Raw genomic sequence first — 144,179 nt, 5'->3', positions numbered from 1 at the left:
AAGTCTTGTTCAGTCCTGGAGTGGATCGGACTGTTTTTGCTCTGCCTGCAGGTATTTTTGATACATTTTTATGCTGCATAAACAACTTACATTGCAATTGAAATTTTTACTTTTTATTAATTACAAGAATTAAAGTTTTAAAAGTGTTACTGTTGCTGTTTTATTACTGTTTATTTGCATACTGCATGCCTTGTTTTTTTGTTTGTTATTGTGTATGTTTATATATTCGGTGAAAAGCTCATTAGAGCTTACGTTTAAATTTGTTTGTCAATATGCCGAATCCAGATAAAGTTTTACTTACTTACTTACTAACATAACTTTTATGAGGGTGTGGTTGGGGGTTTACAGGATAGAGAATGAAGGGCAAAAATTATATAAAGAATAGAGAAAAATGGACCAAAAAAAAATTAAGAATAGAGAATATGAGGTGCTGAAATATAAAGAATAATGGACAAAAAGTATAAAGAATAAAGAAAAATGGCACAAAAAAAAATAAAGAATACAGAAATGAAGCACCCCATCCAGACCCTCTATTATTCGGATCTGTCTTCTCAGAGGATATGGGTTCATAATCCCTATCAGTTGCCTATATAAAACACAGACAGGAAATATGAGCCTATATCCCCTGTAAAGATCACGAATAACATAGTATTTACTCTCTATCACTGAAATCATGTTTAACATGACATTTCTAGATTTGTAATATATAAAACAATGATTACGTGGAGTTTTGTCACTTGGTAGAAACTTTTATGTGAATCGTATTATCATTTGAATTCTTGCAGCACGAATGAGATTCAACCGGTCAGCCTTTAACAGCACCATACACTAAGTAACTGTTGTCAATTATCATGTTTATAAATTAGAACTAATCAACAGAGATGACTTGGTATCTTTAAAATAGTAACAACAAATTCCCCTGTTTCCAAGACAAAGAATGACAAAATAAAAAGTGACTTATAGAATGTAAAAGCAAATATTAAATCAGTAAAAACAAACATATCCCATAAACAATGTCATTTTCATCTATTTACACTGTCTATACATCAAATCATCAAACTATCAATCAAAATTCATAAAAAAAAGGACTATTTTAAAAGCTAAAGGTCTGAAACGATGGATAAAACTATACAAACTCAATATAATTAATCTACGCATTGCAATATTATAACATTACGTACAATCAACATAACTGGCCTATTCTCTGCAAATATAAAAACTGTGGAATGCAAAAAAAAACAACATGTCAAATTGGCTTTCATCAAAATGAAATAAATGACCTTCATGAAAATAAGGAGATGTTGTATGATATCCAATGAGACAACTATCCACCAGAGACCAAATGACGTAGAAGTTAACAACTATCCACCAGAGACCAAATGACGTAGAAGTTAACAACTATCCACCAGAGACCAAATGACGTAGAAGTTAACAACTATCCACCAGAGTCCAAATGACGTAGAAGTTAACAACTATCCACCAGAGACCAAATGATGTAGAAGTTAACAACTATCCACCAGAGACCAAATGACGTAGAAGTTAACAACTATCCACCAGAGACCAAATGACGTAGAAGTTAACAACTATCCACCAGAGACCAAATGACGTAGAAGTTAACAACTATCCACCAGAGACCAAATGATGTAGAAGTTAACAACTATCCACCAGAGACCAAAGGACGTAGAAGTTAACAACTATCCACCAGAGACCAAAGGACGTAGAAGTTAACAACTATCCACCAGAGACCAAATGACGTAGAAGTTAACAACTATCCACCAGAGACCAAATGACGTGGGTGTTAACAACTATCCACCAGAGACCAAATGACGTAGAAGTTAACAACTATCCACCAGAGACCAAATGACGTAGAAGTTAACAACTATCCACCAGAGACCAAATGACGTGGGCGTAAGCAACTATAGGTCAATGCAAACCTAAGCTACAAAAGCGCAACTTTCTTTATATTTGTTATCTTAGAATCTTGATTGAGAAAACAAGAACTCTTACCACAGAACTTTTATATCAAAAACATTATATAATAGAAAGCAGTGTAATTATAGTTAGTTCTTGATGCGAATATCTATGTTAAAATTCAGTTAATTCATTATTATGACGAAGATAAGATAGTTCTATCTCGTAAAATTATACATTGATGCATTCGATCCCATTAACATATATAACAATGTGATATTAGTTTATCAGGTATTTATGACGTCACTTATGAGCAAAAAAATAATTAAATTAAAAATAAAAAATAATTTGTAAATTTGAAATAAATTTTGCGGTTTGTGCGCGATTTAAAAAAAATACTCCTGTCACGAATGTAACTAAACAGTTTTGTAATTGAAGATGCATAGTTATTTGTCTCATCCGTCATATACGGTTAATAAATATTCCCCAAAAAGTCTTCTATAGCCATGATGTTGTCTGGTTTTCTTCAATATATGGCTTTTGATTGCCACCTTGCTATCTTCTAACCTTTTTGCATGAATAAAATAAAAAAAAAATTTAGGGGAAGAAAATCTTAAATGTGCAAATTCTACATTGAAGATTTTTTTTAGAGTGACTACCATTAAAAGGTAAGTCAAATCCGATTATTATTGTGAGAATATATACAATCGATTAAGTTTGACCTGTTTGATGTCCAGTGGCAAATACTACATGTATATTCTGTATGAGAACAAGATAATCAATAATGCAATAGATTCTGCAAGTTAAGTCGACAGGTAAAAAAGCGGGGAATTTGGACTGATACTGGGAAATGAGGGAATGTTGGATAGGGGTATACAGTTTGCCTTGGAACTGGCCACCTCATTACCCCTCGGATAATTATTGTAATGATCTATACGTGCACGGGTCGTATATATACCGATTCCGACCAGAAGTGAATGCGCATTTATACATTCGCATAGCCATACGGACGTACCACTTTAGCAAGGTTTTTACTGCTGGACGGGAAAAGTCCAGGTTTTAACATATTTCTATAATCCAGTCCAACCAATTGGTAACATGAATATATGAGAAATATTATTTAATACTTTTTGATCAATTTTGTATGGATTAAATGCATACCTATTTTATAAATCACAACTGACTTCCGTTAGACTCGCTGTGATTTTAGCTTCACGTCATAGAACACATATAAGATGTTTATAGCATGACTCTGCTTGAGGCAACGAAAATGAATTAAATCTATCATAATATTAAGCCAATATTGATTCTCACAGCAGCTTTCACTCAACCTTAAAAGCTAGAAATTAACCAAATATAAGTCATTCTCGGCTTTAATGAAAATTGGCATTATTACAATGTTAATTAGCGTACAATGTATAAGCCTGTATCTAATGTTAGTTTATAGATTGTATTTTGTCTACCGAGAATGGCGGGAGAATGTGTCATTATATATTTCATTCGGATTTCTATTAAATGGATGTGCATCGGCAAATAATTGATCATTGATTAAAAAGTCTCTACATTTTAATCTTAGAAGAAGAATTCGAACGGATTAATTCGACTTTCCACTGTTTGATTTTGTCTTGTTCCGGTATAGCCTTGATGAGATTTTAACGTCCGTTTTTCTTGCCTCGCCGTCGAAAAGAATAAAAAATATCATCAAATATTCTAATTTGAGCATTGAATGTTTCATGCCATTTTCGCTACAATTGATATATAAAACTTCATTAACGTCTCACTGAGAAAAAGAGAAAAGAATACAGAGAAATACGCAGCATGAACATTAAATATAATTTGATTTTACTTTTTTTTATCATATAACAAGTCATGCAATTGTAATCAACTGAAATATCACGATCAGGTTATCTATTGGCGCCTGAAATGGAGGAATCAACTGGTGATTTTACAAAAATCACATCAATGAAAAGAGAATTCGAGTTTTACCACAGTTAAAGTCTTCTCTTCCTCAAACATAAACAAATTATGATATCTGATTACCATTGGTAACTCACCTGAATGTGATATATGAAGAGTGCTTATAAACCTATTTTTATGTAGAATACAGGATCTAGCTATTGAAGTGAAAGTGTAATGTGTATTCCGTATGATTTATGTTATGATTACTATGATAAGCGTGTTTTCATGTTTATGTCTGATATGATTTAGAATAAACACAATCTTATGATAGGAAGAAGGGAATTAATGCATCAAAGATAATTATATAATACAGAAACAAGACGCATGTCTTAAAATCGAACAGTTCAAAGAAAATGTCGGCTCGCTCAAACACGCGTCATCAAGATGTTTTACCAAGACTATGATTTTGATTTAGGAATTATTCTTCCAAAGAGTTGTTTCGGTTTAGAGATTCAGTATGGAAAGTGACTTTGCTAATAAGAACTAGTAACGATTTACATGATTCTGATAAGAAATGAAAGTATTCTTCCATATAGAATTAACTATTTAAAGATATTGATATAAAGTTGTAAGCAGTGTTATAAAAAAAAACCTGGCGTTAAGATAGCAGAAAAGAATTACAGGGGCATGAAATAACAAAAATGAGGAAAACAATCAATGTGCAATTATGTAAATTCTTGAGAATGTTAATGTTACACAGTTATGTGTGAAACAAACTCCAGGCAAATTTGAGGTGATTTAACTTCGTAATAGTTTAATATTGACTGTGCCGTGCACTTTAGATTTTAGTGAAATAATAAAACACATCCTGAAGGCAGTATAAGCATGGTAAGGATAACATTAGTTTTCAAAGAAATTCCATCTTGAGATAAGATATTGTTTGAGATTTTTATCGTACAGATGCTGACCACAAAAGTGTGCACGTGTTTGTATTAACTTAGTATTAACAATTTATTATTTCTGAAGGAGCTTGTTTGTTAATTTGATTCTGTTTGCTTTTATCTCTATTGGAAAACGTTAATTAAAATAAGAAAAGTTTTATTGTACTATTTATAACTTATTGAAGGAATTGGCACCTAGATAACAGTGTGAAAGAAGTAAAGCAAAGAAAGCGTTAAATTTCTACAATTAAAAGATAAGATGTGACTTCTAGCTAGTTTACATGCATATACAGTGATTTCAGTTATTTAATGTTTTGAATCCATAATGGGATACGATTTACTTGGGAACCATGTAACCACGGTGACTAGTAATGACACTTACGACCTTGCAAATTACACTAACCTTGAAGGTAACGAAGCAATCGCAAAATTGGTTAATATTTCAATAAGAATAACGACTACTACGAACCCAAGTATTTCTTTGTATACTGGGCCACCTCCTAAGGAATTACCTGTTCCTTTGTTGATTGCAAGTCCAGTGGCTGCTGTCTGTATATTGATATTCGTCTGTATAGCATATTATTGTCATGCACTTCAGCTCGATTCCCGCGCGCGGGAACTGTCAATGAAAATGGCTACTCAGGATGTAGAAGTGCAGATGACAAAATCGGATACAGAAACATCGGTGGTGTCAACATGTGAAACTGAAATTCTACCAAAAAGAAAAAGTACAATAGCAATAAGGACACCATCACCTTGCAATTCATTCGCTTCGTTAAAACCACCAGGGCGATCACCCCGACCATCAATGAACTGGGGAACATTTGGGGACCAAGATGTGCTGGCATTATCAGCGTCTCGACGCCATTCCACCTTTTTGATATGAACTATGTCATGTATGTAGTGCTATATTCCATGTTGGATCATGATCGTCCTGAAAATGGTGAAATATTTGACCTTTCAGTTTAATTAGCAACAATCAATCAAAATATGATTGGATGATATAAGCTGTATAAGCTTGTAATTATGTGGTACATTCTAAGGTTGTGATTATGATTCATTATATACTGAATAACGTTTTTGGATTAACGGATTGTAACATCTGGTATGGTAAAATAATCAGCCATCTGTACAGTGTTTTAAACAACTAAAGTAAGTGTGTTTAGACAGAAGTTCTAACTCAATCAACTGTAGAGATTGATTTATATAAACGATGCATTGTAATTCATTCTTCAACATTTTATCTAATTGATTATGATTTCATATACATGATATAGCTTTGACGTATAAAATAAATGTATATTTTCTCAGGTATATTATGAACAGTTGTTTATACATAGCTTTAACTTGTTCCCCATATCTTGTTACAGAGCAACCTCTAACTACATACATGTATTCGCATTGGCTATGATTTATAACGTGTTATAATTTTTTTCAAAATCTTGCTATTTCCTCAGAAAGTATTGATTTTGATTAGTAGTTTTGGATTTTACTTGTTTGTCCTATAGTATTATAGCTTTTCATGCATATACCTCACTTTGCTGTCAAATTCCATAAGGAGCGAGACCGGATGCGTCGACTGGGTAAGCGTCTCCTGATATGCATGCATCACCCTTCATGCGAATTCACACTCCGTCAAAATGTCACAATCGGGAATAGGTCACATGCAATCGGTTGAATTACAGATCAGGCGACTTTACTGGTATCTAAGCTAGTAAGTTGAAACACCGACACATCGTATCAACCAATTCATGATCATGACTGTAACTGTGAAGGGTCGATTTTAGTCGTACTTCCTGATAACTCTGTTGAAACAGTTTATATACCAGGAGCACACCCCTGTTAATGACTTCCGTATAGTGTGAACATGAACGAGCGTAACATTTAAACTGAAATATGTAAACGTCATACGATGGGGCAGATGGTATGTTAGTGCTGAGAAATGAGAAGTTGACGATTAGAAATCATCACGTTTGTCATAGTTTTTAGTTTGAAAAATCTTATTTAAACACGAAATAAGGTTTTGTTTAGGAATATTTTTAAACGTCCATTATTTTTGTATTCCACAAGAACCCTGCCTTGCAAGGATAAACTGGCAGAAATATCCATTCCATATATATTTTGTTTGGCCAAAGTAATTAAAATATACAATCAGGCTACAAACAACTATAGGTCAGTGTACGGCCTACAAAAATGAAAAAAAAAAAACCATACCGTATCGTAATTCTATAAACGGCCCTGGCTTGAAAAAATGTGGAACAATTCCTCCTGCGTTATGTCAGCAATAAAGCACCAAAAACAAACTTATAAGGAAATCATCTTACTTGTTTATTGCTAATATTCGTTCTTCACGTTTGTTCTTTACAGTCAAAGAATCACTGAACAATAGTTAGTTGTTTTTGAACCTCGTTGTTGAGTATCTTTTTATTTACTTTTTTTAACGGTTTTCCTTTATTTGTCTTCGTGGTAATATGTTCCTTTTGGTCGTACGAGATTTGACGTGACTCGGTATTTATGTATCCCTCTATCGGGTTTTTGGTCGTACGACCTTTGACGTGACTTGGTATTTATGTATCCCTCTATCGGGTTTTTGGTCGTACGACCTTTGACGTGACTTGGTATTTATGTATCCCTCTATCGGGTTTTTGGTCGTACGACCTTTGACGTGACTTGGTATTTATGTATCCCTCTATCGGGTTTTTGGTCGTACGACCTTTGACGTGACTCGGTATTTATGTATCCCTCTATCGGGTTTTTGGTCGTACGACCTTTGACGTGACTTGGTATTTATGTATCCCTCTATCGGGTTTTTGGTCGTACGACCTTTGACGTGACTTGGTATTTATGTATCCCTCTATCGGGTTTTTGGTCGTACGACCTTTGACGTGACTTGGTATTTATGTATCCCTCTATCGGGTTTTTGGTCGTACGACCTTTGACGTGACTTGGTATTTATGTATCCCTCTATCGGGTTTTTTACTTTAGGCATTCATGGTGCAGGCGGGTCCTGATGTGCGATTCGGACACGAGAGGTTTTACCGTGTTGTTTTCATCTTGTTTACATTGTATTTATATTTTGTTTCATTTGAACTTTATCGAGAAAATGTATACAATATACGGTATGTACTATCAACTACAGCAAGTTGTTTTTAATCTGCGTCTTGTCAGTATACCACCAGCTTCACAAACTTTTTTATTGGCGTCTTTATTAGATTTAATATCAACTGCAGCAACGTTTTAATTGTCGTCTTTTTTAGATTTATTTATGTTTTTTGGGTGTTGCATGACTTTTTTTTGTCTATGATGTATTTTTACAACGTTTTGGCTGATGGATCCCAATTATTGTCACATTAACCTAATATTAAGTCTGTTTAGGTTGCTTACAAAATTTTGTCAATATAGCGGAACTATAAACAACTGTCATACAAGTGGGAGGTTTAGTTAGCTATAAAACCAGGTTTAACCCACCATTTTCTTCGGTAAATGCCTGTACCAAGTCAGGAATATGACAGTTGTTTTTCACTCATTCCGTTGGTTGATAACGTTTGGTTTTGTCAGTTGTTATGGACACCCCCATTTCTCTTACCGATCTTTGAGTTAAGCCAATTGCAATTTCTTTTTACAATTTGTTCTTATCTTGTGCTGTTACACCACTGTCCCAGGTTTGGGAGGGATGAGCGCCCTCACACATGTTTAACCACGCCACTTTCTTTGTGAGTCGGTCTTTAGTCAGGTTTTGTCATATGTGGTTTTAGTAATTGTTTCTCTGAAATTAATTCTATCAAAACTTTTGATTTTTAAACCCTGTATACCACCATTGCCCATGTGAAATTGAAAAATCGTCTAAAAGAAATAATATACAATGCTTTTCAAATATATAAAAAAAATGATAGCATATGATATAGATTTATTACTTTGGGATACCATACGGCATATTTTGTTAATAGTGAACAAAAAGGTCAAACATGCTACACAGAGGAACAAGTGATCAGTATGCTGGAGTTTCTTATTAATAACATATTTGTTGAATTTGGAGGTTGACTTTTTCAACAAATTGTAGGCATTCCTATGGGAACGAACTGTGCGCCTCACCTTGCCGACCTCTTCTTATTTTCATATGACAGTTGGAGTTCCTTCAGACACTTGTCAAAAACAAGAAGATCAAAGAAGCCAGATCATTTAATTTCACATTCAGATATATTGATGATGTTCTTTCAATAAACACTCCAAACTTTTCTGATTGGGTTCCATTAATATATCCTCCAGAACTAAAAATTAAAGAAACAACAGACACGGCTTCCTCCGCCTCATTTTTAGACTTGTACCTCGAATTTGACATAAGCGGTCATCTCAGTACCAGAATCTATGACAAACGAGACGATTTTAGTTTTGAAATTATCAATTCCCCCCACCTTAGTAGCAATATACCAACTTCACCTGCATATGAGGCTTGTTTAGGGGGTATCAATATTCCATATCCCCTTAAGTTTTTGTCCCAATATCCCATATCCCTATAATGTTTACCCCTAATATCCCAATAATTTTTTTTACAAATATCCCGTATCCCTAAAACTATTTTGAAATATCCCAAAAAATCATTAATTCATTCCCAAACCCATTTTTGTATACAACATTCGTAAATACATGTTGTGCGTAGTAGTATGGATGTCAAGGATGTGGACTTTTTTTACAGAGAAAAGTTAATCATTCAGAATTATCCAGAGACCTTTAAATTTTAATCTACATGTCTCTGGAATAACCAATATATAACTAAGCGTTTGTAACAAATAAAAAGTTACTGTAGAGATAAACGTGAGCCACCAAATGTGAGCTCATCAAAGGCACGTAGCTAAGAGAATCACCCAATGTGAACGCACAGATGACACGTCGTTTTAATAGAAATGCTAAGAAGCAAAAAATCCAATTCTACAATAAAAAAAAGAACGGAATGAATATAATATGCAGCATAGAGCTTCACATGCAAAAAAGCATGAAGTTAATCTATTAAAACGCAAATTATCAAATCAGGAATATATCCTGTTGGTGAAAGGCTTGAAATTTATACCAACGCCATCAAGCAAAAATGCAAAAATGTCTATACTAAAAGACTACAGTGAATTTGCTAGACAACTGCGATGTCGATATATGTTCAGTCATGAAGAAAAAAATTTGTAAGGGTTCCGCGGAACCCAGTGTCTCGCCTTCTTTTGCTGTTAATCGCAGGCTCAACAAAAATGTCATCCTCGCTTATGATTATTCAGTTTGGGTTATTTTGGGAGGAAAACGAAAATAAAGGCGTCCGGATATTGTTTCCGTCATCGGACGGACTTTTAAGTCATAGAAAAGACTTCCGTCATTTATGACTGTTTTAATTACACATAATTTTCATAAGTACTTGGGGACAGGACAATTATTTTCGCGTTTTTTCTGAATACTATGATCATACATATACTATAAATAAAGTGTATTTGCTATTTACTATCAATTCCAATTTAAATATCCACGGCGGTCACTGATATATTATATAGAGAGTCTCTATATATAATATATCAGTGACCGCGCCGTGGATAGTCTCTTAGTCTATATAATATATCAGTGACCGCCGTGGATAGTAAACTTGGAATTGATAGTAAATAGCAAATCAAATACACTTTATTTAAAGTATATGTGTGTGTTCATAGTTTACAGAAAAACAGAAAATAAAAAATAACGGACTTTGGAAAAAAGGGGGAGGGCTAAAAACAATTGTCCTGTCCCCAAGTACCGATGACTTTTGATACCTTTCCTGAAATACTCCAGTCATAAATCTTTTACAAAAAATCATCCTACAACAGTTTACATACTTTCAATTACGCTCTAATGCCCGCGATTTCGCGGGTGTGTTCTAGTATATATATATATATACGTAAAATAAAGAAACGGGCATTTATTACAGTTTGACGAAGATTGTGTACAAAAATTCAATGCTGCACCAATAGTTGCGTATAGTAAACATAAAAGTGTTGGAGATATGCTTAGTAGATCAAAGTTGAAGACTTTAACATAAAATTGACAGTTGGACCCCTGATGATGGCAGATCTGTCATAATAACTAGACCTATTGATGAAGAATTAAAATATAAATATATCAATATATACATGAATAATTTTCATATTTGATTATGTTAAAATAATGCATCTAAAATGACCATCCCAAGCCAGAGCCTCTAATCCCAAGTTTTAACTGCCGAAACACTAAAATAGTGATCAATAGTACGTGTTGGGTCCTATCATGCAATTTAGGATGCGTGGTTGCAAGGGTGTTTTATAATAACAAAACTCAATGAAAATCAAAATATTTTATCAAGTGAGATGTAAATACTTCTGTACTTAACTTTTAATTTTCACATTTTTTTTTTCATTTTTCATTTTCAAAATTCAATATCCCTAAAAATGCACCAATATCCCATATCCCATTTATTTTTAGGACAGATATACAATATCCCTAAAATTAAAATGGCAAATATCCCGTATCCCAATATACCCTATACAAGCCTCGCATATGGTATATACATTTCCCAACTCATTCGGTATTCAAGAGCTTGCAGCTGCTACTCAGGATTTGTAAACCGTCACCAATGTCTGAGCAGAAAGTTGATGAACCAGGTTTATGTCAAAGAACGTCTCGTCCTTTTTCTAAAAAAGTTCATCTGAAGATATCAAGACCTTGTTGATAAATATTCCGTTTCAACTTAAAAAATAATACATGATGGTCTTGATATATAGATTCTAGGTACTGACGTTGTTTGTCATCTTAATTACGTGTTATAGTGTTCTTTTATTTGTCTTTGTAAATTATTTACGTTTACTGTTTGGTCCAATTTTGGTAATATCCTTTAGGCGTGGCTCAGTACTTGTACATCCCGCCATGGTGTTGTTGTGCTGTGGTCATTTTTTGTATTCTTGTGTTTCATTTTTTCGTATGTGCTATGTTTATATGCCATTTTGTTTTTCTTTGTTGACATATTTGTTTGTTTTATAGTGATTTAGATTATAACACAATGTTGACTGCTGTACCTCTATTTTTGACATTTTTACCTATCATGTCTGTTTGTTTTGTTCACACATTGTTGATCATATAATGGAATTTTATGCGACTGTCATACAAGTGAGAGGTTTTATCCACCATTTTCTACATTTGATTTTGTCAATTGTTAAGGGATTTTTCGTATTGAATTTTCATTGGAATTCGGTATTTTTGTTGTTTTACTGTTTAAATTAGGCCGTTAGTTTTCTCATTTAAACTGTTTCACATTTTTCATGTCGGGGCCTTTTATAGACGACTATACGGTATGGGTTTTTCTCATTGTTGAAGGCCGTACGGTTGCCTATAATTGCTTACATCCACTTTATTTGAACTCTGTTGGATAGTTGTCTCATTGGCAATCATACCACATCTCCTTAATTTTATAATGTATATTACACATGTACTAAAATACATTGCAACATTTTTTCAAACTTTCAAAGTTCTGTTTCATTCTAGAATAGTAAGAAAAGAAACCCTTTCACTGCATTACAAGTATTGTGTTCAATAAGTTTCTGTAGCTACATATGTCTTTTATTTGTTTTTAGTCCCCCACCGACGAAGTCGAAGGGGCCTTTAGGTTTGCACTCCGTCCGTCTGTCTGTCTGTCTGTCTGTCTGTCCATCCGTCAGTGCGGCAAATCAGTTTTCCACACTTTTTTTGTTCATGCTTGAAGATATTGATTTGATATTTGGTATATTGTTTTATCATGTCAAGTTACAGATCAAGTTTGAATTTTGTTCCGGTCTGATGATTTTGTGCAGAGTTATGGTCCTTTGACTTAGAAAATTCACTAAAATAATAAGTTTTCCGCATTTTTTTTTCGTCATGCTTGAAGATATTGATTTGAAAATTGGTATATAGTTTTATCAGGACAAGTTACAGATCAAGTTCGAATTTTATTTTGGTCTGATGATTTTGTGCAGAGTAATGGTCCTTGGACTTAGAAAATTCACTTAAATAATCATTTTTCAACACTTTTTTTCGTCATGCTTGAAGATATTGACTTGATATTTGTTATCTAGTTTACACCATGACAAGTTATAGATCAAGTTAGAATTTTGTTCCAATACAATGAATTTTTAACCGGTAGGGGACTATGTATTACCATGCAATACTCACATAATGCTTGCTGTAGTGAGTTTGCTGTCTCATTGACGTATACCCGTATCTACCCATTTCTTATAAATATACAACCATAACCTAGTCGTCTAACATGTGTAGGTGGATTGCACATAAGCAACTCAATTGGTTAGGACAGGCTGACCCGATCTCTTTTGTAATTCCAAAACAAACAGGACGTCGACATGATTAACCTTAGCACGAATAAAAAGAGATAAGGTATACGTTAAGGGGAGTCTACAACCCAACGACACAAAAACAGAAAGATCGACAAACTTGTCGCCGTTTCAAATGTTCTGGTATACTTCATTATATAATATTTTTCACGTAAGATGATTTATACATTATTGTGACGTATTCAATTATATGTACTTGTGTTGTTCTATTTCTATACATACTTTCGATTTGTTGTGATATATGCATGCTTGCTTTCTCCGTTCTTAAACACTAATTAGTTTGATTAATCTTTGTTTTTATCAGCATTTACAAAGCAGACATACATTTTGTGTGCCAGAAAGATAGCAGTGAACCATGGTTGAAGGTCACGTTTGTTCTTGTTTTAAGTTTGATAGGAAGGTAGAATTTCTATTTTTCATCTCAAGAACAAAGTTGCATGTTCCAAGCATCTTTAAAATCAACTGTTAAAGCAATTACACTGCAAGTTTTAACAACATGGTTTTCAGTTCAAAGACAAAAAGGGCAATGTCTTTAAAACACACTCAAAGGTAAAATATTTTAACCAAGGACATATTTATATACAAATATGAAATTTTAAAAATGTGGGGTATACACCAATTTGATAACCCCCTCCCCCAAATAATAAAAAAAAAAAAAAAAAAAAATACAAGCGAGCCACACATAAAAACTCACAAAAACGCAAACAATAATAAGAAACACAAAAACTTTTAAAAAATATATGTATAACTGATAACCCCTATACGATCTTCAACAATTGACAAATGTCTGTCTATAACATTTGTCGAGTTCTAATACAACCCGAGTCCAAAAAAGGCTGGATATACCGGAGGGATATTCAAATTACAAGTCGGGGAGAGGCAAAAAACGAAAAACGGTGAAGAGACAAACAACCGTCTTCAAAACACAACATAGAAAAGTTAAAACTAAGCAACAAGAACTCCATATACCAAAAACATGAGGATTCTTAGGTGTTCCGGAAGGGTAAGCAGATTCTTCGGTTCATGTTGCATTCGTCATGTTGCACATTATGAATACATATGATAGTTTTAGATACATGATGATTTTTTTTGTTAGTTGTTTTTTATTACTTTGAACTATCTTTCAGATCTGTACTTTGTGTTTTTGAAGTTTTTTGAGCTTTGTGTCGATCTGATGAGTTGATATGAAAATAAGGAGATATGGTATGATGGCCAATGAGACAACTATACATCAAAGTTCAAATGAAGTGGATGTAAGCAATTATAGGTAACCGTACGGCCTTCAATTGATTTTTAACCGGATTTTCGAAAGAAAAATCTGTTATTGATTTCGGGTTGACGGCGGGCGGGCGGGCGGGCGGCTGCCAAACAGTGTCCGTTCATTAACATGAAAACGCTTTGACGAAATCTTTTCAAATTTAGATATGTTGTTTCCTGTGACTAAATGAAGGCCAAGTTCAATTTTCACGATTTTAGCTTTTCTCGTTGTTGAGTTGCAGACCTTTCAATAGCCAAAAGGGATACTTATTATATGATTTTGAGTTATTTCCCTTTGAACAGAAATGTAATTTCTATGTCATTTGGTTTCTTGTTTATTTTTATGTTTTGTCCCAGGTTTAATTTGTGGGACGAGGGTTTGGCGCCAGCAAACATGTTTAACCCCGCCACATTCTGTATGTGTCTGTCCCAAGTCAGGAGCTTGTAATTTAGTGGATGTCGTTTGTTGCTGTATATCATATTTATTTTTCGTTTATTGTTTTGTACATAAATCAGGCCGTTAGTTTTCTCGTTTGAATTGTTTTACATTTGTCAATTCGGGGCTTTTTATAACTTACTATCACTACAAACTATAGTAAAAGTCTGAAATGGCCTATATTTGTACTCGACTGTACTGATTTTTACTCGACCAGTCTGAATTGGTCTGAAATTTACTTGATAATACTCGACTGTAGTCTGAACCATACTTAACAGTCTGAACTTGTACTCAACCTTTACTCGACCAGTACTTAACCATTTTATTTTCGTCTGAACCATGCTCGACCTAGTCTGAACCATGCTCGACCTAGTCTGAACCATACTCGACCTAGTCTGAACCATACTCGACCTAGTCTGAACCATACTCGACTAAGTCTTAACCAACCTAGACATAATTTTTGTATCTATCTATTGTATTTCATCAATTTAGGAACAGTTTTTAACAGCTATTTCCCCTGGCTAGAAATTTGAACAACAATTTGAAATTTCAAATGAATTCAATAGGGCATTGAAACCAAAATTTCACAATAAACATAATATAAATTCAACACCATATTTATCAACACTTACATATATATATATATCACCTTTAAAATTAGAATAAAACAAGCTGATCAAATAATCTCAAAACTGAATTGTGACTAATATTTTCAATGTTATTCAAATTTTTTTTAATGTTTCAGATATATTTTATGGTTACTGGACAATTTTCAACATTTACTTAAGCTTTGTATAGATTTATGGTGTCAGTTGAGTTTAGTTAATAATGCAGTGAACAGTGAAATAGTATATAAAGCAACTTAATAAATTTTAAAAATCACACCTTTGTTTTGTAAAACCGAGAATTTAATATAATCATGATAATAGAACTTCCATAGCAATCCTTGATAACCATTTAAAAAGGAAATGTTTTCCAAAGTTGCAGAAAAAATTTATTTCAATTAAATTTAAATAACTTTTATCAAAATTAAAGACATGGCATACATGAAGCACTTTAATAAGGTTTAATTACCTCAGTACATGTTTGTTTTACAGGTAAAAAGAAAGCCCTTTTTTTCTTAAACTTGTGTATAACTTATCTAGTGAATTCAAAAGGCCTTGCGATTTAAGTTTTACAGGATGTTGCAATTTTTAATGAATGCTAATTAGAAATTAATACTCTCTGACCAGGTGTGATCTTTTTAATGAGTTTGCCCCAAGCAGGAGGTATTACTTTATACTTTACCACTAATCAGAAGAAAATTTTTATCTATTTCTTTTTATTTTTTTATCCCTTTTTGATATATATTATATATAATATATCCCAAATTATAATAAGAATAGATATATTTCTAATATAAGGTTAAACAATTTCAGTGATTTTTTGGCTGTTGTTTCCCCATTAGAAAGATAATTATATAACTATTGTATGTAACCATGAAACTTATATAGTTTTTCTTTAGGAATTCAGGAAAATTAAGTTTAAAAAAAAAATAGAAGCACCTCAATAAGGTTTTATTACCCTCAGTAGAGGTGTGGTATTTTGTTAAAAGAAAATCTTTTTTTTAACAAAACTCTAAAACTTAAAATTAATATAATTAAATTATTATATAAGATAATTTAGTTTAACTATCTCTATTTGATAAATCTGAGAATCATGTAAGGATGTAAAAATATGTTTTTATATATATCTTTATTTTATTGTGGCTGTTGTCATGTCAGAAAAAAAGAAATTAATTTTAACAGCTAAAATTAAAAAAAAAGTATAGGTTTTTTGGTCAAATATGGTTCAGACTGGTCGAGTATTGTTCAGACCTTTGGTCGAGTATAGACTATTTTCAATGGCAAAAATAAGGGTCAAGTACAAATCAGTACGGTCGAGTATGGTTAAGACTGGGGTCGAGTAATGTCGAGTAAAATTCAGACCAATTCAGACTGGTCGAGTAAAAATCAGTACAGTCGACTACAGACATAGGCCATTTCAGACTTTTACTGGTTTGTAGTGTATGCGGTATGGGATTTGCTAATTGTCGAATGCCGTACGGTGACCTATATAGAAATAAGAAGATATGGTATGAGTGCCAATGAGACAACACTCCATCCAAGTCACAATGTGTAAGTATACAATTATAGGTCAAAGTACGGCCTTCAACACGGAGCCTTGGCTCACACCGAATAGCAAGCTATAAAGGGTCTCTAAATGACTAGTGTAAAACAATTCAAACAGGAAAACCAACGGTCTAATCTATATAAAAACGAGAAACACTTAAGAACCACATCAACAAACTACAACCACTGAACAACAGGTTCCTAACTTAGGACAGGTGCAGCGGGTTTAAAAGTTTTAACAGGCGCCAACCTTCATAAATTTGATCTATGACACAATATAAAAACATTATTGAATAAAAAAGGGGGGATGTAAAACAATGTCAAAAAGAATGATAACCTTGGACAAAATGGTGTTAAATAAAATAACGTACACAGGTAAATTTAAACATAATAATTTTGTTTTTAGGAGAAAGGAAATATTTTTTACAAAATAAATAAATTTGTTGTTCATAGTACGAGAACAGAAGTGAAAATTTATCGTCATACTAAATACTTATCAAAGGTGGTACATATATATAATAGTAGAGTTAACTTCAATCATTTAGTCATAGGTGGAGATTTGTATAATTGGCTATCATACCAAATCTTCTTTTTTATATCAAAGATTTGTCAATTAAACCAAATTCTACACACCCTATAAGGAATGAATAGAAACGATGTTAAATTATGCAATTTTTTATAAAGTTTCAGTTTTAATTATTCAATCCTTCCTGTTTATGAACTTTAATGGCAGACTGTCCGCGTGTATTTTTGTCTCTGAGAAAGCTCTGTATGAATTCCGCTTCATGAATATTAAGGCAAGTCGCCAGTAGTGGTGCACAATAAGTACCCATTTGAATACCGACCTCTGCTGAAATATCATTCCAACAAACTCAGCACATATGTTGTCGATCAAAAACTAGTATTCTTCACAGTTTTAAAATGGAACTTGAACACGAATGAAAAAAGTTGCATTGCTTGTTTTTTTTTAATATCTGTTTGTCGTAGGGGATGTATTGGTAAAGTACATGCAATGCATTACAAAATTGAGATAAGGGAGATAACTCTTAAAATTACAATTTAATCTGTATACAATTAAAAATAAAAATATTTTGTAATACAGAAGAGAATTTCAAACCTGATTTCACATTTTTTTCGGTTTTACCATCAATAAATGAAGTGAGCCAATATTCTGCGTTATTTCCTTTTGTAACATGAATGGTAATGTTTCCTTTGATCTTCGGTGAGTTAACTTAGAAGAGTGGTTAACTGAATGAGTTTTTAGTCATTTCACTTTCGAACTAACTGGTGGTGTTTAACGACCTTGACTGACTGGTAAGCCCTCGCAGTGTCATCCTGATTTGCCCACTTTTAATTACAAGCATATATACACATAGGGGGGATTATTGTTTTAACAATTAAAGTCTGTTTCTTAAATTCAGGCATATTATTTACCTGTAAAATCTTATAAAGAATACATATTTTTGATTGCAATTTGATTCAATATTGAGATTAAAAACTATTAAAACAAAAACTATGAATATAATTATAAAAAAAGAGATACATTTTATAACAATATTAATATTGAGATTTAAAAAGAACAAAACATCATAATAAAAACTATAAATATAATTAAAAAAAGAAATAAATGTGATAACAATTTTAAATGAGATTATAAAATAATAACAAAATATTTATAATTTAATAAAAGAAAGTAATTGTATTCAGATTTCTATCTATTTATCTTTATCTTAATTTATGATAACACATTTTTAAGGTTATAGTGAAATAACTATTTAAAATTCGAGAAAAAAAGATATCTATAACTTTTTAATGCTTAATAAAAAAAAATGTTGATGGTGCAATGTACCCACTGGCATACAGCTTTTTACCAGGAAAAGATACGGACAACAACACAAGATTATTCAGTCATCTACAGTGTATATCTCAACAGCACCAACTACTTCTTCAACCCAGCAACATATTCATCGATTATAAAACAGCCACAAACAATGCAGCTCATATCGTCTTCCCTGGTGTTCAAGTCAAAGGTTGCTTATCCACTTTACCCAATGTACTTGGCGAAAGACTAAGAAATGTGGACTGCAGATTTACTACAAAGAAAACGACGACATCACCAAGCTTGTTCGACGGGCAGCAGTCTTACCATTAGTACCACAGGACCAACTTGAAGATGTTTGGCTAGACACATTAGACACATTAGAAGAAATAGCTGACAGAGAATGTTCCCGACACAACCACAGTTACAGATTACGTCACCGAATATTGGGTTGAAGGACACCGCTTCCTCTGGAACCCCTACCTGACCACGCACTACCAACCACTTGGGAGGCTGGCACAGTAAAATCAAGAAGATGGTCCAACTCGCACACCCAAATATCTATGAGATAATTGAGGTGCTTGAAAACTCAAGATTTTACTGAGTGTACCATCATACAGTATGCTTCAGGAGGGGCCCGTCAACCAAAAGACGCAGATACAGAGAAATTGGTGCAAGACTTCAGGGACTGCAAGCTAAATATGAACAAGGACTTATAGATGTGGTTTAATACGCAGATGCAGCATCACACCTTCTGCACTTAAATTAAAGACATTCTTGTACATGAAATTTGTAATTGTTTCCAATATTATGTTTGCATATAATGTTTGATGCTTTAAATGCATTATGAATGATAAATTTCAGTGCTAATGATATTTATGTAATATTGCCAATGCTCATTTTTAGATTGAATTTAGATAAAATGCATACACAACAATTTATCAAAACATAGATTCGGGAAAGGGGAGGGGGGCACTAGTCAAACTTGTAAACCTAACCCTGAATTAAAAATGGTTCCATAAACTTGCAGCATATGAATGACCAAGGGAAGCTGCAAAAAGGAAAGACGTGGGTCTATAAACGAACAAGCGATAGATAAATTGGCGGATACTTGTTTTTATCGTTTCAAAATAAATATTCCAAAAATATGTCACTTGATGTTAAGTCGTTTCATTTCCTCTACTTTTCAAATGTATTTCTCCGTGAATTAAGCATGCTGAAAATATTTGTCTCTAGACCATACGAAACCAACAACCCATCAATTAATCGACGTTTTTCCTGATGTTTGGAAAGGAAGTCAAGAATACCTTCACAATAATTTAAAAAAAATTCCTTCCTATCACAAATTTTAACTCTTCTAAAACTACACGTCCTATTGGTTTTGAAAGCAGGCAACAACATGGTTTACATCTAACAGGATTTTGCATCTATCCCGTTAAGAATATTTGCATAAATCGCTCTCTGATATTTAAACCTTGCGGCAACAATTCATTTACATGTACATGTGATGTATCATAAAATCAAAACCTACTAAACGATCTGATCCATGCGTTTTCTGAAAATAAGAGACGAGTTGTCATAGAAAGCGCCACTATTTGATTGACATTATTTAATTCCTGAAAACTGAAGTGACGTTAAGTTTAACCTTTGACATGTGTCATCGCCCATTAATGGTACACATCATATATATCCACGCCTTACTCATCAACATATTTAATCCACTCAAAGCTACGCTTTTCGTGAAATAAATACGTTAATTCGTAAAAGGCGTGATATATATAACTTACCACGTATCACCATTGCAATTGACCCTAACTTAAGCTTTAGTTGTTAAACAATTGTATAATTAGAAAAAAAAATAATGAATGTATATATATCTACGAATCACAACAATCATAATCTAAACGAAGGGAGTAAAAATAAAGCTGCCTGTGTTGAAAATAGAAAATATTATTGTTCCGATAAAGTTATTTCTAACATTAAATCAAAGCTATAAACTCTTATTTTCGTCAATTTCATTTATATCGATAAACAAACAATGCTGCCTTGACGTCATACTGATATTAATTTAAAGCATATACACATGTATACGTATATATATTGTTATTGCTTACACATTTTTTGTCTTATTTTTATTCATGAAAATTTATAATGATTTATCTTGTATTTTCGTTTCAAACTTATTTTGAAATACACCAAAAATTTAACCATAGAGTATGAATTGTGTGAAAAAAAATCCGTTGTTATTGATAACGATGACTTATTAACTTCAGGACGGATCGATTTGTCTGAGCGTTCGTGTTACGTTTGTTGTTTGTCTGAGAATCAGTGTTACGTTTGTCGTTTGTGTGAGAGTCAATGTTACGTTTGTTGTTTGTCTGAAAATCAGTGTTACGTTTGTTGTTTGTGTGAGAGTCAGTGCTACGTTTGTTGTTTGTCTGAGAATCAGTGTTACGTTTGTTGTTTGTGGGAGAGTCAGTGTTACGTTTGTTGTTTGTCTGAGAATCAGTGTTACGTTTGTTGTTTGTGTGAGAGTCAGTGTTACGTTTGTTGTTTGTGGGAGAGTCTGTGTTACGTTTGTTGTTGTCTGAGAATCAGTGTTACGTTTGTTGTTTGTGTTAGAGTCAGTGTTACGTTTGTGGGAGAGTCTGTGTTACGTTTGTATTCTGGCTGAGAGTCAGTGTTACGTTTGTTGTTTGTCTGAGAGTCAGTGTTACGTTTGTTGTTTGTTGCAGAGTTAGTGTTGCGTTTGTTGTTTGTCTGAGAGTCAGTGGTACGTTTGTTGTTTGTCCGAGAGTCAGTGTTACGTTCGTTGTTTGTTTGAGAGTCAGTTCTACGTTTGTATTTGGGCTGAGAGTCAGTGTTACGTTTGTTGTTTGTGTGAGAGTCAGTGTTACGTTTGTTGTTTGTCTGAGAGTCAGTGTTACGTTTGTTGTTTGTGTGAGAGTCAGTGTTATGTTTGTTTGTGTTAGAGTCAGTGTTACGTTCGTTGTTTGTTTGAGAGTCAGTCCTACGTTTGTATTCTGGCTGAGAGTCAGTGTTACGTTTGTGTTTGTGTTTGTCTGAGAGTCAGTGTTACCTTTGTGTTCTGTCTGGGATTCAGTGGCACGTTTGTATTCTATATGAGAGTCAGTGTTACGTGATTTAAGTTCTGTTACATTTGTATTCTGAGTGAGATTCAGTGTTACTTTTAGTTCAACTCAAAGGTCTCAAGAGTCTCTGTTATTAATTAACTACTCTGTTATTGGACTTAATATGATGAAAACTGCCTATGCAATATAAAGTGTCAACTCGGCCAATATTGATTTTCGTCTGTATTGGCCGAGTTCTGATTCGGCCAATACAGGATTTCGGAACGTCTCTAGTTTTTAGATCGAAAGTCATGATAAACACAAACTTAAAGTAAACAGTCGTTTGGAAGACGCAGTTTTATCTAATCACCATAAACATGCGGAAACGTTCAGTGTGGCATATATTTCAATCTGAAGACGGTCACATTCATTTAAAAGGCATTTTTTTAGCAGACAATTGAATTATTTCAGGTTTGGGCAACGAGAAGATTATCACAAAGTTCATTTTTTGTCGACCTTAGGTACAAATCGATTTACTTTTTACTTTTGCTTCTTATGTTTTGTAAACTGTCATATATTGTTCAACCCGAACCAGGCATATGCATTGTTGAAGGGTGACCTGTAATTGTTCAAGTCTTCGTTCTTCGGTCAGCTGGTTTAAGGATAGTTCTATCATTTTCAATCATATTCAAATTCTATATTCTTTTTTTAATAATCCTTTTGTTTAGGCATTACACATGCAATGGCAGTACCTTTCCAATTACGATTTATGTGTTGCGTCTAAATATGAATTGTAACACTTTGTAGTGACTGGAAAGGGTAAAAAAAAATATCAGAAAATGTAGAAGACACCTGGAAACAGCACCAGATCATTTGATATTGCAGTTTATAAATGGGAACTCAGATTTGGATAGTTTCACTTCAAGGTAAAAAATGTTAATCTCTTGTGAAATGAAATAAAATATATGTTAACACTGTAGTTAATTAATAAAGATATCATTACGTGAGTATTTCTGTATTGGCCTTGTTAGTAGTCCTCGGCCAGCTGTATTGGCCTTCGGCTTCGCCTCAGGCCAATACAGCAAGCCTCGGACCAATAACAAGACCAATACAGAAATACTCACGTAATAATATCATATTACATTTGTTTTCTGTCCGAGAGTCTCTATAACGTTTGTATTCTGTCTGAGAATCTCTGTTACGTTTGATTTAAATCTGAGAGATCAAATCTGATTTTTAAATCTATCTGTGAGTTAGTGTTACTTTTAGAATTAGAGCAATAGTGTCTTTGAAGTTCGATTAATGTCTGAGAGTCAATGTTACGATTAATTTAAGTCTGAGAGCCTTTGTTTCCCTTGGACGTTTCTGATGCATTCGTCCACAGCATTGTATACCCCTTTTACGTTCTTATTATGTTGGGTAAACGATTCACTGCAATATTTCATTTTTCAAACATTTTGTCCAAAATAAAAGTTAGATATCCATTTGTGCTCCATACAATTTGCATTTTCATATACATTGAAGTAAATACATGTATCTTTAATGTATTAAATGTATTAACTTGTTGAAATTAAGCAAATTAACACTTACAAATAATTAGGACTTTTGTTGTCATTTAACTATCAAAACTTTGGATTTCTTTGAAATAAATTGTGTTAAACGCGCAACACTGAGCTATACTATTAGAACAGCAAATAAAAATCTTGAATGAAAATTAATAAATAATGAACAAAAGATCTACACTGTCATGCACTTTGGAAGCCACCAGGTGGAGTAACGATAACATGTAGGCTAAGTTAGATGCAACACTAGTTTACCTGTACTCATAACCAAGATCCCGTCCCTTTTCACGTTTATGACTTCATATAAAATTCGACTTGCCCCTAGATTTTTACTCGAAACAAGCAACACTACAAGAACAACTAGTTGAGCACGAGCTGTTAAGCGTGCCCGAGTACCTGAGCTGAGCCTGTTTTATTTGTGTGGTTCTTTTCGCTTTTGCTTATTCTTATTTTTCTGTGTTGTGTATTTCTTTCCTTCGTTTTATTTTATTCTACATGTTTGCTTATGGTGTTGTTTGTATTTCTTCGACTGCTTGGTTTTTGTTCGTACTCCTTAGTAATCTCTCCCTTGTTTTGTATATTTTAACATAATTAGTATTAAGGTTTACAAATTAGTTTTGTAATGGTAGCTTATAGAAATCTGTCAGCAAAACATCATTTAGGATGAAGATTAAATCATTGAGAAGTTAATTACATATATAATGTTATCTTTTGAAGTTTAAAATTGAAGGAAATTTATCGACAGATGTCTGATCCTCATTAAGAAGTTATCTATTTTTCATCAGAAACCAGTTTAACACAGAGCATTAGCATATTTAACGATTCGTACTATTTGGAAAACTTATTTTGAATACACTAAGATCTGAGTTTCCCGGAATTATTTTAATTCTACAAAACAGTATTTTTTTATTAAGAATTATTCTGAGAATACTACCAATTTGGCACAACATCTAATTCCATCAGCAACCGTTTACCGAGTATTTGGTGTATTTAGTTGAAGCACCGAGGGTCCGTTAGTAGCTTTGATGAGTACTTTTTTAGTATAGATTATTCGAAGAAATGTCTTTGATGGCAGAACATGTTTTGTATTAAAATCATTTGTGTGTGCTTTCATTTCCATTCAAGTCAAGACCTGATTTGCTATTGTATTAAAGGGGCATTAGCTGTCAAATTCATGTTCACCGGTTTGACTTAAATTCTCATATTTGATTTATAACATACCAAAGCGTATATTCAAATCATAAAAAGTCTATAAAGAAAAAAAAACAATTTACTATCCATGTACTCGACAATATTTATCAACATTTCGTGTGTATTTTAGTCTAGACGCAATCTACTTAACCATCAAAGTGACCTCCGATGACTGCCGACGGTCATATAACACGATATAAACATATATATAGATATAAATAGATAGCGAACACGTGCAATTTTGATTTTTTTTAAGGTCTGTTCGATTTCATGTTATAGGTTAAAACAATATGTTAATCATAGTTTTTACATGTAAAGAAATGAGTTTTTGTGGATCAAATCAGTCAACCAAATGGTTTACCCTTTTTTTCACTTTCAATGTTGACATTTTTTTCCTTTTTATAGCTGAACACGCCTAGTTCATGCGTAACCCATATCTAGCTAAGGGGTTAACCAAGTCATAACCAATCATAAAAACAGAAAATCAATGTGCTACATTAGTTGTTACAGTAAACGCAAAATAATTGTATAGCAAACGCTACAACCGCTGAACAAGGTCCTTGTTTTGGGTCAGACACATTAAGACTAATTAGGCGGGGTAAATAATGTTCATGAGCGTTCAAACCCTACTGTTTATCTGGAACTGTGGAGGAACAATACAACAGAATCAAATGTGAAATTTAATCAAAAAGGGCATGACTTATCAGCTCAGTACTTATCTAAAATAAAATTTTAAAAATGAACAAATTACGAAACATTACGTACCAATTTAAGAGTATACACGCAGTTAGTAAAGAATGATAGGCATTTATATACCTATTCAAATTTATTTCTACTATGCTATGCAATTGTTTACAAACAGTTTAATAAAATATAATCTTAAAAAGGAATCAATCAGAATGAGAATCCTTTGACACTTGTGAGGAAATATGATCGATGGTGCTGTATTATTTATTTTCGACCGACGAGGAGATTGTACTGGATCCTAAGTGTACCATCTGAGAAAAATAAACAGTTTAATAGATAACATACGCGAACTTGTATCTTGCTCTTTAAACAATAACTTCAGTTAAGAACACTCAATATCTCGGTTGTTCTATGATCCATTTATACCAAGTAATAGAATATTATTTATAATATATTCAAAGGTTTTGCAAAATAGGAATACCTCTATAGTGTGTGATAACATTGTATGAGGGAATTCGATGATTGCTATACCACGGTTTATTTCAATGAACTTTATGACAATGCCACTGTACCAATCAGAATGACATTTCTTGCAGTGTTTTAAGAAATGATTTAACTTTGTATTCATGTACTATATGTGAAACAATAAATATTTAAAAAGGAGAATTTTCTGTATTAAGTCAATGATTATAAAGACTTTTGAAGCCCAGACTTTCTATTACCTTAAACACTCAAATGAATAGAAAGATTCGAAAACTATACCAATACAATACGACGTGTTTTTGAAATTAAAGCAAAACTTTTGGTGGACAAATTTTTATTCGTTATTACAAAAAAATGAACTTAAAATATCTTTCATTTTCTCCCTACCCATTTTACCCCTATTACTACGGTGGCAGAATGCGGCCATGAAAGAAAAAAAAATATGTTGTTCCCTCAAGATGCTATGTCTTTTTCTTAAAACTAGAATTATAGTTGCATTTCTTTTTACATGTACACACACGTGTAAAGTACTTCAATGACCTTCAAACTGGACACTGGACGAGTCCATATTATTTTTTATCAATGAAACTAAAGGTAACTAAAGAATTGTCACTTCTGATATTTTCACAAAATTTTCCACATATGTGTTAGATAAATTATTTTTTAATTAGCCTATTCCCGAGAAAAAAAGAGAAAGTTTACAAATCGGTAATTTTTCGAAGAGAAATGCCGAAATATATTTTACACACGGCTACGCCAGGTAAAATTATTGTTTATATTAACAAAAAAAAAAAAAATCAGTCTCATTATAATGTTATAATTATAATTTATCCCAAACTAAAGTAATCAGTAAATAAGGTCAAAATATGTCCGATCTACCTATTTTTGGACATCAAAATTCAATATGATCGTTTGAAGTCAATTTCGTCTACCTTACAAAATCTTGTTAGGCACTATGAAGTTTGTTTTTCTTTTCTTTTTTCTTCCGCTAAAATATAACGTATATTCCATTTACGTATATTTATAAAGTATTTAACATATCGCAGTCATAGATAAAAGTAGCCATATGAATACCAAAAAGTATTCACTGACGGAAACTTAAACAAAACAAGTAAAAAAAATAATAAAAAAGTTGCACTTGTTATTACATATCTCTTGAAAATATGATCTGTAATTAACCCCATTTGTATGAATTCTAAAGTTTAATTTGGCACAAGTTTTCATTTAAATGGAAAAAAGTATAACAAAAATACCAAACTCCAAGGCAAATTAAAAAAAAACCCAGTCCAAAAAAACTGACAAATCAAACGTTATCAACCAACGGAACAAATAAAAAACAACTGCCATATTTCTGACTTGGTACGTACAGGCATTTATCGACGAAAATGATACTTAAAATATAACTGTACAAAATATTTGCTTAGGAGAAAAAAAAATATTTGTTTAAACGAAATTGATCGATTTCTTGTAGTTTTCTTAATAGTCCAATGGCAAATATTTCATATATATTGAGGACGAAAACATATTAATAATTAATGCAATAGGTATGTAGTGCAAACTTGACCGACCGGGATGAAGGACGAGAATTTCGGCTGCCACTAGAAAATGACGGTATTTGATAATACAGAAACAGTTTGATCTTGCAACACACCACCTACGAACCGTTGAAAGATTTGTTGTAAGCTGTTGCAGTGAATGTGGCAAACTCTTTTCAGGATGCATCAAATTGAACATTCACATTCCGACTGGTCATACTTCAGATTTGTACTTCCGCACAGCCAAACGGATGTCCTACATTAGTAATGGTTTTACTGATGAACGCTATAAGTCGAAGAGATGACCATGTATCTAAACCAAAGACCACAATACACAACGCAGTAAGAGAGTGAGAAACGCGAAGCAAACCAAAAACTAAACATGAACTCAAGTGCTCTGGAAGACAATCAGTCCCTGCTTCACTAGTGGTAAATAGAATATGTGAATAATATATAGGCCTTAAAAGTTTGTAAAGGCACTATATAGACTATATTTTAAGTAAGTTTTCTATGCAAAATAAGTCTAACATGAATGATTAAAAACAGTATGTTTAGGAATTATCATTGCTACACGTAACTCTATCCATGAAATTTCATGAGGAACAATTCATAATGTAGAGATGATAAATTGCGTTACAACTGTCAATTTGCATCTTATTATCATGTTATATGTTAATGAAACTGCTATTTAACTTCAAACGAATATGTGTAAAATCTCGAGGTTAAAACAGACATCCCTTTTATAGTACTTTAATTCATTGATGTTTTTCCCCTGTTTCAACAGGAAATGCATATATTGGTAATATATCATTTCTGATGAATCAACATTCTTTCTGAATAGAGTGTACATATAATGCCACCTGCCATTGAAATAAGGATATGTCATGTTCTGTTTACATTACAAACGATCAAAGCAGCTTGATAAAGAAAGAACGCATGCACACATTGAAGGTTGATATTGATGAAAAATCTTTATATAGGCCTATTCTGGAATGCAACATATCAAAAGTACGGAAGAGTATTAGGGACATAGTAAAAATAAAATTGGCATTGAACTTTTTTTTTTAAAGTCGAAACTTTGACATTTCATATCTTAAAATTTCGACTTTAACTCGAAATTTTAACTTTTTCAAATCTCGAAATTTTGACTTTAACTTGAAATTTTGACTTATATAAAAGTATAAATACTGAGGAAAAGTCGAAGTTTTCAGTTTTATTAAAGGTCGAAATTTCGAGATTTTAAAAGTTGAAAGTTCGAGCATACCAGCTGTCTATCGTTTGAACCTACTTCATACCAGTCAACGTTTTTATCACAACCATACAAGATATCCTATCAGAAAAAAAGTAAAACAAAAATACCAAACTCCAAGTCAAATTCAACAAAAAAGGGGAAGTCCATAAAAACTGACGCAACTAGGTTAATATGACAATACTTGGGATCCAGCAGACAAAACTGGATAAACATACATCACAGACATACAACACAACTGATTAAAACATTCAAACAAACATACAAACAAATCTGACAAAAAAGATATATATAGTAAAATTGACAATGACGTCAACAAAAATGTTTTTGTCGTTGATAGTATAACCGTATATTGTATTCACTTTCTCGATAAAAGTAAAAAATAATTTAATATGACTACAAATACAAGGGTTAACAAAATAGAAACAACACTGTAAAACCCTTTGTGTCCGAATTGCATCTCAGGACCCACCTGCACCAGGTATATATACAGAGTGCTGAGACATGTTTTTATCTTATTTTTAGATACACACTGAAGTTAAAAAGGCCATGGTCAATTATGATATAATATTTAATCAGTTTTCGTGGAGGTTTATTTCCTTTATATTTATAGTGGTTGAGATTAGCCATTTGAACAGACCACCTGTTTTTCTAATAATATGTTACATGCTGCAAAATTGATATGAATATATGATAAAACTGATATTTTTTTTCTGTGTTATATCATGGAAAAGAAAAGTTATGTTGTACTTGTAATGTAGATAGTCCTACGCTCACTTGACAAAGACAAAGCAAAGTTCATTGCAATGAATTACCGTGATTTCCCAATGAAATAAAAACCGATAATTTCACTGCTCTGACGTCATACACCAATAGATGTTGACAAGACGTTGTCGATGACTTTGCATCAAAGCAAACTGTGAACGCGTACAAAAAAAAATATAGTTCCTTGCGTTTTCTACTTTTTTTCCATTTCATAGCCCATTGTTAAAGCAATAAAAAGATTAACTAATCAAAAAAATCAAATATAGAAAAATATTCAACTCGTGACCGAAAAACACTGATTACTAACCCATTCGCTACGCGCATTCGTGAATTAATGTGTTGTTCGGTCACTCGTTGAATATTTTTATATATTTGAATTCTTCGATTAGTTATTCTATAAGTAACGATTTGAGCGAAATTCTTAGGTAGATGTCAATAATACCAACCGACGAACCAACATCGTACAGACTATAACTTTCATTTTTTTACACAGATACTGTAACAGAATAATATCCACAAATCAAATTACAGACTATAACAGACAAAGAAATCTAACGCAGATACAGGGTAATATCAACTTAATAACAGACTAAAATCGTCAAAGAAACCTAACACAGATACAGGGTAATATCATCTAATTACAGACTATAACGAACAAAAAGATTTAACACAGATAGAGGTTATTATCAAATAATAAATACTTTTATGTAAATGCAATAATTCTACCCTTTAAAATGATATTGGTTAACACCGATTTGATTTTGACAAATAGTATATTTTTAATCGACATAAATGTCGTTGTAATTGAGCAATACATTTGTAAATAATCGTTTAGAAGCTGACGTCTCGTGCTCCACTCCAGGGAAGTATTTTCTAGTACCACAATCCTGTTAAAATATATACTGTTCCTCAACAATAATACAACAATAACTTAACTCAAAATTGTGGCAAACACATGTATGCACTTTTGTTTGTGGATGGCATCTATGAGAACAAAAGATTTTCATATAATAGTACACCACTGATATAAGTAGGCAGGATGTCTTTTGAATACCGTTTGTACGGTCAAAACTAAACGTTTGGGAAGACAAACTTATAGATCAAACAAGTTTATCAACCAAAACATGGCTCTGACAGAAAACCGAACCTTTCATAATTAATGATATGGTGTATCGATTCATGACACAAAATCACAAAATCATTTGTTTAAAAATACCCAAAACAAACCCAAAGGGGCAATTTATGTCTTAAAATTTATGAACCTGTAACTAAGTGTTTATTGTTCGTTTCTATTAGTCATAGAATAGAAACGAGGAATAAAGAGACAACAACCATAATAAGGATTACAAAACAGCACAAGGCTACCAATGGGTTTTCAACGCAACGAGTAAATCACGCACGGGAGGCGGGCTTCAGCTGGCCCCTAAACAACAATGTGTACTAGTTCAGATTAATGGACGCCACACTAAACTTCAATACGTACAGATGAACCAAAATTAAAAAAAAAATAATTTGTTTTCGTAAATTGGTTTGTCATTCATCGTGCCGCCCACGTTATTATGACTTTTGTGAGAAGTTGCCTCATTTCCATCTCAACACTAGAATACCGCAATTTAAACAGATTTTGGAAATTTTTGAGTACGTATTATATCTCGAAAGTTAATTGGAAATCCTTAAACCAAACTTACATTTAGTTTTTTAGGAAAGCAATATATTGTCTCTCGGATACAATTAAATTCATAATGGTAAGCGATATCCTTCGATGCAATATTTCAAAAACATGTACAAATTGAAATTGTGTATTACACTGTCTTCATTAGTAATATACATGTTCATATAAAAAAGAAGATGTGGTATGATTGCCAATGAGACAACTCTCCACAAGAGACCAAATGACACAGAAATTAACAACTACATGTCACCGTATGGCCTTCAACAATGAGCAAAGCCCATACCGCACAGTCAGCTATAAAAGGCCCCGAAATGACAATGTAAAACAATTCAAACGAGAAAACTAACGGCCTTATTTATGTACAAAAAATGAACGAATACTGTAAATTCAGAAATTATTGCGTGCATTTATTATTGCGATTTTTGTCATTTAAGACTAAAATGCGATTTTAATTTTTGCGATATTGAGAAATTTCCTGTTTAATTCATATAAAAAAATTTCAAAATGCGAGTTTTAATCATTGCGATTATAACCCTGTCGCATTTTTCGCAATAATTTCTGAATTTACAGTAACAAATATGTAACACATAAACAAACGACAACCACTGAATTACAGGCTCCTGATTTTGGGACAGGCACATACATACAGAATGTGGAGGGGGGGGGGGGGTTAAACATGTTAGCGGGATCCCAACCCTCCCCCTAACCTGGGACAGTGGTGTAACAGTACAACATAAGAACGAACTATAAAAATCAGTTGACAGAGGCTCAACTCATCAGATGGATAAAAATACAAATACTACAAATACAAGTGGATGTGGCCGGGTACTTGTACATCCAAACAACAAAAAGACACTAAGTACAGATCTGAGAGTACTCGCAGTTACTGACAGCTAGTTCAAAGCCACTAACAACTAATAAAAAAAGTCATGCATCTAACACTAAATTATCAATCCGTACACATCCAACATCCAATGAATTTAGTGTAAAGACGTCATAAACAGTCAGAGAAAAAACATGACCTTGTGCAATGTTAAGATACAGGTATCAACAGATTGTAGATCCATGAATGTGTATATGTATATAACAATAATATTTAGTTTGCTTTTAATTTACTGATAACAAAATCAATATTAGTACCAATAAAACAATATTTAATGATCTAATTACAGTGTTGAATTGGTAACCTTTTAGAATAAATTTATTTAAAGGATCGATAAGTTTACCAGGATCGTTTCTAAATTTCCGGGCACGGTAAACAATATTGCCGTAAAAATGAGGATGTGCAATCCCGTTTGAAATAAGTTTTCTACAGGTACAACCAAACTTCAAAACCAAATCTTTATATCTGCGGAAGAATTTAGTAAATGTTTTAAGTAATTTGTGGTAACGAAATCCCTGGCTTAATAATTTACCAGTAATACATAGATTACGTTCGTTAAAATAAAAAACGTCAGTTTTTCAGTCAATTTTCAAACTTATCCATTGTGTTAAATTCAGTGCTGTTCAGACACGTCTCTTACAGTCAATCAATACATTTTGTATTCAATCTATTTTAAACTGTTCAGTAATCAACTGAATTGTATGAAAAGCTAGTACTGGATAAACTGCAATCCAAATATCTAAACAATACTGATTTACAATAGGAAAGTATCTGCAAAATAACTTAAACCCATATCAAGACTTAACGTTTTTAGGTTCAGACTTTTCAAATGTTAAGTTTGAAATTTAATTTTAAGATTAAAATTAAAATTCATTTATAGTAATGAACATAGGTAAAGATTGTTCAAATTGTTATCAAAGGTACCAGGATTATAATTTAATACACCAGACGCGCGTTTCGTCTACATAAGACTCATCAGTAACGCTCAGATCAAAATAGTTATAAAGCCAAACAAGTACAAAGTTGAAGAGCATTGAGGACCCAAAATTCCAAAAACTCTTTCAGAAGTTATATTATATTCAAATTCAGAAAATAAATTGACAGCTTTTAGATTTTGACGATGTAAATGAAAAAAAAAACAGGGGGAAATTGACAATAAAAATACTAATTAGAAAATAAAATAAAACTTTAGAACTCCGCGTTCTTCAATAATAGACTGGTGTCTTTAAAATATGCCAAGCTCTAAATTGTTCCAAGCCGTGAAATGAATTAAATCCAGACTTTGGCAAGATCTACCATCATCCTGTTTTTAAATAAGGGTATATTGTACCAGTCAAACGTTACATTAAAAATCCAAGCACTCCGTTCCCATGTTAATTAATACGCAAGATATCTTCATTTTATGGACGCATCTCTTTCTACGTAGTGAACAACATTTAAAACATGAAGTGCGGTTCCAGCAATTGTATGTAATTCTGAGAATACTTATAATTTAAATTGGTTATGATAGAACTTGTTGGTAATTGATAGCACACGAATAAACAGAATAATCTTTGTATCAGATTATTTTACTTCAAATGCAACATAAGATATTATATAGGATAGTTAATTTTGTGTTAATGATATAAACTTCAAACAGATGATACGTAAGAAGGCTGTTTAAAATCACCCATAAACATTTGCAATATATCATAATTTAGATGATGTTTCTTTTTATCAAATAATAAGCCAGCAGTTCTGTTTTACGTAAAGATATTAACCTTAAAACAATTTCACATTGTACATTGATATAATTATATTTCAGAAACTATATATCTAACATTTTGTATATAAAACATAATTATATGGTAAACCTGAGAGGATTTTTAGATCAGCTTTGTTCCCCGAGAAACATTGTCAAATTTGGCTCTGTTTATGAGGGATAATATTCTGCTTTATCACACTGGCAGTTCTGTGTTATTATATCCCGCTATATAAAATGAGATATAGTCCGATCGTCTGTTCGGCAGTTCGTTTGTTCTTCTGTTCCTCTTGCGTTTTCGCCACTGCTTCCGAACCACTTGACAGAATTTTGCAGAATCATACTCACATGATGTACCTTTGCCCCTCCAATTCCATTTTTTGATATCAATGAGTGTTATGGTTAACTATGGAATGACACGGACTGTAGGGTTGTACATTTGTATTTACGTCCTTCTAGTGGAATAATATTTTCACAATAAATCTATATATATATAGATAAGACTAGATCAGTCTAGGTGGCCGAGTGGTTTAGAGCGCTGGACACAGTGCAGACGGTGTTGTCTCGATATCTCCTGCAGGATGGTGCAAGTCGTGTGATAACAGACGATGTCTGACTTGCCAACAATTACCGAATACTCAAACATTTACTTGCCACTCCACTATAATTTGCAGATCTAACATTGTTGTGCTGATATTTAGAGTATTATATATATATAAGAAAATTAATATAAGATAATGACGGTTTCAATTCATCACTTTTACTTTTACTATTCAGTAAAAGTGATGAATTGAAACCGTCATTATCTTATATTAATTTTCTTATATGTTACCAGCATACGGATTCTATTTGACTTTTTTCTATATATATATATAAAATGTCTAAAAATATAAAACATTAAATGTAAGTATCCATAAATATTTCAGATAACAGATATCCTTCATCTGTATGATTATGATGTAAAATGAATCATATCAATGTATTGTCATTTAACTATAACAATCTTTAAATTTATACAATTAAAACCGAACCTTTATATGTGATAAAATGTAGTATTTTATTTTGTCCAGTTCATGATGTAACTGAAATACTGCAAACACGAATATAGAACCGACTGATAAACGTAAACATGCTAAGAAAATTAATAACACCAAAGGAAAAGTCGTTTTGTCTGTCCAAACTTTAATTGCTACTTTATTCTCAGCAAAGATTGAAAAAAGCTAACACAAAGTTAAAGTGTAATGTTATCCAAGTGCCGGCATCGAAAGACTTAACTCATTTTATCATAGGTGAAACGTATAGGTTAGGGACTAGCAACGTTAACGATTAAGTGATAGCATAAACTTATGAATGTTATCCATTTAAAACGAAGCAACTGATACTTGTACATAAAGTCTCTATAACTTTCTTTATCAAAGGCTACTAAAACAGACTAACGAACGAACTCGGCTGTTTTCTACATGGTAAAAGGAAGACGACTCCACTGTAAAAAATACCCCGACAATGTTTCAAGATAATTAAATCACACGACAAGTAGCTTGTCTAGAAGCATACAGTCCACAATTGACCGGTTTCTATACAAAAAGTCATGCTCTAAATCGCTCGGAGTCTTAATACTTTGAGAAAAACTTTATCATTTACTTTCATTTAACAACTCTCTCATTACTCAAACGGCTGTCAAACATGTAAAACTCTATAAAAATGAAAAATAAAGAACGACTTTAAATACAATCATTTCATAGAACAATATATTTATGTATGTACATGTATGTGTTGTTAAATGGTGTATTAATTGAATTTACTTACTATTCTGTTCTATTGTAATACTATGTATAATGCAAGCCAATTCAGTAACTTTGCACATTGTTATAATAACATTAACGGTACCAATTTGTCTGCACCAGATATTAACGTATGGTATTATTTAAAAAAAGGTTAATCGCTGCTATATTATTAATTGTAATTTGAACGTATTGATAGAAAACATAAAAAATGAATGAATAAATGAATGATTAAACCACTTTTTTGGTTCCTTGAATTTGCACAAGGCATTTTTGTTACCCGATGTGAGATCTTAGCAACCGCTTTTTCTTATTAAGTCACAACTGCTCAGTGTTGACTTTTTAAAAAACTTCATAACAAGAATGGAGTGCGCCATTAACGTGTGTGTGTATGTGTGTGAGTTAGCAATTTCTAAAAAAAAACACTTCAAAGACACATTCAAGCAGCGCCTGCATATGGAGTATATATCTTCCAATTGATACGATATTCCAGGGCTTGTATTTCCTATCATTATTTCCGTGATAAAGGGTTGCTGCTCACAAGGAAGCTATTAAACCAGGAGTTTCAAGTGGTGAAGTTGAACTCATACTTTCGTTTATTTTACGGACGCCATCACGAGTCGGTTGACGGTTATGGAATATCTGTTTCACAGATGACGACGGATATGTTCCAATTGTAGTAAACACGTCCTCTTTTCTCCGAATGTGACCTACCGTATTAGACTTATCACCGGGTATGTACTTATATGAGCAACACGATGGGTGCCACACGTGGAGCAGGATCTGCAAAACCTTCAGGGTTAGAAAATTTTACATGACCGATGGTCTAGAATTTGGTGATGTCTTACGGTTAGATAAGAGTCGATTACCAATCCGCTATTGCGTGATGTCTCATCACTTGATATAACTTATCAAATTATTTTATAGAGTAACACGACGGGTGTCACATGTGGAGCACGATCTGCTTACCCTTCCGGAGCTCCTGAGATCACCACCAGCTTTTATACGTCGTGTTTTGTGTACTGTTGTTTGTCTTCTGATCTTTTTACTTTTTTGCCATGGCGTTGTTAGTTTATTTTCGACTTATAAGTTGAAATGTCCCGTTGGTATCTTTCGCCTCTCTTTTTACCTCTCACCTTAAAAAAAGAGGCAAAAGATACCAAAGGGACATTTCAACTCATAAGTCGAAAATAAACTAACAACGCCATGGCAAAAAAGTAAAAAGATCGTTTCTAAATCCAACATTTCAAGTGAAAATATATAAATATTGATAAGTCGTTACTTTTCAAATTATAGTGTAGTTTTTCATATGCTTTACTATTTCTCTAAACCAAGAATTTTAGTATTTTTAGATTCTAGGTTTAGAGAAATAGTAAAGCATTTGAAAAACTACACTATAATTTGAAAAGTAACGACTTATCAATATTTATATATTTTCAAGAAATGTTGGATTTAGAAACGATAACCTGCATGTAATGTTATATTGTTCATTATCAACTGATGTTTAGTGTAGATAAAAAATTTTACTGACATTTTGTATTTTCATTTTTATTCATTTTTAAGGACAGTGAGTAAAGCAATTCGTGTCAATTCATGGTAAGTTGTGTTGGTTATGGCAAATTTGCAATAGTTAATATAATATTAACAAAGAAAAATAGGTAAATAGTTTGTTTTCGTTTTTTCCCTAAAAAAATAGGCATCAATTTTATAGGTTTTATGTGGTCTTAAACATTGCTCAACTGGTCAATGTGTGCTACGTTCTGTTTTCTTTCACTTTATAAATTTCAATTGTTTTGTGAAAAATGCTTCTTAATTCTATTTTATTAATAAATCTAAAGGTACTTTACCAAAACCACTCTCTTCCAAACCAGGTCTTGGTACTAACAAACAAATATTGAAATGAAAACAGTAAAACCATGTGCGTCTACTAGATAATAATTTCTAACATTACTATGACTGTTGAAGATGACGAAGGGGGACGCATGCTTACTATTGCGATATAGCTGGTTTTATCTTGCGCTTCAGATAAAACCGAAGCAAATGAAGAGCTATACGATAAAAAAAAAAAATCTAAAATAATAGCCAAATTAATATATGGTCAACTTTGCTTGAGGGAGTTAAAACCTTAGTTACTTAATAGTTTATTAACTTATAAACGGATAATTGAAGAAAGGTTTGTTATAAAACATGTCAGTACCGAAGTACTGAGCTGATAAAACCATAAAGGACTGATAGTTCAGCAGCAGCGGGATCTGTCATGGAATAGAAGTTCCTTCATAATATAAGATCCAAATGGAAGGAATATTGTTTCCACTAGAATGAATATTACAGTATCTGTACCTGACAGAATAAAGGGTATATAATATTTGTTCCAACAGGAACAGATGGATTTTATAGCATTGTTTATAACAATGTTTCCAGATAAACTTCCGTTAAGATATATTGACATATCGACCAAATGTTATAAAACACTTTATAAATTCCATGCGTCTGAAGCGCTTCTTTATATGCTTTAAATATTCACTGCAACAATATGCTGCCTGTCCTTTATCAAACGGTTGATTTTTCTAAATTATTTTCTCCGGATGACTTCTCTTAATCAGGACTCTTGGATGCACATTATTATATATCTATATATATGTAATCGAACAGACACGTTTTTATATAATCTAATAACGCAACTTTTAACAAACCATGATGATGTAATTTACACGTTTATGTTTTCTAGTCGCAAATACAATAAGGATCTACTTAGGAGAGACTCAGTGAAAAGCGACGGTTCTCCTGAAATATTATCTGAAAATGAGTCTAAGACCTGTAACATTTTATTGTCTTGTGACCACACTACTTATAGATACTGTTGATGCCGTTGAAGAAAGGAACTCCTGTAACGGGGTGCAATGTCGTAGTACGATTTCAATGCCGCTTATAGATGGTATGAAAGCGACACTGAAAGCTGATCTGGACGTGACGGATCTTAACGAGGCTATTAACCTGTATATTCAAAAAGAAGTAGAAGCGAGAATTGCAGTTGTGTTGAACAGAACTTTAGAAAGTTCCGTGAATACTAAGATGGAAGAAGCCATATCAAATATTCAGGATAGCATAAAAGGTAAGTTCTGAGTATGTCACTCATTTCTTCTTAAACTGTTTGTACAATAATATGCAAAGAGTTACATTATTCACCTCGTAGTTTGTAAAAGTAACTATCTTGTTTTATAAGACCAAAACCACTTGTAACATATCTGCAGATACTCAATTATATGGACAAATTAAATATGTACGTTAAAAAAGTTACAGTGAACGGAAGAGATTCAACTAAAATATATCACACTATAAATTGTCACGAGTGATATTAGTTAATTATGGCTCTTCATGTCACACTATCGATTGCAATGATTTTTACTTTTTTACAAGGGCTTTAAATGTACACTTCTGGTGTGTTTTATGTATACTTAACTTCTAGGTCGAATGTTGTTTTAAATACATTGGATTAAACTTAATATCTTCCAGTCTTAAATATAAACGTTGTTCTAACTATGAATATCCCCTTTTATATTGCCATTTATATCCCCATTTATATTGCTATTTTTACAATGATTCAGAATACCTTAATCCATGGCAACAAAATTGAAAAACTAAAGGAAAGGTACATAAAGGAGTGATTTACATATTCACCAAAATTATATATACTTCATCCAAAATTAAACCAAAATAAGATGTCTACTGAACTAAAAAAAAAAAAAAAAAAAAATGCATTCATTTAAGTGAATTGAGAATATAAAGGAATATTTACACGAGGACTACTTTTGAAATCTGAAATTATTCAAGTAAAAAATCAAATTCTTTTAGTTTTAGATAACGCCCATGCATGGTTATCGAATCTAAAAATCTGTGCATTTCTTTACAATTGTCACTCAGCTAAAATAATTCTTTTTTGACGTTATGACAAAAAGTTCATATATTCATATGAACAATTTTGATTTAAAAATGTACAATCAAAACTGTAACTCGACTCAAACACTGATATGTTTATATATTACGTAATTTGTATATTTTAAATGACTTTGAGATTTGAACATCGGAAAACTACAGTTTCCTCTTTATACATCTATTTTGAGAATATTGTTTAAAAAAACACACAATCCTAGGTAATGTTCGCCTCGACCTATCATAACATTGGTTATTTTGCTCCCTATATTTGTCTGTATAAATCTTCTAGTTTAAACACTGTGTGACTTTTTACGGTTTCAAAGCAGCAAGAGTTCAAAATAGATATTATTTTTACTAGACAATACACCATCATTTTGTATTAGATTTTAAACAGAACTCGGTATGACGTGACATCTCTGTCAAACCTACTGAAGTATACCTGCATGTACTGGACCTTATTCTCAACAATATCAACAAATACATTAGTACTAGACTGTAATAAAGCACTGTTCTTTTAATTCTTTTTTTGTTATACTCGTAAAATGCTCGAAACAAATGAAGATCTTACTTTTAAAAACAGCGAATGTCAGTTGGAGGTTAACATTGTGGCAAGATTGGAGGCTTTTAATTTTTCCACTGTGGATTGTTATTTTTGTTGTTGATATGTTTCAGCAGCATCTTCATATGCATTATCATATAATGATTATGCATCTCCTAAATGAAAGGATATTCCTTGGTTTGCGTTTCCTACTAGAATTTAACTGACAAATTAAAGGCTAACTGCTTTCAATAAAACTAATTAACTAAGTGTTCTTTATGGTAAAGTTTTAGTAAACTCTTCGAATGTTTTCAGTCGCCATCCTGATTTGGTCCATCTTAAAGGAATATCTATGTCACAGATTATCACCTATGTATTTTATTTGTTGGAGCAGGCACTTTTCATCCTTTCATCGTTTACGACATCATCGAATGCGAATTATTTATCAACTATGGACTTTTGACGAGGTCAATACGTTATATTTATACCAGTTCAGATTAATTTGACCGAGGACGAAGTCCGAGGTTCATTATAATCTAACAGGTCCCTATATAACGTATTGACTGAGTGAACGTCCTTAAGGTAGATTCATGGTATACCGCCATCTTGGATTGTACAATCTCAGTACAAAATTGGTCTAGTTATTTGCCCAAATCTGCAAATTTGGAGACAGATTTGCAATTTAATGGTTAGATTGATTATTTATATAAAGAAAACTTGGTGATTTATTGTACTATTCAAAATATTTAAACAATTGTCAAATTTTGTGTTTTTTTTTAGAATCATTTTTTTCAAAAAAGCCATTTAAGGGGAGATAACTCTTTTAGTAAAAAATATATACTGGACTGATAGGGAAATTTTTTATTTTTACTTGTAGCAAGAAGACAAGTTCGGTGACACCAATTTATCTTTTTATTTTTTTAAAACATATTATAAAACCTATCTTCTTACAATTTATTTCAAAATTCTATCTCATAGAATTTTTTTTATGCACACAAATGTGTTTTTTCATGAACAATCTAACCAAATTTAGGCAATTTTTAACGACTCATAGCTTGGAAAATAGCACGGTGACCCATACTTTTTATTATATTTTAGAAAAAAGCATAGTAAAATCTTCCTTTTGGCAAAGTATAAGAAAATTCTATCTCAAAAATTATATACTTATGATCTACCTTAATTTATATATTACATATGTAAATAGTGTAAGTTTACTATTTTTGGAAATGATATTGATTCTTTGTTACTATTTTTAGGAACATGGAGTCAATATCAATTTAAAATAGTAACGTCGAGTCAATATGTCAAAATAGTGAAAAAAATACAAAAAATATATTTGAAAACACGTGACCAAATAAACCAATGAGAAATTAACAAGAAAAATCAAACCACATGTGATATAAACTGAATATTACTTGTTATGAGCAAAACGACAGATGCCACTACATACTTACCCGTCGAAAAAACACATAAATACGCCTCTGTTTTTGGTAAGGTGCATAACACGTCATCTTTACGGGACTTTTATCTTCTTTGACCATGATGTCATTTGTCATCTTTGGCTTTAATTGCACCTTGGCAATGTGTCTTTTCGTAAGATCTGTTGATTGAAACGATGTAAAGACGTACGGAAGAACAAATAAAACATACACTCTTTGAAAGAGTTTTGTGTTTGTCCAATCTTACAATACAGCAATCATAATAACATTACATGCCTTATTTTCCTCTAAAGGTCTCCTTTCTCTGTTCCCCGGAAAGTATTATTACTTATGTTCATCATTCCGTTTTTCAGCCATTCTGTCTTCCGTCATTCCGTCTTCCGTCATTCCGTCTTCCTTCATTTGTTCTGAAATCAAACAGTCGACCGGATTTTTAAAACTTTTTATAATGCAGATCGAGTTTGCGTTTCGTTCTAATTGGCCAACGTTTGATAGAATGACGGGCCCTGAACTAAGAAAATTTCACGAAAATTGTTCTTGTCCCGACAATTTTTGTAACTGCAGTAGTTCTCGAGCTGGAATAGCAACTGATTTTATTTTACAATAATGCCTTGGCATTTGCGTCGTTCCGACTTATATAGTTATTTGTCATTTTGGAATAAAAACCACATACTTTATGATAAATGTCCTTATCAAGCATCTTTTAATACTGAGCTAATTTTTATCTATTTTCTCTACTGTCATTTTAGCGGACAAATTTGTTTCCTTAAAATTTGTACTTGTTGACTATATTCGCTTTCTCTCATCAAAATTTATTTTACATACTAGTATACAATATTGTATTAGATGGATTTCATTTTCAACATTTAAAACTTATACAAATATCCATCTCCATTTCTAACATTAAATGAAAACTAGTAAATCGGTATTTTAAAAATGTTATTGTGCCAAATTAGTAGTATTAACAATTACATCACAGCTTTAGTCTCAGATTTCATATGTCAATGATATATAATAATGAAAAATATGAATTAAATTATTTTTTCTCTTCTAATTAGTGAATGTTAAACACATTACTCTGTAAAATATAACAAATTCAGTATAACATCCTGTAAAATAGTTTCAAATCACTTATTCATTCTAGGTCACAAAAAGTATGCATTTTTTGCTACTCTGAGTTCCGAAAAGAACGACCTGTCGTCAGGAACTGTGGTGACATTTGACAAAGTGGATCTGGATGAAGGCAACGCTTATGATGGATCAACAGGCAAATTCACGTGCTTAGAAGATGGCTTATACCACTTTTCTTGGACAACAGTGTCAAGAGAAAAGAGGGACTTTACAAGTAATTTGTTGGTTAATGGACGGATAATTGCTTCCAATGTTGTCGACAGCGATTCTGTATCCGACTCCATGTCAGGGACAGTTAATATTATCGTCAAAATGGTAACAGGAGAGAAAGCTTGGATTGCTGTTCAAGGAAGTGACGGCAAAAATTTGCGAGATGACTGGTCTAATAACCCTTGTTCTATGTTCTCTGGGTTCAAAATATGAAAAAAACAAGGATTTGTTCGATTCCGTTAATTGGTAAATAATACGGTTTCTATTTATAGAATAAAAAAAGTCTTATGTCTGTATGATAAGATATATAGACTTTATAGCAGAAACATAATCAAAAGGGAAAACCACCAACAATCGATACCTAGAGAATATGCACGATGCAAATACAGAATAACGCAGTATTTGTACCGACATATACGAACAAAGAGAACGTAAAGTGGAACTTCCTGACAGTGCGAACTCTATTTAAATATAGATTGAAATGTCTTCATGAATTCGATACCTATCGATGACTTTTACTATCTTAATCAAATATACTCTCATAACTGTAATATTCTGCTTTTTTCCATTTTAGATTTATTACAAAAAAACCAAGTAAGCATTGAACAAGGTATATTTGATAGAAAGAAAAATAAACATAGACTTTTTAACATTTGTATGATGCATACAGTTAAGGAATAATTCATGGAAGCCATAGATTTGTTGGAAATTTACACATGGCCTGGACCGTGATATTCGAATTCTATCCTGAGCGTTAGCGAGGGATAAAACTAGCGAATATCACGGCCTAGGCCATGTGTGAATTTCCAACAAATCTATGGCTTCCATGAATTATTTCGATTCTAATAGGACAAATTTATACGGTCATTAAAAAACTGAAGCGAGGGTGGATATACCGTGTGTGTGACTGCTCTATTTTACCCCCTGTTAGATAAAGCTAAAAAAATCTAATAAATCTATAGCTTGTATGAATTATTTCTTAAATAACCACTAGAAAAAATGTGTTTAATTCTTTTAATTCTCAAACCCAAAATTTGCCATTTTGAATTTACATTTTTTTCTCGCAAGCTACCGTCAAATCCACTGTTGACATTTCGTAACTAAGGAGTCGCGATGTTTATATACTGAAATCAGTAAATGTGTGAATAATGCAATAGAAAAGACAATAAAACAACACCTATCTCAAAACTCGATTTTAATGCAATATTATCCGAATTTGGAGGGTTAACCTTCTTAGTGCGGACCGAAACTTCAAAACACTGTCCAGAAACGGGATCAATTCAGTATAAAATAACATAAACAGTATATAGTTATAAAACAGCATGTTACTTTGCATAATTAAAGATTTACTAAGATATAAAGTCAAGAGGTTTATTTTTTAAATAACGTTATTTGTATGACATAACATCACGTCAAAATGGTGTTCACGTCACGTCCTAATGAAGTTTACCGCTTTTCAATATTAGTTAACGTCAAGCACTTTGCAATGCTTAGAAGAAAACAGTCATTTTTTGTAACACAGCACCATGATACGAAATTTCAATTCAGTTGTACATATGTTTTGTGGATTATTTATAACCTATAAAATTAATGGTTCTTTTGTTTTAATCGATTGAATTGCGTTTTCTATATGTACAAGCACATGCATTTTCATAGCATACATGTATATGATATTTCTTATACATTTTACCATAATTTAAATCGATGGTTTAATACGACATTTCACTTCACAAATCATTCTACATGTATTATGTATGTGTACGTCTTATTGATACTATCCAAATGTAATACAGTACCATTACACTGTTTAAATAGTTTCACTATGCAAATATAAAGGAAATGCGATAGCATTGCCAATGAGACAAAGACCACGGTACCATATAAAATGTTGTCATAAACGGTAGATATTTCTTGAAAACAAACGTTTGAATCGGTGACAAGTGATGTTAATGTTAATAGTTATGTTACAACAACAGACTGAAAGAATGGATAATGGCCAGGTCGTATACAGTAATGGAAAAAATAGATTTATCCATACGAAAAAAAGAGTCACTATATATATATTTGAAAATATTGTCAGATTTAAAAGATGTACTTGTCCCTAAAAATATCGTCAAACCTAGATAGCAAGTCATTTTATTGGCCCAGCAAGAATACAATCAAACCTTAAACGACCTATTTAAGTTTTACACATATACACACGCACAATTTATATTCTTCAATATAAATTATAATGATTAAACTAATCCATTTCCGTTGGAAGATAACTTCCTTAATGCTGGTCGGTTTTTCGGCGCGATAAATTTGCTCAATATTCCTATGACACTAGTGATAAACCTACTTCACAACTGGCAAAAACAGATCCCATCCAAATTTGTTTGCGACATTGTAATAGCCATGTTGGTTTATAGGTTGCAATAATGAAAATTTTTTCAGATTTTTTTTTGTATTTGGTGGATTTTTGAAAGAAAATGTTAATAGCACGACTTTGTGTAGTCAGGAGTGAAGCCATGTCTGTATAACAACTGCTAGATGACCTTTGAAAGGTCAGTTGTACAATCCTACAAACTTTCAAGACAACTTTTAGGAATTTTTATGTCAAAATTATCTCTACAGGTCAATACTTGATACATTCGTCTTCAAACAAATAATAAATAAGGTACATGTATACAAGTGATCTTTTTCCAAATAATTATTTGTAGAGAAAAATGTCTCTCTGAACGTTAAAATGCACATGGTAAGTTGGTCATATATGCAGCCTATATACTTAACTGTTCAAAGTAGAGAAATACTAGTGGAATCCATACTTTTTGTTTTTTTGTGGCAACAAAATTGAAACATTGATGTGCAATACTGAAGAGTGAAAATTCATATAACAAGAGGCTCTCAAGAGCCTGAATCGCTCACCTGTAATGTTTTGCTTAAATCTTTCATCAATGATTATTTTTGCTTTTCAATATATATTAATGAATGGCTTAAAACTTCCATTGAAATGTTCTTTGTATCTGTCATATCTTCTACAAAATCAAAGAAATGCATTTTACCCCTATGTTTCATTTTAGCCATAGTGGCTATGTTTCTTGACGTACAAGAAATAAAATACAAAATTTATACTAGATACTCTGAAACTCATTCAGCCCAAGTTTGGCTGAAATTGATTCAGCAGTTTCAAAGGAGAAGATTTTTTAAAGTAAGCAAACTAAATGAACAAATTGTTAAAAAATTATTTTAAAGGGCAATAACTCCTTAAGGGGACAATCGACAATTTTGGTCATCGAACTTATTTGTAGATCTTACTTTGCTGAACATTTTTGCTGTTTACAGTTTATCTTTATCATTAATAATATTCAAGATAATAACCAAAATCTGCAAAATTTCCTTAAAATTACCAATTAAATGGCAGCAATCCAACAATGGGTGTTAGATTCATCTGAAAATTTCAGGGCTGACAGAGCTTGGCCTAATAAACATTTTTACCTCGGATCAGATTAGCTCTTTATGCTTTGGTTTTTGAGATATAAGCAAAAAATTGCATTTTACCCCTACGTTCTATTTTAGCCATGGCGGCCATGTTTTTTTACGAAACAGAAAATAAAACACAAACTTTATTCTAGATACCCTTAGAATCATTCAGCCTAAGTTTGGTTGGAATTGGTTCAGTAGTTTCAGAAAGGAAGATTTTTTAAAGTTTGAAAACATGATAAACAAATTGTGTAAAATTGTCCTTAAAGGGCAATAACTCCTTAAGGGGTCAATTGACAATTTCGATCATGGAACTTATTTGTAGATCTTACCTTGCTGAGCATTTTTGCTGTTCACAGTTTATCTTTATCATTAATAATATTCAAGATAATAACCAAAAACTGCAAAATTTCCTTAAAATTATCAATTTAGTGGCAGCAACCCAACAATGGGTTATCAGATTCAACTGAAAATTTCAGGGCTGATAGAACTTCACCTAATGAACACTTTAACCCCCATGTCAGATTTGCTCTAAATGTTTTGGTTTTTGAGATATAAGCCAAAAACTGCTTTTTTACCCCTATGTTCTATTTTTAGCAATGTTTAGCGGCCATGTTATTTGACGAAACAGTAAATAAAACACGAACTTTATTCTAGATACCCTAAGGTAGCAATACACAGTTAGAAGTTTAGTTTCGCATTTTGGCCAAGGTGAATTTTTTAAATATGAAAGTTAATTTTTGTACAATAAAATTGATTTTTAGATAGTTGAAGAATAATATAGCCTTCCAAGTGGGTTTATATGAACATTTAGATTGTTTTTAACATGTTTTATAGGCCATTTGTCTGTTTGACAGTCCGTATTTTCACACCCTTACCGCCCATAGGTCCAGAAATTAATGTAGTATTTTCAACAAAGATTTTACCCTCGATCTTTTCAATTCAATTTTATGGAAAAACGAGCAGAAATGCATATGTTTTTTTTGTTACCTTTTGATAGATATATATGTATGGTTTCAGGAAAGGTATCACACTAATGGATTGAAATTTTCCTTTGGGCCAAAATTTTGAGTCTTTTGTGGCATGTTCACCCCCCTTTTTGCAATATTTTGTATCAAATAAATGCAGATTGTTGCCATGGTTACACCAAAAAGAGATTATATTTCACCATTATAACTATTTGAAATAAAATCTATGGAAGATGCTCTTTCCATAAATACACACATGCATAACACAAATATAAAGTTTTATTTGTTAAAAAGGAAGGGAAAAAAGGTGGTTAAAAATTATGAGTGTCAATTTTAAGTTTTTTTTCCTAACTGTGTATTGCTACCCAAGCATCATTCAGCTTAAGTTTGGTTGGAATTGGTTCAGTAGTTTCAGAGGAGAAAATGTTTGAAATATAGTTTACACCAGACGGACGACGACGGACGTCAAGTGATGGCAAAAGCTCACCGTTCCTTCGGAACGGTGAGCTAAAAATGTTATCTGTTGTCGGAGCTATCCTCCCCTCAGTGAAAAACTTAACAGACAGTAATCGTATTTTCCTCTTATCTTTGTACACTTTTGTTGCATCACTGATCGGCAATAAACTCATTATATTGTTATAGAGAAAAAATTTATCTACCCACCAAAAACTAGTTCCAAAATAATATCGTGTGTGTTCATTTATATTTGTACATCAATGCATTGACAGATTTTTAAAACATCTTAATTTTGCTAGTTTTTTCCCACTGCGTTTTACACTAAATATTTATAACGCGTTTAGTATAAGGATAAAACAGATGTGTGTTCGAATCATCGTATTCGTTATCAGCAGGATAAGGGAAAAACATTATACTAATCTCAGGTTTAAATATCGTAATGTGTTATTTAATTGGATAAATGTAAAGGAAGATTTACCGTGTAAAGCTAACCCGAATAATTCAGTCGTTATATTCCACTGCTCTACGATGGCTACATTAACATCGCGAGTGGGAGAGTCGATCACGGGGTGGGACTGAATTATTCGGGTTAGTGTAAAGCCAAACTTGAAAAACAAAATGTGATACGCTTATAGTGTGGTCATCAAGTCATTACAAGACGCACGTTTAAAAGTTATATGATATTAAAAATAATTGATCTAAAAAGGTTGAATAAGTGTCAGGATACAATAAACTTTAATACCATTGGCAGATAGATTAAATTAGTTTTCAGCGGCAAATATTTCAAAATCGTAATAAACTTTTCATAAATGTGAGATAAATTGAGGAACACTCGCCAAGGAATATGATTGGAAAAATAAAGCGACCACACTCTTAATGTGCTTCTCCCAAGTCAAGGTCTTCTTTAGCTGACTATACGTTTTTTCTCGTTGTTGAAGGCCGTACGGTGATCTTTGATTGAGTATATCTCCGTCAATTGAACTCTTGTGGATGGATAGTTGTCTCATTTGTAATCATTCTACATCTCCTTATTTTTATTTTTATAGTCAGTATATCAGTCATATCGCGTCTTTCTTTTTGGACAGTTGACATGACATCTAAGCAAAATCAAATATTATCCTTGATAAAGCTTTGAAGATATAGAATGAAATTCCTCCTATCTCTTCATCCTATTATTTTCCGACAAGGGAAACATTGAGCAATTTTGTTGGTTCACTTCCTATGCATTATCAACAATACCCAGAGAGGAGAAAAAAGTTATAGAAGAATAAAAGATATCTAGAAAACATCGAGAAAGGATTATTAGCCTCACAAATTTGATGACATATATCAGTGTATCATACTATTATCTTATCCTTTAAGGAATGAAGAAAATAGTCACTTCTTCTATATCAGTTACATTTTGGAGCTGCTGGTAGTGTATCCAGGAACCCCTAGTTTAATTTCCGTTTTTTATTGGTGCTTTTCGCCTTGCCTACTCTAAAGTTTTCTATTTTGTGTTTTGAAACTGTTGTTTATCTTTTAGTCATTTTTCGTTTGGCTATGGTTTTGTCAGTTTTACTGAGACTATAATGATCGAATAACCGCAAACTATCTTTTCTTTTTTGTACATAAACTATAGCTAACAAAACATTTAAAATATTCAGAGCACATTAATTTTATGCCAATTCACCACACGTCAGTAATATTAGATTCTTTACTTTTATACTTTTTCGTTGTTTAATCATTTATTTGCAAAACAAGTAAGGAAGCAACTGCAAGCACCAAGTTCACCACTTAGCATATGTCCCTCCCACACTCAGGACATTAGCTAGAAATATATTGTTGGATACAAAAATTAAAACAAATAAGCAAATATGTATTAGATACTATACAGAGGTAACAAAGAAACAGGCCGGTAACAACCGTTGCCGGATATTTTTTCTGCACGAGTAGTCAGGTCAAGGTCCGAGGCGATAGCCGAGGACCTTGACCTGACTACAAGTGCAGAAAAACTATACGACAGGTTGTTGCCGGCCTGTTTTTTTGTTACTTTTGTTTTGTATCTGACTTGTACTACGTTTCAAGAAAGTAATAATACATTTTGCAAGACTAAACATTTGAGAAACTTAGATAGCCATAGAGCAGTAAATGTAAGTTATAGTATAAACACATTTTTTTTTCATTTCTCTTCAACCGAGAGTTTTTTTCAAAAAAAAAATCAGGAATCTAATAATTTGATAAAAAAGAATCATTTCAAGTAAAAGGTGAATGTTGTACACATTTAAGACTTTATAAAATGCAACTTCGTAAAAAAGTAATATATTAAAGAAATATTTTAGTGGTTAGTAAGCTAACGTTTGATTTTTATGGATGAAACGGAAAGCGGGGAGGGGGCCTAATTTAAATTAAAATAAACAGGCTGTGATCTTTATTTTGATGAAAAAATGCAGAATGTGCCATTCCATCCCCCATTCCCCCTTTAAAAAAATCGTAAAAATCGCACGTTTGTTGCCAAATACATGAATTCAATATTCAGTGGTGGGGGTCCTGGGGGTTGGAACACCCCTTTTTTGGACGATCAATACATTTAAATGGGGACATATAGTTGGAACCCCCCCCTGTTTTGTCCTGGATTGGGAACCCCCTTTTTTAAAATGGCTGGATCCGCAACTGATATATATGTATATATAAATTCAATAACAATATAAATGTATCAAAAGAATGAATTTCCTACTTCATTAGTGAATGAAATGTTATGAAAAAATGGATTTTGTCTTAATATTATATATATTCAGGTATATTCTTTGATTTTTTTTTAAATTCATGCTCGTCTCTAGATATGCAAGTGTTGATCGGGATTAAACACGTGTTACTATATGATCCAATCGCAGCTTACCGTCCAAAATTGATGACATAGGCTGAATGATTTTATTCTAGATTTGCTGCTTATTTAGACGTGTATTACACGAACACTTTTTATTAATAGGATCAATCGTGCATTGGTGAGTTGATAGGGATTTTATCTTTTGATAAGATTTGATTTTCATTTACTTATTTCCTGTCTTTTTTTATTGAAATATAAACGTCGGTATCATCATTTCTTTACTTTCAGCATTGTCCAAAATACTATTCATGTCCATATATTGAAGAAAACATTTATTGACCGATTATTTTGCTTCATAAATGGGGCGGTATGTTCTTTTTTGAGTATATTAACTATTTACTTTTCAACGCCATCGCACAAATATTTTTATTTAAATTAGCACTATACGGTATTCGGAAAATCAGGAATCATGCAGAACATTAATTTGTCATCTGCTTGACCATAGTAAATTTTTTCTCATAAAATTTGGGATCAAAATATCTTTTTTTAGGAGAAAACCATACCCCCCCTTTTTGAAGTTAAATGTCTAATCCCTTAGTGTACTGATATGAATAGTATTTCACTGAAAATGTTTGAAAAAAGATATTGATGCTAACGTAAATATTTTGTTTAATAAAAAGACAGGAAATATGTCGGTGAACCAAAAAGTTCAAATCTAATTGAAAGTTAAAGTGCCCATGAACTCACTGATCATGCACGAGTGAATCTATTCATAAAAAGTGTCCGTGTAACAACTAAAAAGAGTCCGTGTATCATCTAAAAAGAGTCCGTGTAACACCCGTTAATGTACTGTTTTTCTATAGCTCTGCGGGAGGCAAAGTGGTACAAATTCGTGTAGCTTAATATATTTGTGTATGTTGAACTTTTTCTATATGGTTCGGTTATATCTTATCAATAAGAAGAGTAAATGACTCCTTTTTAAATTTGCTTGGTAGCGCTATCTTGCTTTCGACTCAATTACGACATCAAATGACGTCAAATAATATATGACGTTTTACGAAAAAGAAGGGTCAAAGGAAAAAAATAGCAAATACAATGATTCAAATACATGAAATGTATACAATAAATGAAGGAAGGAGTATATTTTGAAAATATAAAGAAAGGGAAAAAATTAAATATTTTTTGACACAAAGGACATATATGTCCTTCCCGCAGTAAGAGGGTTAACGCAACGGAAAAACCTTGGCGTTTTCATTCGTATTACGTCATGTTTTGAAATGACTTTAATCCGCCAAAAGCATTAATGGAATTTTGCGGAATTTCATTTTATTTTGATTGTGTACATTTTTCAGAGCTGCAGTGCATTAATTCTTTTTGTTATGCACCAGAATAAGAATAAAGGTTCTGTATATTTTTTTTTAATTACAACTTTTAACACAGAGAAATCGGCATACCGTTTGTACATAGGTTACGATACATGTGGATTTACGTGGGGGGTACAATGTAACAGCCTATATTATGTACATCTTTGAGTCTGCGCTAAGTATAGATATATCGAGAATTTTATCACGGTGTTGTTTACAAAGCGAAAGAGGCACGTCATATTAGAATTTGTAATAAAACTACTGAATTTTATTACAAGATAAAAAAAAACAGAGACTGTGCAACACGAGCCCAACCAAACGCCGGGCATGAACTCAGGTGTTCTGGGAGGGTAGGTATTTCCTGCTACATATGTGGCACCCCTCGTGTTGCGAATGCAAGTTCATATCCGATGACAAGTCTCATTCGGTGATGTCAAAGTCGAAGACATTAGGACAAAATTGTGGTAACGACATTTGAAACATATCGATGGACATCTATGACACAAATGCTCGTTTCTTGAAAGGGTTAGAAACCCTTGTGCCCATGCATTGTTCGTCGTAGATTTTAAATGCGCATTTGAATGCATGACCGCATACCTTTTATCCATTAAGTTAAAGTGTCCAGTTTTTATTCATTTAGCTCGCGTTTTTTCATATTCCTCACCTGCATCAATCAGTGACCTATAGTTCTTCCGTTTTATAGGCTTATCAATTCGATGTTTCGGGCCATTAGGTAACAACCCTCTTACTTGTTGATTGTTTGCGATGATTAGGTCTCCAATAATAAAAAATATCCAACAAAACCAAAAAAGACGCCAAAGTAAAATATAGGAAAAATTACAATCTCACATCAGACGGGGTACATCCAATAAGAGCCGTCACAAAATTGTGGATGTTGAAATTCATCGAACTAGCACTTGAGCTGTCTGAACAAGGATGCTGATCAAAAATACTAGAAAAATCAATATATAGCAAGCAGAGTAGTTAAATAAGGAAGCCTTGTTTAACATACTGGATCCAAAACTAAGAATCTATACAATAAAATTAAGGAAGCCTTAATTCTAGAAGAAAAGATAAAAAAAAAAACAACAAGTATAGAAAAAAAAATAAATAATAGGGGGTCAAAACGATAAATTAGATAGAGAAGCTCTATCTGTTATAAAAATATTAAGTAAATTAAATAGGTCGGATAGGGAGCCCTATTCGACCTATCGAATAGAAGAGAGAGTAGAGAAGATTATACAACTAGACGATCAATTCCTTAGGGAAGCCTTAATTAAAAACATATAATAGATCAAAACAAAGGGATAAATAAGCCAAGAAAGATTATAAATAGAGAAGCTCTATCATAAATTCAGCATTAAAAATTTATATTATCATCTAGAGCAACCTTTTCTTTTGGGGTAGCCCTAAATAGAACTACTAGAAAATACAAAACTGTTAATTTTTCATTTTTAGGGAAGCTCTAATATCTGAAATATTTCCAAATTAATGATAGGGAAGCCCTATCTTAAAATTAATAAAACAAATAAGCGAGTAGAAATGACAACAAGAAGAAATAGATCAACCTCATATGCAACAAGTGATAAAAAAAAGGATGACCCATGGGAATGTAAAATATGTCAAAAGATCTATAAAAAATGAAGACGCTAAACTCCTTGAATGTCAAAGATGTAAAGGCCATTTTTGCATCAAATGCTTAAAAAAAACCAAAGCAGAATACGACATACTAAGCAATTCAGACACAATGTGGTTCTGCGCCCCATGTAGACATATAGTAGAGGAACACATAGTTACTGACCTGAAAATTGAAGAGAGATACCGAAAGATCATGGACAACTATGAGCAAAGAATTAGTAATATAGAAAGCGCCATAGAAAAGAAATGCAACAAAGAAGAGGTAAGAGAAATAGTAAATCAGGAAATACCAAAACATAAATGTGATGAGGAAAGAGTAAGAGAAATAGCTAAAGAAAAAGCCTTGAATGGAGGGCAGTAGCTAATAATGTAAACGAGGATATTGAAGGCGGAGTGCCTCCAAAACAGGGAACATTAACCACAATACTAGAGGAAATAAACGAAAGGAAAACAAGGGAGAATAATCTAATCATATTTGGTATAACAGAAAATGAGTCTGAGGTTAAACAAGAAAGAATAGATCATGATGTAGAGAATATATAGTCCAGCTTTTTAAAGATGCCAAAATACCATTGGATATTGAAAACATCAGGAAAACACAGAGACTAGGGAAATATGATAAAGAAAAAACTAGCAGACCTCTATTAGTCCATTTGAAGAGTATAGACTCGAAATTAACTTTATTTAAAAATATGCACTATATTAGAGCATATCCTAAATACCTAAAAGTAAATGTAAGCAATGACCTTACCAAAAGTGATAGAGAAGAAGAAAAGAGACTGTGGGCTTAGGCAAAGAAACAACAAGAGAGCAATTCGGGGGACTTCCTGTTCAAAGTGCGGGGACCGCCATGGGCGAGGAAGGTAGTCAAAATAAGAAAATAAGAAGAGGGACAAATAATGTAAATAAATATGTACAAAAGAGGGGAAAGGTTTTTAACGGCACTAATGTAAATAATTTTCCAAATTGAACTGTTATTTATATTAATGCAGATCAGCTATTCAACAAAATGTCGGAATCGATCGTCCGAACAAGAGACAACAAACCAAACGTAATAGGTATAACAAAAGTAAAACCAAAAGCTAACAGATTTAAACCATCAACAGCGGAATACTCATTACCAGAAGTAGGAAATTACAAAATATTTGAGAAAAACATAAAATCAGATGAAGGAAGAGGCCTTATAATGTATGTAGACTCCAACCTAGATGCTAAAGAAATCACGATGAAGACCGAGTTTCAAGAAAATATATTTATCAAAGTAAAGCTTAATCAAAATGATAAACTTTTAGTAGGTCTGATATATAGAACCCCATCCAACAGTTCCAAGGAATACAACGATAAACTTGTAAACTTAATTTCAGAGGCAACAGATATGGGATACTCCCACATACTCATTATGGGAGATTTTAATTATCCTGAAATCAATTGGGAAACATGGAACACAAATGGGGAAAGTCCAAATAGCATTGAAAATAAATTTCTTGAAGCACTACAAGACAATTTTCTGTATCAACACACTACAAAACCAACACGATGGAGAGGAGCTGATTACCCCCATGCCCTAGATTTAGTAATTACAAACGAAGAAGAGATGATTTGCAACTTAGAGTACATGAGCCCGCTTTGAAAAAGCGATCACTGCGTTCTTTCTTTTGATTTTAACTGTTATGTAAATATAAAAAGAACACCAAGAATAGCTAAACTGTACAATCATGGAAATTACAAAGATTTTATTCAAAAGCTTAAAAAAATAGACTGGCATGATAAGCTCAATGCTGAAATTTCCATTGATAATAATTGGAATTATTTTTCAACAATTTTAAAAGAATTAGAACACAGATTTGTACCAACGAAAACAATGACACAAATAGGAAAAAAAGAAAAATGTATTCTCAATAGACAAAAAAAACGAGAGTTAATTAGAAGGAAAAATATTTTATCTAAAAAAATTATAACCAAACAAGATCCAGAAACAAGAGCCGAATACAATAAAGTCAGAAATCAGGCCAAAACATCAGTCAATAAACAAAAGAAATCATTCGAAAAAGGATTATCTGATAATGCCAAGACAAATCCAAAAGCCATATGGAGTTACATAAAATCCAAATCCAAGACAAGAGAAGGTAAAGGTGACCTACATGTTGACTCGGGAGATATAAAATCTAAAAAGCTGAAATATTATCAGAGTATTTTACTAGCGTATTTACAAATGAACCACAAGGCAATATTCCAGAACCTAAACATATTTCAATAGAAAAGAAAATAGAGGAATTAAACATTGGCACTGATTTAGTATTGAAACACCTCCAGAAAACAACAACCGATAAATCTCCAGGCCCAGATAACCTACACCCCAGACTTGTTTGAAGTCAAGGAAGGTATAGCTGAACCCCTAGGCACCATTTTTAGCCAATCATTAGCACAAAAAGTAGTCCCAAAGGATTGGAAAAACGCCCTAGTGAGTGCAATCTTCAAAAAAGGGAATAAATCACAAGCAAAAAATTATAGACCAGTTAGTCTCACATCAGTGATTTGCAAAATAATGGAGAAAATTATAAGAGAACATATAATTAGCTATATGAAAGAAAATAAATTATTTCAAACAAGCAATACGGTTTTATTTCTGGGAGATCGACAACACTACAACTATTAGAGGTAATAGATAAATGGACAGAAGCTATAGACAATGGACATGAGGTTGATTGCATATACACAGATTTCATGAAAGCCTTCGATAAAGTACCACACAGGCGACTCGTAAAGAAAATTGAGAAATTTGGGATAATAAATCCAATCTTAGACTGGATAACTAATTTTCTGTCTTATAGAAAACAACGAGTTTCAGTGAATGGGGAAACATCAGAGTGGAAAGATGTAACATCTGGAATACCCCAAGGCTCAGTACTAGGCCCCCTGTTATTTGTTCTATACATAAACGACTTGCCTGACTGCGTCACATCAGATGCCTACTTATTTGCGGACGACACTAAAATCTTCAGAATTATTGAAAACAAATCAGACCAAGTTATACTTCAAAACGACTTAGAAAATCTTGAGCAATGGAGTGATATATGGCTATTGAAATTCCACCCAGAAAAATGTAAATATATAAATATAAGCAGAGGGGTAAGAGATGACAGCACAACTTATAATCTATTAGATCATGATCTTATCAAATGCAAAGAAGAGAAGGATATTGGAGTAGTTATAGATGACGATTTAACCTTTGAAAAACACATATGCGAAAAAGTGAACAAAGCTAACTCAATCTTTGTGGCAATCAGAAGAACATTTAAAAATTTAAATGCAAAGATCTTCATACCACTATATAAATCATTAGTGAGAACACACTTAGACTATGCTAGTTTAGTATGGGCACCTTTCAAAAAGAAATTCATTGACAAAATCGAAAATGTACAAAAAGGGCAACACGCCAGATACCTGGATTCACCAAATTAAGTTACCCGGAAAGACTGAAAAAACTTAAGCTGCCAACATTGTCATATAGAAGGGTCCGAGGGGACATGATTGAGACATATAAGATACTTAACGGAAAATATGATCCAGAAACTAGTACATTTCTCAAATTAATTTCAAACACCGAAAATAGGCATAGCACAAGAGTTAATAGCAACAAAATTATTCACAAACGATTTAAAACAAGTCTGAGGAAAAACAGCTTTGCAGTAAGAATCACCAAATTATGGAACAAGTTACCAGATAAAGTAACAAAAGCGCCATCTATAAATGCATTTAAAAATAGATTAGATAATTACTGGGAATACGAAGAAATCTATTATTCTGATTATCGAGCTGAAATAACCGGAAGCAGCAACAGAAATAATAGAGATAACAATTCAATATATGAGTCTGGTGAAGAGGAACCGTGAGGATCCTGTACCGGAAAACATCATTAAGTATCATTAAGTAAGTATGTGTGGTTTTATTTCTTAAATACCATGTATTATTTCTGCACAAATGTTTGGTGAAAAATATTGCTAATATCAATATCATCAAAACCCTTTGTAGCAAATGATACATTAAATACACTTTGCGTTTTCTCATTTTTGGGAGTAGTTGTCTCGGATTAGAATAGCCTGTTGTTAGCAATGTCCATATCTTTTGAAATCAATCTATAGCAAAATCGGAATCAATAACATTCTTTTGGACCTCTTGAAATGGTGAACTGAGCTTTGATAGATACCGGTAGTAGGAAAAACAATTTAGTTCCAGTATAGTATATTTGCAAAATGCTTTGAGCAGAAGATAACAAACTATTCATATACACGGTATGATCTGTGGGTGGTGTACATTGTCGATGACCGTGACTCATATTGCTTCGAACATAGGTGTTTAATAGTTATAACTTGTTGATACCACCATTCGGGGGACTAGACAAAAACCTACGCAAACATTGTTGTCGTTGCATCCGCTGCTATGTGTTATATGTTCTCTATAAATCTGACTTTCATAGAAAAAAAACATAATTTATTTGCATAGGATAACGCGTCACTTAAAAGCCATTGTATTTACTATCACTGGGTGGACTGCTAATCCCTGGTGGTATTGTCAACTTAATAATGATTGCTTCGGTACTGACACTGTTGTTAACAAACTTTTCGTAAATTCCCCTATGATAAATTCAGAAATTATTAAGAAACAAAGGTTCCAACTCCCTCATGCAAAGTTGACCTTTGCTATTCTAATGTCCCTTTTGGTCAAATAGCGCTTCATGAGTTTAGGTCTTATACCATTTATACATTCTTGGCTTTCAAATATTTTGGTATGAGCGTTCCTGATGAAGGTAAATCCAGAAAAACGCTTTGGACACACCAAATTTATAAACTGCAGTTTTGTTTTCATTTACTAGCACTGAAGCGATATTACTGCTTGTGAACTGTTAGATCCCGACGATATCATATTAAACTCATTAGTGAGTGCTTTAGTACTTACAGGATTTTTAACAAAATTTTCTTAAATTCTCCGTTGATAAATTCAGAAGTTATTAAGAAATTAAGGTTCCAACTCACTCAGGCATGGTAAACCCCTCACGTGTTTGATTTTGTTTGATCGTTCTTGGTGTAGGTAAATCCAGAAACGAGCTACTGACGCACGAAATTAATAAAGTGTTATTCTTATATATTGTTGAAGAATGTGCAAATGAAAAAGATATTGCAAATATAATAAAAGGAGTCTTTTTATTGAACCCAAAGTTACCTAACGACACAAATTTAAAAACAATAAACCGACGTCTAAACAATATTTCAAAATATAAACCATCCCGAGTCTAAAAACGTAGGAAATAAACTGCACACACGTTGCTTTCTTTAAAAAAACCTGATCTGTTTGGTTTGAACAATCAGAGAAATACTATATAAGATGCTAATTTAGTCTTAGATGTATGTTTAAACACTTTTGACCGCTTCATCCCAATTATTGTCACATTAACCTATTATTTTTGTTTGGGTTGCTCATCCAATTTTGACAATATACCTGAACTATAAACAACTGTCATATAAGTGGGAGGTTTAGCTAGCTATAAAACCAGGTTTAATCCACCAATATCTTCGGAAAATGCTTGTACCAAGTCAGGAATATGGCAGTTGTTTTTCACTTGTTCCGTTGGTTGATAGCGTCTGATTTTGTAAGTTTTTGTGGACTAACCCTTTTTAAATTTGCCATGGAGTTCGGTCATTTGGTGATACTTTTTTAAACTCATTTTTTATATGAGCGGTAAAAAGTTATTTAGATTCTTAATGTAAATTATGTTTAATGTTCAAGAAGACAATAGTTTATTTGAAATGGAATAATTCTTGTTAAACAAGTAATTCCCGAAAGATCCGAAAGAACAACCATTAGATTTTTGACGTGTTGTGTTAGAAATCTTAGCGTTCATCCATGTTTTGTTAGTTTTTGTTTTGATGTTAATTTGAATATTCATTTTTTCGTAAACAAGTTTAAAAATAGCTCAATATCCAACTTGTAATTCATATTTGTTTATTCCAGACTGAAACTGGTTTGGAATCCAAATCAAATTACACTCAGTCTGGTTCAAACGGTTTTGTTATTGACTGCATTATTGACTGAATTATTTAAGATGAATGCTGGAAAAAATATCGTCATTATACTATAAAATTTCGCTGATACATTATTGATTGCAAACCAATGATTTGATCGTATTTAGATTTGTATGCATGCAACCTTTGATTTGACCCTAGATTCGTCATTATACTATTGCACTTCTTATTTGTATTTACTGTGACAGTACTTTTATTCGTGGGTATCAATTTTCGTGGTTTGAGCAAAAGTTACATGTTCAATATGAAATTATTATTTTTCGTATGAGAATTGTGAGTAGATAAAATGAACACTTCATCATTACCGGAAAATCTTACTTTTACGATTAAAACTATTTTTTTCCGTTAGAATTAAAAGGTTAAACGTTGTACAGTTTAGGTTTTTTAAAGATTAAATGGGTAAAATCCTGTCTGAAGTTGTATATTTAGTTCATAGTGCGTTTGCAGATATTCGATGTATTCTCTATATCATATGCCTGTATCCATGTAGTCAAACCTACGGTTATGGCGATTTTTTTCATGTTTTGATTTAGACACGAGTTCTTGTATTTCGTTGGACACTTAAATTCGTGGATAAAATCATCCTAGAAAACTAAGAAAATTAGTACTCCATGAATAAAAGTACTTTCACAGTAAATCTTTTTATTTATCTATTTATACTCTTACCATGCCTATCGGTAATCTTGGAAGGTCATGTCGATTGTTCATTAGATTGAATCCGGTCCAAACATATTGATACTTAGTATGATTTCTTGCAATGTTAAGATTTTCCTAATGGACTGGTGTATTTCTAATTTATGTTAAAGTATGTTACGACTCAAATTTGAGAATTTGAGTTAATTCAGTGGACATGAATTTGGCAGCTAAAACGTCCCCCTTTAAAGTCATTTGATCCTTCAAATTTAAACAAAAAGAATATGTTTCATATAGCTGAGTGGCTAATTTTTATTTTATTAATTTTTAATAAGACGTGTTCTTAAAATTTTCTTTTATAAGCAAATCTTTTATTTTGTCAAAATATTCAGGAAATGTAATGTTATTCAATTATTGTCTTCCCGCACTCTAATTGGCAGACAATTTTTTCGTATGCAATGATCTTAACATGACATCCTTCGTAAGAATTCTGCAAAGATAGTTTTAACCGATTTTGAAATAAAAAAATCATCAAATCATTTAAAATCAACTGTTATGTCACAGATGGGAACGCGAGAAAAATATGAAAAATCGGATGACTGCATTAATATTGCTCTATTGCTAATTATACATTTGCTAGCTTCAACATTCATTATTTTGTGTTTATTGTTTATCAAGGTTACGATCAGTACAAAGACCCAACATTTTATAAGCAGCCAAAGTTTTGACCAACGATTACCGAATGAAATGATTTTTAGCAATACTTATACGTTTTGGAATCGTAATAAATATAAAAACCGTGCCTAGAAGTTTTAGTTTAGTATACATGCAGGTATTGCTTAAATTGGTTAAATAATTACATTAACATTATATTCACCAGAAACTCGTTTCTTATGACTTTAAATATATCAGGGTTGCAGTTGCATGATATACTACTTTTCTCACTAGCAATTGATAAGAGGGTCGTAACTTAACCTTGCGAACAATAGATGACCTTAAATTTAGACTATAAATATGTTCAAATCTCGTTATTCGATTAAATCATTCATTGTTAACTTTCTGTTCTATTCAGCAACAATCCAGCAGCATCGTAATATAAATTTTCTATTTCCTAGTTGATCGTGATTTTTTTATAGAGAATTACTACTCAAACAGGCTTAATCAATCTAATGTTTATCAAGAGTAAAGTTGGAGTTATTCCTTTAAAGTGTTACTGGTGCGATCATGGATGACCGTTATGGAATATCTATGTCAAAGATGACATCGGATACGTTCTTTTTGTTGTACCCACAATCCTGTTAATTACATCTCTGAAACAGGAAAAAAAAGCAGTTCAGGATCACCTTGGTTCCCCTTTTTTTAATTTTTTTTAATTCATTATCACCTCAAAGCAATTCACAAATTCAGAATTCAAGACAGTACAAAAATATTTGCATTTATAAAGATACATGATTTTGAAAATTCCACATTTAATGTTCATTATGTTTTACATAATTTTGGGACAAGAGCGCGTTTTATATATCTCAGTCGATTCTAAAAAAAACAGAGCAATTAAATTGTGACTAAAGCTGAAAGGAAAGTAATTTATCGAAGATAGTTAGAGATCATCGTGTGACCGAAACTTAGTTCAACTTAATTTTTTCGAAGAATTATTATTTCAAATGAATATAAAATAACTGCTTTACAATGTGACGAGAGAAGAAATATGTAAATAGGAATATATATTATTATATATATACTGTAAATTCAGAAATTATTGCGAGGTTTTTATTAATGAGAATAACGCGACTATTGAGTATCGCAATTATTAATAACTCGCATTCTGATATCAAATACATTTATTATACTTCATGTCAAAATGCCAGATTTTGATTGGTTAATACGAGGGAGACAATTTACTCTATCCCATGGCAAATACTCTATTACCCTTCACGGAGACACTTGCTCAAGTGTGCGCTTTAATAAATACGGATGATTGTTATGTACAAGACGTCATAGTTTATTACTTTGAAATTAAAATCTAATAGACAGTAATAACAGAACATTCAGTATAATAAATTAAATAACACATAGCTGAGAGGGTGATAGATCAGATTGTTACCCCTCGGAAAGACATTGTCAACCTTGGCTACGCCTCAGTTGACAATGTTTTCTTGGGGTAATAATCTGCTCTATAACCCTCTCAGCTATGTGTTATTTATATGATATCTGTATGCATCTTTTCCAAAATTCGCAATAGTTAAACTCTCATTTTTGTTAATTTTTCAAAAATTGCAATAATAAATGCACGCAATAATCTCTGAATTTACAGTATCTAGGGGCACAAATAGCAGAAGCTAACAAATTTGTTTTGTTTTTTTCATTAGAATCATTTACCGATTTCTCATGTTTAAGGCTGTTGTGTAAACAAGAAATCACATCTTTCGTAGAAAAATATGTCATTTAAATATCACAAAGGTTAATATTCTCCATTTTATATGCTGTTTGTTACTTCTTTTACCGCCTTATACTTTCCTTTTTTTAATTTAATTAATTTTTGATTTCTTTATTTTATCATATTTTTGTTTGTTTTTTGTTTTGTATTAATTTTTGATCGTTGATTTATTTTTTTAGGGAAAAAAAGGGGGGGGGGTAGAATATCGCATAAATGTTTAAAAAAAAGCCTATGATATAAAAGGCAGATTCAAAAGTTGTTAGTGACAGGAAGATCAAGAATTAATTGGCAATAAAAAACAAAAACTGATAATAACACAAACAACTGAATAGTCACCACAGCAAACAAGTAATTCTTTTTGTCTTTCGGTTGTTGTCTTATATCCGATCATATCTCAATTTATTCATATGTATGTTCAATAACAGCGTAAAAACTTCAATTTCGATTGATGACTTTTTATGTGTAAGAAAAAAATGTGATTCAATATTAATTATACAGTATTCAGCAATGTATATGGTTATATATAACGTCTATCAAAATGCATTCCTTTTGATTGCATCGAAACGAACAAAAACGCGTAAGATCCACGTTTCTGTATAAGATGTCCAAGGTGAATATCATAAACCTGTTATTTGTAGTTATCTGATTAATTTCCCGTCCAAATGGCTCATAATCTGAATTCTGAGAACATAGAGCTTGGTGCTGCACCACTCACTTGCACTTGTTTACCGTTGTTGCCTAAAACTACAAGCCAAGCTATTTGTCCCTTTATCATCCGTACAAAAAAACGCATACTTCTTTGATACTGAAATGAGTATAAAACCTGTGGACAGTTTTTTTAACAGAGATAAGATACATAACTTACTTTTATTTAAAATTATTTTATATATATTGCCCAACTTTATCGATGCGATGAGCAGAGAAATTCAATGGCCATATAATCCATTTGAATGATGATACACGCATCTTTAAATTTTTTTGACACTCAAGAGACATATTCCTTTTTTTAATTTCTTTTTAATTCTTAGATTTTATCGGATATGATTTGAAAGGTTCGCAAAATGTATCTTTTGATTATATCTAAAATTAGTTATAAGTATAAATTGGTGTTGTACTAATAAATGTATCTGCGAGTGTTGAAATTAGTTATCTGGGTATACTATATATAATACATTTGTAGTACATTGTTACATCTTTAATTTTCCTCATGACTTTCTTTATGTTCCACTCAAGGATGTTCGCTGCTCTTGTATTTGACTTTTTGTCAGATATTCGAAATCCTCTATATTTATCCTTGTAGGGCCATGACAAATTTTGCCCGCTAACCTCTACTTTTCTTTTCATAATTTTAAAACATATAGTTTGAATAGTTATTTTTTTTAAATCTTATCAAATCCTTGATAATTTTCATTGTTTTTAAAGGTAAAAGGTATCAATATAAAATGTATAAATCATCTAGAGAAAATCATTTCCCGCCAAATTTTCCATGGCCTTTTTTTCTGTTTTTTTTTCGATTAATTATACACTTTCAATTAATTACAGTCTTTTGAAGACCTTGTGATTTTGAAATAGAGTAGCGAACATCCTTAATCATTTGACATATTTTGGTAGAACTTAAAGTACACACATGGAGATGACATACTGTGAATTTTTGTAAAAATTGAAATGGCCCTATTTGAAATCAATTTGCAACCATTTTTTATGTAAAGTCAAAATTATCAGTCTTTTCACCAGGGTTGCTCACTTGTTTCACGTCATGTCTGTTAATATTTTGTAATCTTGTCCTCGTCTTAAATATGTGTGAAATATTTGTCAGCAGACCTTTTTTTAACCTATAATCAACAAAGAATAACTATAAATTGTTGACTAAGCTGTGAGGTATAGAAGTAATACATAATTTCTGTTTCTGAAATAAATAAAACATTATTTAAAAGAAATATATGCATTTGGTCAGTTATTCTAGTATCAGTTAAAGCTCATTTTCACTAGTAATTGACACTAACAAAAGAAATACAGAGATATAATGTTGAGCACTACTGAACAAAATCATTTTAAGGGAAATCTTCTAGCATTTTTTCCATATTTTTTCATATCAGTTTCATAGAAAAAGGACCCCTTGAAGCCTAATTGGCTTTAGATTCAATATTGAGGACATGACGGTGTGTTTGAATGTTGAATATTATCTATAAAAGTAATGTGCTCAATGTAGTATATTCAAAATGTGTCAGTATTGGTGATAAAATTTTATATAAGAAATGTTATTTCACCATAATGCCATATAATCAAATTGGACATCATACATTTGTCACAATTGACCATACGAAAAGGTCAAATTGCTAAAAGACCCTCTCATAAACAGTTAATAGAATATGTGTTATATACTGTAAATACAGAAACAATTGCGATGATTTTATTGATGAGAAACATGCGACAGTTTCAAATTCGCAATAATAAAAACTTGTATCCATAATTTCAGTAGAAATTTTCATTCACAAAAATTTGGAATCGCATTTTTTAGATATCGCATTAATCACTGCATATACCGTACTTAACTGGCTAAGTTTTACTAGAATAACACGTGAAAATAGTCTTTCTTTAATAGAAAATCCTTTATTTTATCAAAACCTTCGGAAATGCACTCTTTTTGAAATATTGTTTTCCTGAACTCTTTTTCGTGGACAACTTTGCCGTTTCCAGTAACCTTTACCATGGCAACCTCGTTTGAAATTAGGCAATGGCACAGAGGTGTGAAGGAAAAAAACGTAATGGAAGAAAAAGTAAACAAACATAGAAGGAAGACAAAGTTAAATTAACAAATATGAACGCATGGAAATATAAAAATAAAAACAAATAAACATCGATCTATCATCTAATTTATCATACACGTGCTCCATAATCATGTGCTAAATGTTTATCAAGGTTACAACTACATTATAATCACCGGAAACTTGTTCCATATGTTTTTGCTATTTCTCTTTTAGCATAAATTATCTTGGACTTGGTGGAATATATGTAGTATTGTATGACCTTTGCAAGTCTCAATTGACCTCGCAAATAGCCAATAGAAATGTCGCAATTTCGTAACATATTTCTACATAGGCCAACTATATTAACGAATTTTTCGTATATATATATGCCTTATTCATATCACTCTCAGTTCAATGTGAAACGCGATATATCTTTTCACGTAGGAAAAAACACGTGTACATAGACTTTCTTTTAAAAGATGATCCTTTATTTTATCAACATCGTCAGAAATATACTGCTTTTGAAATATGGTGTTCCTGTATCCTTATTTGGTGACAGCTTTGCCGTTTGTAGTGACCTTTACCATGACACCCCTCCTTAGAAATTAGGCAATCGCAAAAAAGTGTGAATGAAAAAACGTAATGGAGTAAAAGTAAACAAACGTAGAAGGAAGACAGTATTTCCCGATAACGAAATAAAAGGTTTGATATACCAAATGATTTAACAACTAGTACAAGAAAGTTAAATTAATAAATTGGAACGCATAGAAATATAAAACAAGTTGCTTCCTTCAAAAAAAGAAAAGCAATATGTTTTAAGGCTTGACTATTTTATTTATTACTTGGGAGTGCACATTATTTTTTCTGCGAGTTTTATGTACAAAGACCTAATCCTATTGCAATTCTCAATTTCTGCAAACCGGATGTCTAAAGCAAATTGCACAAACCAATCAAGATATAAAGTTCAGCAATCAGTTTGCTTTATAATCTGGATGCATTTATTTTATCTTTCATATCTTCATATTTTGTTTTCTGGATGCTTTAAATTATTCTATACTCATTGAAGCTGTCTGTACTCGTGGAAGAGGTGGTATAGAGAAATGGAAAGTCCAGTTTCCATGAGAAGTGAAACTCTGTGACACAAATTATAAGAAGATTTCGTATTTTGTTCTTGAGAGTAACACACCAGCTTCATTATGACCTCTTATATACTGACAATTATTTTGGTCAGATAAATTATTTCAAATTTTAAGGATTTCCTGAAGTAACTTAAATCAATTTAAAAATTCAACGGGAAAACTTAGTTTCGAATAATATCTTGTTTTCATAAGTCTTGTGAATACCCGAACATGCACTCAAAAGTTTCGGCTACAAAAAACTCATCAGTGACGCTCGTATTGAAAAAGTAAAAAAAGGCCAAATATAGAACAAACTTTAGGAGCATTGAGGACCCAAAATTCCGAAAGGTTTTGCCAAATACAGCTAAGGTAATCTATATATATTCTGGATAAGAATATGCATTTGCGTCATCACGTATATTTATTATAGGTTCAAATATAATGTTAGGTGAATTCGGATGTCATTGCCATTCAATCCGGAATTTGTGTCAACGCAAACCGATATTGTTGTCAAACCAGCTTTTAAATCCGATTTTGTTGTGTCGTGTGAACAGGGTGTAATAATAACAGTAATATTATGTGAAAAAAAGAATTAAAATTTAATTAACATACATTCCTAGCTGTTAATAAATCTTTTCCGGAAATTAAAAATATACTATCAATAAACACAAACGTCAAGTATTTAATTTTTTTTTATCAAATCAATCTCTTTTTCAAGTCTAACTTTCTGTGTTATTTCTATACAAAATATAAGCAGCGACTTATAAAACCATACGTTAACGGTATAAAATTAGTAACGTATACGTAGTAATTAAGATTATTGTAAAATTTAATTACGTTTTTTTGTGAAATGCAAGGATTCAAAATTCTTAAGAATTTTAACCATGCAACTATTTTTTTTTATTCCCTACAGTTTAAAAATTAGATGCTAATTTGTTTGTGTTCATTCCTAATAATTTGTACTCATGTGTTGCATATGATATTCATATATGTATTCACTGTTAAAACCCGCGGGATGATAATATGACATTATTAATTATATTCTATTAATGCTAAATTTTGTTTCAGTTTAAACGTTAATAATTTTGATGAATATTCCCTTGGTCTGTTAGTATCTATTAATGAAAATAACTATTTTAGACAAAATATCGTTTTGTTTAATTATCTTTTTGTTTTCCGACCTAAGATAAATATTTGAACAGTAATATCGTTTTGTTCATTTTCTTCTTGCTTTCCAACATTTGCTCAGGCTATGATGGAATTGCAAATATGTCATGTTAAACGTTCAGAAATAAGTAGTTTATTCTGGGACATAATTTAATGTCATTATATTATTCCCATGTTTATTGTCACAATGCACAATAGCACATTGTATTAAATACTACACAAACAACGGGTACAGGGACCGTCTTAAAATATAAATTATATAATTGCAATATCATTGTACTTCATATTTAATACTTTCAAATAAAAACGCATATGCTCTGTCAAAAGCAAATAGGTTGAAGTGTATAAATGGCTTTCTTACTGCAATCTATTCTTTATTTTTTTGTTACTTTCGGATCTACAAATGAACTTTAATTTGATTGTCGAAATATTAAAACAAATATCACGTGGTAACATATCAATAGAGGGGCCGTATCAAAGACATAGATAAATACCTGTTTGAAATGATCGAAAATTTTCGAGACGTTCCGAGAATCTTGTTTCCGAGGATATCGAATGGCCCATAGAAGCTTCCAAAACTCACCAATATATATAGGTGTGAAACCCTGAGGGGGTTCTCGCAAAAAAAACAAATAAACATCGATCTATCATATCATTTATTATACATGTGCTCTTTGATTATGTGCGAATTGTTTATCAAGGTTACGATTACATTATAATCACCAGAAACTCGTTACATATGACTTTGCTATTTATCTTTTGGTAAACATTATCCAGGACTTGGGGAAGTATTTTAGATTTATCAATCTTCACTTCAAATATAAGTCTACTTACAGTATATTTAGAATATGATATTAGGAACCTATGAAGACTACGTTTCCAAGTTTTTTATGCACGTTTCAGAATTGAGTCAAATAAGACAAAAAGATGCAAAACATGCGAGTGTTTAGTTTATTACTAACGAAATCGCAAATCATCGTTGCTAATTATATAAGGGGAAACAGTAGTACGGTAAGACATTTGAAAGTCGAAAATGGCCTCACGAATAGCCAATAGAAATATCGCAATTTTGTAACACATTACTTGGTAGGCTAACCATATTAACGAATAGGCTAATAATAAAAAAGGGGTAAAATGCAAGTTTTGTCTATTATTTTGAAACCGTTATACTTTTAATTTGAAAAAGACATTGCCCTTAAATGGTGATTTTATTTACTCACTTTTAGCATTTTTAGCAAAAACTATAGTAGAAATAAACTTATCAGCATTACAAGATTGACAAAAAAGGAGAATTTTAATCTTGAATTATATTCTAGTTAATAATGTTGCAGAATGGCAATTGTTGAAGAAGCATATATATCCAGGTGAGCGACACAGGATTGTTTTAAATAGTGATTAAGCAAAAATATTACAATGTTGACTATTGTACCCTATTTTTTTTGACATTTTTACCTATTATGTTTGTTATTTTTGCTCACACATTGCTGTCAATATAATGGAATTCTACGCTACTGTCATACAAGTGAAAGGTTTAGCTAGCTATAAAACCAAGTTTAATCCACCATTTTCTCAATAAGGAAGTGCCTGTACCAAGTCAGGAATATGACAGTTATTTTCTAGTCGATTGATGTGTATGAGCTTTTGTTTTTGCCATTTTATAAAGGACTTTCCGTTTTGAATTTCCCATGAATTCGGTTATTTTACTGTGTCCCCGGACCAATTTACTACAGTTTTTATTAGAATTCTTTGACTGCACTACCTAATCCTGTAATATGATCCCAATTCAAAGCTTTGACTTTCGACCTATTTACTTATCTATTTTGAAACTTTATACTATCATGATTTTAAGAAACGGTGAAATAACAAAAAACCTCTCAACACGTCGAATATCCACGTGCTTAAGAAACCCCGTTCATAATATAAATTCCACTGCCGCTAATCGAAAGTCACCTTCAAAATCTAGCACATTTCGCAATTGTGTTAAAGGAGGCAATGTCTCTGCAGCTAGATTGTTCAACAAAAATGCACGTGGATATCCACAAATATTCCCGTGCAATGCCAGAAAATGACAAACCTGCTCCAGATTATCTTCAGATAAAACTTTTCGTTCATCAGTGAACGGAAGAACTTTTTCTCTTTCCTTTTCATATGACATTACTAGAAAAACCCAAAGCCTCATATATCTTGTAACATGACGAAAACCGAAATGTAGTATTCAATATGTAGGGCAAACTGGACGTGAAGTTTTCAAACGAACACAAGAAAATCTATACCTCTTCCGCAGACCTGAGAAGTTCAAAAGTTAAAATTATCTACATTAAGAAAAGTACAAACACAATATTAGATTAATAAAATTCCAACCACTTCAACCCGTCCAGAAACAACCAGGACAATCACATAAACAGTTTGAAGATTTCCGTAAACTTTGCGAACTCTTTTGGATTAAACGACTACAGACAGCATATCACCTAGGTCTAAATGACAATATCATGGGTCCAGGAAACGAATCTAAATCTTCCTCTGTTGATTTCATGACTATTGTTGATTAAAGAAAACGCAATCATATGTCTCATGGCAAACGCATTAACCGCAATCAACGAAATAAACATCGTCTAATTTTACAATTGATGATTTGTTATCTATATTTAAAAACAAGGGTAGACTTCAATTATTATGTAAACTGGGTTAAATACCAATTAGTAAATTACATAATATTTATAACGAGTGTGATACAGTATCGTTTTTCAGTCCAAAATATGAGTATTCACGAATTATAATGCCTTTTGTCACCATAGACTGTTCCCTCAAATTGACAAACCTGAAGGTCATAAAAAGTATTTATAAAAATAAAATACATTAATAGAGGTATTGATTTTATTAATTTGAGTAGTATTTTTCATGAGTAAACCCTTCAAAACATTATACCTCCATGTTTTGATAACATAGAGCCACCTATTATTTTTAATTCGTATAAAAAAAACCAGTAGAAGTTTATTTTTACGTTAGTAACATCAGACGTCAGCATAAAAAAGAAATGCTCCTTCGATATGAGACTGTGAAACATCAAAGTTTAGATATGATCACCGTTGATTGCAGGGACCTCAATATCGTCCAAGACCGAATGGTTATACACTTTCCGTAAAAGGGATGAAAATATCGTCCACCGTCGAAAATAAATTGGGAAGAGTGTCGCCATTTTATTAAAGATGCTCTTTCATCCTATTGTAAAAATGGTGTAAACGGGAGAAATCTGACAAAAAGTCACTTGATTCCTATTTGAATAAATGTCTCAATATTGTTGATATTCGCATATCACAATTCGAAAATAATTTAGAATAAATAAAAATATAAATAATACGCCCATTTCAAGAATTAAAAAGAAAATTCAAGTACTCTCAAAGCGTTTTGTGTTTGTACCGGCCGACAAAGCAGCCAACAATGTGGTTGTGGTATGACGTAAATACTACACGGAAGTCCTTAAGTATTAAATTATACATTCAACTACATTCAAGGCCGTACGCTCCACAGAGAGTCATAAAGTAAATATTCATGTCACAACCAAAGCTCAGATGATGGCTTCTCTGAACATTTAAAGGTCTCCAATATGTATTGGTTATCTAAACTACACAAAAAACTCGTAAAATATCGTTTCATTTCGGCCTTCAGTAGGTTTTCTACTACTAGAATTTCAGTGCTTTTAACGAGTTCCTTCACTACTATCAAAGAACTGATCATTACGTTTGGTAATAAAACATATGAAAATAGTGGAACTAACCATTTTTGGAGTGTAAAAGATTCTTTGGATGTTTTAGATAAAATACGTGCTTTTGATGGTCTTTTTGATTCAGCTGACGTTTTAGACTTTTACACCACACTGTCACACAATCTTTTATTGCATATTTATTTGCTGCAACTCATATAAAGCCTTTTTCTCAAACGAGAAAGGTAAATATGCTAGATATACTTACTGGAGGTGTGATAAGATGATTATAGCCATAAAGTTTCTCCCTGACTACATTTATTTATGTTTCGGCAATAAAAAGTTAATCGACAGATTGTAGATATTCCTATGGGCACCAATTGTGCCCTTTTAATAGCAGACATGTCCCTGTACTATTAAGTTTTTGCCAAACTCCGTAAAGACCCGTCTAAATTCCATTTAATTGACCAATATAACAACACTTACCGTTATCTTGATGATAGTTTTTCGTTAAATAATCAATAATTCCCTAAATACACTCTGAAATTTATCCACAGCAACTTAATTCAAATAAATCAAATATTAACAGCAATAAGTGTCCTTTCCTAGATTTAGATATTTCAGTTTTACATCAAAAACTCTACACAAAAATTTATGACAAAAGGGATGATTTTTTCTTTCACTATTGTTAATATTCCTTTTTTAGACGGTGATGTTCCGCTGGCACCATCTTATGGTGTTTATATATGCAAACTCGTTCGTTATGCCCGCGTCTGTAGTGACGTTTTGGATTTCAATGAGCGTGATCTATGTATTACTGGTAAATTATTAAGCCAGGGATTTCGTTACCACAAATTACTTAAAAACCTTTACTAAATTTTTACAAAGATACAAAGATTTGGTTTGCAAGTTTGGGTGTACCTGTAAAAAACTTGTATTTCAGACGTTGTTTGCCGAGCCCGGAAATTTATATACGATCCGGGTAAAGTCATCCATCCTTTAAATAAACTTATTCTAAAAGGTTTCCAAGTCAAGACTGCAATTAGATCTTTGAATATTGTTTTTATTGCTTTAAATGTTGATTTTGTTATCAGTAAATTAACATCATAATAATAGTTTTGTTATACACATATGCACTTTACATGAACTACAATCTGTCGATCCTTTATTTTGGCATTGCACAAGGTCATGTTTTTCTCTGACTGTTAATGACGTCTTTACAATAAATCCATTGGATGTTGGATGTGTACTGATTGATATTTTAGTCTTAGATACATGATTTGTTTATTAGTTGTTATTGGCTTTGAACTACTTGTCAATAACTGCGAGTACTCTATACTTAGCGTCCTTTTTGTTGTTAGGGATGAGGGATGGATAAAAATGCCACGTCCGGTCGGTGTTTATGTTTTGATTTTTTTCTGCTTTGTATCGATATGATGAGTAAAGCCTTTTTCAACTGATTTTTATAGTTTGTTCTTATTTTGTACTGTTACACCACTGTCCCAGGTTAGGGGAGAGTTGAGCGTCCACAAACATGTTTAACCCTGCAACATTCTTTATGTGACTGTCCCTAGTCAGGAGCCTGTATTTCAGTGGTTGTCGTTGGTTCATGTCTGTCAAATTTATTAATTTTGATTATTATTTGTTGTGCTAAATTCAACAACACTTGTCATTTTCTTGGTGTTTTTTTTTTATTAAAAAATCAAGAATTTTCTAATTATACTGCCTAATTTACCCAAAGGAACTTATTCTAAATAAGTCAAATATGAACTGTAATAACTGTGCTTTCTTAGATTTAGATATTTCAATTTTACACGGGAAACTCTACACTAAAATTTACGACAAAAGGGACGATTTTTCTTTCCCAATTATTAGTTTTTCCTTTTTTAGATGGTGATGTTCCTTTGGCACCATCTTACGTTGTTTATATTTCACTCGTTCGCTATGCACGTGTCTGTAGTGACGTGGCACATCCTATTTTTTTTAAGGAGATGTAGTTTACCAAGCCAAGAAATTTAGATACGATCCGGAAAAACTAATCGATCCTTTAAATACACCTATCTAAAAGGTAACCAATTCAACAATGTAATGAGATCTTTGAATATTGTTTTTATTGGTATAGGTATTGATTTTGTAATAAGTAGATTAAAAACAAACTAACATTATTGTTATATACATATACATATACATATGCACATTCACGGTTCTACAATCTGTCGATACCTGTATTTTGGCATTGCACAATGCCATGTTTTTCTCTTACTGTTAATGACGTCTTTACACTAAATCCATTGGATGTTGGATGTGTGATGATTGATATATAGTCTTAGATACAAGATATTGTTTTAGTTGTTTAAGAAATAATCAATGGGACTTGAATTTATCGTGATTTTACCACGGGTTGGCCTTTTATGCTTAAGAAATTAGTCATGGGACTGTGAATTTATCGTGATGTTACCACTGGTTGGCATTTTAAGCTAAATATTTTACCACGAGCGACAGCAAGGGGTAAAATATCAACATAAAGGGCCAACCCGTGGTATAATCGATAAAAACCTAAACCCCCATAAATTATTTCTATTCTAATAGGAGAAAGACAGCCATTCTTTTGGATCGAAGCGCTCTGTGTGAAGGGAAATGTTTGCTGTTCCCTTAGTTGACCACACTATTAATATTGACGTAAACGACGAAGAAAATTGAATGAGTGATCTACTGCTAAATCTTAGATCACAATCTCTGCAATTTTGTAGCAACATTAAAACTTTTGATTTTTCTACGCTTTACACTACTATTCCCCATGCTCAATTGAAAGATCGATTTCACCATCTCATTAAACAGAGTTTTTTTTCTATAAAAATTGGAATCGTAGATATAAATTTCTTGTTTTTGGGTTATAATAATTCTTATTTTGTGAAGAACCACACTGATTCTATCAGAAAATATACTGAAGATGATATTATTGCTGGACTTTTTGATCAACAATATATTTGTTGAGTTTGGAAGATTAAAAAACACCTTGCGAAATTCTTTTACTTATAAATAATTTTACTTTCAGGTATATTGATGATGTCCTATCACTGAATAACCCATATTTCAGTCAATACTTACATCTCATATATCCCAGTGAACTTTTAAATTAAGGATACTACTGATACTAGAAAGACTGCTTCATACCTTGATCTTTTCCTCAATATTGACACAGATGGACGACTTCACACTAAAATCTATGACAAATGGGACGATTTCAACTTCCCAATTATCAATTTCCCATTTCTCAGCAGTAACATACCCTCTGCCCTATCGTATGGTGTTTACATATCTCAGTTGATACGTTATGCTCGTGCGTGTTCCCACTATTCATCTTCATATACAGGAGCGTGCTTCTTACGCAGAAACTGCTCCAACAGAGTTATGAGGAGGAAAGATTAAAAATGACACTCCGACAATTTATGGACACCATCACGAATTGGTTGATCTATACGATGTGTTTGTGTCTAAACTAACTAACGACATTTTTACCACGTCATAGATTGTGGCTGAACGTGACATATTCCCGAATATGACTGTTTTGCCGAGTGTGAATATTCGCATTGCTATTAGACGTGTTTCGGTATTTATACATCCAACATTCATATATTTAGTTATGATGTGTCTTTTGTAAGTCTGGTTTGATATTGTGTTATGTCTTATCGTTTGTGGTTTGAATTCTATTTTTATTTTCTATATGTATGTAAAAGTTAAGATAATTAATCAGCTAGTTTGTATGATTTTTAGTTTAAAGAAACTATATGCACAGGATTTATTTGTTTTTACTCAGTTTTGATTTAGAAGAAAAACCGACATGGTTAGAAAATACAAATAATTACACCATTACTAACACAATTCTATATTAATATTCTTGTAATCGTTGGAAAATACATAAAATAACACCATTTCAAACTTAATCCCAGTTTTATGTTCTATTTTTAGAAATTTACCTGTGACGTCACTTTTTGTGGTGTTGATACATTCGTGTGACGCACTGTTCATAATTCTATTGAGGTGTAGTGTTTGTGGAAGGTGTCCGTTGTTATTCTGTGGTTTACATGTTGAAATGTACTATTATATTATTTATTTATGTATTTCTCTGTCCTGAATGTTCTTTCGTTTATTTGTACTGTATTCCTTTCACGTAATGTTGTCATTTTAGCAGTATTTGTAACATTGCCATATAAGCGGGAGGTTTGGCTAGCCATAAAACCAGGTTCAACCCACCATTTTTTTCTTAAAATGTCCTGTACCAAGTCAGGCATATGGCAGTTGTTATCACATAGTCCGTTTCTATGTATGTTGGCGTTTATTTTTGTAGCATTTCAGTGTTTTTGTTGTTCCGTTGTTTTCCTCTTGTAGTTGATGAGTTTCCGTCGGTTTTGGTTTGTGACCCGGCTTTGTTTTCGCTAAATCGATTTATGACTATTGAACAGGGTATACTACTGTTGCCTTTATTTAAACGATATAATTACATCCTAAGACAAATTTTGATAAATTTAATTGACTATCTTTCTTTCATGGATATTACACAAATTCTTACCATCTTTTTATATTTTCATGTTTTGACGTCTTTCAGTTTCTCTTTCGTGCATTTTCCTGTAAAATTCTTAATATTCTTACATCATCGTTCAACGACGTCATTTAAACCATCTGATATGAGGTAAAAGAGAGGCGAAAGATACCAAAGGGACATTCAAACTTATGAGTCGAAAATAAACTGACAACGCCATGGCGAAAAAAGAAAAAGACCAACAGACAAACAATAGTACGCAAAACACAACATAAAAAACTAAAAGACACAAACCCCACCAAAAACTAGGGGTGATATCAGGTGCTCCGGAAGGGTAAATAGATCTTGCTCTATATGTTACACCCGTCGTGTTACTCTTATGAAATACGTTGATAAGTTTAATCAGAAACAAAGACAGCAATATTTTTAGATCGAAGCGCTCTATGTGAAGGAAAATTTTTGCTGTTCCCGTAATTGAACATACTATAAATATGACGTATACGATGAAGATAATTGAATAAGTGACATTCTTAAACGAAATACAATAACATACTAAGACAGATTTAAATGAATTTAATTTACTATCTTACTTTCATTTAAGAAGATATGGACATTAAAAAAATTCTTATCATCGTTTGTTTATGTTTTCACGTTTTGACGACTCTCAGTTTCTCATTCGGGTATTTTGCCCTAAAATCCTTACATTCTTACGTCATCGTTCAATGACATCATTTATACCATGACGTGAGGTTAATCATTTATAAAAAGCATACGACGTGGGAGTAGGATTGGAACAACCCAAACAAATCATGACGTTGCCTATCAGCTGACATAAGAATATATTCGAATTTTACCACGGGTGTGTACTCAAAGCGTTTGAAAAACGTCTTATAAGAATATTGGCTTTGAACTAGCTGTCAGTAACTGCGAGCACTCTCAGATCTGTTATATCTTTTAATGTATTCTTGAACAAAAATTTGATACACATTTATATTTTTTCAATTTCTGATTAGACAGTGTATACAAAGTGCGAATCAACATATTTCATTTTCAAGATCATACATGTAGGCGAGTATAACTATGTCAGAATAAAGGATGATGGGAAAACTGTGTTTGTTTACGTTTTGAAAATACTAAATACTTGATTTGAATGTATGCTTTAACACAATTTCATTAGAATATGACTTTCCATAGTTCACTAACAAGAATGAAGTAAAAAATGTGTTATTAAAGCAAAAGTATCTAGAATATTGATTATTGAAAGCGATTCATTTTAACTATAAGTGCAATTCATTATCACTTTACGTGCGATCATTTCTGATGTGGGATTATTGGAGGTGCGATGAATTTTCATTGTGGTTTTATTTGATAAATTGGACATGCAGAAACTGACAATATTCATTTGATAACTTTAATATTGATGATATTTACAATACTAATTCCAAAAGTATGCTGAGCTATGTATACAATTTGTATACAAAAATGTAGTGTACACGTTGCATACAAAACAAGGTGATGAGGTATGATTGCCAATGAGACAACTATTCACCAAAGTTCAAATAAAGTGGATGTAAGCAATTATAGACAACCGTGCGTCCTTCAACACTGAGAAAAACCCATACCGTATAGTCGGCTATAAAAGGCCGCGAGATGAAAAATATAAAACAATTCAATTGAGAAAACTAACGGCCTAATTTATATCATTTATTGCTATAACAAAACAATTAACGAAAAACAAATATATCAGACATGAACCAACGACAACCGCTGAACTACAGTTCCAATTTTAACTCGAACTGTACTTACTTAATGATACACACACATATGTTTGCAAACCTGGTCACAAAAACTCCCCTTAAATACTTCAAAAATGAAAACATTTAACAACTTTAAATAAAACTGATTTAATCAAATAGTGGGCGCATCTTCCTCCAGGATATATCCTGCATAACTAGTTCATTGTAATCATTATGATGGTCACCAGTTTATGATATTGTTTACTGTACCGTTCGTTATGCGTTTTCGTATTATCACTGTACCATTCGTAGGTAAAAAAAAAACAATCATGATAGGTTGACTCGAAAACTAAATGTGACCGTGCGTTACGATTTTGTTGTTGTTTAAATTCATAATGGGTGTAAATGTAATATAAGCAATATACAATTCTGTCAGGAAGTAGTAAACTTTGTTCTCATGAACATTGAATACTAAAATATTTGGACATTCTATCAATTGAATTCGCTTCGATAGTCAGTACCGTCCGGAATGAGCAGTACGGCGGATTTACCTGTGACATAAAACCATTAAAACTTGTAACAATAAACTGTTCTCAATATGTCATGGTAATATCTCATCCGATTGTTGTCTCATTTATGTATCATATCTCAATTTATTCATATGTATAAATAACAGCATGAAACTGAAATTCCGATTGATTAGTTTTTATGTGTAAGCAAATTTGTGATTCAAATATTAATTATAGAGTATTCTAAGTGTAAATAAAGGCAACAGTACTATACCGCTGTTCGAAACTCATAAATCGATAGAGATAAAAACAAATCCGGGTTACAAACTAAAACTGAGGGAAACGCATCAAATATAAGAGAACAACGACACAACAAAAACACAACATTAAAATGTAACACACACAGAAACGAACTATAATGTAACAATGGCCATTTATATAATATAACATCGATCAAAATCTATTTCCTTCTGATTGCATCGAATTGAACAAAAACAAGCAAGATCCACGTATCTGTATAAAATGTCCAAGGTAAATAAATATCATTAACTTGTTATCTGTAATCATCTGATTATATTCGTTCCAAATTGCTCATAACTTGAATCCTGAGAACATAGAACATGGACTATCACCCAATCGCATGTCCAAATTTGTCCCTTCGTCTGCTTGAACTGCAATCCAAGCCTTTTGTCCCTATAACATCCGTACAATAACATTACTGGTATCTGTTATGGTATCGCTGACTGAATCACTATCAACAACATTTCCTGCAATGTTCTTGTCATTTGCTACTAATACACTAGTGAATTCTTTACCATCACCGGAAACTGTGGTCCAGGAGAAATGGTATAATCCATCCTCAGGACAGGTGAATTTACATATTGTTCCGTCGTAGGCATCGCCTTCATTTAATGGAACCGTGTTAAACATCACCACGGTGCCGGCAAGAAGATTCTTTTTGTCAGATGATATAGTTGCAAAAAACGCATACTTTTTTAATACTGAAATGAGTATAAAACATGTGGACAGTTCTTTAACAGAGATCAAATACATAGATAACTATTATCTAAACATATTTAAGTTGATACCCTATTGCACTATACACCGATTACAGGAAACTGTTTTCATTTTTTGTAAATCAAGTCCATATTGTTCACACTGAAATCAGTATAATAAACTCATCAAAGATACCAGGATTAAAATTTTATACGCTAGACGCTTGTTTCGTCTACAAAAGACTGTTGTTTTAACAAATATTTTTCTGCATCAGTAAATTAAAATCTGCATTTAAAATAGTGAAACTTTATGACATATAAAAGTAAACAAAATTATGAAAATGATTTGTATATGCTATTTGTCAGGGTAGCTGTGAGTGTTGACTATTAGTTATCTTATTATCTGAGAGCTGAACTCAGATATCTGGATTTTCTACATAATATTTTACATTGTTACATCTTTGAATAGTCTTCATCGGTACATGGAATGCTTTCGTTATGTCCTGTTTTTTCATGTACTATATTTGTAGAACCTTAAAGTACACACATGAAGCTGAGATATACTGCAAATGGTTAGAAAAGGCAGCTCTAGACTGGTGTGATTTTAAATTGATAATTATTTTTTATGTTGAGGTCATAATTATCAGTATTTTATCTGCTAGGCTCGTTTACTCTTCTATGTTATGTCATTTAATGTTTGCTATCAGCTTGTCCTCGTCTTAAATATGTATAACTTTTAATTAATCAAGTCATAATCAACATAGAATAAAGATTCATTATTTACTAAGCTGTATGATATAAGAGTAATAAAGATACATCAGTCACTCGGTACACGAAAGTCGAATATACTGTATAAAGTTCCTTAATAATGCCTTAAAATTCACAAAATCTGAGGTACGCACGAAATGTGAATTATGAGGCTTAAAACAATAATGAAGTTATATTTATCGTGAAAACATTTGAATCAATGTTGGTATATTGCATATCAACGTCCATACTCACAGTTGCTCTTTTTATTTTGCTTTTGTAAATTATTTAAGGCCAACAGCTTTACCGTCCTTATCTGAATTTACCTACCAGTTTTCATTTAAACGTTATAAAGATTTTAATGAATTATATTCTAGTTCATAATGTTGAAGAGTGTCCATGGTGATGACGCACATATATCCCGGTGAGCGACACAGCACTTTCTGAACCTCAAGTTTTGTTCTTTGGGTTTTCTGAAACAATTCATAAAACTGCACTTATACAGAATTGGTTCTTTTGTTGTAGCTGTTTTTTTTTCTTGGGGGTGGGGACAGTTGTTTGCTTGTTTATTGTTTGGTAACTTAACTTAAAGTAATTATAGTTAGCTACTTTGAGTTAAGCTATAGAATTGAATAGACACATGTGTAAATGTAAAAATGATTTATGTCCTCAGTGACGATAAATCTTTGATATTATGCAATTACTCCATGAGTATGTGTTAATTGTTTATCATTGTCATGATCAGTAAACTTCGGTACCAAAATCCGAGTTAATGAGCAACCAAAGTTTTCGATCAAGAATCACCAAATGAACCAATTGGACTTTGTGATATATTTTCGATTTCGCAATATTTACTTCAAAGTCCGCTTATGGTATGTTTAGAATAATGTATATGGAACCAATGCATACTAAGTTTTCAAGTTTTCTGCACGCTTCAAAAATGAATCAAATATGACAAAGAGATGTGAAACATGTGAGTTTTTTTTGGTATATTATTGATGAAATTGCAAATCTCATTTGGTAAGGGGAAAAAGTAGTATGGTATGACATTTGAAAGTTGCAATTGAGCTCACGAATAGCCAATAGAAATTTCGCAACACATTACAGGATAGGCCATTCATATAGGGGGCAATTTTCGTATCCATTATTCATATCATACTCTGTTTATTGTGAAACGAGAAAAATCGCATCACGCGGAAAAATAGATAACACAATACATCTATGATGGGAAATAGTTATATCGTTAGGGTAAAACATTCTAAATACACGATAAACACCTCAATAATGGAAACATAATGTGTATCATATCACGACAGTGCATCATAAGCCTATTTGGCTGGCTGAAAATCACTTGTATATTTGAATATAATTGTTTGTTATAATTCAAGTTGCACTTTAATATTAAAATATTCATTCATTCATTCATTCATATGTTAACAAGTTGAACTACTATATAAAAATAAGGAGATGTGGTATGCTTAATGATTGCAAAAGAGACAACTATCCACCAAAGTTCAAACGAAGTGGATGTAAGCAAGTAAAGACAACCGTACTGCCTTCTCATTGTGTTTATCGGCTGACAAGGCTCCGACATGAAAAATATAAACAATGTAATTGAGAATACTAACGGCCTGATTTATAACAAAACAATTCATGAAAAACAATTATGACAGACATGAACCAACGACAACCACTGAACCACAGGCTCCCGACTAGGGACAGGCACATACAGAATGTGGCAGGGTTAAAGAAGTTTGAAGGCGCCAACACTCCCCTAGCCTGAAACAGTGGTGTAACAGTACAATATAAGAACAAACTATAAAAATCAGTTAAAAGTGCTTAACTCATTAGAACGATACAAAGTAGACAAACATCTAACAAAAACACAGACCGGACGTAACAGGGTATTTTTACATCGCGCACATCCTCAAAAAAGACACAAAGTACAAATCTGAAAGTACACACAGTAGCTGACATCTAGTTTATAGTTAATAACAACTAATAAAAAATCACTACTGTACACGCAGTAGCTGACATCTAGTTTAAAGTCAATAACAACTAATAACAAATCATGTATCTAAGACTAAAATATCAATCAGTACACATCCAACATCCAATGGATTTAGTGTAAATCCATCATTAATAGTAAACAAAAACACAACCTTGTGCAATGCTAAAATATAGGTATCGACAGATTGTAGTACCGTGAATGTGCATATTTGTATACCAATAATATATAGTTTTGTTGTAATATACTGATATCAAAATCAATATTTATACCAATAAAAACAATATTCATATATCAAATTACAGTGTTAAATTTGTAACCTTTTAGAATAAGATTTTTTAAAGCGTTGGTGAATTTATCCGAATCGTATCTAATTTCCGGACCACTGGTACCTCATAAACGTGCTGATCTTACGTTCAATAGATTTATAGAATTATCATTGGTTTAAAATTAACACATGGGAACCGTCTGTCTTTTATATTAGGTCATAAGACGTGCTTATTTTTGATACACATTAAGTAGTAGTTTGTAGCACAGTTACCTTCCTTAAAAAATATGGTTTTCTTCTCAAAATTATATACATTGTAAACATAAATTATTATAATTTTTCAAGCTTTTACACATAACATATCTGAGAGACGCCGACTTTCACTCATATTAATCATTTAGTATGGCATTTACTAAATAATATTTATAATTGTATAACTACATTTAAATTTCAGAGATTCGATAGTGCGTAAGATGAATTCGTTACACAGTGTTTTAGTGACCGAATATGATATATAAGGGGTCAATAAATTCCATTTGGGGATCGAGCTTCGAATTCGCTTGCTCTCGCCACATATGGAATTTACTGACCCCGTATATATCGTATTAGGTCACTATCACATTGTATAAGTAATAATATGGATCATACAAATCTCCATTTTAACTGATTGACGGCTTGTTATATATCTCTGTTAATATATAGCGATACAAATATATTTTTTAAAGAATGTCTGATTGATATTAAGGCTGGTTGCTACTCTGTTTCAAAATAACAAGATTTTCAAAAGACTGTTATAAATTGATAGATTATACATAAGGGAACTAAAAAAGCAAGAAACAATGAATAGTCCGTATTTTTGTTTTCGAGATAGATTCTATTGAAATGGAGATAGATTCTTTTGGCGGGAAATGATTCTGTGTAGATTTTTCATACATTGAACATTGGCACTTTTTTGTTTCAAAAACTTTGAAAAATAACAAGGAATTCTGAAGATTTTCAAATATTGCTTTTTAAGCTATATGTAATAAAATTATGAAAATAAAATAGGGGCTAGCAGTCAAAAATGTTAATGTCACTAAATAGATAAAACCAGAGGATTCCGAATATCTGACAAAAGGTCAAACACAAGAATAGCGAACATCCTTATCAACAATTTTTGGGTTATGCTCCACCCGCGGTTTATGTTTTGTCACGTAAGGTCACGCTTGAACAAATCTTGTTGACACAAATCAATAAAAAGCTGTAAACAGGCAAAGTCATAAATATGTATATTTGAGTCTGCGCAAAATATAGATATGTCCCGGTTAGCCTTACTATGAAATTTGGACCGAAAGGCTGTGCACCAAGTATTTAATGTCATAGTATATACCTTTGCACTGACTATCAAATTTAGCACATATTTACAACTCGAGAAATCTTATAATTGGTAAAGTGAAAATTGATTTTGGCTGACTAACTGTATCACACGTGTTGGTACAACAACATTCATTATCTAAGTTTTATGATATATAAATTGTCAATAAACAAGTTCATTATGAACGCTAAAAATGATTGTCATCATCATCAAGTTGCTTGAATTTCAATTCACAAGGTTTCAAAGTACACACCTTTTTGTGCACAAAGTAACTGCACGGATGATGAATGACCACAATACTAATATTGCGTTATTCTCAAGGTATTCAGAACCGCATTTATTTTCTTTATTTAAGTGATACTTACTTGTCTTTTAAACAGTATTCATTGAAATCAAGAATTTAAATGACAGGGTATATAAAAATCATTGTGGAAACCAAGTACAAACACTCTTATAATTTAAGACAAATTTTATTCCAAAATTGCCAGGGACACTTCTTGTTTTTGAAATCTTATTCTATTGGTCATTAATGCGTTATTACTTAGTAAACGGGAAAAAGTATGTCCTATGAAAATCAGGAGGCAAATTCAAGCATGCGAAAGCGAAAATTTTATCACACTGTTGTTTAGCAAAAGCAGAACGTTTTGGAAATGCCTATACCAAGTCAGGAATATGTAATGACAGTTGTTATCCATTCGTTTGATGTGTTTGAAATTATGATTTTGCCATTTGATTGGGGTCTTTCCGTTTTGAATTTTCCTCAGTATTTATGTTATTTTACTTTTTTCATAATAGAATTTGATATTTTGACCAAAGACTATGGCTTGCATTTTCCGGCAGAAATATACCTTATGTGGAGGTACATTTATCAAAAACTGATATAACATTTTCTACATAGGAAAATGCCTGTACCAAGTCAGGAATAAGACAGTTGTTATTCATTCGTTTGATGTGTATGAGCTTTTGATTTTGCTATTTGCTTAGGGACTTTCCATTTTGAATTTTCCTCTGAGTTCGGTATTTTTGTTATTTCAATTTTTAACCCCAAAAAAAAATATCTGTTTTTGGTTGCCTTCGTTGACACATGAGGGCTGTTTTATTTTCTTGTGTGATTTGTTCTAGTTTATTACTCATTTGTTTGTATTTTTGTTGTGGATCCAGCCAATAATTGCTCTGCTGATGGAATTATTCTTTGAGTTTTTAATCTTTTTAACCGAATGTCAACAATGTCATGTTTTTTTTTTAATTTGACATACAAGGATAAAAATTTTTGTCTTTGATTGGAGATCATATGTTCATCCTAAGATGTTTTATGTCTCTTAATTTTAGGGTCTTTTAAAAAGAATCAATAAGGTTTTTGTATAATTTTGGGAAAATAGTTAGGTCGATTTTCTCTTTGCACAAATTATAAATGAGATTGATTTTTTTTTCTTTGCACAAATTATAAATGAGATTAACTACAGTTACACCAGTAACGTATCGCGTATTTACTGCAACATTACTATAATGCTATAAAATGCTTACTCAAGAAACGTATATATCAAACAATAGCATTGGGGACCAACCATATCCTTTAAGAAATCCTTAAAAAATAGTAAAATAATTAAACAATCTGAGTAACTACATGTATTTAAAATGAGCAGTAAAAACATGTAAATAAATCAATGCAATACTTTGAAAATAACATTTTGGATCCGTTCAAACTTTGTTCAAAACTGTCAGAATGATCTGTCATAGGAACATTCTAAATTGTTCTAGAGAAGCTCTACCACAGAACTATTTGTAGATAGCTAAACATATCAATATTTTCTGCTGTATACCTATTCTAAATAATTTAAAAGGATGTACAATGAACAATTTATACCAGTTGTAGTTGTCAAGGTAGTCAAAGGGAGTTTACAGGATTAGCTCTTTCATACAAATTTAAGATAAAACGATTTATTTAAAATTAAACACAGTTTTACCGTTTTTGGTTTGTAACTTTTTTTCTTGGACATTACATTTAAGGCATGGTTCCAAATGCTGCTATACAAATAAATTCCAAAATAATGTTTTAATGTTTGTATACTATATAGGAAATTGGAACATATTTCCGCATCTGTATGCAGCTTGACTATAAAATTTCAGCAAAACATTTCTACAAAATTGATTAATAGTTATTCAGCAAAAGTTTAACAATTTCTTAAAACTGTTAAAAGTCACTAGGAAAACGGACCTTGCTCGGAGAATTAAACATTCGATGCGAATGGATCGCAAAAAAAACGTACATTTAAGTACAAAATTCGATACAACCTGATCTATAAATGGATAATAAACAGTAAAATCTTTCAACAATATATATTATCATTCTTGTGAAAGTTGTTTCCCTTAATTCTAACATTTACAGGCATACTTGTTTCTATTCTATATTTTTAAATGTTACTAGAGTGATCGTTTGTTTTTGTTTAAAAGTATTATAATGAATAAAAGTACTTCTTTTATTGTATTTTAACAATACATATTTCATAAAGACAAATGTGCGATTTACATAAAAGTTTATGAAGGGGTGGTAGGTACATTTATCAAAAACAAATTTAACATTTTCTACATAGGAAAATGCCTGTACCAAGTCAGAAATATGACAGTTGTTATCCATTCGTGTGATGTGTTTTAGCTTTTGATTTTGGTATTTGCTCAGGGACTTTCCGTTTTGAATTATTTTATCAGGAAGATCTAGCCAACCCCTTGGCCCTCTTATATGTATATAGTTTATTTATTATTTAGTCAATCGAAAATATCTTTTTTTTTGGCTTTCCATAGTTGTTTCTATTTCTATTTATGAATCTTACTAGAGTGACCGTTTGTTTTTGTTTCTTGAAATATCATCTTTCGAATGTACATCTTTGATTGTATGTTATTGATAAATATCTATAGTTCATAAAGAGAATTATTCGATTTACATAAGGGTTTATATTTGGGGACAACGAGAATTTGCGATAAATTGAATTGGTCACAAAAGGATTTCCTACATCTCTGAATTTTAGTACTTTTAACTAATTACTATCATGCTTTTAATGTTATCGAATGTTTATTATATTAACTCAGAAATTTGGAATATCGAACCGACTGCTGGCAAAGATACCAGAGGGACATTCATACTCATAGATTGAAAATAAACTGACAAAGCCATGGCTAAAAAAGACAAAGACAAACAATATTACACAAGACACAACATAGAAAACTAAAGACTAAGCAACACGAACCCCACCAAAAGCTGGGGGTGATATCAGGTGCTCCGGAAGGGTAAGCAGATCCTGCTCCACATGTGGCACCAGTCATTTTACTCATGTTATCACAAACCCGGTAAATAGTCTAGTTCGGTAGGTCACATTTGTGAAAAGGGAACGGGATTGTAGTTACGACATAAGGAACATATCCGATATCATCTGTGAAACGGATATCCCGTTACAGTCAATCAACTCGTGATGGCGTCCGTAAAATTTACGAAGGGATGATTTCAACTTCACCATTTGGAACTCTTGGTTTAATAGCTTCCTTGTGAGCAGCAACCCTCTATCAAGGAAATCATGATAGGAAATACAAGCCCAGGAATATCGTATCAATTGGGAGATATGTATACTCCGTATGCAGGCGCTGCTGGAATGTTGCTACACAGAAATGGAAAGTTCATAATTGGGAAGCTGAAATCATCTCTTTTGTCGTAAAGTTTTGTTTTCGACCGACCCTCATTGTCAATTTCTAGATGTAAGTCAAGATATGATTGTTATCAAAGGTACCAGGCTTATAATTTGATACGCCAGACGCGCGTTTCGTCTACAAAAGACTCATCAGTGACGTTCAGATCAAAATAGTATGAGGCAAACTTAATATCGAATAACGAATAACGAACCAGCCGCTAACTTCACATACATGCAAAGTAGAAAAAAAGGGAATAAAATAGATTTTCTCTTTTGCAAATAGAAATCGTTTGTTAGATTCGATTCTGATTAAGATAATGCCTGCATGAATTAAGTCTTGAAAAAGGAAGGAAACGCTTATTATTTTCAGATTGTTAGTGAATGGCAATACAGGGTAAACATTTCAATATCGATTGATTACATTTCATGTATAAGCAAAATTGTGACTCAAATATTAAAAATTATATAGTTTTCAGCAATCTTTATGGTTATCTATCAAATTATATTTCCTTCTGATTACATCGAACTGAATAAAAACAAGCAAGATCCACATAAAAGTATAAAACATCCTAGGTAAATGTCATATAATTGTTATCTTTAGTCATATAACATGTATAATTAAGTTCCCGTCTAAACTGATCATAACTTAAATCCGGAAAGCATTGAACATGGTGCGTCATTCCATCTCACGTCCAAATGAGTCCCTTCGCTGGTTTGAACTGCAATCCAAGCCTTCTGTCCTTTGATCATTCGCACAATAACATTACTGGTACCTGTCATGGTATCGCTGACTGAGTCACTATCAACAGCATTTGCTGCAATTTTCTTGTCGTTTGCTACTAATACACTACTGAAATCTCTACCAGCACCGGAAACTGTGGTCCAGGAGAAATGGTATATTCCATCCTCAGGGCAGGTGAATTTACCTGTTCTTCTGTCATAGGCGTGACCTTCATTTAATGAAACCGCATCAAATATTACGACGGCGTTGTTAGGAAGATTATTTTTATCAGATGATAGAGTTGCAAAAAACGCATACTTCGTTGATACTGAAATGAGTATAAAACATGTAAAAAGGTCTTGAAAAGAGATAAGATACATAGCGTACTATTATTGAAGAAAAAGTTTATCTATTAAACACGGCTTTATTGAAACACAACGATTAAAGCACACCATACCGATAAAATTGTTTTCTTTTATTACTGACTTAGAACATGCTGTACGAACTAAAGTAAATATAATATGTTTTAAATCAGATACAGTGTAGGATTCTTTCTACTTTAGTGAAAAGTGAAACCCTACAATAAGATAAAAAAAAAATGATTATTGGTCATCTTAGAATTTGAGAGCTGAAATCAGATACTAGTATCATGTTTTTCTAGATAATTTCATACATTGTCACATCTTTGAATAGTCTCTATCGTAACATACAATGCCTTTATTAGGTCCTGTTTTTATCATTTACAATATTGAAAAAACTTAAAGTACACACATGGAGCTGAAATATAGCGAATTTTTGTAAAAAAAAAAAGGCGTGAAATAAATTGTTAACCATTCCTTGTTGATGTCATAATGATCAATATGTTCACCAGTTTTGTTAATTTATTCATTATTTGGTATCTTAATACTATCTCAAATATGTATATTGGTTACTAGACGTTCAACAACCGATGAATAATCATGTTTCTTACATTCAACCTGAAATTTAAATTTAAGTTTTACTATTTGCAAGTTCTGAAATAAAGATCTTTCATTCATTGGGTACCAAAAATGGTAAAAATGATTGTGCCAAATACATAATTAATGCGTTCGTTCTAAAAATGTGAAGTTTGATCAAAACTGTAAGCAATATTTGAAATATCTGGTAAACATTTGAATTAATATTGGTCAATTTATATGACAGCGTCAATACTTTATACAGTATCTACAACTGTTTTTAATTGTTATGGAAAGATATTTTCGTAAAAAACCAACTGCTTTACAATATCTATCTAAGTTTACTTACAAGTTTTTCACTCAAAAGGCGGTTAGATTACAATAGTTATGATAACTTGATAACATTTAATAACATTCCTGTGGTTCTGTACTTACACAACATCGTTCGATACTATTTTAGTTATTCGCTTGCTCTTTGTTAATTAAGTTAATCTATGCTACTTTGAATTAAAAATATTTAACTGAATTGACAATCCTATATGTTACAATTATTCATGACGGTATTTAGTGACGATATATGATGATCAAACTGTTAAATTTACCTTTAAACAATTCTTTGATTAATATCGCGTATTCCTGTCTTAACGGATCTGTTTTCTTTTTGAAATCACCAACTGTTTCCTTCAGTAAATTGACCATATACGTCTGACCTTTTAGGTATGTGGATTCAAACGTCGAGATATGTCTAGACATATTTTTGTCTATTGCACTTGCTGTTTCTGAAATAAATTATATGTTATCTTGATATAGATATATCTTGACATGTTTTTGTCCATAACATTTGGTGTTTCTAAAACAAATTATACATTATTTTAATATAATATATATATATATATAAACGCCTTAAAAGTGTACAAAACAACACCAATATCTAAAAAAAGGGGAACATTAAATGTAATTATCTATAAATATTTCGGATAACAGATATCCTTCATCAGTATGATTATGATATAAATTTCATATTAATCTATTCTGATTTAACTATAACACTCTTGAAAATTATACAATTTAAACAGGACACAGCAACGTTTGTACAATTTTAAAAATTCAAAAAAGACGTAGGTTCGGTATTTACAACAGAGACTGCATAGATATGCTACTAACGAAAATAGTAATGTGCGGTATGAACAGGTATATTTCTAAAATTTCCGCAGTTTGATAATGATTAAAAAAGAAATTCATTTTGAAACAGGTTAAGTAATTGAAAGTGGCTGCGTACTTAAACATTCCAAATGAATAGCACCCTCCAATTTAAACTGGTATAATTCTAGAATTTTATAATTGAAAAAAGTAAAGAAAAAGCAACAGTGACTGCATAGTAATATGAAATATAACCCAAATGAAAAGTAATGCGCGAATTAGAACTACACATTTTCATTGATCCCATTTAGTGCCAAAGGTTTTAATTTTTATCATCCCAAATCTTTTCTGAACGAGTATATCCTCCCTAGACAAAGCAGTGTTGTGGTCTATGGTTGTGATGTACAGTCGATTGAGATATGTCTTCTTGTGGCATGGGGATCTCAAATGTCGACATTTGTACGTTCATGAATGATACATGAAAGCGTCTAATTTCTAAAGGTAAATCAGGTATAAATTTAATTCAAGACAGATTAGCATTAAAGTCAATTGGAGATTTTTTACTGAAATTACCCCTATAGGAAAATATGCACTCTGTCACTGTACTTATTCAAGGCCACACAATAATCACAAAACTCATTTCCTGTAAAAATTAATGCAATGGAAGCTTTTTAGAACCAGTTAAAGTTGTTTTTTTATTCAAATTTCTATGTTTAACTGCGGCTATCCAGGATGCACTGTGTGTACTATGGGAGGAAGCATTGTGTATATGGTAAAAAATCAGTTTTGTGTCCAGATTGAAAGAAACAATAGAAATTACACTTGAGAGTTATGATATTAATGAAAGGCATAAATATTCTCCCCATTTTACATCACATTTTGCACATATTTCTCCTAATAATGTGTAAAGTCATATGGAAAATCAGAATTACCTCCCTTTGACATACTGTATTTTTTGTTAGCTGTGTTCCCCATGTTAAGTTGTAGATCAAGTTGTAAATAAGCACTTTTCAAGTATTTTAACACTCGAATAATCAGACTGTATGTAGATATTCATTTATTTTTACATAATTCATTGCGTTTCTTTAATTGAAAAAATACTAGACGACTTTTCATGATTACATACCCTCCATCTATGAAACTAGTGTTGAAATGTTTGTAATTGGATTGCTATGTTAAATAATTGCTTTTAAATATTCTAAATTGTTACCCTAATCTTCCAATGCAAAGTTTGGTCATACCCAGTCTTAATTTTTCATATTTGGCACTTTTTTCTACTTCAGTTTTGGCTGTCTAGTTTTGGCGAAGAAACCATCCTGATGTTGGGGTAACAAGAACTTCAGCAGAGTGATTGTCAATGACATTTTGTGAACTTTACAAGTAATTAAAACACAGATTTAGTAAAATGAAACATAATTGTTGTTTTTTTTTTTGGTATGAAACTGCTTTACAAGCCTTTGAAAAGTCTTTTTGTGGTCTTTTCAGGGTATTTAATCAAAAACTTCCATATAAGGCAAAATTTAACTAAGAGTACATCAAGACTTTAGTTCCTAGATGTACTTGCAATACTGGTCAAAGCAAACACAGAAAACAATTCATATTTATTAAGCATAGTATTTTACACCATTAACTTAAAAACAGTCAATGTGCAACTTTATATACAAAATACACATTGGCCGCAGTATGGGCTGTAGTATAAATTTTCCTCTATTTTTACAAATTAAGCATTTATGAATGTTGTATTGAAACTGGAACTTGAAAATTGGATACATTACATGATTATTACAAAAAAAGTAGGAAAAGAAGTTAAAAAGTCCCTTATAGGGGTAAATTCAGTTAATAAATATACGTCATCAGGGACCGCCCATTTGGGGGAGAGCTTTCTGTATAAAACTGAAGTCCTGTGCTCTTCTGGTTGGTAGATAATGTTTGTGACAAATATTTTTTGATAGATGGATCAAAACTAGAGTTAAAAAAAATTAAAAAATGAATGCTGAATGTACTAAATTTTTACAGGGTTGAAAAGTAATGGGGGTCAGTAAAGGATTTAAGTGCTAATCTACAGTGTTTGTAAACAAGGCCATGTGAATACCCAAAAATGCCGCATAACCCTATGTTTTTATTGTTGCAAAAGATAGTGCAACATTTGTACTTTCATGAATGATATATGAAAGCTTCTAATTTCCAAAGGTAAATCAGGTATAAATTTAACTCAAGACATAGATTAGCATTAAAGTAAATGGGAGTTTTTGTACTGAATTTACCCCTGTAATACCACCCAATCATAGTACGTCACATCCGGTTGCAAAAAAAAAATATATTCCCTTGAATTTGACAGTTGTAAGAAATTAATCCTACATTTCATTGCAGTAAAACATTTCTGGGTCATAAACATATATCTTGGGTGTTTCAAAGCACCATTATTTTTTCATTTATTGTTTCTATAGAATATTTTGGAAACTTGAGGTTACATGGTTACTAAAGCTTGTACACAGATAAAAAAAGAGGTGAAAATTTGATTGGTTACCTTCCAGTGATGGTTATTTTCTTATATGCAATGAAATGTTATGTGAAATTTTGTCTATAGTACTGGACAGGATAAAACTTTACTCATGCCAAGTATTTCTTTATTTGAAACAAAGATAAATGCTGCACAATTTTTTGAAAAGTGCAAATTCAACAAAGACTAATACGGGAAAATCAATAGTGGTATTACACCTTTTGGTACAGAGACTAAAAAAAGGATTGATATATCAGAAAAAAAAATTTATATTTTATTATATTCTGAGTATTCTGAGTATTCTTCTGGATATTCAAAATTTAAAAACATTTATGAGTGCAATAGCAAGTTTGTTGTCTCTTTGATACTAACTATTGCCCTCGGTTTCGCATCGAGCAATAGTTTGTATCTCGGGGACAACACACTTGCGTTTACCCTAATAACCAGTCAATAGGTGTAATATATTTATATACCTCATATATAGATATAGGAAGATGTGGTATGAGTGCCAATGAGACAACTTTCCATCCAAGTTACAATTTATAAAAGTAAACCATTATAGGTCAAGGTACGGCCTTCAACACGGAGCATTGGCTCACACCGAACAGCAAGCTATAAAGGGCCCCAAAAAATTACTAGTGTAAAACCATTCAAACGGAAAAACCAACGGTCTAATCTATATAAAAACGAGAAACGAGAAACACGTATGAACTACATAAACAGACGACAACTACTGTAATCAGATTTCTGACTTAGGACAGGTGCAAACATTTGCAGAGGGATTAAACGTTTTAATGGTACCAAACCTTCTCCCTTTTCTGAAACAATAGTATAACATCACAACATAGAAAAACACACTATAAAATATCAATTGGAAGGCTTAACTCAATCAAAAAACGTAAATTAACACACAATGAACGAATAAATTTGACCTGTGACACCTGAATGCAAATACACAGTTAATAAAAAATTACAAGGGATAAATAATTAAAGTCAAAAGTAAATAAACAGGTTTAAACAAAGTTAGAGTATGTTATTACTGTGAAACTCAGTATGTTTTTATCTTTAATATAAAAAAAGAATGAAATATTTTACTTTTCCATTCCACAGACTATTTGCCAGTCAATAATTTCAAAGACTATTATCATGGTCAATAGTTTAATTGATAATAAACTTATTTCCAGTACTTTTTCATACTATGTTTTCATTGGTCGACAATGACGTCATTGCCTATTCTGCTTGGATTTACAAGTGCACTTGGCAAAGTTAAACTCTACAATATCGTAAACGGTATAATCTGTATTTGTCTGTAGTCGCAATTTCAAATTGATATATTACTTACAAGAAGCAATTTAAAAAAAACAAAAAGAAAATCTTGGTGACATATTTTAAGAAAACTACAACATAACAAATATATGGTATTGGTCTGTCGTCGTCTTCATAATCTGGGATTACTTTGGTGTCTGGTATTATATTTTAGCAAGCGTTTATTAATGCACGAGAATTTTTACACAAGGATTCCTGGTCTTGATATGTGAATAAAATATTGACAAATACCACACGGGTAAACAAAAACGGATAGTTTATCTTGTACATGTTTGTGTGACTATTTGTTTGTTTTTCCAAAAAGAAAATTATTATGTTATTGGTATAATTAAACACTTTATGACTGGTTATGAGTGCAAAAGCAAGTTTGTTGTCCCTTTGATACTAACTATTGAGGGTTGTCCCTTGGATAGTAACCATTGCCCTCGGTTTCGCCTCGAGAAATAGTTGGTATGTCAGGGACAAAAAACTTGCTATATAGCCCTAATAACCAGTCAATAGATGTACTATTCAATGAGGTACGAAATGGCAACATATAGCTATTCCACGAGGTAGGAAATGGCTAACAAATAAATAATCCATGAGGTACAAAATGGTCAAGATTCGAAATTGTCAGGATACGAAATTGTATTTTTAAGGGTACGAAATTACTATAAATCATTATTATGCCTCAATATGTTTTTTTCTATATAAAAAAATAATGAAATAGTTGTGCTATTTCATTCCGCAGACTATTGGCCATGTTTGTTCGGTATAATAAAACACTTAATGACTGGTTATGACGGTAATAACAACTTACCTTCGCCTCGAGCAATAGTTAGTATCAAACTTGTTATTACCCTCATAACCAGTCAATAGATGTATACTACTAATTGACACTAACAGAGAAATATTGATTGAGTACTACTGACGTGACTAGAATTTCTCCAACATCGGAGATAAATAACATTGTTTTACAATCCAAATGATTTAGGCCCGTTTCAGATGGCAGAGGGTCCATACTGGAAAGTTGTTGTTAATCAATACACGAGACTGGATACATGAACGTTCACATACTTTATTTTCCATCCAACATATATACAATCACAGTTCATAAAGCATATTTACAAAACAGTAATCATGGCATCATTGCATTAACCCGCCGTTGCTCGTAGATCGAGAGCAGGGCGGACCGGTGTGTCACATAGTTCTCTCTTTTTCTCTCCTCCGTTTTGTTTCAAAATTAACCTTTATAAAACATGATTATAGAAACGTTTAGACCAATGAAAATAGAAAAAGGTACTTCTAAACAAATAGTTTCCAAACAATGAAATATATCAAAAGCAGATTAAATTAAGACTTAGTGTTAATTGACATTATTCACTCTATATACAGTTTAATTTACAGTCAATTAGCACATACTTACAACTTCTCGTCCAATCAAATTGCTTATATTTGCCTTCTAATTTTCATAGTACATACTTTTCCTGTGTACTAAGTAACTACGCATGAATGACCACAAGGGTAAGATTTCATTGTATCGTAATGAAGATATTTAAAACAAAAATTGCCACTGGCTATTTTGAAATAAAATGCTGTGTTCCAAATTAAATTAAATAGTTTGTAATTAGTTTTCACGTTGATTTTTAAATATCCTGCTATTAAAATCTTTGGATCTAAAAATTGTTTTTGACAATTGCAAATTTTATCATTTAAATAAAGGGTAATACATATGGTTCTTTATACCTTGATTAGAGTACAACAATATCTTAAAATTATGATAATGTATCATCCATGCAATAACTTTGTACACAGAAAAGGAAAATTAAAGCAACTTGGTGATAAACTTTCTTAAAGAAGGTGATCTATTTCGTCATGAATTGATTGATTTATTGATTATTGGTTGCTTAATGTCCAGTGGCAAATATTTCATGCATGTTCAGGACGATGTCATGAATTGAAAAACTGTGATTATGTCTGAAGATAATGTGCCACCTATATATATATATATATAAACATATTCTGATAAATCTTTTAGTTTTTACTTTGAAATAATAAAAAAAAAAAACACACAAAACACAAAACCTATGATCTCTGATCTATTGGTAGTTGCTTTTTAATGCCTATCTGCTAGACTATATCTATGGGGACAAACTATCTCTATGTTTCAAATTTATTATAGCTTTAGTTTTACTGTGAAATTAAAAAATGTTTTCAAAACATGTAAAGCTTCCACTGCAATTTAATTATTGCCTGCTTTTGGTCAATTTATTTTGTCATCTTACCATGTAAGAAGAACTCTATAGTAAAACACCGCTTTATATCAGTATACATACTTACACCAGCAGCTACCATCTTTTCATTCTGGAGTGAAGGGCCTTTTGAAATCACATATTTTACAATAATACTAGTGAGTAGATTTACAAAACTTCGTTAATGAGCTCCTTTTTACAAACACCTGTGATACAAGTAGTCAGCCAAAATAAACTATCAATAGACCAATTAAAAGATTACTCGAGTTGTAAATATGGGCTAAATTGGATAGTCTATGAAAAAGTATATACTATGAAATTAAGAGCTCGGGGCAAGCCCCTCGCTCTAAATTTCATAGTATATACCTTTCCATAGACTAACCTAGACTTGGGTGTTGACAAATAAATGACATTGATGACCATTGTTGTCAAAAAGTATTCTCACGACATAATCTTAATCTTAATCCATAAATATTTCCATGTAACGCTAAAACGGCTTATAAATGTCTTTTATGAAATTATTTGAAAAATAGTTTAAAATCTTGTTTCCCGAACAAAATGCACTTCTTCCGTAATACAAATATTGAAACTTAATTACTCATAAGAAATAATAACTTTTGATACCAAACACGACATAAAAAGATGAAAATGCTAAAATTCACAATTTCACGCATTTTTACAACATGACACTACTACATGAAATCAAACAAATGGAATTCTTCTAGCATTTCCGCCTCTATGAAATGCCTAAATGATTTTTAACGCTCACTTTCACAGAAAAGGATCCATTCAAGCTATGTTAGGAGAAGTGTGTATGTAACGGAGTATTAAGAAGTCAGGGGCGGATCTAGGATGTGCAACATAATGAAAGTCACTGAGCAGAGTGGAACGAAAATGAATTTGAATATTTGTATACCAAAACAAGGACGTAATTTTTGTATTTCTATTTTTATTCCTGCACTTCTTGAAAGAGATAGTCTGTTTATTGGTACAGTTTAATACATTTTTCGCTTAACTCAACATAGTTAATGATGAAATATATTATATTTTTATACTGTTATTACCGTTTTTTGGACTTAATGTCTTATTTTGTAATCCTCAATGAGGTTTTGATATGACAATTGAATTGATGATACAAAGAAAAAATATCGATAGATAATATGTGTTATTTTCGGGACTAAAATTGAAGCAGTTATGATTGGGGAATATTTTACGATTGTATAATATCCTAGATAACAATGATACAATATTAAAAACCGTCTGTCTATAGGATGGTGCGAGATGTATCTGAGATATTCCTATGCGTTTTGAATAAAACGAAAACAGTAATTGGAATTACAATAATGTTGGTCCGATAAAAATCATGTATCGAATACTTGTTGGCTTATCTCTTAACTAGTTCAGCAACGTAGGATACCTAGTTACAGAAGACCATATCATTTGTTCGATTAAACACAAGAAAAATATTCCATTGAATCACTTATCCTACCTAATTAAACTGAATATGTAAAATAGAACTTTGGTTAGTTCATAAAATGTAGATCAAAAGAAAATGAAATAAATACTCACTGACTTCATTTCACGTTCTCCAGGTTTTATGTACAGCGGTGTATGATCGTATTCGTTGGGTTAAAAAAAAACACACACATTTTCGGGTGTACGGTGTGATTCAGGACGAGAACACATTACGATAAGTTATGCAAGGTAGACGGACCTGGATAAATGGCGGGAAATTTAGACCGCGACAGGAAAATAAGGGTACTTAGTATATTTAATCTAGGAATTGGTTCTGTCTTCAACATGCCACCTATGGACTCTTTACAGGGTTAGTGCAAAGAATCGTTAACGTACATATATCTTGGCACTATACCTATACCAGTGTATCCCAAACTCTGTCTGACCGACAAAATGTCAGACAAAAATCATTCGGTCAGCTAGAAATTTAAAAAAAATTTTGGTTGAAAATATAGAAGAAAAGATCAAATTTCTTTTTCAGTCAGACAAACTCTAAAACAGTTTGATACAGACTGCCTATACGAGGATTATGCGTCCCCATTCCGACCATATTTCTATAGCCCAAATTAAGCCTCGGGGTGGAAAACCTACGTGAAGAAAAGACAGGGGCAGATCCCATAGGTACTTGGGGACAGGACAACTTTTTTTAGCCCTCTCCCTTTTTTTCCAAAATCCGTTATTTTTTTTTTGTACCTATGGCAGATCCAGCATTTGAGGTTAGATTATGCAATCCTAAGAATGTCGCCGAACAAGACGTGACAAAATATTAAAGGAGCGCAGCCCCAAAAATCGGGAAAACACTTTTTTGACATAAACAACTTCGATATAGTTTTCGGTTTTCTTCCCATCATGAACCTCAAATCCGGTATCCGTCTCCTGTTTATGGAGGCGCACGCTGTTTTACTGTTATAATTATAATGTCCAGCGCTACTAAGGTTTCATTTAAAAGATTGGACCTGATATTTTTGTAGTTTTTTCAGCTTAACACAAATTATATTTATATCTTTTCACAAAAAATACAAGCAATCTTTTGCACAGAATATGATAAAGAAGGGTCAGTCCTAGTTCAGTACAATATATTATGTGTGTACACAATATCATAATAATTTCATTAATCAGCTGGTGTTAAGAGAGCTTCAAGCAATGGGGTTATATAACACATGCAATGTTCATAGTACTAGGAATATACACGTTTAAAAATAAAGGAAATTGTATGTTGATCTAGTATTTATACAACTGGGACTTCATAAGTGTACACATGTAACATGTATAAGAATTCAACAACCTTCAATGTAAAGGAACAAACAGGAGTTTCAAAGTAAAAAAAAACAAAAACGAATGACATATCTGCCTTTCACAATTTTAATTTTTTGTTAGCATCACCAGGACGGTTAATTCGGAGACAATGTTGTGCTAAATAGAAAAATATTGTCAACATGCATGGAACAATCTAATTTCGAGAAGACTTAAATCATAAAATTATTTTATAAGGAGTTGACTTAGTGAAAGGCAAATAGTCTCATTTGACTTCTCCCGTCCTACAGGAAAACCGTTGTTGAGTTAATTTATATCAAATTTAGTTATGTCCAAGTGTGTGACTTATGTTTGTGTAATTCATTTATATTTCTTGATCTTATGCAGTTCTAAACATTATATGCATATTTTAAATAGTTCTCAAAATCGTTATTTTAATTTGGTGAAAATAGGCAATAATGCCTCTACATTTTTGTTCACAGACTATCTACACTCGGGGTCTTTTATTGAATATCACAATTCAGTTGACTATATATGTTTGTTTTTTATTTTCCTTTTAAGATCTTCATACCTTTCCATGGAAAGACCTTTTGATAGTGTAATGAAAATATTGTCTTTTGATTTTGTTCTGACTATTATTTTTAGATCTAAGACTTCTTACCTTTTCGTGGAAAGATCTTTTGGTTTTGTTCTGATAATTATTATTATTATTATTATAAGGTCTTATCATTTTTGCACGGAAAGATCTATTGATTTTGTTCCGATTGTACTGTGTATCATCTCCACCGAAAATTGGGTACCAGGGAAGCGGAGAGAGAGGACCAAAAAAAAAACAATTAAACCACTTTTATCGATTTGATCAGGTGCTTATGCGTGGATTTTCTTATCTATGCTGCTTTAATTTTATGCCAACAAGTATCAAACAAAGACAAGATTTTGTGAATAAACAATTGTGCACCTAGTACTTGAAATTTCGAGGTCGATCGTCTTCTATCTCCCCGCAGGCCAGATATTTCACTGCTTTTAACTGTTTTCCAGATAATTTTTAAGAATATGATACAAAAAAGTGCTTTCGAAAGAATATCGGTGACTAGGTCTCAGACTAAGAGTACGGCAACTAGCTCGACTTGACAGAGTACGGCAACTTGCGTTCTAAATTTACGACGTATTGCATATTTTCCCAGATGTTAGCACTTCATGTCATATTTTACTCATATTCAGCATAAAAAAAAACTATTCCATGAAGTTTCTAATCGCTGTTAAATTAAAATTGTCACATAACTTTGGTATGCACTTCTTTTCGATATTTGTTATTCACTGCACTACTAATAATTAAAGACTTTTTTTAATCTCTTATTCAAAAAAATGTATTTCGCTTAAATCCAGCTCAATATGAAATTATGCTTAAGGTGATAAGTTATAGAATTCAAAAAGTGTCATTGTAGATTTCAGTTACTTAATCCACCACTACTTAAAAAATAAAAGGAAATACAGAGTATCATATTCATCAAATAAGTTTTAGCTGTCTCAAGAAGCATTTTGTGCATTTCTCTCATGGAAAGGAACCTAGAGAACAAACATTTTTTGTATAGACATACTTAAACCTCATTTGAGAACGGAAGTGATCATCTGTAAACCGGAAGAAGCAAATATTTCCTTTTTCAAAGAAAAGCACATAAACCATATATTTTTGAAATCAATGTGATAAAGCTTTTATATAAAACCGGAAGTGATATTTTCTTAACAGGAAATAGCAATTTGTCTCCCTTATTTCAAGCATGATATATAAAAACTACATATTTTTAGCATGAGTGTGAAAAAAACACACAATTTGACGCTGGAAGTAAGTTTGAGTAAACCATAAGTGGCTGTCATCACTGAATGAAAATTCAATGGTGAAATGACCTTCTTCAATTGTTCTCTGAACAATTGGTTTTTGATTATTATTTTTTTCTTATTCTGTCACTACTTTTTTCTTGCATAGTATTATTGATCCACAAGATGTTGATATCATATTTGGTATTTGGTGCATGATATCGAACAGTTATTGACTTTTGATAATCGTCTAGTTTGAACAAACGTTTGTCTTTGTAATTTTTCTTAAATTTATTCAAAGAAAAAGTACATAAATACCATACATTTTTGGAATCAGCGTACAGTTACCTATCAAAAGATTTAGAGAAAACAAATCTGGGTTACAAACTAAAACCGAGGGAAACACATCAACTATAAGAGGAAAACAACGGAACAACAGAAACACTGAACTGCACCAAAAACAAACGCCAACATACACAGAAACGAACTATTTGATAACAAATGTCACATTCCTGACTTAGCACAGGACATTTTAAGAAAAAATGGTGAGTTGAACTTGTTTTTATGGCTAGCCAAACCCCCCGCTTATATGGCAATGTTAAAAAATATCGCTAAAATGACAACATTACGTAACAGGAATACAGTACAAATAAGAACACTCAGCACAGAGAAATGCATAAATAAATAAATAATATAATAGTACATTACAACATGTAAACCACAGAATGACAACGGACATAGAACGAAGCGCCACCTACAGGGAAAAGAACGGAAGTCAGAAAAATATCAGTGAAAAAAAATCGAACTTTTAGTCAATTGTAACCATAAACAGAGTGGCAAATTTACTATTTTCACCATTTAATACCATCTAATACTACAATTTCAAGATGGGATGTGATCTGAATCAGTGGAGAATGAGAATTGGTTCTTTCTATCAACCAGTGTGTAAAAACATTTTCAAATATCCCGCCATGTTGTCAAACCCAAGTCAACCTACAAAGCTAAAACAACTATTGAGATTAACTTTTTGTATTAGTATAATTCTACTACTAAGCGGAGATGTTGAATTAAACCCTGGTCCTCCCCCAACAACAGATGTAAGACCGAATACACGATTATTATCACAATCGAAACTTTCATGGGATAAGGGAGATAATTCAAGCGACTCACTTAGTCGAACTCTTCAGGAAATAAGGTCAGAAATGTGTACTATATCAACAAATGTTATCGCAATGAAAACAGAGATGACAAGTGTAAAAGAGAACATAGAGCTATCGAATGATAAAATTGACAGTAAGATAGACATGCTACAAACAGAAAACAACAAGCTTAAAACACGGGTAACGACTCTAGAAAACCAGGTTGAAAAATTTGAGGCAGTTTCAAGGAAAAATAACTTGTTATTTATGGGTGTCGATGATAAAGCATATAATGAAAGCACAGAACAAGAAAATGAGTCGGATAACCCAGGTGCTAGCAATGGTTCTAGGAGGGAGACATGGGTAGAGTGTGAGTCAAAGATCAGGGGTTTCTTGGTACATGTTCTGGAGCTGGGTAAAGAATTTGCTGACAACGTTCAAATCGAGCATGTTAGTCGTGTCAGGGGCACAGATAGCAAGCGGCCTGTTATAGTAAAATTTTTAAGCATGAGGGACAGGAATACTATACTGAAAAAAGCGAAGGAGGTACTAAAACAGGATAAAACATATAGGATAGCTGAAGATTTCACACCAAATGTAAGGACTGTGCGACAAAAATTAAGCCCGTTTCTTCTGGCTGCAAGGGAAAATGGTAGTAAGGTATCAATGCGTCAGGACAAACTTTTGATAGACAGTAAACTGTTTACTTTTAACTTTATAACAGAAGATATAGAAGAAGTTCCTAGCAAATAGGGATGCGGTCAAGGTCCACGGTACTGTACAAATAAAACTGATTTTAATCTTAACAGTGACTCTTCAGATATTCTATTAAAAATTGTTTCATGGAACATAGAAAGTTTAAAAACAAAATTAAATAGAGACAGAAAATCCATGGATATGATTGTTGAAAAACACGATATAATTAGCTTCCAAGAAACATTTCAAAAAGTAGAAGGTGAATTTGTAAATATGTTCTGTGATTTTGACTATTATGAAAGTATTCGCTCAAGTGACAATTCTGTTTTCAACAAAGCATCAGGTGGAGTTTTAGTGTTGGTTAGAAAAAATATTATAAAAACATTTAAAGTGTCACAAATCTTAAAGCATTACAAGGATATGGTTTTCCTTAAATTTAACTGTGAACACAAAATAATAATAATGGTATTTATTTATATACCACCTGAGAACTCAATTTTTTACAGTGACAAGAATACAAATAATGGTATAGATATCCTAAATGAAGCTCTTTTTGAAGTAGAATCAATGTATGATGAATGTGAAATATTTTTGGCTGGAGACTTTAATTCCAGGACCGCTGAACTAAACGATTTTGTTACAGAAGATAAAGCGAACTATATTCCTGGTCTTCAATACATTACAAACAATGACCATGATTCAAAACCATATATATCTCAGTGTAAGCGTACAAATAAAGACAAAACTACAAACAATTTTGGGCGTTTATTATTACAATTGTGTTGTACAAAGGATTTGTGTATAATTAATGGTCGTAAACATGGTGACAAAGAGGGGCAATTTACATATATGTGTTCAAGTGGGGCTAGTGTAATTGACTATGTAATTACTAGCTACAATTTATTCAGATGGATATCTCATTTTAGCGTACTTCCTGTTGATTTGTCAAAACATTTACCAATTTCATGTTGCTTAAAGATTCCTGTTACAAGTCGTGCTGAAAAGGAAAAAGATGTGTATGTATGTAAAGAGAACCATATACGGTATAAATGGAACTGTAACAAATCTCAGTTGTGCAAGGATCTCATAGATGAACCGTCTTCGTTAGAATATTTAATCAACACTATAGATTTGATAGATGTTAGTGTAGATGAAGCTGCCAATGTGTTTATTTTTCACTTGCAAAATATTTGTAATGAAGCTGGTTTATTACAAAATAACAAACAAAGTAAAAATGTTTATAAGCATCAGGAATGGTTTGATTCTGAATGTGTTAATATGAAAAACATTAAATGTAAACTATTAAATGATTTCCGAGCAACAAGTGACAGTATCATACTACATGAATATGTATCAACAAAGCAAACTTTTCATAAGTTGTGTGATAATAAGCAAAAGCAATACAAAGAAGAAAAGAGAACTGAACTATGTAATGTTGCTAAAAGTGGAGATAGTTGCAAATTTTGGAAATTAATAAAATCAGTTATAACTAAATCTAGTATTTCTAGGTCAAATATTTCTAGTGATGAATGGAAAAACTATTTTTCTAACCTTTTGAACCCTGATGTAATATTAGATAAAGAGGAGGACTTTTCTGAATTTGTAGACAATTTTGTAAAATCTCACAATACTGATTGTGGTATATGTATTGCTCATGAAGAGGAAAATTTTTCTTATTTAGACAGTGATATTACTATTGAAGAAATTTTAAGTGAAATTAAAAAGCTTAAAAATAATAAATCACCAGGTGAAGATGGTGTACCAGGTGAAGTGTATAAATGTTTATCAACACAACTATTGCCAGTATTATTAAAATTATTTAATAAAATTTTGCATACAGGTGTTTTTCCAGAAAGTTGGACTACAGCAATAATTATTACATTGTTTAAAAAAGGCGATAGAAATGAATGTGGTAACTATCGTGGTATTTCACTTTTATCTGTAATGAGTAAAATTTTTATGGGTGTTATAAGTAATAGATTAAAACTATGGTCAGATTTAAATGAGCATATAATAGAAGAGCAAGCAGGTTTTCGTAGTGGTTACTCTACTGTAGACAATATTTTTATTTTGTGTAGTATTATAATGAAATATTTATCAAAGAAAAAAGGTGTTTTGTATTGTGCATTTATTGATTTTTCAAAAGCCTTTGACAGTATTAATCGTTCTAAGCTATTTTATTTATTGTTGTGTAAAAATTTACATGGTAAAATGATAAAGCTATTACAAAATATTTATGGTAATGTTAAAGCTAAAGTTAAAACAGCAGATGGACTATCTGATACCTTTACATGTAATTTTGGTGTAAGACAAGGTTGTACCTTAAGTCCATGGTTGTTTGCTATGTACATAAATGAATTGGCAACAGAAATGGAACATTGTGGTGGAAATGGCATTTTTATTCATGAGGACTTTCATAACATTATGCTGCTGCTGTTTGCAGATGATCTTGCGCTTATAGCCGATACTCCGATTGATCTTCAGAGACGTTTAAATTGCTTAGAAAAATATTGTGATAAGTGGAATATGACTGTGAATATGGACAAATCTAATATTGTTGTATTTAAAAATGGTGGAAAATTATCTTCTAATGAGAAATGGTATTTTAAAGGAGAACTTTTGAAAGTGGTCAGCTACTATAAATATTTGGGAGTTTATTTTTCCAACAGACTTAAATGGACTTATTGCTGCAAAACATTAAGTATGCAATGTGATAAAGCCCTTAATATGATAAAACATTGTATGTGTAAACTTGGAACTAGAGACATAAGTCTTGGATTTAAATTATTTGACTCCATGGTAGCTCCAATACTTTATTATGGTGCGGAAATATGGGGTACAGATAAAGTGAAAGACATTGAAACTGTTCAAAATAAATTTTGTAAATGGCTACTTGGAATGGGTCAAAAAACTAATCATCACATAGCAAGAGGTGAATGTGGTCGTTATGAACTCTACGTAAACTATATGTGCAAGCCTATTAAATATTTTCTAAGTCTACAAAACCTTGATGATAGCAGACTACCAAAACAATGCTACCGTATGATGTTCAAAATGAATGAAAATGGACAAATAAACTGGTGTACGAAAATTCAAAAACTATTATTTTCATATGGATTTGGATATGTATGGGAAAACCAAAGTGTTGGAGATATAAAACTGTTTATGTTGTTATTTAAACAAAGACTAAAAGATGTGAACTTACAAACTTGGTCAGATTATATTGGTAATTCTTCCAAATGTTCTTTTTATTCGAAAATTAAAGATGTTATTATTATTAATGAAAATATTCAAAAGCTGTCATTTAAGCTAAAACATGAAATTTTTTCCATTATATGTTCTAATCATAGCCTTGCTATAGAACAAGGTAGACATGAAAATCAACCTAGGGAAAATAGATTATGTAGAATTTGTAATACAAATGAAATTGAAGATGAATACCACTTTATACTTGTTTGTCCGATTTTGTGTGATATAAGGAGAAATTTTTTACCCATATGGTGTCATAATAATCCTAACAAAGAAAAACTGATTAATCTGTTTAAAACTGATGATTTTTGTATTTTAAAAAATCTGGCAATATATATTATGAAAGCTAAAGTATTTCGAGATGAAGTTTTGACATTTTGAATGTATAGTAAAATATAAGTGGAAATGAACACTACTGATGACTGATTTATAAATATGATGATATGTGAATATGTAATGTGATTATTGTTTATTGTGTAATATGTAACTGTAGATGGCAAAATTATAAATTGTGTAATTTAATATTTGTACCGTGGGCTGGAGGCCTTTTTTGTACAATAAACTTGATTTGATTTGATTTGATTTGACAACGGACATCTCCCATTAACCACAGCACAGGACACCACACACAGTGACGTATTTTTGTGACGTATATATAATCGGTCAATCAATACAATTATATGGAACGACATCCAAAAATTTACAATCATTTGCACAACACTAGTCCAAATAATTATCTTGATTATGACGGTCTTGAAAGGCTATTTTAAATTAATGCTGTGACGTCATAATTATTTGGACTATCACAATACTTTATCCATGGAAAATGGATATCAACACGACCTTACTGACAAATAAGACATATGTGAAATGTACCGAAAATACAGAATTCAAACCACAAACGATAAGACATAACACAATATCCGACCGAACTTACAAAAGAAACATCATAACTAAATACATGAATGTTGGATGTATAAATATCGAGACACGTCGTATAGCAATGCGAATTCACACTCGGCAAAACAGTCATGTTCGGGAATAGGTCACGTTCGTTACTTAGCAGACAGACGACGTAGATGGTAAACCACATTCTAAGAGGGAAGTTGATAATTATATACATTATTTGAAAGAAAAAACATCAAACAGCCCCTATATTCCGACACCAAATTAGTCAGACACCCCAATAGTCCTACACCCCATTAGCCCGACACCCAAATAGCCCGACACCCCATTAGTCCGACACCATAATAGTCCGACACCGCATTGGTTTGAAACCTCAATAGTCCGACAGCCAATTAGTCCGACATCCCAAGAGTCCGACACCTTATTGATTCGACGCCCAATAGTTCGACATTCCATTAGTCTGACATCGAAATGTTTAAAAAAAAGATGTATTTATTCTTTTTATTAGAAAGCCAAATAAAAGGTTCATTCAATAGAAGAGGACACTGTCATTCATTGGAACAGATGATGCAAGCTTGGTTAATGTATTAATACTAAAGTAGCAGAATTTCATCATCACTAACTAAAAGCACAAACTACTTTGCTAAGTCTTGGCAAATTGCTTAAATACCTCACGATACATGCAGTACCTCAGAGATACAGGTTAAAAATGACGCAGTAAGAAAATAAAGGAACAAATGAAGCTTTGCTGCGTACACCATTTCTTTCTTATCATGTTGCTTAGATATCTGGTAGATAGTATCGGAAAGTTAATGCGCTTTTTAATTTCAACCTTTTTTTTATCAAACAGTTGTCTCCCGTTACACTAATTATCCTTTGCGTTTATGTTCCCTTATTGTACTAAATTGTTCGTTATATTCTCAGAAACTTTGGTCAATTTTGAGCAAAGCGATCCAGTGACATCTTATAGGAGTTATCTGCCCTTCATTACTTTTTTAACCAGTATGTTAGCTTAACTCATAAACCTTTAAAAGCCGTAAAGACCCATTGTCTATTGTTTTGAAATCCTTGGTTTATAACTTGAAATGGTCATGATCTAAATTTACGCTTTGCTTGCCGAAGCGGAGAGAAAGGAAACAAAATAAACATGGTAAGAAATCTTTTAAAGGGGCATTAGCTGTCAAATTCATGTTTACCGATTTGACTCAAATTCCCATATTTGATTTATAATATACTTAAACGTATATCCAAATTATAAAAAGTCTAAAATAAACAATTTAAAATACATGGGCTCGTTAAATGTATCAGCATTTCGTGTGTATTATGGCCTAGACGCCATCGAATTTACCCTTGTTTCGTTTTCAATGTTGTCATTCATTTCCTTTCAATAACTGAACACGCCTAATTCATGCGTAACCCATCTATAACTAAGGGGTTAAATGGAAGGTCTGGCTAACGGGTTGAACTAAAGGTCACATGAATACGGATTCAATGAGGTCGAATTATTCACTTGCAAGTGAATAATTCATCAGCGATGTTTCTTAGCTTATTTTAACAAAATTGAACTAAACTGGCTTCTAAAAAACGAATTATAATTTCACTATTTCACTTTCATTAATGATTGAACAAAAAAAATCATATTTAATTTTTTTATATCTCGTAGCTAATGCCCCATTAGTTTAAACCATTTCTACCGTTTTGATGATGTTGCCGCTTATGAAACGATTTTCTGATAGATAGTACTTTAATGTTTTATCCCAACAAGTAGCAAACAAAGACCAGATTTCATGTTATACTTCAAAACCGTGCACTTGGTACCAGAAAATTTCGAGGTCAATCGCCCTCCGAAGTCCCGCTGACCAGATATTCAACTGTTTTTCATTCTTTTTCCAGACAAATTATTAGATTATAATAGTGTTACATCATATTTACTGAAATTCGCTATAAAAAAATGTTTTTGAAAGAATATCTGGAAAACCGAATCAAGCCTAGGGTACGGCAACTTGCTCATGTTTACAGATTTACATTACGGCTACTTGTTTTCCAACTGTATGGCAACTTGCTAGTTTTACAATTTTGCTGTGTCTTTGACAGGCTACTCGTATGGCTGAATGACAGCTGCCATTATCAAAGCAAATTCAAATGATATTTTCAATACACATTTTATGTAAACTAGACTATTTAAGGTCTGTTAACCTAGTGATAAAATCTTTTTATGCACACTTAAGAATGGTTCGCCTTATACTTTGATTATCCCATGTATCTTCGTAAATGTCTCTCCATTGGTTCGCCTTATACTTTGATTATCCCATGTATCTTCGTAAATGTCTCTCCATATTCTCTTTTTAAATAAATATTCAGTTTGCCAAGGTCACAAAATATAGTTTTAGATTTATAACACAGTTTACATAAATTACAAGAATATCTTTTCTTTAAAAAAAAAACAAAAACGGTTTGTTCTTATGTTGTGCTGTTCACCGTCTCAGATGAGTGGATATTTGAGCGTCCACAAGCATGTTAAATCGCGCCACATTCTTTATGTACATGTCCCTAGTCAGGGGCCTGTGATTTAGCAGTTGTTGTAGTTGCTGTCAGTCATATTTGTTATTCGTTTATCGTTTTGTCATAAATCAGACCATTGTTATATTCGTTTGTTAAGTCGGGGCCTTTTATAGATGACTATGCGGTATGGGATTTTCTCATTGTTGAAGGGCGTACGATGACCTATAATTGCTTAAATTCGCTTCATTTTGACTCTGTTGGATAGTCGTCTCATTGACAATCATACCACATCTCCTTATTTTATAAGTATTATTGACTTATTTATAAAAGGCAACTACAATCAGTATGCTAGTTTAAAGAACATTTCTAATAAAACAAAAATTCTTCTTAAGTATAAAAAAGAAGGTACAAGCGCGCGATTTATACTGAGTAATTTTTCTGTTTTTAATGTACATATTAAAATGGAACAAACGTTTTTGCTGTACAAAATCAAAATATAACACTTTACATTTCAAGGAAATAATATCTTAAACGGTAAAATTAAAAGCAAATCTTTAAGTGAAATATATTTTCCCCTAATTTGCCTTATTGAATGATGTTAATGTGTTCAATATTACACAAGAATTCAACTGAGTTTACACATTTGATGTTTTGTAGATGAAGAAGAGGAATGACACTCAATTGAAAATATTCGTTTTTACCCGCTTGAATACTATCCGTGACAGAAATTCAGCCAAGATTTGCATCGGAAAACAAATTATGGATAATGTTGGGGAATTTGAGTGAAGACGATACTATATATTAAACGATAGAAGACGACTTGCAAATAAAAGCTGTTTATTAATAATCAGATATTTGGTGTTCATTATATTACTACAATCCCATTTTTTTCTTAAATCCAGCCGTTTTAGTAAGTTTTCATCTTTATTCAATATCGCATTACGTCCTTTAGAATTATTTCCATGGGTTAACACTTTTTAAGAAAGTACCCATGGAAAATACCTATCCATTACTGAAAAATAATTTAGAGTTTGAACACAGGTGTACGTCACAGGTGTATTTTAATTCAAATAAGAGAAACCATACATTTTTGGAATCAATGTTAAATAAACAATCATTTGATAACGGAAGTTACTTGGTGTTTACGGTGTCATCCTGGTTTGCCCACATTTAATTGCAGGTTTATAAAAACATAGGGTGTTTTGTTGTTTTAACAATTATAGTTTATTTCTGAATTATAGTCATATTTTAATCTTTATTTTACCTGTAAAATTTTATAAAAGATACTTAATTGTACTATTAAATCAAGGAAAAGTTGCAAAGATATTTTATAAATTTACCAGAAAATTGTATTGAATTTGACAAATATTAAAACAAAAATACAAAAAATATTTATTAGTTTGACAAATTATTGACATTTTTTTTTAAATTGTTGGTACATTCCGAAACAAAATATGTAAAAAGTAAATAAATGAAACTTGAGAATAAATAAGTGTCATTTAAAATTCTTTTTATTTATTCACTGTATTTATTTTTTATTTTTTTTTAATAAATACTTTGTTCTGAAATTTACATCCAAGCTGTTAATAATTTCACACACAGAAGTAGCACCATGCTGCATAAATAAAGAAGCTTGCCCATTGCGAGGGTGCCATAACTGAACTTGCTAAATCAGCAATAGAAAATGACAAAAAAAAAGGAAATGTGGACACTGTAAATTAGCTGGACATTGTAAATCAAAAAATAGGAAAAGTACATGCCCAGCATTACCTTAACAATAAATTACGAGGATTGTTAAATATATATAATTATTTCAAATCCTTTACTTCATTATTTTTTAAAGAGATATGTTGACAGGGTATCATTTCTTTTTTGTTAATAAATAAGTCTAAATTGAAAACAACGTTCAAACCTATGATTGCGTTGGATAAAAACCACAATTTTTATACGTGTGCATGCAAAACAAATTTCTTGGTAGAGGGGTCTAAATACAGCACAAACAACATTTTCCAAAAGACCAAAAAAGTAAAAAAGTATATTTTAACAAAACGCATTTGACTAACAGGCCGAACAATGGATGTTCTCAAGCCCTGCTGACTGCCATTGGCGATTGCCAAATAAACGTATCACAAGATGTAACCCGAATAATTCAGTCGTTATATTCCGCTGATCTACGAAGGCTACATTAACGCCTGAACGTCTTCCTCGATAAAGACCGTCAACCGGAAAATTCACACCGCTATGCAATACGGGAATTTTTATTTAAGTTGGCAGCTAAAGAAGGAGGAGTTCCGGATGTTAATTGATGTTAAATGATGTAAACTGATGTTAATTGAGGTTAATTAATTATTATCGGATTTGTGTTAATTGAACACACGTGATTGATAAGACAATTACAAGACAGTTGCGCAGACTCATTATCCTGATCGCCACCGATTGGCTCTCTCTCACAGAGAGCAGGCGACGCGGCCAATGATCATAAGGAGTTCAAGCCCTCGTGTGGGAGATAATCGGACACGGAAAGGGCTTGAATTATTCGAGTTACACAAGATGTAACAAAAAGGATCTTTATCATTAATTCAATACCAAACAGAAAACAATAAACTTGCGGTTTTATTTCAATTAGACAGATGTAATAACAAACACAGCTGTTGTATTCTGTGTTTTTTTTTTTAATTTTCACTAAATACCAGAAACAAGGGCAAAATTGTTATTTTTCACTATTGAGATAAAACATTTGTAACGAAAGGCTATTTCGTATAAAACTACAGCCCGTATCTGAAAATTTGCAGTAATGTTTCTCTTACAAATAGGTACTTATTGAAAAAAAATCTCATTTTGCACCATGGACCTCATTTGGACCCAAAATTTCATGTTTGGTCACATATAGTGCCCCTTATTATTTGATTTTTACCATAGTGCTTAATTTATTTCCTTATGCAATGCATGTATAAATTTGATTCATAAATAATATAAATTATGTCTGCAATAAAAGACAATTTTATCATATATTGGTGTATTTATATCATAATTGTTTTGTTATTAGTTGTATGTCAAATGAATCGCTTGATTTGATACTAAATTATTGAGAAAAAAATGTTCGATTTATTTATCATTTATCTATAGAAATATAAACTACAAAATGAAAAATACCTGAATATATAGAAAACACAGATAAACTATAAACCTATTAAGTTGGAACAGACTATACAATTGTATGCTCATTAAACCTTTTGTCTTTTTTGTTTTCTTTACTAATAGATAATTGGTATAATTAAATGTGGGCAAACCAGGAGTAAACCGTGTTTACTACACTACATATCAAACTACTTCAAATTTTGAATTTTGGAGTCAGGGAAAATTAACCTATCTTAAGATATCTGAAGGGAATTCTGTTACCTTTTTATTTTTTATATCAACAAACCTAAGTTTCATCATGTAAAGACCTTCAATTGAACAATTCGTTTTTTAATTTTTTACTATTTGTTTTGTTTTCGTTTCTCATTTTTTATATTGTTTTCGATTTGAGTTTAAATTTGTTTTATTTAATAGTCTCATAAGCAAATACCTCGTTTTATTTATATTTGAATTATCAAAGCAATGTAAGGGAAAAAAGAAGGCAGTGTTTGCAATATTCTCTTTGCTATTTATGATATTTTCTATTTCATTAATGAAAACAGGAAACATTGTATGTCACATTATTATTTTAAAAATGCAAATACTGGTAAATACAAGCAGATTATGTCTTCAAAACACAAATCAGAACTGATTAAACTTTGTAAATTTATAAAGATTATCAACACAAGTATATGTGCTCCTGGCTAAAATGTGTACTTCATATATTGTCTCATCAATTGTTTTGTCTGTTCTGTCTTATTGTAAATATTGTACATAAATGTCTTCTCTATACCTATGTATATGGTTTATTGAGAATAAAGATATAAATATATTTTCTATTTCAATAATGAAATTGTTAAAATGTTTCTAAAACCACTTTGATGGGATACTGATTGGTACTCGTATCACGACAACAAAATTTCTGAACAAAACGCAAATAGCATACTAAATAAATAGGACTACCTTGCTGAACCTGTTCCAATCTCGAATTGATTATATTTTCAACACCCCTTTTCAAAGCAATTTCCACTTCAGATCGTATTTCCTGATCGATGTAAGTTTTTAATAGCTTATTCATTTCAGATACGTCAAAATCAGCTTTAAGAGTGCCTTTCATTTCATCCAAAAGCGGCATTGATACTGTCTTCCGGCATTCTATACTTTTTATACACAGAACACTTTTACGCACTTACTCCCAGATAACTTTTACATGCAAAATATACCAGTTATATTGCATCGAACACAAATACGTCCTTCCTCTAATAGTAAATTATTATATCACATGAAAAACAACACGTGACGTGACGTAGTATAAAAGTACGTCTTCAATGTACGGAGAGGGCAAAGCACGAAATGGTTGATTGGTATACATGTAAATTGATAAAGATATTTATAATTTATGTTTCGCGAGAACTGGTAAAAGTGTTGACTAGTTTTAACTGTTTGATCTATAGTAAACTTTTTGCATTGTTTTAAAAGGACATAATCACCAATTCTTCGGTTAGCATAAAAAAAATCTACAAGTTTTCAACTTGCACTTTCCATACTTTGGCATCTAATCTAAGGCATTCGTTTTTATCTTAAAAAATCGTTAATTTACCCGATTTGAAATTGTTATCAAACACACGTACATAAACCATTAACACAGAAAAATAGAAATTTATTTAACAAGCATTGTTTAATTGTAAACAAGATAACCGACTTGGTCTGCTAAACATGATTTATTTGTAAGTAGTTATTTGCTTTGATCTAGCTTTCATTTACTGCAATTACTCTTAGATAGGTAACTTTGTGTCTATAGTATTTTTTGTTAATGTGTTGTTGATCTTTGTGTCGATCGGATGAGTAAGGCGTTTTTCAAATGTTTTTATACTTTGTCCTATATTGTACTGTTACACAATATCTTACCACTGAAGCTCAATAAAAAGTGTTAAAATCAATCTAAAATTATACATGCATATACGAAGATTATTTACATGTCATCTATATATATTTAGTTTATTGAACGCGTCACTGTAACTACTGATTGGATTTAGCTATATCAATGCTAATTATCTTCTTTTTGTTTGTTTTTTTCTTCTTCTGCAAATTCTAGCTCTTAAAGTGTGTAGTGTATAGCACAATTTTCGAGATATCAAGATTTGTTTTGTTTTCCTATATAAAAGTACTAATTCTGGCTAATGAATTGTCTTCGTAGTTTGGTCCAGTTTATAATCAGTTGTTTCTGAATTTTTTTAGACATTTCGTAAAATGATATTGACGTATTTTTAATCATAGTGTCTTTAAGTTGATATATTCATCGTGCATTTTCTAATATTTTGTATTTTAGTAACAGGTGTTTAATGTCTTCTTCATCGTCACGCAGTTTACACAGATAGGACTCACATTTTGTAAAAAATTAAAACGACCTTGGACGTTTCTTATGTGTCATATATGTTCCAGTGACTAATTTAAGCTATTGATAAAATAAATGCTCCTTTTGATTGATTCCTGCCATTACTGAAATCAATGATTGGATGACAGTACTTGGTAAAAAATACAACACAGTTAAAGAGAGGAAAACGATATACTACACTTTATCCAGCCAGTCTCAGTAAAGGGCTGCTGTTGATCTTTGTCGTTTAAATAGATGATAATAGCTGTACAGCAGGTGCTCTTTTAAAAAAAAATCTTACAACTAACATTGCTCGTAAGTCATTACTGAAATATTTATATTTTATGAATATTTACCCTCAGATTTTTCTTGAAAATAGCTAGAGTTCTAGGTAAACATAACTTATCTGTATATATATTAGGAATGCATGCTGTATAAACAGAAGGTAGTTTTGAAATCTTGTATTTTTACTTTGTTTGTCGAAAGTTTTTTTTCAACAAAGGTATATTGAATGGTTTTATAAAATGGGTACATCGTCTAATGAAGTGTACTTCGTCTCATAACTATGGTGTTGATCGATTGATAACTACCATGCAGGTTAAGTATTTGTGACTTGACCCGGCCTTGGGTTGAGAGTTCTAAGATCCTATCTTCAACTCCGTGGGTAGGTACGAGGATGCTTCCATGCTGTGGTTCAATAATTATTGTTTGTTGCAGAACACATTTTGTGTTTCCTTTGAGAATAAAGTGTGTGTGTCTGATCTGTTTTTTCTATAATTTCTTATAATCACATTATAATAAGATTTTTGTTTCAATACCTACAAATTTTTATTCAGAAAAAAGTTCACAGTAATGATGGTTATAAAAAATCGGGAATTGATTATAAAACTAGAGGAGAAATAAATTTCTTGTCTTTCTTTTCTACTTTGAGATTTCTATTATATCGATCAAGCATTAGGGGTTAACTGTATGATTCCTTTAATTTTGCATTTTGGATGTTTGCTGTATGAAACCTTCTATGAGGCTCACTGTAAGGAACACTGATAGGTTTTGCACCACGAGATCCGTTAACTAACACTATCACAACTTAGTAGTATTAGTTTTTCCGACCGGGTGGCAATATGTTTGAAAGCTTCTTGCTAATAGATAATACCTCAACTTTGTGTATTTTTCTTTGAAAAGCTATTGGTATCATTACGATTTTGGATTATTGTGTAATACCTTAATAAAGAGGTTAAAGAGAACATTATCTATTTGATGAAAATTTTTGCAACTTTAGAGTATTAATCTTATAAATGACTAAGAAGATCATTCCATACAAAAACGTTTTTTGTAAACTGTATACAGAACTTAGAGTAGTGAGCTATTATCATTAAGATCATAATATTGTATCTTTAGTCCTTATTAATGGCTGGATTTTAAAAATTCTGAATATTTTCATATTATTACGAATTTCAAATACTTTTCAATTGACTTGTGATACAATAATTCGATCTCAGTTAGATTCATGTGAGTGCAATCTTTGATTTGTCCCAGCAAAAACAGTTATTGAAAAGACTTTCAGTTGAAAAACTGAAACTAAGGGCGAACAGGAAAATCGATTTTGTTGACTGTTTTAATCCGCAAAAAATCATTATAATACAGAACGATGGTTAAAACGATTATGTATATTATATTTTTTTGTGTCTCTGGTATGAAATTACACCTAAAAAAACGTCATTATAGTATGGCACGTGCTATTAATGTTTATCTGTATATATTTATCTATTTATAACTATGCTACGTTTCTGACTTATGATTGAATTGGAATGGGTCGGAATTTAACTTTAAAAAAAGAGAAGACTTTAATTTAACTTTAAATCAACATCTGTTAGTTCTCTGTTTTATGCATCAACATTCCAACAGCACCTGAATATAAACTATATATCTCATAGTTGATACGATATTCACGTTCGTGATTTTCTATGGAGGGTTACTGCTTAAAAGAATTCGATAGATTCAATGGTTCTTTATAGTAAAATTAAAGTAATGCTTCTGAACATTTTTCAGCCTTGACCATAAATTGGTTTAAACTTATGGAATAGATAATTATGTCACATATTACCACGGATATGTTCTATACGTCCTAGCTAAAATCCCGTCATCATTTCCTGTTCATGAACTCTTCCAAAAATATTTACCATCTGTTTTTTTTTTAACGTTTTTGCCACTACTGGGAGGGTAAAAACTTTCCCTTCAAGAAAACTTGGTTCCCATTTATATTTGTTTTTGCAGTATCACCTGAAAGGAAATACACAAATTAATCTTTCAAGATGCGATGCTCAAGATCTAGCGTTTCCTATTGTAATTTCTTTGATAAAGAATTGCTGCTTACAAGGAAGCTATAAAACCAAGGGTTCAAAGTGATTTTACGGACGCCATCACGAGCTGGTTGGCCATTATGGAATATCTATCTTACAGATGACGACAGATGTGTTCCAATTGTCGTAACCACTATCCCGTCCTATTTTCCTTGAAAAAAAAATCATCAAATTTGTACTTACATGATCAACACGACGGGTGCAACATGTGGAGCAGGATCTGCAAACCCTTACAGAGCACTTAAGAATTTCCCCTGATTTTGTTGGAGTTCGTGTTACTAAGTCTTAGTTTTTCTATGTTATGTTTTGTAGACTGTTCTTTGCATTTTGGTCGTTATGTTTTTATTGTTGTTTTGCTATTACGTTGTCAGCTTGTTTTCGAGTTTGAATATCCCTTTGGTATCTTTCGTATCTCTTTCAAGCCAGAACAAAAGTAATGATATTGATAAATGTACATTATTTGAAAAAAACTCAAAAAGGAATGGCATGATTGTTACTATAGCTGAATGGGAAGTCATTTATTAACGGTAACGAGAGATGAACAAATCACCGGAACTATTTCCACTTAATTTCTTCGAATAAAAAAATATCAAATGAATATAAAATAGTTTTACCACAATGTGACAATAGATGGAATATGGAATATTAGTTTCTTAAAAAACTTTACTCGGGAACTAACAGTCCATCAGCAGCGATATCGGTCCAGTGCTAGAAATTGACAATACAACGCTTTAAATTAGGTTCGTCAAATCGCTTTCCTGGATTTACCTTCATCGGGAACGCTAAAACTCCAAAAATTAATAAACAATTAATTCTTTGAGGGGCTATCTATATATCACAAAAAGGGACTTATAATAGTCAAATCCATGTAAGGTCATCTTTGCTTTTGGGAGTAAGTACTTTAGTTCTTCCCTGTGTTGACCTTCATCGTGAAGGCTCAATCTCAAAAATTTTAAAAATCAAAGATAATAAGGACTTAAACACGTCAGGAGCTATAAAGTGTTATTTTCAATTTCTTAATAACTTCTAAATTTATCAAAGAAGAATTTTAGAAATATATGTTATAAATCATGTCAGTGTCAAAGCAAGGATGATTCACCCATGGAGTTACAGTCAATCAGTAGCGTTATAGATCTAATGTTAGAAATTAAAAAAAAAAAACACTTTTCGTTGGTCAGAAGTGCCTTTCTGGATTTACTTATCATTTGAACAAATTTATATTTTTCAGCTCAGCAAAATCACCAATCTGCATTACAAATAGGGACTCTTGATCTTGTTATAAATAAGAAGATGTGGTATGAGTGCCAATGAGACAACTCTCCATCCAAGTCACAATGTATAAAAAGTTAACAATTATAGGTCAAAGTACGACCTTCAACACGGAGCCTTGGCTCACACCGAACAGCAAGCTATAAAGGGCCCCGAAATGACTAGTGTAAAACCATTCAAACAGGAAAACAAACGGACTAAATTATATAAAAAAAACGAGAAACGAGAAACACCTATAAACCACAAGACAACGACAACCACTGAACAACAGGCTCCTGATTAGGACAGGTGCATTAAAATGCAGCAGGTTTAAACGTTTTAACAGGCGCCAACCTTCACCCTAACCTGAGACAGTAGTGTAACATTACAACATAAAAAGACACACGTTTGATCAATGACACAATATAAATACAATATTAAAACGTAGGTGCCTTTATAACATAGACGTTACAGGTAGTAATAAAAAAAGATGTAGGACCAGTGTCAAAACGACAACTTTAACCTGGGACAAAATGGCGTTTAATAAAACAAGGTACACAGGTAAATTTAAATATAATAAAATTGTTGTTAGGAAAACGGAAACCATTTTTTACAAAATTAATAAATTTGTTGTTCAGAGTACGAGTACAGAAGTGAAAATTTATCGTCATACTAAATAGTTATCAAAGGTGATACATATTAAAAATAGTGAGACAAGATATAACACAAAATAGGTATTGAATAACAGAAATGCATTACAAATTGTGTCAACCGGTCAAATTAAAGGAGACATGACACGATTTTCAATTTTTGTTTCAAAATGTTTATTTATACATAAATTTCCCCAAAAATACATCGATAGCAATATAAGTGTCAAATATTTGGTAAAATATGTATTTTAATGCAACCATTTATCGACCTGTCAAATATGCATATTTCCATCCCGGAAGTCGCTCAGAACGAGGCTACTACGTCACTGGTTACTTTCATTCATATTGACATGTATGGGTACAGCGCAAATTTAGTTTCGATTATTATCCAACAAAACGCATGACAGTGATAAACAATGATTATGAGTGATGTCGATGGATTCAACAATATAATTAAAAAGAATAATGACATAATATTTTCGGTTTTTCGAATGACACGCAGACTTAGAAGGTGTAAAGACAAGGATTTGTATAGTACGACTATACAAATCCTTTTTTTTTTATATAAACAACCCCAAACTACACTTCTTTCCGCCCAATTTCAGAAGGAATCCAGAGTTGGGGTCTCGGATGCCATGCCACGAGTTCATCATAGGTCACAGGTGTGCGGTACAGGTGATTGCATTTCGCAATTTCAGGTTTCGTTTGAAGTTGTAAGCTTCAGGTCGCACGCCACATGGGGGATTGATAAGACATAGTTATTACGCAATATTACTTCATAAGCTCTTTGTGTACATCCTGGATGTTGGTTTTGCCGAGGGCACAGGTGAGATTGGAATATATTATTGTTACAGTAATACAGGTACAACTACCTGATGTTTAATGAATACCTGAAGTACGACCATACAATACCCTATGCACCACCAATTAAATACCCTAACCAGTGTTGATAACTAATAGACAACCTGTATATAGATCTTATTTTTATTGCTTTTAAGAATATGCAGATATAAGAATGTTTATTACAGATGCATTCTTTTAATTGACTTCTTCCTGAGATGGAAAAGTAATATTCCTGTATGCTTGCAAGTCTATAACTTCATATGAATTTTTTTAGGCATAAAGCTCGATAAATAAATAGAAACGATACACAATACTAGTTTAAAAACTTGGATGCACGGCATCCCCCCCCCCCCCTCCCCTTTGGACCCCCTCCCACTTTCAACAGTGGCGTGTCAAAACTCTCTTTTGCCACATACCCCTATTGTTGACATTTTCTAAAATTAAAAATCCATACTAGTATATGAAATTTAATTACTTTTAAACTATATTGGACTACCAAAAAAGCTTTAAGCTTGTCACTCTCATTAATTTACCGACCACCACCACACACACACACACACATATATATTATTTACATAAAAAGCATAAAAAGCAAACAAGGAAATGATACGAGAATGTGAATCATAAGTCTTTTACATTCATAATTATATTGATCATCGAATATAATTATTGACAACTATCCAGTTGGTAAAGAATCAGATGATGAAAAACATTTCTTTTTAAAATGGATACTTAATCATAAATGAAGAAAGTGTCGTTTTAACCAATTATTGTTTGCTATAACCGTATAGCCTCCGCAATGAGAAAACCCCATACCGTATATTCGGCTATAAAAAGTCTCAACATTAAACAATTTAATCGAGAAAACGAACGAACTTATTTATAACAAAATAATTTCCGAAGAAAAAATATGACAGACATGAACCAACGACAACCAGTGATCTACATGCTCCTGATTCAAGACATACAGAACGTGGCCGGGTAAATGTTTGTGAATGCCTACACCCCCTTCCCCCAACGTGTGACAGTAGTCTTACAGCAGTACATAAGAACTATAAAAACCAGTCTAACTCAAAAGATCGGTACGAAGTACACAAACCACTTACGTAAAAACAATAAAAGCAATAGAGACAAAGCACAAATACTGTAAGCTAGATCAAAGCCAAGTACAACTAATACATAACTGATGTTCTCTAAGACTGAAGTATGTAACATGTATACATTTTCATGCTTAGTCCGATTGAAAATTAAACAGACCCGTTTTTGAAGAAATGTTTTCAAAATGAACACTTAATTTATGAGTTGTGAATATATTCCTGGACTCAAGCAGTTTGATAGAAGCAATAAACAAGTTGATTGCTAAATGATATTGGGGAGAGAGGGGTGGAAATATGTGAATTTGAATTTACTTTGTGAAATTCCTTAAATTTGAAGTTAGATTTATAAGGGTCTGTCTGGATGGAATTGCATACTTTAGAACTGTAGTATTGCTATATTAATTATTTCAACATAAGATATTTTTTCTTTAAAAAGTATGGTTTTAAAAGGTAAATAACATAACACGTGACTTAATCACAGTTCAGGTGCCTTCTTACCTTTCACCTGGTCAAGTATGCTATAGGTGTCAAAATTCAATTACTAAAACAACAGCCTCCAATAAATGTTTACAAAAAAGAGGGTTAAGTAATAAAATTGTTAATTGAATGATTTTCCTAATGCAGACATAGTGTGATGTATGGTTTCCAACCAAAAAAATATAAACATAACTTTTGATTGGGGATAATTTATACCTAATAAAAGTACCCTGTGCAGGCTAGCGCCTTATTTGACTTTTACTATCGTTTTTTTTCCTTTCTGCTTCTTGCGTACACATATTCATAACGTTACCATAACAGAGAAAAAAGAACAATTTGATCATCGATAATTAGAATTTTATATTTTCAATCAAAATAAAAAGTAGTTTAATTTAAATAAAGAAAATGCAGAAAGCGGTTTATTAAATTTATTCACAAGACGAACCCATATGTATGGTGACAATCCGATCGGTATTGTCTGAAAATCGTCCTTTTTGGACTCTCCGCATGAAGAATTAATGTCTTTTTTTTGGTTATTTTCCAAACACAATGGCTCAAATTGATGAGGTCAATTGTCTTCGTAGTTTGTCAGTAATAGGGAAAAGTGCTGTCAATACCGTCCATGGTGTACTTGTGCAGAAAGTGATCGACATCGTTCAGTTTGAGACATTTTCCCCAGCTTGTAACCAGTGACGTAAGCACAGTCACGTGATCGTTATCTAATTAAAAATCATTCATTATGACAAGCGCTGGATCCTTTGACCTAAAAATGCCGATTGATCAGATTTTGACCAGCAAAATTGTACAAAACATGTTTTAATACTAATATTTATTGATTTAATAAAAAAAATAAAAATAAAAAAAATCGTGTCACGTCTCCTTTAACACGACAAATCAAGACTGTCTTAGTTGATGGGTACAAGTCGTAATAGAATTATTTTTGTTTGTTTGTAATTTCAAATTGATCTGTGGTCAAATATTCATTTTAATCATTTGTCTTTTTTCTAAATTACACAGAAAAGTTACAACTTTCTATAGTACAGCCTGTCATCTTGCCAAACTAACCTTGTTTCTCTTATATTTTTGTCAATGACTTGATCACATACTTTTCATTTTATATGTTTGTATTTGTACTATTACATTATTCAAATTGTATATTTTTCTATTTCGACAATTTTCTTCAAATTCCTTTGCCTTATGCTTTTTTTTCCTTCAATAGGAAGAATAAGGTATTGTTATTTCACGATTTGATACTTTTAATATTTCAAATAAGATATCCTGCATGATTTATATCTTCCTTGTGTAAAAAAACAGAGATGTTGTATAAATAAAGGCAACAGTAGTATACCGCTGTTCAATAGTCATAAATCGATTAAGCGAAAACAAATCCGGGTCACAAACCAAAATCGAAGGAAACATATCAACTATAAGCATGATAAGAGGAAAACAACGGAACAACAGACACACTAAACTGGTACAAAAACAAACGCCAACATACATAGAAACGGACTATTTGATAACAACTTCCATATTCCTGACTTAGTACAGGACATTTTAAGAAACAAATGGTGGGTTGAACCTGGTTTTATGGCTAGCCAAACCTCCCGCTGATATGGCAATGTTAAAAATACCGCTAAAATGACAACATTACGTGACAGGAATACAGTACAAATAAACGCAAGAACACTCAGGACATAGAAATACATAAATAAATAATATAGTAATACATTACAACATGTAAACCAAAAATTAACAACGGACACCTCCCATTAATTTACGACGGTACACCAGTACACCACAATAGAATTATGAACTGTCCGTCACACGAATGTATCAACGCCACAAAAAGTGACGTCACATGTAAATTTCTAAAAATAGAATATAAAATTGGGATTAAGTTTGTAATGGTGTTATTTTATGTATTTTCTAACCATTACAAGAATATTAATATAGAAATGTGTTAGTAATGGTGTAATTATTTGTATTTTTTAACCATGTCGGTTTTTCTTCTAAATCAAAACTGTGTAAAAACAAATAAATCCTATGCATATAGTTGCTTTAAACTAAAAATCATATAAATGAACTAGCTGAATAATTATCTTAACTTTTACATACATATAGAAAATAAAAATGGAATTCAAACCACAAACGATAAGACATAACACAATATCCAAGAAGACTTACAAAAGAAACATCATAACTAAATACATGAATGTTGGATGTATAAATACCGAGACACGTCTAAAAGCAATGCGAATTCACACTCGGCAAACCAGTCATATTCGGGAATAGGTCACGTTCGGTACTTAGCTGACCAGACGACGTAGATGGTAAACCATTGTATGATTGTAAATGACACAACTATTTAAAAGAGTCAAAATGAGGCGGATTTATACCCATAAAAGTCATCGTTTTATTGGATTTAATTTTATTCTTTATAACTTGAAAAATGCAGGCAAAAGATGCCTAAGGGATATTCAAACTCATAAGTCGAAAACAGACTAGCAATAACATTGCAAAAAAGAAAAGCGATCAAAAGACAAACAACAGTATACTAAACACAACATACAGAACTAAAGACTGAGCAAAACAAACCCCATCAAAACCTGGGGGTGATCTCATGTGCTACGGAAGAGTAAGCATACCCTGCTGCACATGTGGCACCCGTCGTGTTGCTCATGTTAGTACAAACCCGGTGATACGTCTAATTCGGTAGGTCACTTTTGTGGAAAAAAGGACGGGATTGTGATTTGATAATATTGGAACATATCCGTCGTCATCTGTGAAACAGATATTTTCTATGTTCTATTTTCAATGATAAGAGAAACGTAATTCTAAGAACTGTCCAATTGAAATTTTAACTTTAACTACGAAAAACTAAGTGAACAACCATTTAGTGAGTGGTCAGGAGAATTTTGAAAATAAACATGTTAGCATGGTAAAACCTGAAGAATACCAAGTCTTGCCCAATACAGGATGAGAATGAATATTCTTATCAATAAAATGTAGGACATAATTTTGTACATAAACTAAGAGAAATAAATAAGCCTGCCTAGCAACAGGTGCAAATTAATATTACGTCAACGAAACAACTTTGTATGCACAAGCCCCCAGCCAAATCAAATTGACATCCCCAAGTCTATTTCAATGATTTAGATGTACATGAAAATAGCAGTTTATAAATTCTCTTCTTTGCTGGATTTACTTTCAAAAATATTACCAAAATATTGAAAACCAAGGATGTATATATACTAGTACATTTTTGTAGTTAGTTATTCTGAGGTTTAGGTCTGAATCAGTTAGAGGATATCTAGAAAAAAGATATTCCATGCGTCTAATCGGGAATCTGTGGAAGCCACAAAGGAACACATACAAATATAAAATTAATCCTTGAAATTGGTTCAATAATCCGTGGTCTCAAATTACTTATCCGTAATCTCGGTTTCCAAATCCGTAATCTCGGTTCGCTAATCTGTTATTTCTGATTATCAATCTGTTATCTTGGTTGCTAATTCGTAATCTCGGATAACCAATTCGTGACCTCGGTTTCTTATTCAGCGATCTCGGATAAATAGTCTGTTATCTTGGATTTCCAATCCGTTATGTCGAGTTCCTAATCCGTTATATTTGGATAACCGACATATAAATCTGAGATAACGGATAAGGAAATCGGGTTAACAGATTGGCAATCATAGATATAGTTGTTAATTTATATGTCATTTGGTCTCCTATGGAGAGTTGTCTCATTGGCAATAATACCACATCTTCTTATTTTCATATGACGGATAAGCAAACCGAGATAACGGATATGTAATTCAAGATTATGCATGATTAAAAATAGATAACGGATTGGAAAACTGAGATAACATGTAGTCAGGAATCTGATGTTCAGTAGTTGTCGTTTGTTGATGTGGTTCATAAGTGTTTCTCGTTTTGTATATAGATTAGACCGTTGGTTTTCCCGTTTGAATGATTTTACACTAGTAATTTTTTGGGGCCCTTTATAGCTTGCTGTTCGGTGTGAGCCAAGGCTCCGTGTTGAAGACCGTACTTTGACCTATAATGGTTTACTTTTATAAATTTTGACTTGGATGGAGAGTTGTCTCATTGGCACTCATACAACATCTTCTTATATCTATGTAAGCAAACCGGGATAACAGATTTGTATGTCAAGATAACAGATACGTATTCCGAAATCATCAAGTATTTACAAATTATACGCATACATCTATCACTTTTACGCTACTTTATGAATAGATACTAATATTTGACAAATTTCTGATGCATTCACCACTTTATATCTTATCCGTGAAAAATATTAAAATCTGATTAGTTTCTGATACTTAATACTTCATAAATAATATTCTGAAACTGTTTTGATTCGAGCGTTACTGATGAGTTGTATATGGACGAAACGCTTGTCTTGCGTACAAAATTATAAGACTGGTATCTTTGATGAACTTTTTATACTTATGTGTAAATCAGCAACCTTATCATATATTTCATTTTAATTTCTCAACCTTATCATATATTATGAAGTATTTTCCAATTAAAGCGGCTATTCCACGACCACAAAGTGCATAGTAAGTCCTCCTACACATTGTAATTAAGGAGGGTTGTCATCGCTTTTAATCAAATTATCTTTATAAGCACGCAGATGTATATTCTCCGATGTTGTGAACTGCTGATGCCAATATTGAAAAAGCAGAGATCCACATTTAAATTGTCGTTAGTTAAATCTGCTGATTGTCCCTTTTTGAATGAACAAAAATAATTGTATAGGCATTTCCCATAAATTAGGCTACACGTTCCTCAAACAGCTACTTTAGTCCGTAAATTGTGAGAAATTCATAGGGGTCAATCTTATAAATGGGATCACAGTGTATATACCAAATACTAACGGGAAATGTTAAATTTCATCACTTTTTATGATATAAAAATAAGGAGATGTGGTATGATTTCCAATGAAACAACTTTCCCCCAAAGATCAAATGAAGTGGATGTAAGCAATTATAGGCAACCTTACGGCTTCAACAATGAGAAAACCCATACCGTATAGTTGGCTATGAAAGGCCGCGACATGAAAACTATGAAACAATTCAATTGAGAAAAACTAACGGCCTAATTTATACCAAAACAATTTACAAAAAACAAGTACAACAAACATGAATCAACGACAACCACTGAACTGCAGGCTACTGACTTAGGACAGACACATTAAAATATGGCGGGGTTAAACATGTTTGAAGGCGTCAACCCTCCCTTAACTTGACCAGTGGTGTAATGCCAAAACAATAAACGAAAAACAAATATGAAAAATAGCAAAAAAATATAACCACTCAATTACATTATCCTGACTTTAAACAGGCACATAGTGTGGCGGGGTTAAACCTGTTTGAAGGCGCCAACCCGCCCCTAACCTGGGACAGTGGTGTAACAGTACAACATAAGAACAAACTATAACTAGAGTGGACTAGAATAGAATTCATGACCAAATATCTTTTTTATCGATCTTGTATTCTTGATCATTTTTCTGTTTACAGTTTCTCTCTATCTTCTTTAATTTCTGCCCAAAACACAAAAAGGGTAAAAAATTGACATTTAAGGGCAATCACTCCTACATAAGTCCACTAACGATTTCGTTATGCATGCAGTAGTTTGCGATATTGAATTCTTAGAAGGTTGTTGTTTCCCTACATAACGGCTTTTTATATTGTTTCTCCTGATTACTGGGTTTCCTTTTCAACAGTCCACATTTTGTTTTGTTGACAAGCAATTTCTATAGAATTTACTTACACGCATCGAGGATATAAATATTTGGGTACATCGTAGAGAAGAGTTAGACAAGAGAAATTTACCAATCGGCTAATAGGTGAAGCCGTATCACAATTTATGACTCGTCAGTTGAATTACAGTAATAACTCGACGGGTGTCAATAGTGGAGCAGGACAACCTGATTTTTTGTGGGTTTCATGTTCCTAATCAAACTTTTTGTAAACTGACATTTTTACCATGGTGTTGTCTCTCTTTCCTAAAATTGTATAAAAAATAATAGAGATGTATGAAAAAAATATCTTACCAGTTAAACTGTGTGATATAGTACAACATATGTTAAACAGGGCTGATCTTTAACTGGACTGCCATATGTAGAGTAGTATGAAAAAAATATCTGACCAGTTAAACAGTGTGATATAGTACAACTATGTTGAACAGGGCTGATCTTTAATTGGATTGCTATATAGGTATAGTTAAAGTTAAACTCTTACAGCTGTGTAGACAAAATAAATATATACAACCGCACTTCCAAAATCCCCCCAAAAATCTCTAATTTGTTGCTGAAATTGAGCAAACGTTTAAATTTGTACAATTCAATAAAATATATAGCCTACATGAAGATAATATTCTTCAAGGTTTGATACTTTCCTTTTTCCAACAATTATTGGTTTCGACCACTAGTGACAAAAATAATATTTCCAAAAGATGTATCTTTTAAACTGTTGTGACATTTATTGAATGCATTGCACGACCTATCGGAGAAAAACTAGTATGATTTGATTCCGAAATATTGAAGTTAATAATAAAAATGATAATAATGGTTGACTTTGTTGCGGATATACGTAAAGGGTCAATTTTTGTTCATTTCATGTATCATAAAAACATGCTTACATTTATATCAACGTGGACTGTGCCTTTAATTTAACTTCCTACATCATGTCAGAATTGACGGCACGTAAAAATTCAAATGGAACAATTTTTTTTTAAAATAGACCCTCAACATAAAACGCAGCCGAAAAATTTAATACTTTCGGACAAAAGAATACTGAACTGTAATTTTTATACAATTAACAAAATAATTTGGTTATTTTAAGAACAATGAAATATGGTATGATTGCCAACAAAAACCAAAATATGACGGGATTAAACACCGTTGAGGCAATGGTGTAGGTGTAATACCACCATTGTTTTATTCACCTATTAGTTTTTGTAAAATTGGCATTTTTCAGAAAATTGTGCAGAATTTTCTTTGTTTCAAATAAAGAAATACTTGGAATGAATAAAGTTTTATCCTCTGCAGTACTACAGTGAAAATTACACATACCTTTTTACTGCAAATAAGATAATAACCATCACCAGAAGTAAACCAATCAAATTTCATCCCTTTTTTCCTGTTTACAAGCTTTAGCAACCATGTCAACTCAAGTTTCCAAAATATTCTATAGAAGCACCAAATAAAAAAGAATGGTGCTTTAAAACACTCAAGATGTATGTTTATGAATTAGAATTTTTTTTTCTGCTATGAAATGCAAGGTTAATTTCCTACAACTGTTAAATTCAGGGGAATATTTTTCGACACTTTTTCGTATGAAACCGGATGCTACGTTACATGTTTTGGTGGTATTACACCTGTAATAACACAACAAATAAAGAAATGCTTAGTTTATCTTCAAGCGTAAATATTGCGTACATAATGAAACCATGATGTTTATCTGGTATAACACTATATTTTGGAGTAAAAATACTATTTTGCCATATAAAAAAAATGAAAATATAAGAGTAAAACAATAGGTTAATGTATCATTATTATATTGGTAATTGGCTGGTTTAACTTTAAAAATAATGTTACATTCGATTCTAAAATAGTTAAATGCCTGCATGTATGAAGTCTATATACAGAAAGAAAACGCTTATTACTTTTAGATTGATAGTAAATGGCAATACAGGATTATTACTGAACTCTATCTCTAACGTTTGTCGTTTCTATTCAATTATAATTTGTCCTTGCCATACTGCCGTTATCGATCAGCTATTCGATATAATTTATATATCACATGCAGGCCAAAATCAATTGCTATGAGTATTAATGAAATGGAAACTGCTTCAAACAGCGATGTATAAAATCTAGCAAAATATATTTCCCTCTGATTGCATCGAACTGAATAAAAACATCTGTATAAAACATCCTAGGTAAATATCATATTCTTGTTATCTGTAGTCATCTAATGAATTTCCCGTCTAAACTGCTCATAACTTGAATCCTGAGAACATAGAACATGGTGGTCCATTCCACTGGTTTAACAAATGTTTCCCGTCGCTACCTTGAACTTTAAGCCAAGCCTTCTGTCCCTTTATCATCCGTACAATAACATTACTGGTACCTGTCATATGATCACTGACTGAATCAATATCAACAGCATTTGCTGCAATTATCCTGTCGTTTGCCACTAAAACGCTAGTGAAATCTTTACCATCATCGGAAACTATGGTCCAGGAGAAATGGTATAATCCATCCTCAGGACAGGTGAATTTACCTGTTGTTCCGTCATAGGCGTCGCCTTCATTCAATGAAACTGTGTCAAACTTTACGACTGTGTCGTCAGGAAGATCGTTTTTATCAGTTGACAGAGTTGCAAAAAACGCATACTTCTTTGATACTGAAATGGGTATGATACATTTGAACCTGACTTCTGTTTGTACAGAAATAAACATAAGTATTCGTTTATTTAAACATCTTGTTTTCATAGTTCCCAATTATTTTTTTAATGCAACGATTGAACACGGCTGTCATTCGGTATATCGATAAAAATGATCGTATATCGATGAAGGAATTAGTAACGGTGGCCAAGCATTCCGATAGGATCGTGAAATTTATGGTAAGGATCGTGAAAGCAATAAAACACAATTCATCTGCAAAATCTTTGAAAATATTCGTTGTACTAATAACAAGCGGAAAAATCAGAAAAAGGAAATACGTCATTCAAAATGGTTCATCTTCCCTAATAAAACTGCACAATTGGATAAAAAAATGCAATACATTCTTTTAAGAAAACACAAAAGGCGACACATAACATTTTGCAAATCATTAAAAAAACCCACATATTTTCGACCTACAATGGTCACATTACAATAAAGCATGATATATTTGAAACTAAATCTTTTGTTCATTAGATTAAATAGTAAAATGAAATTGATGTCTATCTGGAAAAAGATGAATGATTTGCTTGATTTTCAGTTAAAGATTGTAAAAGATCAGGCAACTCATTATTTTGATCGTGAAAGCAATGCGTGACACAAGACTGTATGTGTCTGGCTCATTGTTGAAGGCCGGTGACCTATAAATGCTTACGTCGCTGGTGAATAATTGTCTCATCGGCAATCATACCACATCTTCTTATTTCTTGTTTATATTCATCACCAGAAAATTAAATTTCTTTTACCTTTGATTTACTTTAATCGATTAAAGCGTGTGATATTTTAACAAGAACGTTTTTTTTTGGGGGTGGGGGGGGGGGGGGTGGGGGAGTGCTATTGACCCCAACCTTTTAAAACAAACTCAATTATGAAATTATACTTTTTTTTATACAAGGAGTATTTCCATAGTCATTCAAATAGGAATACAATGGGCGCAGCATGATACAACTGCAGAGGTCTAACCCTCAACAGTTGGGGCAAGTATGGGACGCTACATTCAAACTTGATACAGCTCTAAATCTGGGTTGTGATTAAATATTTGGAACATCATATGTTTCTGACACAGAGTGAATGTGGTCAAAGAACTGAAAAATTTGAAATTGGACTTTTACCTTTTATAGTCCAATATCCAAAATCTAAATACATGGTTCGATTCAGCATATCCAAGTACAACAAGAATTTAATTTATTCATTTATTAATGGAAAATGTTGGAAAAGTTTTTAAAAAAAGGTTCGCTTTATAAATAAAAAATATATAAATTTCATTCTGAAAATTAATTTATACAGAATAACAACCTACCACGAATTTCTTAAAAAAATAATTACCAAAAAGAAATGAAAAAAAGCGATTTCCATAATTTCTTTTAAAAAAATCTATAAAACTTACCTTTAATTATTTTCAAAATATCTAATAATGAACAGTAAATTTCAAACTGTATTATTACATAATTTCTTCTCTAAAATTAGAATCTATGCTGTACCTATTTCTAACTATGAATTTAATTACAATTTCTATTAATTGTGTATTACAGCTCTAAATTTGGATTGTGATTAAAAATTTGACATATCATAGTTTTGACACAGAATGAATGTGAGAACTATAAAAATTGAAATTAGACATTTACCTTTTATGGTCCAATATCCAAAATGTTAATACATGGTTAGATTCGGCATATCAAAGAACCCATAGAATTTTTTTTTGAAGAAAAAAATAAACAAAATTTAATTTTAGGCCCCGATTTGGACCAACTTGAAATCTGGGCCCAAAATAAAAAATCTAAATACATTCTGCATATCAAATAACCCCCTGAATTCAATTTTGACACAGCATAGGTTTCTGACACAGTTTGAATGTGATTCAAGAACTTAAAAAATTAGAAATGGACAAAATCAAAAATCTAAATAACTGTTTAGATTCACGACATCAAAGAACCTCAAGATTTCAATTTTGGTTGAAATCAAACTAACCATTTCCATTCTCAATTTTAACTTTTATTTTTGATCCTTTGGACCTTAATGTGGACCAATTTGAAAACCGGGCCCAAAATCAAAAATCTAAATACTAATACAAGGTTATATTCAGCATATCAAAAAACCCCAAGAATTCAATTTTCGTTGAAATCAACAATTCCTTTTGGCCCCTTTGGACCTCAATGTGGACCAATTTAAAAACCAAAATCCAAACTCTAAATACAGGGTTGGATGCAGCATATTAAAGAACCCAAAGATTTCAAGACTTTGAATTAAACCCCTTGAAATTGGTCAAGAAAATTAATTATCAATTTATACATAGTATTAGAAAAGTATTGTTTTGGCTCCATTTTCCTAAACTGTTAGGACCACTAAACCCAAAATCAATCCCAACCTTCCTTGTTTTGGTATGGAACCTTGTGGTACAATTTCTTAGAGATTCATAAACTTATAATCAAATTATTGTCCGGAAACCAGAAAATCCTTGTTTTTGGCCCCTAATTCATAAACAGTTTTGGCCATAACCCCGAAAGTCAATTCCAATCTTTATTTTCAGGTATCGAACCTTGTGGTACAATTTCATAGAGATCCATACATACACTTTTCACAAGTTATAGTCCGAAAACAAGAAAAATACTTGGTTTTTTTTGCCCCTTTTTGCCCCCTAATTTCTAAACAATTAGGACAATCACCCCAAAAATTAATCTAAACCTTGTTGTGTTGTATTGAACCTTGTTGTTCAATTTCATAGAGATCCATACACTTATGCTTAAGTTATTGTTTGGAAACTAAATATCTTCCGACAACGACGACGACGAAGACAACGTCTAAAATGATTCACAGATCCTTTAATCAGTCTAATGACCGAAATTGTCAGTCAACTCCTCATAGGACTTATTACTCTTAATTGAACATGTTTACCCATTTTTGCGTTTTGTTCTAAAAATTGGCAGCTATAGAGAAACTTTACAGAACAAAGATGATCAACAAGACATGATCTAATAAGTCACACAGTAAGTTGGGAGTGTATAGTGTCCTAAGCAACAACTTAATGCTATAAGTCACAGAGCTGAAATTGTCAATGCACGCTTTTTAGGAATGATTGCCCTTAAATGGTGAATTGTTTACCTTTTATTTTGCATTTTTAGCAAACGCTATAGTAAAGAGAAACTGTAAACAACAAAAAATATCAGCAATACAAGATTTATAAAAAAAAGAGAATCTTAGTCATGAATTATATTCTAGTTTATAATTTTTGAGAGTGGCCATTGTTGAAGATGTACATAGATCCAGGTTGGCGATCGAGGCACCTTAGTGCAACTTATTTTCTTTGGGTTTTCCGAAACACTTGATCAAATCGCATGTCTTTGGAACTTATAAAAGTATTATTTTTTGTTATTGTTGGATTTTTTTCATGGGGCGGGGGCAGTTGTTCACTTGTTTTTTGTGTTCGCTAACGTAACTTAAAATGATTATTGTTTGCTACTTTGAGGAAAAGCTACATGTAACAACGAATCGTATATATGATACTACCACTCTTAAATTTACCTTTTTTGTTCATATTGGATTCAAAGTCTGAGATTGATCAGTTACATCTCATTTTAACTAGTAATTGACACTAATAAGAGAAATATAGTTGAGCACTACTGCACGTAATCATTTAAATGAAAACTTTTAATAATCTTTAGTTTCAAAACCAATGTTCAGGACGAGACGGTGTGTTTGAGCTTTGAATTTATTATATAAAAGTTATGCGCTGAATGTAGTAGATTCAAACTGTGTCAGCATTGCTAATACAATTTTATTTAAGAAATGGTATTTATACCTTGATGATATGCAATCAAATTGGATATCATGCATTGTCCTTACCCATCTGTGACGTAATGTGTATTGTTACAAAACAGACGACATAGGCAACCGTTGCTAAGCCTAAATAAAGACCGTTGGCATTTGAAAGGAGTGCAGAAAGCCTAAATATAGGCTTTACGGCATAGTAAGGGTTAAAAACACCTGGGTATTTCTCAATATGTGCGAATAACCTTGGAAATGGGGTAAAGAGGAATATCAACAGTTCGAACATTACAAACAGCCTTTACCATCTATTTAGGCAAGTATTGGGTAAAGGCACACAAATTTTACAGAAAAAATAGCAAAACGGCGAAAATGTGTCCAAGGCGAATATGCGCCACCCACTCTACAATATAAATCACTACTGTTATACACCACAAAACAAAATGTTTCTTTTGATGAACACATCAAAGACTTTTTTTCGCATAGTATCGAAATACAATAACCATTTTAATAAAATAAGGTTTTAGTTTTTAACCCCTTGACGGCTTGAGTGCCAGGAATGTTTGTGATTACCTCCTTTGTGTGCCAAGAATCGGCCCAACAAAAAGTTGTTTTTTTCGTGAGAATGTCATAGACGTTACCATTATACAACGTCATAAACGTCCATGGCATCAATTTGTTGTGTGGACGGGCATTTCTCAGACAAGTAGACAGATAGACAGAGTTCACTTGTTAACGTTTTTAATTAACATGCAAACAGATATCTGACAGTTCAAAAACTTTGCATATGTTTGTTTTTTATAATTTCTTCGGTTTAGATTGTGTACTTCTTCATAATTTTGAGTTCTAAGGGACGAACTATTTAACTTCAAAAGGGGGGGGGGCTTTTTTTATTTTCCTGTCACGCAAAATTATTTATGTTTGAGAAACGAAGTAACAAATTATATTTTATTGCAAATATCCTCTCAAAATATTTTTTTCTTTCCTTGTTTTTCTACGAAAAATCCATGCCCCCCTTTTTGCAAGTTAAATTGTCCGCCCCAAAGGGATCGACCATTTAACTAAAACAAAATCTCTGGTCAATTGTTTTTTTTTTTTGACGTGGTGCAACATTTCCCTCATTGTTTGGCATTATATTTTATGTTAAATATTCCCTTTCAGATTGTTTTCTTCCCTTGATTGCCAGATTATTTTTTTCTCAAGTTCAGAATCAAATTATTTATTTCCGAAAAAAAACATGCCCTCCTTCCTCCGAGTTTTAAATGGTCGTTCCATAAGTAAAGGAAAGGCAGCACCTTGTCGTTTGAAAATAAAAGACAACTTTTAATTCATTTATGTGTTTACAAGAATATTTTTTATCATAATTTACAAAACAATTATAGGAAAGTCATAATTCAATAATTAACATTCGTGTCTACGAACACACAACTTGTGCAGTCCCTTCGCGCAACGTGAACACTCGGTCCTTGCTCTTCTTCGTCTGCCGTTTTTCCTGTTGGAACACACAGTACAGTCCTTTTCTTTCCTTTCAATTACCTTTCGTACTTTTTGTCGTGGTCCAGGATTCTGCTGTCTGTTTAGTAGATGTTCTTCAGTGAGCCCTTCGATTACTTGTTTCACGAATTCAAATCTTGATAATATTGGGTTATGGGATGTGTGCTGGTAATACAGGGTATAAGAGTTAAGCATTATCCTGTGAAACATGTGTAATATAATTTTTTTCCAGACTTTGGGTTTGTTTTCTGTGATCGTTATAAAATGCCATCATTTGATCCGAAAGGTCTACACCGCCCATGAAGTTGTTGTACGCGTTAACGGTAAGTGGTTTTGCATTCATTGCCCGGACAGCGCTATAAAACGTAGACACTAGCTTCACCTGCTTACACCGATTCTGGTCTCGGAAGGAGCACAACAGTCTGTTTCCCTGTCTAGCATAAGTTGTCTGTCCGGGATCGGGATCAACGTTCTTAATCATGTTAGGCATGGGTCGATTTTTTCGCAAAGTACCTGTAAGGTGGGTTCTCTGAACAAGGAGTGCTCTTGCAAGATTTGAGGATGAGAAGAAATTGTCCGTAAAAACATGATACCATTTATTGAGCAGATCAGCAGATTGTAACAATTCAATTACCACGTTTGTTCCTTGTAACGTACCTGCAGGGAGAGCGGGTTCAAAAGTTTTGCCGAGATAAATGTGCATTTGTAAAACGTACCCCGTAACAGCTTCCGCGAGAATCCAGAATTTTATTCCGAAGCGAGAACTCTTGCTCGGAATGTATTGCAGCATTGCCGTTTTACCCTTTGTTCCGACCATCGTCTCGTCGACTGACAACTCCCGTCTCGGTCAATAGTAATGAAGAAATTTTCGATTTACGAAGTCAATTAATGGTTTTATTCTTGAAGCCGGATTGTAGTTTTGGTTATTTCTTGCCGGGATTTTTTTACAGTCTACAATATGTAAGAATCTCAAAATATTTTGAAAGCGATTGCGGGCAAAAGTCATTCTAAACCATGGAGTAGATTGAGACAAGTTTTTTCGATTCCAATATTCTTTTATGGAGCTTTTCCTATTTAATCCCATATTGAAAAGGACGCCTAAAAAAGCCTTGAACTCGGAAATTGTTAGCTTTCCTTCTTTTCTCCACTGACATTTCCTTGAAAATCTACCAGTCTGGAGTCTAATTCTGTCATACAGGTCTGAAGCATATCTGAAAATTGTAATGATTGTAATTGAGAGATTATGTTCAATTGAGTTAAAAAAAATAAGAAAAAAAAACGTTTATCAAGCCTACATGTATGCCCGGAGGAAAGAATCCTAATGTAAGCCGCCTTTCCCGTTTGTCAAGTTTTATGCCCGTCGGAAAGAATCCTAATTTTGGCGGACACAAATTATTTTATGTTGTCGTATAAGTGAAAACCTATCCAAAAACATATTTTATTTAATTTATCGGAATATCACTCGTTCTTCCCGTGAAAAACTTTTTTTTCATTGACTCGGTCCTTTCGTATTTTTTTTTTTCGTTTAGCTTTTCAATAATTAAAAAAAATCGATCGTCTTTCCCCAAAAAACATTCCCGTTGGTTACGAAACTAGAAAGCCCTGAACACTGAGTAAGATTTTTCTTTTCATCCACACAGTAAAGAAAAAAAACCTGTAAATAAAAATCTTTCAAAATCTGTACCTGTTTGTTTGCTTCACAAATTCTTTCATCAGATCCAACAGATAAAAATACAGAACAGGAGGTGAATCTCTAGCTGGCATCCTGATTGGTCCAAATGCACCTCCGTGAAATGGCGTGTCCCGCTCTGCCTCTGGTGGAAACACACGGAACCAAATTGGCTGATCTCCCGGGGCGGCCATTTTCGACAGCGTCGCTTGGCGTAGTTTTTGGCTGTGACGTCACATTCTTTGTGACGTAAAACCAAATTCAAAAATTGGGCTGGGTCGATCTTTGGCACTCAAAGGAAGCATAACAAGATCGGCCAAATCGGCCGGCACATAGGAGGTTAAATAAATCTAGCTATTAGTCTTTGAATTAAAAAGAAAATAATGAAGGAACTAGACAATCTAGGACCAAGAGACTGTATTATTCATGTACGTTCCAGATGCGACAAATTGTCATTAAATAGATAAATAAATAAATAAACTGTAAACTTATTTTTTAACTATTGAAAAGTATTATAGATTTCAGTGAAGAAAATTTATCGGAAATAGATTAGACATATACGACCAACAAATGAATTAAGCTAGATCATCGGTATATATTTTTTGAGATAGAATTTTCTTATACTTTGCCAAAATGAAGATTTTACTATGCTTTTTTCAAAAATATAATAAAAAGTATGGGTCACCGTGCTATTTTTCAAGCTATGAGTCGTTGAAAATTGCCTAAATCTGGTTAGATTGTTCATGAAAAAACACATTTGTATGCATAAAAAGAAATCTATGAGATAGAATTTTGAAATAAATTGTGAGAAGATAGGTTTTATAACATGTTTTAAGAAAATAAAAAGAAAAAATGGTGTCACCGAACTTGTTTTCTTGCTACAAGTAAAAATAAAAAATTTCTCCCTATCAAGCCAGTGTAATTTTTTACTAAAAGAGTTATCTCCCCTTAAATGGCTTAGTTGAAAAAAATGATTCCAAAACACAAAATTTAATATTTGTTGGAATATTTTGAATAATACAATAAATCACCAAGTTTTCTTTAAATAAATAAACAGTGTGACAAATAAATTGCCAATCTGCCTCCTAATTTGCAGATTTGGGCAAATAACTAGACCGATTGTGTACTGCGATTGTACAATCCAAGATGGCGGTATACCATGAATCTACCTTAAGATAATTGAATTGGAAATCAACTCCTTAACATTAATTGTCCTTATATTACGATTTTTCTCCTTTTCGGCGTGTTTGGTTTTATTTTAAGAACTATACAAGTGTGGACACAGATCAGTGTGGATAGTATATTTAGATGTTTGACATTGATTTCTGACAAAAAGAGTTCTCTGTTTTTCCCCATAGGGTTCTATGTTAAACTGTGTTGTGTTGCACAGTGACAGCCAACCTGTACCAAACACTCAAATTTTGCAGTGTCGTTTATTTAATATTTAGTTTTAATTTCAAGACTGTCATGGAGGAGACACTAATTGCATGGATAACCAATGATTTTGATAAAATGTGTTCAACAATTTAGATTTTGAATAGCAGCAAAAGTCAAAATGAAGAAAATGACAGAATTGGTTGAGGCTTACAATTAAGATCTGCGGAGAGCAATGACAGGAAGAAGACCGTATGCGCTTGCGAGGGCACACGATCATTTTAAGATTGCCAGACATGTATGGGCAAGCAAGACGTTGATGGAACAATACAAATATTTTGCCGGGTTCTGCCGATACCGCATTAAGACCAAATTGGTTCAGTCAACATAAGGCAGATGAGTGGTCATTGAAGCTAGGGCCAGAGGAAAGAAGACAGGTCAGAGGAAAAGGAAGCTTGCTGATAGGAAAACTCAGCAAAACGGCAACGCGTAAAATAAAACAACAACAAAAAATACCTATATATTGCGAATACATACTGTAAACTAACTTTATTGTTAAAGAAATCAATGAGGCCATATATCAACTCAACTTATTTAAAGACCAAACAGCCTATTCAGTTCTACCAGTGATTTTTTCTTCAAACTTTGTGTGAAGGTATTTCGTGATTTTGGAAACAAATATGATGAAAAAAATAGGGGTCACCGATTTTCGCTTTGTCACTACAGCAACCTAAGTTTTGTATTTTCCCGAATATTAAAATTATATTTGCTTGTTAATTAAAGTTGTTAAAAATCCCATTATATCAAACCTACAAGCATAATTCTTGTCTCACGTTAAACAGTAGATTTGTATCTATCAATTAAAGATTCTATAGTTTAAGATTCTTGTTGTTTTGATCTCTGAAATCATGATTATTTTCATTCCCTCCAAAAATAACACGTTACAATGAAAAACGTTTCTAGTATTAAAAAATATCTACCAGTGATTTCTTCATAAAAGTTTCAAGAAGGAAAGTGTTTTATGTACTCTTTCAAATAAAGCCAAAAAAAGAATATGTCACCGATCTTTCAAAAAAGTTATGAGTATTTTTCATGGTTTTTTTCCCGTTTGTTTTAAAGAAAAGAGTTGTCTTTCTTCAGGACATTGAATCTGACGTCATAGTACAAGTTTCCCGCACTATTCGCAAATATAGCAATTTGGACGTTTCAAACTCACATTCAAATTTTCAATAATAACAACCATCTTTACCTGCTATACTTCCCGGTTAAACAAGAGATCACATGTATGTATCAGGATCTCATGCTGTTGTCGCACATATTTAGCCTTCAGAAACACTGTCCGTTGGCATATACGATCTCTGTTATTGCTCTCTTACAGATCTTGAATAAATGAGACAGTATATAGAAAATACAAATAAGCCGGAAAATACGTCTAGTTTAGAATTGAACAATTTTCGTTTAACTCTTAGTAATAACTTTCCGTTGCAAACAGAAGAAAATCTTATGAATCTAAATTGGCCTTTGTCGGAAATTGAAACAATAACAACGTCGTATACAATAGCTGGCACTGAAAATCGAAATTTGTTAACAATCTTTCCGGTCATTGTAGCATCTTGAAAGTGAAAAATTTAATGTTGGATTTTATTCCCGGAGCATTTTTTTTTCTAATAAGTTAAATTAACAACATTTTAGTTTTAAACACCTTAAATTTTATTTTAATTATCGTTCAAATATTGATTCATTAAAAGTTTTGCCTCAAGCTTCAGTGAGAGCAAGCAAAATCTTTATCATTTTCCCCCTAAGACAATTTTAAATGAAGCAAATGACAAAAGACAATGAATTTTTATTTTTACTAAAAGATTTTGTCAATTGATCAGTATAAATAAGATTGAACTTAAGTACAAATTCGCACATTGTTTTTTGGGAATCATTCAGAGAATAAGGGAAACAAAAAATGCATATGGTGCCAACAGAACTACTAGAATCATTTTTAATCGGCCTAGGCTGTTAAAGGCTCAATTTTGAAAATCACAGAAGTTCAAGTTCTCAGAGTAAGTCATTTTTACCCTCGAACACACGTAATTCAAAATTTGAATTTTAACGTTTAATGTCATGCAAGATTACAGGCCGTGTAGTATCATTTGTGTTCCTTTTTGTTAAATTTTCACTAGCTATTAGTGCGGCGCTCAATCCCACTTTTCTTGCAAAACGGATTTTGACGCATACATCATATTGGAATCGAGAAAAACGCGAAATAGGACGTTATAATTTGAGGGTTTTTGTCGAGCTATAGAAACAACGTCATAGAGCTCTTATGTCACAACCAAGTTGCGTTAGTTTATGCTTGATCTTTAATTTAAATACAATAATTCACGAGCCTTTGGAGATAATGCATTCTCATGAGTCGTTAAGTTATATAATACCTTAAATGTAACATTAAAAAAGAATGTGTTTTATATACCGTAAATTCAGAAATTATTGCGACTTTTTTTATCAATGCGAAAAATGCATCTGCCGTAATACACCGATATATTAAGATTTATATATCAAAAGGTCACAACAAAACTTAATCTAGGAACCAACAAAAACAAAGAAAAAGATAAAACGTTTACCTTGTTGAATCTGCTGCATTCTTAAATTGATCATATTTTCAACACCATTTTTCAAGCCAATTTCCACTCCGGATCGGATTTCCTGATCTATATAAGCCTTTAATAGCTTGTTCATTTCAGATACATCAAATTCAGCTTTGAGATTGCCTTTCATTTGATCTAAAAGCGGCATTGATACTGTCTTTCGGCATCCCAACCCGCTACATGGGCTGTTTTCATTTAATGGCATAGATGACACAAGTTTCAGTAGAACAAATAATCCTGTCCAAAGTCGTAAAAACATTTTGTGTGTGTTACTTTTTTCTTCCCTTAACACGCTAACGTAATTTTAAAAAGTTTTCTTCTCTTAATTCTATTCAAATGTATTAAATAATGGATTACACTGCTACATTATTCATAAGAACGTTATTCCTCTACGTTATGGTTTAATAAAACCTGACATCGTCATCCCTCTAGATCTTATACGTTGAATTATTGGACAAAAAAAACCAACACGTGATGTGATGCATGAAAAAGGGGCGTTTTCAATGTCGAGAAAGTGCAACGCAATACATTAATTGGATGGTGCATTTGACTCAATAAAATTCTTATTTGGTGTTCTTCGTAACCCTTCAGACGTTTGAAAGCTTATCATTTTACGTTAACATAAAACTACCAGGTTTTTTTCAATTTTTTTATTTTGTTTACAAAAAAACACCAGTTAATCAAGTTATCGGTAACTAAGCATGTACAAGTTAACCATTTAAAATCGTTTACCATACTTCAATCTTTGCAATTTCCGTACATTTGTCTTACAATAGCTAAACAAAATATGAGTTAAAAATTTTAATTTATATGCGAACATTTAATTAAATACTTAAAAGTTCGTGTGTAAACTTGCTTCGGTTGAGATATTTATATTTTAAAACTTTGCAGTGAGCCATGCATTAGACGTCAAAGTTACCGTACCATTTGAACCAACTTTTTACTTAGTATGATTAAAGTATTGCTTCAAATCATGATTTCAGTTGAAGATTTAAAATCAATAAAAGGGTTGTTTTACAAATTAATATGATGCATAATGTTTCTCGTAGAATTTAGATTGAAATATTAAGTACATACACTATATTTTGTTCTGTTCTAGACAGATATATCATGTTCAGGAGAAGCCTTTTGCAAGAAGTACCATTCGAAGAAGGGGACGTATCCTATAGGTGCTCGGCGAATGCAATTTCTTCTCAAGACTGATATTTTAAGACGCGAACGTGTGTGTGTATGGCGTTCCTATCGCATTAACATACAAAATGTATACTCCATATCTTCCTTTATTGATCTTTTGGACACTGAATCGCTCGGCCAACAGATTTTCCTTTTATTTGATTGATCAAGGGGTGTTATCTTCTGACAAATTTCAATATTTTTGTTTTTATCAATCTCCAAAAGTCTCAAAACAGTTCACTCTGAAGACATTTTTTTTTAACTTTATAGTAGAGAGTCTTCTTTCAACACATGTCATGTTTGATAATCTACATGTCTACATGCATAATCCCTAGGGGCTTTTTGGGATATTTATTTTGTGTTTTGTTGGGATTAAGTTTTAAATTCAAATACCGGTTTTTGAAATTTCATTTTTTTTTTGAAAGTTCGTGTCTTCCGGTTTTGAAATCTCCTCTCGTGTGAGTGCACTTATTTTATTTTTTATTCAGAGGTGTTATCATGGAAGTGAATGCATTTATGTATTCATTTTAGATAAGTAACAATTAATAATGTAATGCTGTGTCCTTCAGTTAGTTTTTATATTTTGTTTAAATTACTTACTACAGTGTAAGCACGTAAGGGTACTGATGGATCCTTTGTAGACGAAACGCGCATCTGGCGTACAAAATTAGAAGTCTGCCAGTGGAATCTTTGAAGGTTTTTTTATCAGGTCAAAAGCAAGAATTGTTTACAGAAACAATTTGTGTTTATACAGATTGCTTTTGTCTCGGAGAACATATCATTATAAAACTCTATTGAAACCGACCTATTACTACAAATTCATTATATAGATAAACAGTCATGACCTATACTATCCATCAAAACAAAGGACACAAACATTGCATTTCCAATATATACTAGAACACACCCACGGCGTCACAGGTCCGTGACTGAATCAAAGTACCTATATCTTATTTTTAGCCTGAATTTTTAGTATTCGTATTGAAATCTGATAAAGTCATGCTGATTGTAAGGTGTACAGTTTTCTCTGCTTTCAAAATCTTTCTGTTTGAACCCGTCCTGGTTTTCGTACTACAATAAACTTACTATAAACTAAATTTAATTTTTTAACTGATTAACCTCAGTAAATGATGGTAGCCTTGTTAAATAGTTTACTATATTGTGACATAGATATAAAACAGCTACTGGAAGTATTCCAGGGGCCGGTTTCACGAAGCTATCCTAAGACCTGTCATAAGATATATCTTAGGACATGTCTTATGATCCTCTTATGACTATCCTAGGACATATCTCAGACCTCGCCTCGAAGTGTCTTAGGATGATCTTAGCAAAGATATCATAAACCTGTCGCAAGTTCTTTAAATTTTTAAATATTAACATTGATTTATGGGAAAATTCATGTTAATGTAGTATGTATTTCCCATAAATTACTAAGTGTATTGATAATTAGATAATTTGGAAAATCAATATAAAAAATAAGTGCAATTTATATAAATAATCTATTGATAATATACTAATATACATATGAACTTTAAATACAAAATCGAGAAAAAGGAATAAAATTATGATTTTTTTTTTTGTATAAGTGAGTTGAATTCAATTTGTCACTGTATCGGTTATAATAGGGTTAAAGGATAAAATCGTGCATTCTTGATACCAATACATCGAATGTTTATTATTGACAAATCATGACAATCCGTCAACCAAAAAAGATTTAGTTGGGAGCCGGAAAAGGAGAATGGATACATAGATAATAATAAGATAATTTACAAAATTAATATAAAAAATTAGTGTAATTTGTATATATAAATAAACTTATGACTATCCTAAGACCATCATAAGACACCTCTCGTGTAGTCCTAACTTTATGACCAACTTTAAGAGGTGTCCTAATTTAGGACCACTTTGTGAAACCCACTTAGGACTAAGATATGTCGTAAGACCATCCTAAGACATGTCTTAGTCCTAAGACAGCTTCGTGAAACTGGCCCCTGGTTTGCACACATTTAATTGCAGGTTTATTAAAACATAGGGTGTTTTAACTATTATAGTTTATTTCTGAATTCTAGTAATATTTTTTTACCTTTTTTTTTACCTGTAAAATTTTATAAAAGATATTTAATTCTACTATTAAATCCATGAAAATATGCAAAAATATTTAATACGTTTACCAGGAAAATGTATTAAATTAGACTAATATAAAAAAAAAATTACAAAGATGTTTATTATTTTGACCAAATTTTTAAATTGTTGGTACATTCTGATATTCATACATCTTAAAGGGTCAATAAAAGATAGACAATGCATCTGTATTTATGGTAAAGTCTTTTTCCATAACATTTTGAAAGGTAAGGTATATTTTTAATATATATATATATATATATATACGGGGCGATGGATCATAAAATTATGATACAGTACACTACAAAATATAATATATAACAAGTCTAAAAGGG

The 144,179-nt window shown here is 32.0% G+C and overlaps 1 protein-coding gene and 1 long non-coding RNA gene across 3 annotated transcripts; one reads left to right on the top strand and one right to left on the bottom strand.

The window, feature by feature from the left end:
• The first annotated feature begins 38,103 nt into the window (after positions 1 to 38,103).
• Positions 38,104 to 44,256, top strand: LOC127736708 (uncharacterized). Its single transcript, XR_007999138.1, has 2 exons — positions 38,104 to 38,505; positions 42,448 to 44,256. It is a non-coding gene; the product is annotated as an uncharacterized LOC127736708 (long non-coding RNA).
• Positions 44,257 to 87,392: 43,136 nt separating this feature from the next.
• On the bottom strand, positions 87,393 to 140,985 carry LOC127736704 (heavy metal-binding protein HIP-like). 2 transcript variants are annotated; one of them, XM_052247291.1, is made up of 3 exons: positions 140,527 to 140,985; positions 89,310 to 89,486; positions 87,393 to 88,100 (listed from the first exon to the last, which is right to left on the bottom strand). In XM_052247291.1, the coding sequence occupies exons 1-3, from the start codon at positions 140,807 to 140,809 to the stop codon at positions 87,691 to 87,693; spliced, it is 870 nt and encodes a 289-aa protein (XP_052103251.1). In that variant the 5' UTR covers positions 140,810 to 140,985; the 3' UTR covers positions 87,393 to 87,690. The 2 variants fall into 2 exon arrangements, with proteins under 2 accessions (XP_052103251.1, XP_052103252.1); XM_052247292.1 differs by lacking the exon at positions 140,527 to 140,985 and adding an exon at positions 113,061 to 113,380.
• Positions 140,986 to 144,179: the final 3,194 nt, after the last annotated feature.

Source organism: Mytilus californianus, unplaced genomic scaffold (assembly GCF_021869535.1).
Source record: "Mytilus californianus isolate M0D057914Y unplaced genomic scaffold, xbMytCali1.0.p SCAF_35, whole genome shotgun sequence".
Classification (NCBI taxonomy): Eukaryota; Metazoa; Mollusca; class Bivalvia; order Mytilida; family Mytilidae; genus Mytilus; species Mytilus californianus.
The sequence above is the reverse complement of the archived record's forward strand: the minus strand, read 5'-3'. Positions and strand labels throughout refer to the sequence as shown.

What these genes read in the sequence shown, in the direction of transcription:
- LOC127736704 (XM_052247291.1), bottom strand. Translation starts at nt 140,809, where the DNA reads ATGTTTTTACGACTTTGGACAGGATTATTTGTTCTACTGAAACTTGTG. An exon ending in AATGCAGCAGATTCAACAAG is followed by an intron (nt 89,487 to 140,526) that starts GTAAACGTTTTA and finishes AATTTATTTCAG; the next exon opens with AAACAGCAAGTGCAATAGAC. An exon ending in AATCAAAGAATTGTTTAAAG is followed by an intron (nt 88,101 to 89,309) that starts GTAAATTTAACA and finishes TACTCATTTCAG; the next exon opens with TATCAACGAAGTATGCGTTT.